The sequence below is a fragment of the Cryptomeria japonica genome, chromosome 2, assembly GCF_030272615.1.
Source record: "Cryptomeria japonica chromosome 2, Sugi_1.0, whole genome shotgun sequence".
NCBI lineage: Eukaryota > Viridiplantae > Streptophyta > Pinopsida > Cupressales > Cupressaceae > Cryptomeria > Cryptomeria japonica.
In genome coordinates, this window is record NC_081406.1 from 1,256,688 (window position 1) to 1,385,500 (window position 128,813).

The following is a 128,813-nucleotide window of genomic DNA, read 5'->3' on the forward strand; positions in this document are numbered from 1 at the left end:
TAGGCACACTAGCACATGAATCAGAAGAGAAGGGCATCCTTAGTTGGCTATACAAGGATGAAGAAGAAGTCATAGTTGCTACAATGGAAGTAGCTATACCAACACAACTGTATCAGAAAGGCTACCTGATCATGCAACAAATGGGATACAATGGCAAAGGACCTATCGACAAGCATCAAGAAGGTGTCACAGAACCATTGGATCCTCCTTCACAGTTTTCTAAAGAAAAAATAGGATTGGGATATGAACACACTCTATCCCCAAAGAAGAAACCAAATAAATATCAAAAACCTCAGTGGAAAACAAAGAAGAAATACAAGGAGGACTCATGGCAGGAGGCACTACACGAATCAGCAGAAACAATATGAAAGGAACATGAATACCAAGAAAAAGAGAAACAACACGAGGAGTTGGTCATTCAAAGAGAAGAAGCATCATATACAGAAGTACATCACATTCAAGAACCTATTCCAAACAAAGCCGAATCACCCCCTGAGGAAATCACTACTCCCCAAGGAGAGATAGTATATGAGCAGATGCAAAGAGTACAAGAAGGATCTGATACAGAATCAAAGAAAACTATCAGACTAGTATCAATTATCAAGGACCTATTTTCACCCTACAACATGCCTGTCCATAGTACTGAAAGAATCTGGGGCAACACTTCTGAGACTGATTCAAATGACTATGAATGGGGCAGCTGTTCAAATGTTACGGAAGATATTCTTGAAAATACTAGTCATATACCCCTTTCTTAAGAAGGACAAGGCACAAAGTCTAGACTACTTGAATTTGGTCCACAAAATATCTATGACGCCAAAGAAAACAACCATCGACATTACGAGCAAGTCTACACAGAATATTATACCATCGAGGACCTCGACAATATCATTAACTCATTCAATATCTCAACCAACCTTAACGATACCTCCATCATGACACTTACCGCAGCTGAACTCGACCCACCTGATGACTCTTTCCCACTTGTCTTTCCTAATCTCATAGATTGGGATGAACATGAAAACCACGACATACCTATTTTCCCAGATGATGACTCAATTATCCATTACCTATGTATTGTCAACCCGAAAATAGACTCTACCAGCAAACAAAGTAACGACATCTGCAATTAGGGGAGTGCCAAGTCTCTCAATCGCAAAGATGAAGGAAAAAAAGGATCTACTGTTGAAAACCAGTCAATGGCAGCACTAGATCACAAAAAAGTAAAAATAAAGGACGCATCTGCAGGTGAAAACCTTTTTAAGGCACCTAAAGATGGGAGACTTGACACTCTTCCTGAATACTATTAGGAGCAATCGCCCATATTGATTGAGCCCATTCAATCCATCAACATTGGTACAACAGAAGCAACCAAAAACATTCACCTATCAAAATCTCTGACAGATGCAGATAAGCCAGAGTTTATCAAATTCTTCAAAGAGAACCAAATCAATTTTGCTTGGTCCTATGTAGATATGCCCGAGATTGATCCACACTTAATCATGCATCACTTATCTATTGCTCCAGAAGCTAAGCCAATCAAGCAAAAGTTGAGAAATATGAATCCACATGTGGCATTAATGGTAAAAGTTGAACTAAAGAAACTATTAGACATCGGATTTATTCGACCTATCGACTATGTTGAATGGATTTCAAACATTGGACTAGTTTCAAAACTAGACGACAACATCAAGATATGTACATATTTCAGCGATGTTAACAAAGCCTGTCCAACGGATGACTTTCCTCTGCCCAACATCAACATAATTGTAGACCTCACAATAGGCCATGCAATGCTATCATCAATGGATGGTTTTTCTGGCTATAATCAAATCAAGATAGCTCCAGAGGATCAAGATAAAACAACGTTTACCTGTCCTTGGGGAACATATTGTTGGAATGTCATACCTTTTGGCTTAAAGAATGCTGGAGCAACTTATCAATGAGCAATGATGACAATCTTTCATGATATGATGCATACCTTCATGGAAGACTATGTGGACGATTTACTGGCTAAGTCATTTACCCGGGTAGAACATTTGGGCATACTAGCAATTTTTTTTGAAAGATTGGAGAAATTCCAAGTCGGGCTCAACCCTAAGAAGTGTGTCTTTGGGGTAACATCAGGCAAATTGTTAGGCTACATCGTGTCAGCAAAAGGCATTGAAGTAGATCTAGCAAAGGTATAGGCCATCATGGAAATGCCACCTCCCAAGAACATTATCCAGCTCAAATCTCTACAAGGACGACTCCAATCAATTAGGTGATTCATCACCCAACTAGCAGATAAAAGTCTACCATTCAATCATTTGCTACACAAGAATGTACCATTTAGATGGGAAGAAAAATGTGCAGAATCATTCTATCAAATCAAGCAATAGCTAATGAACCCACTAGTTCTGGTACCACCAATAGCAGGAAAGCCACTTATTCTCTACATATCAACAACAGACATATCATTGGGGGCACTATTAGCACAAGAAGATCAAGAAGGAAAGGAATGAGCTATATATTACATCAGCAGAACATTAAATGGATATGAGCTCAATTACACATTCATTGAGAAAGCTTGCTTAGTTGTAGTCTTTGCCTCTCAAAAGTTTTGACATTAAATGCTATCTCACACAATCAAGCTAATAGCCTAAATTGGTCCTCTCAAGTATTTACTCAACAAAGCAGCTCTCACAGGCCGATTAGCTAAATGGGTCATGATTCTCAGTGAATTTGATATCCACTACACAGAGCTTCAAGATATCAAAGGACAGGTAATTGCAGATCAATTAGCTAACGCACCACTACCAGATAAACAACCAATGGAGATCGAATTTCCAGATAGGGATGTTCTTACTATTACCACCAAGCAATGGACCCTATACTTTGATGGTTCCTACACTCAACATGGCTTAGGTGTCGACATCTTGTTCATCACTCCTGAAGGACATACCATACCAAGATCATATAGACTCATGTTTCCATGCACAAATAACATTGCTGAGTATGAGGCATTGGTTACAGGAATCAAAATGGTCGTGGAATGGAGAATCGCGAAATTGAAAGTCTATGGAGATTCCCAGCTAGTCATAAATTAGATCAACAATGACTATCAGACAAAAGATGACAAGCTTCTTCCATACAAAATAATGGTGGATGATTTCAAACAGTATTTTGTACACATCACCTTTGACCAAATACCAAGGTTGGACAACTGGTGCAGGAGCACCTAGTTGAGTAAAACTCCCATTTTTGAGTTTTTAACGCTTTCATGTTTGTAATGTCTTGTGTTAGGTTGATTATTTTGTTTTAGGTTGTTATGAGTCATGTGTAGTGGTTTTGATCTCATTTTGGGCTTAAGAGATCAAATCTTGCATTTCAGGCTTTGAGTTGACAACTTTTGGCAAAAAAAGTGCAAAATTGCTAAAAGGGTCTTCTAATGCTTTCAAAAGAATTTAAACATGTTTGATAGGTGTTTTTAGGCATGTATAAGTTTATTAGACAAGTTGACAAGGTCAGATTGTCAAAAATGGCTTTTTGAGCAAAAAATATTGTCATTTGGCTTAAAAAGTTGTCAAAATTGTCAATTTTTGTGTTTTTCTTAAAAACCGTGGTTATGGAAGCCTCCTGTCCATACTGAGCTTGATAAACACCTTTTTGGACTATAAAAACCACTCTCTTTTCTTTGAAGAAGGTTGGTGATTGTTTAAACAAGATTTTCTTCGATAAAATCATCAGATAATGCCTTTATGACTGGTTTTTGTATCTTTTAGTGCAATGATTCGTACTGTAGCTTCTTAATCTGTATTGTGCCTTTGGGAAAGTGTGCATAGTACTTTTCTAATTCTTTTAGGTTGATTGTGGCATTGGTTTCTTCTGAAAGTTTGATTTTACAAAATTATTTCCAACTGGGTGCTTGCTGCCCTGTCAAGGGTTTGAAGCTCCAAAATGACTCCACTTGACTAATCCATGCTTGGGATCCCACAATATGGATTCAGTCAAGTTGGAACTCATGTATATATTGTACATATTTTTTGTTTTAAGCCAAAATGGTGGTTGGAAGAAGGATTTGAGTGAATACTAGGCAAGTATTGATTACTCGGTTAGTACTGTGTTTAAAACTCAAGATTTGCACCCAAAGTCTAATTTGGAATGAACAAATACATGAGATAGAGGTCTGGACATATGGCCAATGGTGTGTAAGATCACATTTTCTCATTGGTTGAGCTTGATCCAATCAAACTTTATCATTTTTGTAAGCAAACAGTAAGTTCACTATTTTTATGACTTGTATTTGACAAAATGCTCATGGAATGCTTTAAGAGCATAATCCAAGCCTTGAATCATGAAGGAAATGTAATAGGAGGTTTTTTATTGTTTGAAGACCTCATTGAGGTTCTGTACAAGTTGACTGGTAAAGGGTAGCAAGTTGATAGTCACAGTGATGTTTGTCTCCATTTTCAGATTGCTTGCCAAGTGTTTGGCATTATGATTGTAAGGCAGAGGTAGGGGAAGCATGCTAGAGACATGACAGAGGTCCCATGAAGGTCTAGGCACTTGTAGTGGTGCATAAGAATGCAAATCCTGTGGTTTCACTTCAAAACCCTCCAAAACCCTACAATTATGCCACAAATGGTGGACAGTCCTCATAACGCAATGACAAAGGCCTAAACCATGAAAATGTGTTAGAAAATACCTTTAAAACATCATCCAAGTCAAGGTTGTGGAAGGGTTTACCCATCACTGAGCAAAATAAGCAAAATAGTGCCAATTAGGCCTACACAGGCTAGTAGCCTTTTTGGTTGTATAACACACAAAATGATTGTTTTTGTCAAAATGCATGAACCCGATGGCAAAGAGAAGTTTGGGGCTTATGAAACTTTGTGAGAACATTATCAAACAGTCAAAAAAGTGTTATTTGGAACCTTGGATAGTGTGCAGCCTCATTTGGGGGTTTTTGACTTTAGTTGGCAAAATTTGAGTAAGCTAAGGGCTATGAACCTTAAACTAAGTTTGATTGCCAAAACCTTGAACAAAACTTTGTTGTCCCCACATGTCCATGTTGGAGTCTCCTAGATGCACTTTGAAACAGAGGGTTGAATGTCAAAGATCAGAGATTGAGGGTGTGTAGATGGGTGGAGTGAGTAATTTGAGTAGATTTGAGCATGGGTATGAGCCAACACCTTAAGGGGAGTTTATTAGGAAGGTGACACTGGAAGTGCTTGACACTATAACCATAAAGACTGATTTTGTAAACACATATAGCAGACTCAAACAAGTTTTTGGGTAGCAAATTGGCCTTTTGAGCACTCTCCTAGCAATCTCCCTATCAACAACATAGCAGTTGATACAATGGCTACTATCGCTTCACTATTACAAATTCCAACACAACAGAATCGTTATGAGTTTTTGGTAGAGCAACTATTTTCCCCAGCTTATGACAATTTTGCATCCTATGTTATCTATGCCTTAACCGGTTCAAACTCTCCATTATATGGAACAATATATGAATATCTCAAAACAGATGCCCTACCAATTGACTTATCTCGAAATAAAAAACACAAATTTATCCGGCAAGCTGCCCGTTACACTCTAACTGTTGATACTCTTTACCGTCAAGGTCTAGATGGTACTCTTCTTCGTTGCCTTGATCGTAATGAATTTGTCTCTTCTTTACAAGAGATTCACGAAGGTATCTGTGGCACACATTCAAGTGGTCCTACTCTTGCTAAAAAACTTCTAAGAATGGGATATTACTGGCTGACAATGGAAAAAGACTCCTATCATTTTGCAAAAAAAGGTCCTAAATGCCAAATCCATGGCAATCTTATACATGCACCAGCACAGGAGTTGCAACCATTTACAACATCTTGGCCTTTCTGTCAGTGGGGACTGGACTTAGTAGGCAAAATACACCCTTCATCTTCAAATGGACACAAGTTCATTATCACTGCAATAGAATATTTTATAAAATGGATCGAAGTGGTCCCCATGACCACAGTAACTGGAAACCAAATTGCCTCTTTTATTCTTAATTATCTGATCTGCAGATACAACATTCCCAGTTCCATCATCACTGATAATGGACGTCCTTTCAAAAACCAGGATGTGCGAGAACTCTGTGAATGATTCAAAATCCAACATCAATTCTCTACACCTTACTACCCACAAGGGAATGGTCAAGTGGAGGCATCAAATAAAACAATATTGAAAATCCTCAAGAAGACAGTAAATTATGCAGGGAAGGATTGGCATGTGCAACTCAATTTGGCACTTTGGGCATACAAAACTAGCATCCGAACACCTACAGGAGCTACACCATATTCATTGGTGTATGGATCAGAAGCAATTTTACCTCTTGAGGTAGAAATTCCCTCACTCAGAGTATCTTTGAAAGACCTCATTCTGGATGAGGAGTATCGAGTAAACAAACTACAAGAGCTAGAACTTCTAGATGAAAAGCGACAACATGCCTATAATCACCTCAAAGCATCCTAGCAATGCATGTGCCAAAGCTACAACCACAAGGTCATCCCTCGGATTTTTAAAGTCGGTGATCTCATACTCAAGGAAAATCCCAAAAATCAACAAGATCGAGAAAAGAAGGGGAAGTTTGAACCTAACTGGTTGGGTCCCTATGTCATCATCTCAGCCTATGGATTAGGTGCCTATCAACTAACAACTTCAGAAGGCAATGTGCTTGATGAACCAACCAACAACATCCATCTGAAGAAATGCATACTTGAGTAGTCTAATGCACAGAAAAAGTGAAAAATACAAAAAAAAAAAAAAAATCTGAAAAATACAAAAAAAAAATAAAAAATCCAAAAAATACAAAAAAAACAAAGAGGTGCAATAAAAACAAATGGTGAAAACCTGGCAATAGGTGCTACTTGTGAGAGAACAAATCCTCTATCTATCTTTTCTCCTAACTTTTGTATCCAAAATTAAACACCATTGGCCATTGCCCAACACTTTATCAAAACAACATTGTCCAGGACATACTTAGCGTAGTCACTGTCCTTGCTTATTTGAATATCAGTTCATCATATCCCACCATGGCTTGGTAATCATTGTACATATCCCCATCGATAGGTAAATCTAGCTAGGGGCAACATTCATCTAAATTCCATCATGTCAGCAAAACAAGAATCACAGCATGACAAGAAAATCTTGTCAAGCAAACCTGCAACTGTCAAAGAGAACAAAAACATTGATCCACTTAAACAACTTCGCAACACGTGATGGATGATTTTTTGAAGTATAAATTGTTTACATCTTGCATGAAGTTCCAACTATTTTTTCACTTGAACTCTTTTTGAATTATTGGATCCCCTAAATTTTCTCAACGATGCATCGAGCTAGAGAAAGTGATTGGGGACTCTGATTTTTTTAGTTTTCTGTCTGTGGGGCGATCACTTGTACTGTGAAAATACTTGTGTCAAGACATGATTCAAAGCATATCACTGAAGACATTATTCCACTTTGTGCATACAAATGGTTTACTCTTGTTTGTTTTTACGCAAGCAACACTCAGGTCATCTTGATTCAATTATACCTCGACAATTGTGTCATCTTGCAATATCAAAATTCATGTAAATTTTTCTCAGGTCATTATGGTTCAATTATACCATTATGCTTGTATAAATTTTCAACATATCAAAACAACTCAATGATGATAAACACAAAGAAAGCAACAACATGTGAATATACATGAATGACAAACAAAAGAATGAGGATGATCAATTAGCTGCATATCATTTTACAATTAGTTGCATATCATTATCATAAATCTCATTTTTAAGATACATCTCACAGCATATCATTATCATACATCTCATTTTCAGGATACATCTCACATCATATCATTATCATACATCTCATTTTCAAGATACATCTCACAACATATCATTATCATACATCTCATTTTCAAGATACATCTTAGAAATCATCATTGCATCATGCATCATGCATCATCCAATCATATCCATCAATATCAAATCACAAGCATTTATCTAAGCATTGCATCATCATTATAGAACCATCACATAATGCATAAACCATCATCCATAAAACACATCACATGTGGATAAAAGAAATCGGTGTCGTATATATATATATATATATATATATATATATATATATCAAAAATGGTCAAGTATACAAAAGATGTCATGTCTGTCCAAAATACAACACAATGATCAAAATACAATGGAGACAAGTCTCTTAGGTATGAATATCTCCTGAGGTTGATGGTCTCGCAATAGATGTCTCGACACCTGGATCTCCAGATGGATCATGATGAGGTGACCTAGTCACACCTCTTCTCTTCGTCCACGAATGAGTCTGCCTCGATCGACTGGATCTCACTGCAAAATAACTAGGAGCTCTATGATCTCTAGGAACTACCTCCTCGTATAGGTGTCTATAGTACTCAGCCTCCTTGGTTGCATACTGCATCTCTCTCAATGTGTCTCTCACGGAACCACCGGATGCCACTCTCTCCAGGCTATCCGCTCGAGCCTCTGCTCGACCTAAGCACTCTAACATTGTATCCCGCTCTGTGGTAATCTGCATAATCTGACGCTGCTGGGCCAATACCTATACCTGTAACTGCTGCACTGACAACTGTAAGGACCTAATCTGTACGTCCTCTCGGTGGGTGGGTATCCGAATCTGGAGGGGTACCTGTGTCGTGGTACGCCTTGTCCCTGTCCCTGTCCTCGACGTCGATGGTGGTAACACATCTGATCTCCCCCTCTGGGTAGGCCGCCTAAACTCATCCATCCCACCCACAGCTGCTATAACCTCACCCACTGCACTAACTCCAATCGCCAAACCTCCTCTCCCTCTCTCATCAACTGATCACCTCACTACTCTATCTCCTCGCATCCCTCTATCTCCACCATCTCCTCCTCTATCTCCTCGCATCCCTCTATCTCCTCTCCCTGCTCTATCTCCACATCTCCCTCAACCACCTCCCCTCCCATCTCCCCCATCATCTCCTCCACCATCCCCATATCCCTCCTCCAGCTCCTCTCCCTCATCTCTTTGTCTCCCTAGCCTCTCAGGATGCTCCTACCACCCCGTAGGCATAGTCCCATATTTGTCCAGCCAAATGCATGTACTCCTCCACCGCCGCAATGCTATCAATAGTTGGACCCCACTTCGGCACATCCTGCCTCTAACGAGCATATAAGCATGCTCTCTATGGTATACCCTGCTAGCAACCATACTGCTGTTGAACTCGGTTGTGCAATAACCTCTCAAACACAAAAGGCGTCCACCCTATCAGGAATTGTGACATGTATACATAGGGCATCTCTAGCCCATCCTCATCCCACACATCACACTCCATATACAGTCTCCAAATAACCGTATCAATGTCATCTAGCACCCTCCTCCAATGCTCTAGCTTGCCCAGCTTATGCTGGACAACTATCCCTGTATATCCATATGCATAGGTGCGACCAACTAGCCTATCTCTATCTGCATGTGGCCTCGCTATGAGAATGTGCTCCCAAGCCCACACCTGTAATAATGTGACCCCGGCTGATAAACTGTTGTAACCTAAGTACACCACCTGATGCAAATCTCTGTACAAATGGGTCAACATGCAGGACCCCCATGCAAACTGACGACCCTGTGTCACCATATCCTCCAGAACCAATCCCCATCCCACTACCAGTCCCTTCGACCTACGATCGGGACACAAGAAGCCACCTACAAAACCTGCTAGTATTGATGGTAGTGGGGCATAATCAAAATCTATGAACTTGTGCCAAGGGATCTCATACCCACAAATCAGATCGTCATGAAAAATCTGGCAAAGCGCCTCTATCCCACCCTCCTCGGTCTGCTCATAAGGCAATAGTGCCCCTACCACAGGAATCCGTAGAATCCGATAACAGTCCTTTGGAGTGACTGTAATCTCACCCATAGCCAAGTGAAAAGTGTTGGTATCACTGTGCCACCTCTCTGCCAATGCTATCAGTAAACCCTGGTTAATGATATACCGAGGCATGTCCAACAAAGAGGAAAACCCGCATCTGTCAATAATATCTATATCCGCCTATGTCAATCGCGGAATCAGAGACCATGGCCTCAGAAAATGCTCTCGCGACTGAAGAACCCCAAGCCGCTCTTGTAGCAAACAAAACATGTCCAAATATCAGTTCCCACATCAAATTCGATTTATCCAATTACAAATTCCATATAAACCTGAAACAACGAAAATCAAATCAAGTTTCATATTAGAAAATCCAACCCATATCAAAATCACAAATTCCATATCAATATGAAACAACAAAAATCAAATCAAGTTTCATATCAGAAATCGAACCCATATCCAATCACAAATTTCATATCAACTTGAAACAACGAAAATCAAATGAAGTTTCATATTAGAAATCGAACCCATATCCCAATCACAAAATTTCATATCAACTTGAAACAATGAAAATCAAATCAAGTTTCATATCAGAAATTGAACTCATATCCAATCAAAAATTTCATATCAACTTGAAACAAGGAAAATCAAATCAAGTTTCATATTAGAAAATCCAACCCATCTCAAAATCAAAATTGATATCAACTTGAAACAAATCCAAATCAAATCAAGTTTTATCTATCAAATCCATATCAAGAAATCAACTCAAATCCATATGGAGAAATCAAAATCCATATCACAAGACTCATATCAGGAATCATATCAGAACTCATATCGGACATCATATTCACGACGAAAAAATCAAAGATCTCAAAACAACAGACAATCAAGATCATCATTCAATCACTCATCTTGGAAATTCAACAAAGACAAATTCAAAATTTATCAAAAAATCACACATCGGCATAACAGACACAAAGATTGGCTACCACATCCATCTAGGAATACTTGGAAGACACCTACTCACCCCAACCTATCTCCCTTCCTCTAATTTTACCTCGCACCATCATATTTTCCTCCTAAATCACTGCATTTTATACCCACGTGCTAAGACATCTTCCCTATGCGCTAGCTAAACTCAGCTATGCACTACAGACTTTACCCTACGCGCTAGACTTACCCTATGCACTACCCTGTTCCACCCATGTGCCACCATCTTTCCCCTACGCGCTAGGTCTACTCTATGCGCTACCCTTTTCCCACTATGCGCTATCCTATTAGCCATATGTGTTATCCTACCCCTATGCGCTAGCCTAAACCTGCGACGCGCTACCCAACACCCCCCCGACGCTACCCTAATTCAATAACCCTATGCGCTAAAGGTTTTATCACATGCGCTACGAAATTGACCCTATGCGCTAACACGTGAAAATCCGACACAAAAAATGAAAAACGTGCTCAAAATCGACCAAACAAAAAGCAAAATGGGCAAAATTTAGATGACTTATAGGTGGACCATACGTGGCGGGCCTCCGGTATCGACGAACCCGCTCGAATCGGTGCGAAGCATAGGGAACCGACATTTTGTCACTCTCTAAATGTCACTATCTCCAAAATTCAAACAAGCACAAATGATACAAATAAAATCACTTTTAACCTTTTTATAGGGTAAAAGGAAATTAGGGTTAGTAGGAGGGGCATGTATTTTTCTTGTGCTCTCGCTTATAACCCTAGCAAACATCATTATTGGGAGATGAATCAATTAGCACGCATTCAACACAAACAAAATTCTAAAATGTGCTTCAATCTACAACAATTATCAACAACAACCAACTTTCAAATTTTTGATTCATCTCCCGAGGGGGCATTATCAATACCATTTATCAAATCTAGGGCACGACATCGACAATCTTGACACATGACATCACACCAATCAATTTTTGGCGATGCATCAATTTTCTTTGAATCAAAATGTGCACACACATCACTTCAAAGAGGGGCAAAATGTAGACGTATAAAAATGACCACGTTCCTAAATGTATTTAGTGTTCATTTTATTCTCATTGCTCTATTTTAGTTAAATCTAATTTAATTAAATCATCCATATTCCTCTATTTGATTAAATAAATTATTCAATTTTTTTATTTAAATTCACCTAAGCCTTTCATGTCATTCAATTGAATAAATCATTTTATTTAATTAAATCCCTTCTCTCTCCTTTTAATTAAATTATTCACTTCAAATAAATAAATCTAATTTATTTAAATCCTCCACTTGCATCTATTTTGTTGAAATAAAGCAATTTATTTTAATTAAAATTATCCTCCATCCACTTGCATTCTCCTACATCTCCCACTTGCCTCCTAACCCTCTTTCTAGATTCTTCTAGAACCTATCTAATCCTAATCAATTAGCCTAAACCCTTCAATTATCCTATTTCCCTAAATTTGAGGACGCCACTTCTCAAATTTGGAGTAAAGTCTTCCAAAGGCATTAAAGCCTTTATGCCTTCAACAAGCTAACTTGTTGAGTTCCCTCAAATTTGGAAGGACTCTTACAAATTTGTCTCCAAAGTCTTCCAAACCATTAATGGTTAACTAACCCTTTTGGCATGGTTAGAGACTTTTTGCCTAACTCAACCTTCATCTAACCCAAGGGTCTCATCAAGCATTCATGGCTTCACCCTTGGTTATCTCCTTAACCCTTGCACAAAAGTTTATCCTTTGGGTAAAAGCTTTATCCAAAAGGTAATCTTAACCTAACCTTAACCCTTACCCCCTAGGGTAACCATGAGGTCTTCTCAAGTATTTAATGCTTCTTACATATCCTCTCAAGCAGTCTCTTGTTGACAATTGTTACCATTTCATTGGTGATAATTGTAAACATGGATTGATAACTTTCAATCCTGACCGTTGATAGTATCATCCAATCTTGACCCTTCATTGCCCTATTTTCCCTATAAATAGAGCCCATTCCTTCTTCAAAAGAATCAAGTCTTTAGCATAAAATTTATAGACATTTTACTAAGCATCTAAATCATTTTCATATAGCATTTAACCTCTCTTTGATAGAAATAATCAAATCATCTTTATTTGTATAATCATGGTAGACTAGTATGACATGCTAGGATAGTCTTGTTACTAATCCTTTCATCTTATCATCATACACATGCTAGTTAGTTCATATTTTAATATCATGCACATTAGGATTGCATTCATGTTAGATTGATCAAAAGCATCCCTCATTCTCATGATTGTCATCCCTAAGTCACTTTGCTCAGTGATCTGAGAGCAAAGGCATCGGCTTAAGGGGTCTTGTGAGATAGAGAACAATGGAACATCCCTTGGGAAGTTGAGCTATTCCATATATCTCCATTACTTGCACCAAGAGTCCCATTGGTGTGTGAAATAGTCATGATTTTGTAATATTCGTTTCATTGCACCACTTTTCCTACATACACCAACTTCTCCACTTTTTCCTCCATACCCTTTTTCCACTGCTCCTGGTTGCTTTCATTTTTCTTTCCCTGCTCTTCCTATTGCTTATCATTTTTTTCCAGATTCTTGATTCTTTCATATACCCACCTATCAAAACCCATTCGAGCCTCAGACTGGTTTTTGAGTTTATCCAGAATAATCCCATCTCCAGCTTTATCATGTTCCCTGCTCGTTTCCTCCTTATCCTTCTCCTGCTTAGTTTCTATTTCCCTTTCCTCCTTATTAATCTGATTGTCTTGCTCCTCCATTGGTTGGCTGTTAACATTACCAATACTCACACTGAGGGTAGGGCTATTCTGATCAGAAACATCCTCAGCTCCTCCTTCCTCTTCCCCCACTTCCTCTTCTTTCCAGCTCTCCTCTCCGTCAGACTCATCGGTCTCTATCTCGCTTCCATATTTTCCCATGTCCTCAGAATCAACCTTCGTATCCTTTTGTTTAGCCATGACCTCTTGAATTTTCTCCATAGTGGCTTGTTTACCCTTTTTGCTCGGTATCAACTCATCCTTGTTGGGCCCACCTTCCTTAATCTTCCTCTTTCCTTTCCTCGGCGACACCAACAACCTCTTGTTTTCCTGGATAGCCAGAATCTTGCAATGCTCATAAATGAGCAAAATAAAGCCGTAATGAAGCACAGGCGAAGTAGGTTAAACAATTCTATTTTTATCTTCCACTCCTGACCATAAGAATTTTTTTTGAATTCTTTCAATGGCCTCAGCAAACTTCCTGGGGATTTTGAATAGACTAAGGGCATAGATAGGCAAATTTTGAAGGGTAGCTTTAAGCAATGTCATCTTACCCGCTTAGCTAAGGAGGGCTCCTTTCCATCCAGCCAGTTTGGAATTGAATCTATCAACCAGCTTCATCCAAAAATTCTTCGAAGGCTTTAAGCGCAGAGGGAGACCCAAATAAGTAGATGGGAACTCATCAATTTTACATCCAAGGATTCTTTCAATCCTTCTTGTCTATCCACAGGGGTATTGATGAAGAACAAAGAACTCTTATCCCAATTTATTTTTTTACCAGAAGCAGCTTCATAGGAATCCATAACACTCTTCATGTTTCTCGCTTCCCTTATGGTAGCTTCTCCCATAGTGATAAAATCATCAACAAACTGTTCATGAGTACAGGTTAAGTTGGACGAAGAAGGTTTAAGGCCTTTGAGTTTCCCTTCTTCCACACTTCTCATAATAAATCTACCCAAACTTTCAGCCAAAATAGTAAACAAGATAGGAGAGATGGGATCCCACCTGTCTTTAGAATTCTGTGTTGTTGAATGGTGGAATTCGGAGGTTGAGGGAACTGCCTTATTCAGAGTGGTCAAAAAGCTTAATATCATCAAAGCCAAAATTAAAATCTGGAACAAAGAGACTTTTGGAGATATCTTTAAAATATCTCATCTCCCTCCAACCATAGATTATCATGATTGAGATTTTTTGCTATAATCAAAGTATTCAGAGCCGTCGAGGCTTCAACATAATGACTAGTTTGGTTACCCAAAGGGCCAGTAACAGCCACAAGGCAACTTCCAGCAAAATTCTTGACAATGCCCCCATAACCAGCTTTCCAAGGATTTCCCTTAGAAGCCCCATCAAAGTTGGCCTTAATCCATCCTTGTGAAGGAAAGCACCAGAAAAGATCATCCCTACCCTTATCCTTACTGTTTCTGTTATTGGAGAGGTTCCAACTTTCATTAAGTCTTCTTTAGCAGCTAAACCATTATCAATTCCATATAAACATTCAAAGATCCCTCTATAGATTTTATCCACCACCACTTCAGGGTTCACACTTTTATCCCTAAAAATATTGTTGTTGCGCTCCTTCCAGATGTTCCATATGATAATAGGGAGAGTTAGTTTCCACAGCTCAACATTCTTAGAATTGGAACTAGGGCAATACCATTGCTGCCAAAACTCTTCCAGAGAGTTCAAGAAAACCTAGCTCAACTTCCACCTACTAAAAATAATATTCCAAATTTCCTAACTAAAATTACACTGGTAAAGGATATGACAAGCAGACTCCTTGTCCCTGTAGAAAAGAGAACACCTGTTAGGAAAAACAAATCCACGCTTATGGAGATTATCAAGAGTTAGCACCTTATTTTGGATAAAAATCCAAAATAAGATATTAGTTTTGGGCATCAACTTCTTTATCCACACTTTAGACCACAAAAGGGATCTCTTCTGAAACTTTGTTATGGATAGACACCGCTGAAGACACATAATATTTCCCATCATAATTTTCCCTCCAAATCAAACAATCCTCAGAATTGTCCATAAAGATTTTGGAAGAAGCAAGATCTCTAAAAATTTTAATCCTAGACAAAGCTGGCTAAACTCAATCCACTTCCCATTTCTCTAGTAGTCTCTAACAAAGACTCCAAACCTACTTTTGAACCAGTCTTTCCATTTGTTAAGAATGGGGATTTCCTCAAGCGGTTTATCCATTAGCCATCTGTCCTCCCAGAATCTAATAATTCTCCAATTCCCCAATTTCCACTTTCTACCAGCTGCAGCCCAAGCTTTAGTTGTTTGAACTGCATTCCAAATTGCAGAGCCTTCCACAAAAAAAATATTTTTTCATAAATTCTTCCTCAGATGGTTGCATGCAAAGGTATTTATTATTCCGAATTGAATTCCATTCCCTTTCCTCCCCTTTCATCCTCCAAATTTGTTTAGCTAACAAGGCATTATTCATAGTTATAATGTTCCTTAATCCCAAACCCCAAAAGCCTTAGGAGTAGAAATATTATTCCATGCAAGATTTTTTTTTTAATTCTTTCAATGGCCTCAACAAACTTCCTGGGGATTTTGAACAGACTAAGGGCATAGATAGGCAAATTTTGAAGGGTAGATTTAAGCAACGTCACCTTACCCGCTTGGCTAAGGAGGGCTCCTTTCCATCCAACCAGTTTGGAATTGAATCTATCAACCAACTTCATCCAGAAATTCTCTTAAGGCTTTAAGCATAGAGGGAGACCCAAATAAGTAGATGGGAACCCAAAAATTTTACATCCAAGGATTCTTTCATTCCTTCTTTGTCTATCCACAGGGGTATTGATGAAGAACAAAGAACTCTTATCCCAATTTATTTTTTGACCAGAAGTAGCTTCATAGGAATCCATAACACTCTTCATGTTTCTCGCTTCCCTTATGGTAGCTTCTCCCATAGTGATAAAATCATCAACAAATTGTTCATGAGTACAGGTTAAGTTGGGCGAAGAAGGTTTAAGGCCTTTGAGTTTCCCTTCTTCCACACTTCTCATAATAAATCTACCCAAACTTTCAGCCAGAATAGTAAACAAGATAGGAGAGATGGGATCCCAAACTTCTCTCCTATCTCATCTCTCATTATATATATATATACACATGTACATTTTAAATTAAATTAAAACATTAATGAGAGAGAGAGGGAGATCATTTTCATGAGAGAGAGAGAGGGAGATAACATTAATTTCAGAGAGAGAGAGATAACATAATTAATTTGAGAGAGAGAAAGAGATGGTAAGAGAGAGAGAGAAAGAGATCATTAAAGATATATACATACAACTTTACTAAATTAAAACACACACACACACAGATATATACAGATATATATATATATATATATATATATATATATATATATATATATATATATATATATATATATATATATATATATATATATATATATATATATATATATATATGTCATTTAAATCTTGAATACATCAAAAATTCAAGAACATGATATATAATTTTTATAAGTTAATAACAAAAAAAAATAGACCTATATTTTATTGTTATGTATAAATATTTTTGTGTATATCAAAATTAATTTTTTTGTTCACTAAAACATGGGCATTGATCTACAAAATGGAATGTAACTTATCGAAATTTTTTGACATTGTTTGTTATTGAACTCCATATCTCAAAAAAATAGAGGTCATTGTATTTTTGTAATGGGCATATGATTATAAAATTATTAAATCTATAATATGTGATCCTAAGGGGAATGTCATATGTACACTAGGATGTTATAAGGGGTCATATGTGGTCCTAAGGGGTTACACATGTGTTAGAACACATGCGTGACCCCTTAGGACCACATATTCAACCCCTTAGGACATTGTACATGTGATCTTAAGGGATCGTATGTCATAGACATTAGGATTTTATAAGGGGAAACACATGTACAGTGTTAGAACATACATGCATGACCCCTTATGACTGGACATATGACCCCTTCTAGGACACTATGTGATCCTAAGGGGTACATGTTGTATACAATAGGATGTTATAAGGGGTCATATGTGGTCCTAACGGGTCACACATGTGTTAACGCATGTGTGACCCCTTAGGACCACATATGACCCCTTAGGACACTATGTGATGGACTAAGGGGTATGTCGTTCACACTAGGATTTTATAAGGGGTCATTTGCGGTTCTTAGGGGTAACACATGCGTGACCCTTAGGACGGTTCTTAGGGGTAACACATGCGTGACCCTTAGGACCACATATGACCCCTTAGGACACTATGTGATCCTAAGGGGAATGTCGTATGTACACTAGGATGTTATAATGGGTCATATGTGGTCCTAAGGGGTCACACATGTGTTACCGCATGCGTGACCCCTTAGGACACTATGTGATGGATTAAGGGGTATGTCATTCACACTAGGATTTTATAAGGAGTCATATGCGGTTCTAAGGGGTCACACATATGTTAGAACCACATGCGTGACCCCTTAGGACAACATATGATCCCTTAGGAAACTATGTGATCCTAAGGGGAATGTCGTATGTACACTAGGATGTTATAAGGGGTCATATGTGGTCCTAAGGGGTCACACATGTGTTAACGCATGTGTGACCCCTTAGGACCACATATGAACCCTTAGGACACTATGTGATAGACTAAGGGGTATGTCATTCACACGGATTTTATAAGGGGTCCTATGTGGTCCTAAGGGGTCATGCATGTGTTAGAACACATGTGTGACCCCTTAGGACCACATATGACCCCTTAGGACACTATGTGATCCTAAGGGGAATGTCGTATGTACACTAGGATGTTATAAGAGGTCATATGTGGTCCTAAGGGGTCATGCATGTGTTAATGCATGCGTGACCCCTTAGGACCACATATGACCCCTTAGGACACTATGTGATGGACTAAGGGGTAAGTCATTCACACTAGGATTTTATAAGGGGTAAACTATGGTTCTAAGGGGTCACACATGTGTTAGAACACATGCGTGACCCCTTAGGACCACATATGACCCCTTAGGACATTATGTGATCCTAAGGGGAATGTCGTATGTACACTAGGATGTTATACGGGATCATATGTGGTCCTAGCGAGTCATCAATGCCAAAGGGGGAGATTGTTGGCATTTTTGTACTAAGTTGTCATTGATGTCAACCGACATGATGGAGATTCAAATAAGGGTGATCATAAAGAATGAAGGTCTACCAATAAAGTACAAACCGGTCTGAAGGGTGGTTGCTTGTTTATGATGAATAGGCAGAATGTTAAAGTTGTCTCACACCACTGGAGGTGAAGATGTACTACTGGTATAGGGTGCTCTACCGGTTAACAGAAGGAGAAAACTCTACTGGCAAAGAGATGTATCAGTATGTGTTTGTCGGACTGACTGTGTGTTGGTGGGCCATGTCTTGATTGTTTTGGTGTTATGTGGAGTAGAGGTGGCAAGTGTGTTGTGGTTGCTGAAGCCTCATCGACAGGGTCGATGAAACTGATAATTGCCATTAATGAAGAAGCCACAAATCATGGGATTGTATCTGACTGATTGTGGCTTGAGGAAGAAGGAATGATAGAGGAAGATCAGAGAGTAGATGACGCTCGAATCTATGCAAAGGAAATCCGATTTAGGAAGTCCTTGAAAAGAAAACTTCTGAAGCGCTTTATGACTGAATTCGTGACAGAAGATCTGATTCAAGATTGCTATTTCCAGAAAATGTGCATTGGACAATGGAAACCGTGTGCAGGTGCATCCTTCAAGGACAAGTGATCGATCCAAGATAGGTAGGATTGGATCTCATGAAGATTGTGTCGAAAAGAGAAAACCCTAACCGCTCAAGTTTTTGAATTGCGTTCTGGCGGGAAATCGCCATATAAGAAATGAGAGCTCAAAACAGAAGTTTTTGCGGATGCTGAAAAAGAGAGGTGTAGAGAGAGTAAGCAAAGAAAAGGATTGTGAGCCTTAGAAATATTTCCAAGAAAGTTGCAGTGTGCGTGAGCAAGCATACCGGTGAGAGGATTCTACCGACAGGTCTATAGTCTTGCAGTTGAGCCTAACTGGTAAGGTGTGGCATAGCAGGCAACATCTTAGTGTGATCCAGTGTGTTGAGAGATTGTGTGTGAGACGGAGAGAAAGATAACAGAGGTCGATAAATAGAGACAACAATCTCACAACCGACAGTGTAAGTTTTAGTGGAGGAGAAGAGACTGTCAACTGACAGAGAGTTATTTGATTAAAGAGTTGTAGAATTTATTTGCAACAAGAAGCCTTAATTGTATTGTAATAGTATTTCAATATAAATCGCCAAGTTGAAGCTTGGTGCAGGGGTTGGTGCTCCTTGGGTTGGTGCCCAAAATCTTTGTAAGTCAGTGTTTTACCTGTGAGGCTGGATTGGAGCAGTAGTCTCCAGCAGCTTTTCTCACCGAGGTTTTTCCCATATTGGTTTTTCCTCGCAAATCTGGTGTTGTGAGTTACTTGTGTGTGAATGATTTCTTTGGCTTTCTCTCTTGTATTACCAATATGACTATTTAGTGGTTAAATGAATAACTGATATTCCGAAGTTAGATCAGAGAAAAAAAAAACCTAAAACCCACTTATTCACCCCCCTCTCAGTGGTATTCTATGTTCAACACTTCCATGGCCAACAATTCCAACACCTATAACCCCTTGCAATCAAATTTTTATTATAATTAAGTTCAATAAAAGTTTAATTTTTAGTTTTTAAAGATTCAACTTTCATTTATAGTTTTTTAATTTACTTTATTTTTACAATGTATAACTCTATCTCTTTACTTTGTCTTCATATATTTCTAATTCATCTACATATAAAATAAATTGAAGCGCATATCCTTTCATCCACTTAGTAAAGCGCAATAGATTGCACTAAAAAAAGCTAAGAATTTAGTATATGTGCATTCCAACTTGCATCTCTTTTTGCACAAACATGACTACAAGGGAACATGCAAGTTATGTGATACAAAACCATACCAACTTGGATACTTTCACTTCCCAACATATTGCACTTGATAAATTTGAGAGCTCACACTTTTAGTGCAAGTGCTAGTGACACTACTTGTGGCTCATCTAATGTTAATAATGATAATGATGATATTGATAACATATAAAATTCATTTGATGATTAAAAATGATTGTTAAAATTGATATTATTATTATTTAATATTGAACTTTAGGTTTCAATAATGAATATTTTAAAACATTTATTATTTATGATTTAAATGATATTCAAGCTTATGTTGATCTGTGTGTGTGTGTGTGTGTGTGTGTGTGTGTTCTAAAAACACTTTTCAACACTCACAAGTAGTTAACCATATAATGCAAAAGAATGTGAAGATCAATAACACAACACGCAATACCAAGATATACATGGAAAACCCAAGATGGGAAAAAACCACGGCGAGAAAATGTTGCTTGGAGCTACTGTCCAAATCCAGCCTCACAAGTGTGTCAATTTATTACAATTAATTTGAAGACACCAACCTTCAAGGGACACCAATCCCCCAGACTTTATGGACACCAATCCAAAGGAGCACCAACCCCTTAAAAACAAGTTACTCAGAATATGGGACACCAATCCCTTTACAACATACAAGACAACAATCTTGATGTAACGAAGTTAATACCAAGAAAATGATTCAAAAATGAACCTTTGTAGTTTTTCTTTGTCTCTTCAGAAATTTGGTTCACACCCTTTTAGTTCTACAACTCTCCTTCTCTGCTACTCAAAGTGATAGAACAATATCTACTCTCACTTTGTTCTGCTTCTCTACAATTCCCAAGTCTCTCTTCTCAACACATCATCACACTCTGTATCAATTTTTCATCCTATTTGTATACTTTGTATTCACCTCCATTAAGTCCGCCAAGACCCAATTTGACCATATCTCATCAAAGATCATACAACAATTCGTTTGCTTCGTAATCATGCAGCATGATTTGTACAACTTTCTATGCTTTCAATAGGGATTGTTCATTAACTCGGTTTGCATTATGTGCTTATCATCATAGCATAGAGGATCCATCTCATTTTGTAACACATCACAGTCTGTCCAATTGTGTTCAATAAGTTGTCATTATGTTGAAGTCGACTTGTGGAAGTTCTCAGAATGTTCTGTTATCACGCCAAAACAAGTTCCTTCAAATCTTTAAATATGGGTCATTGATTTGTTTGATTTGACCAAAAAGATTTGGTCGTTTTAACAGCCATGGTGGTTCCATGTGCCACATCACTTTACAACTTCCACAATCTCCCTGGGTCTTCAACTGTATATCACATCAGAGAGACTCAAAATCTCTTGTCAACACACTCCATATTTCTCTTAGCTTTCTAACTGAGCTCTCAAACAATATCAAGGAGACAACGAAAGATCTCTCTTCGATGAGGTCATGCCTCATCGACATGCATCTAGCCTTTGTCAACTCTTTGACCTTCGCAACTGATCGAAGAGACATCATAGGATCGGTATGACTCGAAAAGAGTCTCCTCGAAATAGCACAGTCTTGTCGATATCAATTTCATAGGTCACACAAAACTTGTCACTTACCGTATTGGTTTGACAACATCATATCGAAAAGAGGAGTTTATATCTCTCTTTGATAGGCACACATCTCCTGTCGATGGCACTTGCCAAAACCATGTGGGGTCCACACATCTCCCGCATGCTCTCACTTCCTCATTCTCGAATCTAACACTTTAATAGACTCACTTCAACGCCCACTCCACACTCTTGATCGAAGAGACACAAATCAACTCATATCGAAAGCATAGTGTCTCCTCAACAAGCTTCTTTCAACTCTTCACATCAAAGAGACATGAGCATGTTACCTCGACGCCACTTCCACATTTGCATCGAAGAGATTGAGATCAACTCACAATGAAAGCATAGTGTCTCCTTGATGAGCTTCCACAACACTTCATGTCAATGTGACATTGCCATATCAATAAGACATAGATTCTCACCGAAAAGTTATGTCTCCTTGATACAACTTTCACCAAGCATGCTCCAAGTTGAGCAACAAAACCACATGAGCTACTTCTCACTCAAACCACACTCACCAATCTATATAAGAACTCAATTGTCATGAACCCTATTTTTTCATAATTATTTAATTAGGAAAATAATTTTTATTTTTCGCAAATGAAATTGAAATGAAATGAAATTGGAATTGTTAATGAAAAAAGATAGGAGATCGAATGCACTGAAATGATTTATATACAATTGAATGATCAGTAATAATTTTTATTGTAAAATTGGGATCGTCATTGCTAATGAGCAACTGAGTGCAAGTGAATGCAGGAAAAGGTGGACACAGATGAAGTGGAGAACATGGTTCAGGTAGAGTTGTCTTAGCTCTTGGATTTTGTTCGAATAGATGGTATCTCTCACACAGCACATTAGGATTTATAATTTGCATCTTGAAAAGATGGATGATTTAAATAACCTTATTTGAGTGTTAGTTTAAATTGGAATGACGAATTTGGAATGAGTAGAAGATTGATTTAAATATTTACACATGAGCATTTGTTGCAAGATTTGAGTGGTGATTGAATTAAATCCAAGTTGCATGAGTGATGGTGAAATATTATGTCTTATTTTAAAGTAAGATTGTTTTGCTAATGTGTTAGATATGAATATTGATCGTAGATTTATACGTTCTTTATGTGCAGATATGTATAAATGTATGAAATATCGTACTTATGAGTTTACTTTCATAAATTGGATAAAAGTATAATATATATGTATATGAGAAATTGATTCAATCATATATATATATATATATATATATATATATATATATATATATATATATATATATATATATATATATATATATATATATATATATATCCAATTATCGTGAAAGCTAATTACTTCATGAATTTTGTTTTTACCTATACATTATCATTTGAGATTATATATATATATATATATATATCTGTGTGTGTGTGTGTGTGTGTCTGAGTTCTAATAATAATTCGATCATGGACTTATAAATACGTATGTAGTTATCGAATATGTAAATAGATTTGCAGAATTAAATTATTTTATGAAAATCCATATTATATATATATATATCTATGTGTGTGTGTGTCTGTGTCTGAGTTCTAATAATAATTCGATCATGGACTTATAAATACGTATGTAGTTATCGAATATGTAAATAGATTTGCAGAATTAAATTATTTTATGAAAATCCATATTATATATATATATATATAGGAACGGTTTATTAAAGAATTTGTTAACGAGTTTAATGTTTAATATATATATATAAATGAAAAGTCATTATTTATCTATATATAATTAAAAATATAATAAAAATAAAATAAAATAAATAATAATAAATGATTTAATAATGATATAGTGGAAACTGACTTAAATTAAAAGCTAACGACCGAGAAGGGTGGTTTAATAATGCTAAGTGAATGTGAGGGAGGTCGATAGTAATATCGACCACTCCCTTTATTTAAAGGGAGGGGTCGGTATTACCACCGACCACTCCTCCTCTTCCTTAAACAAATCACGATGTGTAATGTTGACCATAACCCCACGTAGCAGCTACTAAGACTTGGAAAATTACTATACATGTAGCTAAACGCCTTGCAAAAGGATCAGTATTAATGACGACTCAAAGAAAACAACGAGTTAAGAGAAGGAAGTCGTAGGGTGGTATCGGCTATGCATGCAAACAAACATGTAAAGTTTAAGATGATCACGGACCTTGCAACCACTATGTGTTTGAAGAGATGTCAAACTCATTGAATTTGAATGAGAAGAGTTTGTTGTTGCAATGGTCGGGTGTATTTAATACAAGTCATAGTCGACAAAGGAGGAAATTCGACTTGGCATCATGAGAACTTAGAAAACCGTTTGCAAGGGAGTTGTTATTAGATGTGTTTACAAACAAGTCATATCAGATCGATGATGATCATCTCAGATATAGTGTTGAATTTAAGAGGAAAGAGTCGAATACCGAAACAAGGAAGAGTGGCAGACACGCCAAAGGAACAACGACCTTCTTGAGAACTTTGTGAGATAGAAAGAAGATAATAATACATCGAGTAGAATCAGTCAGAGGTAGGCTCTGTTCTAACAAAATTTGTTGTATAAATCAAAGGGGAAAATGTTCTATTTTGATTAAACTTAGACATAATTAGAGTCATAGTTTTTAGATTTCTGATTATGAGAATTCTGTCGAATGACATCAAAATACGTTCTTTAGAAAATTATATTCTATACATAAATGTCTTAAGGAAAGATATTCGAAAGGATTGTTGATAAACATAAGTGAAATTCATAGAAATTAGACCACCAAATCCTCTAGAAACAGAGTAAGAGGATAGAGTGATTGTGCGTACAAAAACTTGTAAATTTGAATAAAAAAGAAGATGAAATACTAGGATAACGAATTATTAAAAATTCAAGCTTATTTTGAATTTGTGTAGAAAAGACTTACACTTTCAAATTAGATCCTTGCATGAAAAGTAAAGACGGTTATTAGATGTCTCATTTGAAAAGCCATATAGATATGCGCTTTATGAATTTTCATCATGTTAGATTGTTGTTATGAAAAATTAGTAAAATCAGTGAATTGAGTTCTTAAATCATGGAAAGTCACATATTAGTATTAAACTAAATATGTTATTCGAGAAAAGAGGTAGACAAACCAAAACACATGGAAAGATGTGGAGGTTAGATGATATAAACATGGAAATTGTAAACCATAAGAAAGGGAATGCAAGTTAATGATTGCGCTTTTAAAATGTTTTGAGAATTGAATAAAAGAATGTGTACTCATTTTATTCAATTTATATGTAAATATACATACATGTGTTACACCTTCTTAATATTTAATTCTTGTCTTTAAATTGCTTGAAAGATAGAAGCGAAAGATTGTCTTCTTTATCACTGTATTTTTATCTTGCAAGAAATAGAAAGCTAGAATTGAAAAGCGAAAGATTGTCTTCTGTGTATATTTATTCTAGAATTATATGAACAAAGCTAGATAGGCTTGTGTTTGTGGAAAGTTACCTTCTAGAAAGGGTGCCGAATGTGGATTATAGAGAGAGAGTTTTCTTTTTCCAAACTATATTATTTGTTATGTATGGCATTATACTCGGCCGAGTAATCAATTGAATAACCATTGAAATAGATGGAATTCTTTTATCTTGCTTGTTTTTTAATAGATTTAGAAATATGAAAATGCATGTATCATCTAGGCACGCACCAGATTCCATCTTGTCTTTCGAATTCTTTGGCTAAGCAATTCGTGCAGGGTCGGGTATTCTTCATTGACTAAGAATTCCAAGGAAGTGTAAGCTTCAAAGTTGGGCAGAAAAAGCACCTGAATCTTGTTCTCGTCTTCATGCTAAAGATTGCATTGAAGATAGCTTGGGTTGCAAATCAAAGGACGCATCTCACCCTTTACTTTGTTTTATTTTATTGAACTTACGACAACTTGAAATGCCTAGGTATTGTATGATTGAGATACTACTTATATCGATTTATTGAATGAAGAATCTTTATCTTTTGTAGAAAATTTTGTGTTTATTACAATATAAATGGAATGATCAAATGAAGCTATGGAAGGAAAAGTGGAATGTAATAGACTTATTAAAGGAATTATGAGTTTATTTAAGAATAAAGAGTTTTTTGGCTATTATTGAAGTTAGCACGATTTACGACTTTACATTTTGGTATCAGAGCACAGTTTATAACTCTAGGGCCTATGAGTCTGCTTCATGAATGAAGTCCTATGCTAAACAAACTTGCTATCTAACGCATGACACTTGCAAATTAAGAAGGAGCACAAAGCCTTTTCAAGGTGAATTGATGACAACAACCTAGAAGAAGGAGGATGGTTGATTAAGGAAGAAATATTTCCCTCCTACAATGAAATGAATTCAGGATATTCAAGATGAGAATGATAAGGTCGAGGAAAGCAGTTGTCTACTTCTAGGATGAAAGAAGAAAGGAATCAACTTCTAAACCAAGAGACAAGAAATAGCTAACCAAGTTGTGTAGGGTAACGGAAATCTCACCTACCATTTCCTTGGGAGACAAGAATAGTTGGACTACACTATTAAGGAGATAGACGAAGAATATCTATATGAGTATCTCCCTATTGAGTCAACTATGCTTAGCTCAGATGAGTCAAAAGGATATACCCCATTGACTCCATGAGAAGAAATATAAATTTGGGTGATATCATTTAAGAACAATTGATAAATAAAGTTGCTTTTTACGAAATCAACATGGTGTCCGGATAGATGGAGAAAAAGTATCTCCTAGAATGACATACTTAATGGACACATTCGTTGGATGATAGTTTATTAAGTAAGAGTTGGGTGCTTATATAGTAAAGTTGTAAGCTGAGATTTTATTGATATAAAAATGATAGTTGTTATTAGAACCTAGATGCTTGAGATGCTTGATTTATTAGACTGATAATTATTCTAACTTATCTCTTGAAAAATATATTATTCTATGAGGTAGGTACTATATGGATATGAATTATGGATGATATGATGAAATCTTCATAGGACTCTGTATTCTAGTTTTGTGTCATTATCTTCAAACATGAAATTGTTGGTACTATGTTTTATACTCTCTCTCGCACACTCTGAAAAAGATACCCAAGTTGTTGTAACACTCCTTCATATGTGACTACTCCTAGTCACTCAGTACATTTGATATGTATTCAGTTTGATGCTTTATTTGGTTTATTGATGAAGTTATTTGATCAATGATTTTTGGATTAGTTTTGACGTCTTGACTTGATTATATTTTCTTTTTCTTTTTCTAAATAGATGAGTCACCAATTTTCTATTTTGTGGCCCTTGGTCACACTTGACTTAATGTTTCATTATGCGCATTTTATAATTTACTGTTGAAATTGATCACTTGTTCTCTTAATCTTTAGGGTGGTTGATCTAATGTTTAAAATTTTCATTGTCTTTCGGTTGCATATTGCATTCCTTCTTTATCATGTTCATAGTGAACCCTTGATAGTATGTCCAAGAGAGTAAAAGTGGAGAGTGTACCAAACATAGGTGTTGTATTAGTTAGGGCAATAATACTATGTGTATGTGTAATTTTTAGTTTGAGTAAATTCAATGTGTGGAATAAGAGGATAGACCTTGCAAAGGTAAATATATTTATATATACATATTTAGCAGATCGACAAATTCGAATTAGTTCATCAATTATATGAGATCTTACTTCCTTGGTTTTACCCTCGAGATCATGTGACTATGTAAGATGACTTTTGTTAAAAGTGGGTTTTGGAGTCTTGAACATCCAAGAATATATGGTCTTTGGCATAAAGACACATTTGAAATAATTAAGTAAAAGGTTGCGCTAGTAGTTGTATAACATATGTTATGATGTTAAGAATTTTCTTTCATCGTGGTTGCCTTGTTATATGTCGATTAAAAGTATTCATAGTAATTTGGAAATCTTATGGATTGATAAAAGTTTGAGGTATGAAGCAAATTGAGTTGGTTGGCATTGTTGGAAATAAAAAGGACGTCAAGTGATGGGTTCTCATAGATCAAGGAAATTTTATCTACCATGGTTACTATAAAGAAAAACATGAGATAGCAATAGATGCAGAATCACTTGGAAACAAAACATTATTGAGGTTTTGAAAGTAGATATTTTGGATCATAGATTTGATAGGTTTGAGATAAGAACTTGAGGGTAATTAAGAACGTCAATGAAGGATGTACTCACTTAGAGGCGGAAACTTGAGGAAGTTAATATTGCACTCTATTTAGAACATTTGGAAATATCTAGTTAATCTAGATATTGTTGATAAAGATGTGACGAAACCAAGAACTTTGGAAAAGGTAGTTGAGTATGTGCCACAATGTTTAACAAGTGAAAGTTGAGCATGATCGTATAATAGGACTTTTGTATCAAACCTAAGTATAGGTGGCTGAAAATCATTATGAAATTTATTCAAGAATTGCTTTTGAGTAAGAACAAGCAGGACATCATAGTTGGTTATTGTCAACAGATTGACAGAGTTTGCATATTTTGTACTTGGATATATTTAAAGATGAATCATTGAATCTTGTGAAGACATTTATTCATTCAACTTATCTATTGCATGGAATTTCAAAAATAGAAATATCAAATAGGAATGTTTGGATGACATTTTGGAATTGGACAATATTGAATATATCTTTGGGAACTAGATTAAATCGGCATGATATCTTTAGATAGATGACCGAATAGAAGAGATTTAATCAGGTTGTGGAGAATTCTTTTTGATGTATCGCATGGATTAGAAATGCGAATGGATGAAGTATTTGCCTTTGGATTGAGTTGGCATACAACAAAATCTTTTCATACATTTTTTAAGAAAGATACCCATTATGATGCTTTATGACATAAATGAAAAACATTTGTCAGTTGGGATAGAATAAAGATAGGATCATCATTAGTTCTATTATGCTTAAAAAAACAAATTAGCAAATGAAATTGATCAAGAATATATTGAAAGAGATAGTCGACAAGACAAGAAAAGCTATGATAATAGTAACAATACTTTCTAATATTTGTTACTCAAGAAGAAATTCTTTTGAGGGAGAAGCCTCATAAGAGCTTTATTTTATCGAAGAAATCATCAAAGTTGGTACCAAGATATGTGGGACCCTTCGATGTGTTGGAAGTTATGAATCTAGTTGCTTATGGGTACAGGATCCAGGAATGGTGCTAGTGGAGCATGTCCAAATTCTTGATCGGTGTAGTGTTAAGCTACATAGCAGAGATTTCACTCAGTATTGGATCCAGTGGGACCAATATTCTGATGATAGTGCTACTTGGGAGGATGTTGTGACGATTGACTGTCATATTCCTCCATTGTTTTCTTAGAGTAGTATTTGCTTGATGCGTGAAATACTTGAATACTCTGATTGTGATTTACATGTAAATTTGGATAGTATAGATGGTACTATTTCTGTTATATTTGATTTGAGACCACAATGTATGGTTAATGTATATGATGTTGAGAAAGTATGTCCTTATTGATAGAATAATAAGACATCGAGACGATGTCTCTTTTAAGAGGGGAAGGATGTCACGAACCCTATTTTTTCATAATTATTTAATTAGGAAAATAATGTTTATTTTTCCCAAATGAAATTGAAATGAAATGAAATTGGAATTGTTAATGAAAGAAGATAGGAGATTGAATGCACTGAAATGATTTATATACAATTGAATGATCAGTAATAATTTTTATTGTAAAATTGGGATCGTCATTGCTAATGAGCAACTGAGTGCAAGTGAATGCAGGAAAAGGTGAACGCAGATGAAGGCGAGAACATGGTTCAGGTAGAGTTGTCTTAGCTCTTGGATTTCGTTAGAATAGATGGAATCTCTCACACACCACATTAGGATTTATAATTTGCATCTTGAAAAGATGGATTATTTAAATAACCTTATTTGAGTGTTAGTTTAAATTGGAATGACGAATTTGGAATGAGTAGAAGATTGATTTAAATATTTATACATGAGCATTTGTTGCAATATTTGAGTGGTGATTGAATTAAATCCAAGTTGCATGAGTGGTGGTGAAATATTATGTCTTATTTTAAAATAAGATTGTTTTGCTAATGTGTTAGATATAAATATTGATCATAGGTTTATACGTTCTTTATGTGCATATATATATAAATGTATGAAATATCGTACTTATGAGTTTACTTTTGTAAATTGGATAATCGAATTTTATATATATATATGAGAAATTGATTCAATCATATATATATATATATCGTGAAATTTAATTACTTCATGAATTTTGTTTTTACCTATACATAATCATTTGAGATTATATATATATATATATATATATATATATATATATATATATATATCCAATTATCGTGAAATTTAATTACTTCATGAATTTTGTTTTTACCTATACATAATCATTTGAGATTATATATATATCTGTGTGTGTCTAAGTTCTAATAATAATTCGATCATGGACTTATAAATACATATGTAATTATCGAATATGTAAATAGATTTGCGGAGTTAAATTATTTTATGAAAATCCATATTATATATATAATCATAGGAACGGTTTATTAAAGAATTTGTTAACGAGTTTAATGTTTAATATATTGTTGGTAAACGGATTTGTTGCTTTAAGAAACTTTCTTGAAAAACTCTGTTTTGCCCTATAATTGGCAACAAAGCGTTCACAACAGTTGAAGAATCACAAAAAACAAAAGAATGGTAATTCTTCTCTGCGTTTGAGAGGGGTAGCTCCCTCGTATAATGGGGGTATTTGGATTTTTCGAAAATTTAAAGAACGAACAATAAAGAAAGATTGAACGCAATACAAGGTATGAATCTAGTTTAAAATAAATTCCATATAATCAAGTTTGAGATACCACAACTTGAAATAATCTTCTTCACATTCAATGTTAAAGGGAAAGCATTAGGTAATCATCAATTAAACATAAGAACATTGATAATAACCCATGAGAATAAGTTGAACACACATCCAAATTGATCTCTATTGCTTAATTGCTTGAATAACACTATCCAAGTCTCTTATACAAAGCTTGTGAAAAAGTCGAATCCCCTACATTGAATAATAATGAGGTATATATAGGTGAAGTGGTAACCACCTGAGGTAACTACCCTAACCACCTTTATAACTACTTTATAACTTCCTCAACTACTTGAAATAACTACTTAGAATAACTACCCAAAATGAGAACTTAGGATAACTACCTCATATGAAAAGAGCCAAGATTATCCTTTATTACAATACAAAAATAGAGAGGAGAGAAAGGGAACTCGATCATGAGAGTTATTTACAAAGAAAGACAAAAACATGATGCGAGTAACACAACAAAAATGAAGACTATACAAAATGCAACTCTGCACTTATTCTAAGCTAACTCCTTGCATTGTCGATGAGGCTGTTGCTTCTGTAGGCACATTAGGTTGTCCAGGTCCTTTGTCTCTGAAGATTCTGAAAAGTCGAATGGCCAAAGTGACGGATTTTCCTTTGGGAATTAGGATGTTAGCTATCCTCATTTTCCATGTCTTCAAGTTTCTATGAATGCCACTTAGTTCTGTCACCATGCTGAGTGTCTGAGGCATAGAAGTTCTCAAGGAATAGTAAATATCAATCAACCTTTCAATGGTATTTTCACTTAAATTTGTCCTGTTAAAAAGTTGTTGATCTACCATGTTCTGGAAGCTATTCTATAACACCTGCAAATCTTCCATCAATGTCACATCTGGGAGAAGAGTAGTGAGTTGTCCTTGGAGTTTGGTATACACTTGATCACATGAAAGCATGAGCTTTTCTAACTCTGATGAAACTTGATCTATGATCACTAGTTTCCAGTTAATGCTTTCTATCCATATCTCTGGATAATTTTTTTCATTACTAGGCAAGATTTTCTCGGTTGCAAGGGTGTCCATTCCAATTTCTATCATTTATTTAAAATCATTCACAATTTCTTTCCAAGCTGCCTCCTCTTTCTTGACATTCTTCAAGTCTTTCTCAATAGTATTTTTCTTTATTAAGGCCTCATCATGGATAGATTTTGCTTGGACTAGGAATTCACATGCGAGAGTTTTGACCTTTTCTACCCATCCTTCAGTTACCTTTCCATAGGCTTGGTACTTTTGAAGATTATCCATAACATTCTTTTCAATTACTCCTTCTGGTGTAAATATAATTGGCTGGCGATCTACACTTACTGGCATAGTGGAGGTATCAACTACGGATCTCAAGTAAGAAGACAAAGTGTGCACTTGTTGTTTCAATTGATCCTTGGATTGCTTATCCTTTTCACTTCTCTCCACCATTCTAGCTGCCATCACATTAAAGTTCTGAATATCAAACTCATGAGAAGAAGGTCCCATATCAATCTTTGTCACAACAAAGTCCACAGAGGTGGCCTCATTTGTATCCTTCTCAGATATGGGTTGAGCAATCTCTAAGCACATATTCCTTGAATTTGGATCAGTCTTTATTCTTGAGGATACTTTGAGTTTCTTCGGTTTTTCAGCTCTTTCAAAAAGATCAGATATGCTACTAAATTCAGGTACCACTAGCTTTTCTACCTTCCTCTTCTTCAATAGACTTTGTTCTAACCATGGGAATGAAGAATTTTCTGTGGACTCTTGGATGTTTTCCTGTCTTGCTACCAGTGTTGTAGTCACCTCTCTGATTTCTTCAAATTGATCGCTTGGATTGCTTGGAAATGATGAATCCATGACTAAAGTATTTTGTTGTGCTTCTTGTCGTAGGGATTCAATAGGAACTGAGGGAGATATGGAATGCATTCCATCATCAAATCTTGTGTCATCCAAAATTTCCACTGGAACTTGATCCTTTACTTCACTTGCAATAGAATTTTCTTCTATGTCTTTTGCTCTGGATTTCTTCCTCTTTTGTCGGGGTTCATCACCACATGTGTTTTGAAGATTGTTCCTCCTTGGAGGGTCTTCATCTCCATCACTTCCTTGAGTATTCTGGTAAGAAGGAGTATCCCTAGCTGGAGTATGGGAAGAATGCAGCGACGTAGAGCTCTCAAGCCGACTTCCTTTCCTTCTTGGAGTTTCCTTTGTTGGTATGGTAGCAGTCATTTGAGTAATCTTCTTCTTAATCCAGGCTTCAGAATTCTTGATTACAAAACTTGTTCTTTCTTTGACATCTCTCATTTCCGGATCTGCCCAATTCAAACTGGGAAGTGGCTAGGACTGGACTTGCTCAAAATAGATAGGATCAATCAAATCAGATCCATCATCTTCAATGCCTTCTATGGTCCAATCCATCTTGAAATCTTTCATTTGCTTCAAAGTTAACCTGGTCCAATCTCTTTTTCTAACCTCGAACTCGTCTTCACAATCCTCCCAAAAGTCTTCGAGATTAGGAAAATGAAAATAGCCAGGGCCTAACTTTAAGTTGTTCTTGACATAATCCTTACTATCAAAAGGAAACCTCATCTGGTATGGATACAAGTTGACCTTAGACAAAGCCTTTTCTGCCTCATCTGCTCTTGAACTTGACTCACATCTATAGTGCCCGAGACAAATGGGAAAGGCTACCCCTTTATTCTTTTTGTCTCTACATTTCCTTTGAACTGAAACCAATTGCCGACAAAGCTCAACTAAAATGAGCTTATCATCAACATATCTGGGTAGCTTGTGTGGATAACCTTCAAATCCTCCTACTCGAAGATAGGTAAATCTCGGAAACTGGATGAAGAAACTTCCATATTTCTTTATCAATTTAGCGGCTTCCTTTGATATTCTGGTGGCAATGTCTCCTTGTAATAACCTTACTGCCCACATTGTGAAAGCATCATTCACCCGCCTGAAATACACAAAGCTTTCCTCAAGTTGCAATTGCTTGTAATAATGGTAAACTTGAGTTTCTTGATTCAGGACACCATTAGTACTCAACCCTGGCCATGACCTCAAATTAGCAATAGCATATATCAAGTACGAGATCATATGGAAACGTTGACTTGTTTTGAAGTGCACTAACTGGTCATGTATGCAGTTGCTGATGAGATGGCCCCAGTCAATGAATTGCTTACCGGCAGAGATGACTGTTATGAAGAGATACATCCACATTTCAAACTCAGTGGAGTCAGGACTTCCTGTCACTCTATGGAGTAACAAAATCAAGTAACAAATCTCTTTGATGAAAAGAGAACGATGGAGTGTTTTTGGAAGCTGAGACTGTCCTCCCCGTGGCGCAACCATCCATTCTTTAGCCAGATTGTTGAGGCATTTGCTTCTATTGTCGTTGAAGTATTTATAAGCTTTTTGCTTATCGATGTGAGTGAACTTTTCCTTATATGGCAAACGAAGAATAATAGCTATTGAAATTCCGTCTAGTTTGGCCATTAAGGATCCATCTGCAGCTCTTATCTCTCTTGCATCGGGATTATATCTTTTTGAGCATTCTAGTACCAAATCTACACATTGAATTGATATGGGAAAACATGCTGCTTCAATCAAGCCACTTCCCGCCACTCTACAAGACAATTTTGATCTGTCACCTTCCATGAAGAACCTTTTGATCTCCTGCAAATTTATGTGCCCAATCTTGGTATCATGAACCTCTGGAATCATGGTGGTGATCATTGGAGCGTACTCATACTCCTGAGCCTTGTACTTCATGATGGTATTTTCGCAGACCCTTTGTATTGAAGTCCTCTATGTCAATGTTACTGAAACTTTGAGACTTTGAAGATTTGCGACTGACTTGATTAAGTGACTATATCTCACCCATAAGTAAGATCTACCCACTGTCTTTATCATGCATGATCCATTTGTTCCTCCTTGAATGGCTGCTCATAGAATTTGATATTACTTTATTGGCCTTTAAGTGATCATCATAATGATTCTTAGCTGGCATCTGATATTAATCTGCTCATGATTATCTTGACAATCAATGACACAATGTTACCTTCTTGAAACTGAGGTCTGTGATTGACCTCTCTGTCACTTCTTTGTTTTGATCTGTGTATTTTGTTAAGACTGTCTTAATGATCTTTGTGTTGTCTATTTGATGTTTTCTTCTTTGAATGGAAAAATGACTTTTCCTTTGGTGTTTTGGGGCTGATTATGACAAAGACTCGGATCATTATCTTCTCACTGTTTATTGAATTGTGCATTAGATCTATTGGGGTTGTTGTGATAGCTGTGACCATGCTTGATAGATTCTGTGCTCATTGATGATTTCTATCAACCATTCATGTTGTCAATGTCTTCAGTATTGTGAATCAATTATCCAATAGCTTGGACTGCACTACTTGAGATGTAATGTATGCACTGTCTCAGATCTTTAGATTTGTTAGCACTATTCTTTATGACTAAGGTTTACCTTTATTCATCATTCAAAACTTCATACCTTTGTTCACTGACCTAAGGCTGATATCTCCTATAGATATGCTACTCATTGTTTTGACAGGTCTATGGTTAGCTTCTATTTGAAATCTTTGGCACTGTATTTACTTTGTTTCTCATTGTATTGGACTAAACCATTGTGTCTTATTTTTTTTTCTGTCTAAGCCTCTTAACGCATTGTCATAAAGCTTTCATATCTACATGCAGGAGTGAGGATGCTAAGGAAGGTGGCGTAGTGCTATTCTCAGCTATCCATGAGATAGTATCCTTTCTGGGAAACTTTGGAACATCTGATGACTCTATTCATTGATGTGTAGTTCTTGCATATCATCGATAACCTGCAGAAAACACCTCGAAATGCAATATTTCATCTTTAAAATTTGCAAGTGCGAGTAGCGTTAAGGGGCACGATAGCATGCAGGTCGACCAGAGCATTTGTAACTGTGATATCTGATATAAATCTTCCTCCCATCGATGGTTTGGTGGATGTTTACAACCTACTCCATGTTTGCAGAGCCTGGCGCTATGTTTGCAATTCCATTCACTTGGAAATGAATACCTCTACACCCGCCAAGTGCATCTGCGTGAAAGGAGCCATCCGGGTATCTGCAGAAATAAGGCGTTTAAACATTTCTTATTCAACATCTGCGAGTGGTCTTCAACTTGCGAGTGGAGTTTAGAGAGCACGATAGCATGCATATCTATCGGCATGCAAAACAAATGTGGAGGTAGTTATAAAACCGGTTTTCACCTTCCTTTCTGGCCACGTGGTAGGTTCCTTCTGCCAAATGGACGTTCAAACGAGCTTGGTGGAGCGATTTCCTAGTTGGAGAAGGATCGGCATGTTAGTCAACTTAGCCAAGCTGCCGATAGCAATCCAAAACATAACTTAAAACAGTTAGTTGGCTATCGATATTTATATTGGCTTGTTTACCCTTTTGGTCAACTTGCCGATATCTTTCATGCATAAGTGAGTTCGATGCAAAATGCTTGGTAACTTGTTAAAGTTGGCCAACTCACCGATGAAGAAGATATCAATGTTTAAACCTTGCGTGAAGAAATATATCGGTCACTTATGTTATTCCTTAACTTAGCGGTAACAATCACCTCACTTTTTGAACTTGGTGGATATGGGCGCTTCGATTATTCTACTAACCTGCCGCTAATACTTGGTCAACTATCAGCTTAGACCGTTGATGATCATGTTCTACGTTAAACTCTTTGAAAATGCCAATAACAATCCTAGACAATACAATATTATCATTCATTTATTGGCGATTCGAGGGATCATTTAACTTGAGGTTTAGAAGTAACATGTTACTTTGAATCATATCCTTTACTTTGAAAATGTTCATAGGATTACAAATACAAATACAAAGAGTTTCTCGATTTTCTCAAAAATACGATTTGCGACCCTTCACCATTATAATGTGAAGTACAATTATAACTTGGGCGAACTTTGGCAATTCACATATAGTCCTTTTTTTTTTTTTTACGAATACATCCAAATATTTGACGAACCATTCACACTAAAACGACCCGTTATTACATGGAAACGAAGAAGAATTATAGTTGTCAAATTTACAATTAGGATCAACATATATATATAAATGAAAAGTCATTATTTATTTATATATAAATATAAATAAAATAAAAAATATAATAAAAATAAAATAAAATAAATAATAATAATAAATGATTTAATAATGATATAGTGGAAAGCGACTTCAATTAAAAGCTAACGGCCGAGAAGAGTGGTTTAATAGTGCTAAGTGAATGTGAGGGAGGCCGATAGTAATATTGACCACTCCCCTTATTTAAAGGGAGGGGTCGGTATTACCACCAACCACTCCTCTTTCATAAACAAATCACGATGTGTAAAGTTGTCCATAATAACCCCACGTAGCAGCTACTAAGACTTGGAAAATTACTATACATGTAGCTAAACGCCTTGCAAAAGAATCGGTATTAATGGCGACTCAAAGAAAACAACGAGTTAAGAGAAGGAAGTTGTTGGGTTGGTATCGACTATGCATGCAAACAAACACGTAAAGTTTAAGATGATTACGAACCTTGCAACCACGATGTGTTTGAAGAGATGTCAAACTCATTGAATTTGAATGAGGAGTTCGTTGTTGCAACAGTTGGGTGTATTTAATACAAGTCATAGTCGACAAAGGACGAAAGTCGACTTGGCATCATGAGAACTTAGAAAACCGTTTGCAAGGGAGTCGTTATTAATATCTATAAACGACATGTGCAGTGTGGTGTCATATAAGAAATTAATGGATAACTTTGCATGGTGAACACATAAGTGTTCAAAACTATTTAGGATTGTTATGTTGCAATTAAACCATGAGTGGTGTCATTTAGAATTAGTCCACCACTAGGAGAGATAGGCCGTATATAGGAAAGAAGGTAGATTGGATCACTATATATAGACCATCGAATGGGAAGAGAAAGGAGGGACATAGATGTAACAAAGGATTAGAGAATAGAATGTAGAAGAGAAAAGTAGTGGAGATTTAGATGTGTTTACGACCAAGTCGTAAAAGATCGATGATGATTATCTCAGATTTAATGTCGAATTTCAGAGGAAAGAGTTGAATACCGAAACAAGGAAGAGTGGCAGACACGTCAGAGGAACGACGACCTTCTTGAGAACTTGGTGAGATAGAAAGAAGATAATAATACACCGAGTAGAATCAGTCAGAGGTAGGCTTTATTCTAACAAAATTTGTTGTAGAAATCTAAAGAGAAAATGTTCTATTTTGATTAGACTTAGACATAATTAGAGTCATAGTTTTTAGATTTTTGATTATGAGAATTATGTCGAATGACATCAAAATACGTTCTTTAGAAAATTATATTCTATACATAAATGTCTTAAGGAAAGATATTCGAAAAGATTGTTGATAAACATAAGTGAAATTCATAGAAATTAGACAACCAAATCCTCTAGAAACAGAGTAAGAGGATAGAGTGATTGTGCGTACAATACTTGTAAATTTGAATAAAAAAGAAGATGAAATACTAGGATAACAAATTATTAAAAATTGAAGCTTATTTTGAATGTGTAGAAAAGACTTATACTTTCAAATTAGATCCTTGTATGAAAAGTAAACATGGTTATTAGGTGTCTCATTTGAAAAGCCATATAGATATGCGCTTTATGAATTTTCATCATGTTTGATTGTTGTTATGGAAAATTAGTAAAATCAGTGAGTTGATTTCTTAAATCATGGAAAGTCACATATTAATATTAAACTAAATATGTTATTCGAGAAAAGAGGTAGACGAACCAAAACACGTGGAAAGATATAGAGTTTAGACGATATAAACATGGAAATTCTAAAGCATAATAAAGGGAATGCAAGTTAATGATTACGCTTTTAAAATGTTTTGATAATTGAATAAAAGAATGTGTACTCATTTTATTCAATTTATATTTAAAGATACATACATGTGTTACACCTTCTTAATATTTAATTCTTATCTTTAAATTGCTTGAAAGATAGAAGCGAAAGATTGTTTCTTTTCATATGTACATTTGTTTATCCATGAAAGATTGCTTCCTGTCAGATAGGATTGGTTGTAACAAAAGATTGATTATTTCTATTTCTATTCAACGAAAGATTGTCTTCTTTATCACTATATTTTTATCCTGCAAGAAATAGAAAGCTAGAATTGAGAAGTGAAAGATTGTCTTCTGTGTATATTTATTCTAGAATTATATGAACAAAGCTTGATAGGCTTGTGTTTGTGGAAAGTTACCTTCCAGGACGGGTGTCGAATGTGGCTGTCGAATGTGGATTATAGAGAGAGAGTTTTCTTTTTCCAAACTATATTATTTGCTATGCATGGCATTATACTCGGCCGAGTAATCAATTGAATAACCATTGAAATAGATGGAATTCTTTTATTTATCCACTTTACCACATCCTTGATTGATCTTGCTTGTTTCTTAATGGATTTAGAAAAATGAAAATGCATGTATCATCTAGGCATGCATCAGATTCCATCTTGTCTTTCAAATTCTTTTGCTAAGCAATTCGTGCAGGGTCGGGTATTCTTCATTGACTAAGAATTTCAGGGAAGTGTAAGCTTCAAGGTTGGGCGGAAAAAGTGTCTGAATCTTGTTCTCGTCTTCATGCTAAAGATTGCATTGAATTTAGCTTGGGTTGTAGATCAAAGGACGCATCTCACCCTTTACTTTGTATTATTTTATTGAACTTACGGCAACTTGAAATGCCTAAGTATTGTATGATTGAGATACTACTTATATCGATTTATTGAATGAAGAATCTTTATCTTTTATAGAAAATTTTGTGTTTATTACGATATAAATGGAATGATCAAATGAAGCTATGGAAGGAAAAGTGGAATGTAATAGACTTATTAAAGGAATTACATGTTTATTTAAGAATAAATAGTTTTTCGGCTATTATTGAAGTTAGCACGATTTACGACTTTACATCAATACCGCCACTACACAGCCAATGTGGGATAAATGGTCAAAACCATTACGCGCATGGGTCTTCTCCTTCTGCGTATGAACTATCTGTACTACTCAAAGGTGCACATCTACTTTTGTGTCTGTCAACCTCATAGTGTCTCAAAGGTTTCTCTGTTTTGCTTTGTCATATCGACCTATCTCAGTACTGATCACTTCCTTCAATACATATCCTTTTGACATCAATGACAAGATTATTAGACCAAAATCAACAATGTAATATATATATATATATATATATATAGACACACACACACACACAAGTTAAGTTATAGTGATCAGATTAGATAAATTATAATTCACACAATTGCACAGTTATTATCCTGGGAAAACCTTCCACTTGAAGGTAGAAAAACCCAACAACAAAGTATCTCAATTACTTTCAATAATATGGCATTTGTCTTTACAATGAATTGCTTTACACTTTGAAGCAATATGACTAAAAGGGATTCACCATAGACTACAATAAGCAATACAATCTGTTGTAGAATTATGAACTGTAATAACTATCACACAGATAACTATCGATCTACAATGGAGGATATATGATATGTTGTAAGTCGGTCTGCTGGAGGAATGAATCGAACTACTATAGATGTCAAATCGATCTGCTATAGAATATATCGAACCTGTTGTGATCTGATGTGATTGTCTTCTTCACCTTATCAACTTGGACATGAGAAATGATCCGAACTTTATATCGAACTGGGTGTGCATCCAAGCAATGCGATTGTCCAATAGTCAGCCTCTTTGCAAATCATCACGTCTCTTGGTTCATATCGGACATGATATAAAGAACACATCTTTTGAAGGTGGTGGATAATTTAAGAAAACCGTTTCATTAAATACGAAACTCGAAAATATATATAAAACTCGGATATTTAATTTGTAAGGCCAAAGGCCCTTCACACATTTGATAGCAAATTCGGTTATTGAGGATTCGACCAAAGCTATTAATCAACACTCCCTCTTAGCTAGGGAGGAATCCTTTTCGACATCTGAGTTACATAGTCATGGCCACTCTCAGAGAGTGAGTGTACACAAATGCTAAGTCATGAAGTCTCTCACATGACATTCACCATACCTACTCGTATAGGGTGAATCCACCATACCTACTCGCAGAGGATGGAACAAGGGTTGGAACCTCAAATTTCTCTCACAGAGAAGAATGCACTGCAAGGGCTGATACCTCAAACTTCTCTCAGAGAGAAGAATGCACAACAAGGGTTGATACCTCAAACTTCTCTCACAGAGAAGAATGCATAACAAGGGTTGATACCTCAAACTTCTCTCGCAGAGAAGAATGCATAACAATACATATCAAGTAATTACTGATGCTGAGATTCCTCTCAGCAAGAGCTTCATTTTCCACAATTCCAAGCTTGTCTCGAAAATTCACAAATTTCACTTTCACAAGAGGCTTGGTGAAAATGTCAGTCATTTGTTCCTCAGTGCAAATGTATCTCAACTGAACAACATTCCTTTGTACCATATCTCTGATATAGTGGTATTGAATCTCTACATGCTTCGTTCTGTCATGAAATACTGGATTGACTAAAAGCTTTACACGGCTTTGGTTATCACAATGTATGATGGTAGGCTCCAATGATTGACCAAACAATCTTGCAAGGAGCTTACGAAGCCACACTGCTTCGCGAGTTGCTACACATGTTGCAATGTATTCTACCTCTGTAGTACTCAAAGCTACTGAAGACTGCTTCCTGCTACACCAAGAAATCATAACAAATCCTAAGCTGAAGCAACAACTAGAAGTGCTCTTTCAATCAGTAACACTCCTCGCCCAATCAAAATCAGAGTATCCTTGAAGAATCGGGTCCATACTGGAAGAGTATTTCAAGCCATATCCAACTGTGTCAGGCAAGTATCTCAAGATATGTTTGACTGCAATTAGATGTATATGTCTAGGTTCACTCATGAACTGGCTGAGTGCACTTACTGCATAATAAATATTTAGTCTAGTGTTAACTAGATACATCAGGGACCCAATCAATTGCCTGTACATAGTAGAGTGCACAAGATCTGAACTAGTTGCAGCTTCCCTTAGTTTCTTCAAGTTAGTTTCCATTGGTGTGGACATAGGTTTGCAATCTGTCATTCCAAAACTCTTCAAGATATCAATGGTGTATTTTCCTTGACTTAGGATAATCCAATTGGGCCTCTGCCACACCTCCAATCCTAGAAAGAAGTGCATAAGTCCTAAGTCCTTCGTCTCAAATTCGGAAGTCAACTCCTTACATCTATCAATGAGATGATCTTCTCCAGTAACAAATAGGTCATCAACATAAAGTACCAAGATCAACATATCACCATTGAATACCTTGAAGTAAAGGTTTGGATCGGCATCATTCTTGTAGAAACTCAAACCCACTAAGTATCTGTCAATTCTTTCATACCAAGCCCGAGGAGCCTGTTTAAGACCATATAGGGCTTTCTTCAATTTACACACATGAGTCTCTTTCCCATGAATCACGAACCCCTCAGGTTGCTCGATGTAGACTTCCTTCTTCAATCACACCATTGAGAAAAGCAGTCTTCACATCCATCTGATGCAACTCACATCCCTTAGCTGCTGCAATAGCAATGATGGCTCTAATGGAAATATAGCGAGCAATAGGAGCAAATATTTCTTCATAGTCTATTCCCCCTTGTTGAGAGAAGCCATGAGCCACAAATCTAACCTTGTACTTTTCAATGATGCCATCAGCTGCATGTTTTATCTTGTACAACCACTTGGAAGATACAATAGACTTTCCTTTTAGTCTAGGCACAATATCCCACACATTGTTCTTGAGAATGGATTGATACTCCTCATCCATTGCATCTTTCCAAACTTGTTGTTTTGCAGCTTCCTCTACACTAGAAGGTTCAGACTCGATGAGATTACACATTAATGCAACATAACCAAAAAATCTTTGTGGTCTTTTGCTTTCTCTAAATGTTCCTCTAGGAGCAGCAAACTGTTTTGCTTCCTGCATAGTGTTTTGTGCCCAAAGAGGTCTCTTTCGAGACACAACAATATCTCTAGGCCCATCGAGGGGATCCAAAGGTTCAATTGGGTCATTACAAATATTAGGTTTTGTAGTCTCCCTCTGAATCTTAGGAGCATGATCAACATCCATGTCTTGAGGAGTCTCATCATCTATCTCCATGCATGAGCCCTTTGATTTATTGAATGTAGCGTCTTTCTCAAATGTGACGTCCCTGCTAACTTCTCTTTGCTTCTGACCAGGAATGTAAGTGCAATAGGCTTTCAAGGTTTCATTGTAGCCCACAAATATTCCTCTCTTGCCAGAAGGCTCCAACTTGGTTCTCTTGTCCTTGGGAATATGAACATACACGGGACAACCAAATATTCTTTGGTGGCTGATATCAAGTTTGATACCTGAGAAGGCTTCTTCAGGAGTCATATTTTGTAATATCCGATGAGGACATCTATTTTGAACATACATTGTTGTTCTAGAGGCTTTTGCCCATAAAAAAATCTGAAGGTCATGATCATGAATCATAGCTTTTGTAGCTTCAACTATAGATCTGTTCTTCCTTTCAGCAACCCCATTTTGTTGAGGGTTGTAAGGAACACAAAACTCCCTCTTGATTCCTGCCTCAATACAAAAATCACGAAAGCTACTCGAGGTGTATTCACCTCCATTATCAGACCTTAAAGTTTTAATTTTCTTTCCAGATATATTTTCTACAAGAGCTTTAAACTCTTTAAACCTACCTAGGGCTTCATCCGACTCTTTAGACGTTGAGAAATAAATCCAAGTCTTCCTAGAGTAGTCATCTATAAAAGTTACATAATACAAACATCCACTTAGGGATGGAATTGACATTGGACCACATAAATCTAAATGTACAAGATCTAGTATTTCTTTAGACCTACTTTGACTACTATGAAAAGGATTTTTAACATTTTTACCCATAGCACAACCTCTACAAGTACCATAATTTACATGAATAAGTTTAGGAATACCTTTTACCATCTTTTCCAAGGATGGAAGTGCCCTGAAGTGAAGATGTTGAAGTCTTATGTGCCAGAGTTCGTTGGAACTGGAGGAATTGTGAATAAGAGCTTGAACCGGGAGAGTGGAGAGTTTGATAAACTCTCATGATGATTTTCGATCGCACGAGCAATTTTGATGCTGGAGTTCTTAAGCCAAGCAAGAACTCTTCCTTCAGAAAATGCAATTTGATCGCCCTTATCCTCCAAGGCTGAAATAGACACAAGGTTCCTTTTGATCCCTGGTACGAACAATACGTCACTTAGGTGTAGAGAAACTCTAGATTCAAGTTTTAGAGATGTAGCACCAACTCCTCTTACAACATAGCAAGCATCATCCCCAATAATGACTTGGAGATGTGACTCTTTCTCCACTAGATCAGAAAGGTGCTCCCAATGACCGGTGATATGTCGAGAGGCTCCACTATCAATTAACCATGTATCACTGCTCATAGGAACATTGCTTGATAATGCTGATATGAAAAGAAAACCATTGGAGTTCTCTTCGACCTCCTTCTGAGATGAGACTTCATTGATGTTTGCTCCTTGATGATTAAGTCTTGTCAAACAATCCTTTGCAAAATGACCAAACTTGTCACATCTAAAACACTAGATGCGAGAGAGATCTTTCTTCCTCTTCCTAGAGTCAGGTGCAGAATCTGATTTGAAATCTCTATTCTTTTTGGCGTTGCCCTTCTTCTAATACTTTCGTTTCTTGGTAGATTGAGTGGCAAGAACATGTGTATCTTCATTTTGAGAAATCTTTGACAATTCCTCTAGCAGTCAATCTTGATTCTTCTTGAATACAATCTGCACGGAGTCGATCAAACTTAAGTAATTTGGACCTTCCACTTATGCTTTGGATAAATGGCTCCCATGAATGAGGCAGACCATTCAAGGCTAGCATAACAAGGTCTTTATCTATCACTTGATCCCCAATTGCGCATAGTTGATCTCTCAATTCTGAAATTTTCATGAAGTGGGTGATGACTGAATATCCTTTTGCTATCTTCACTTGGTGGAGTTGTTGTCTCAAGGCAAGAGCCCTACTTACGTTGTTAATCTCATATAAACCTTCCAAGGTCTTGAACATATCTCTTGCAGTTGTCATCTTGGAGATGAGAGGTAGCAAGTGATCCCTCACGGAGTCGATTAATATCTTCTTTGCTTTGATGGCATTTTTCTTGAATTGCAGTTTCTCCTGATGATCTTCAAGTTTGGATAAATCATTTTCCTCTATGAAATGAAGAAGATCATTCTCTTCAAGTACAATGAGCACTCTAAACTTCCATGAGGTGAAGTTAGATGCGCCTTCAAGTCTATCTTCGACTTTAAGACCGTTCACCATTTTGAGACTTAGAGATACTGCACGGTAGGGAGAGAGAGGAGAGAATACTTAGAAGTTGTTTAGAGTCTAATCACGATCTTCTTTCATCGTGGCTCTGATACTGTGTTAAGTTATGGACTAGCTAGGACTCAAACCTAGGACCTTCCATACGCTGCTGGAGTGTTCTACCACTAAGCTACTGGCCCCTCTTGGACCAGTCCATCGTCGGTCTGAGTGTGGCTTATTTCCAACACCAACACATTTTATAGTCCACGATTGAGGCATACATACCTTACCCCCTTGTGGGATTTGAACTTATTACCTCTCTTTCAAGAGCACAAGTTTTCCACACATATATATTTGCACATATGCGAACCCAAACCCCAATAAAAATTGTTGGATTCAAGAATCCAAACCAAGATCCATACCAAAATTTACAACAATCTAAAAAGTTTCAGAGTTAAAAATTGTATTCAAGGTCATGATGCATTCTGTAGATTTGATTGTTCATTTTGCAATTTTAAATCTATCTGATAAAATTTGTATTAGAATAATAAATTGTCGACACTCTAGTAGCTGCTCTAATAAATTATTGATTTATAAAAATATTAATTAGTTAAGAACATTTTTTCTAAAGGTTACCAAAAACATGGAAAAACTTTCAAAAATCCTTCTCTTTAACAATGTCTCATAAGAGCATTTTCTTAAAGTTGAATAAAGCATTATGTAGTGTTAACAATTCCTATTATTTTCAGATTTAATATTGAAATTTTTAATAATTTTAGTTGATTGGATGACTCAAATTTCTCTAATGTATATATATATATATAGTGTTAACTGACCCTTATGATATTCATTTCAGTTTTAGCAGACAATAGTGTATTAATGTTGAAATTAAACAAACGTCTTTTATTCTCAATACCTGTTGCTCAAACTATCTTGAACCTTAAAACTCAAGTATATGCATTATGTTAACCGACACCTACGATGTTCATTTCAGTTAAACAGAAAATAGTATATTAATGTTGAAATTAAAAAAGATATTTTATTCCTAATACTTGTTGCTCAAACTATCTTGAACCTCAAAAGTCTTAATTACTTTTTTTAAAACTTCTTGTTAATTTTGTAATTTCTAAATCTAGTCTCCCTCTTTGGGATTTGTATAATGTTATTGAGGCCTACGAGAACTTTTTCAACTACCATCATGCTAGAAAAGTCCAATCTTCTTTAGGTGAAGATTAGGTGAGGACAATAAGAATAATTTTTATTACCAGGAGATTTTATTATGCTATGTTAATTGTTTAAATGTGACCCTTAATAAATTCTTGTTGGTTTTAACTTTTAACTACAAAATTCTTATGGAATATATGGAAGAGGAAGAAAGATGAAGTATTCCAGCTTTAACGAACTGCCTTACAAAGTCTTATCGTAGATTTGCCAATCATAATATCGTATTACAGGTTACAATAGTGTTGGAGATAAAAAAAATAAATAAATCAGCTTTTGGTTAATGGTTGTGCTATTGTTTATTAAAAGGGTGAAAATAAAGACTACTGTTTAAAAATTCGGCTTTTGGTTAAAGTTTATTGTTTATGCTTTTGTTTATCATTGATTGGGAAGTTAGAGCCTTTTCAACATGTGCCTTCAGTCCCAAAGTTTTCTTCCTCCTCTAATGTTTATTGGAGCATGCTCTAGATTCTACAAATATTCTAGCATTGCCTATAGTTTCTATTGCTGTATTCATCTTGCCTTCTAAGGGGATTGGAGCAGCTCCTTCTGTACCTTTTTCAGTCTACTTATCATCTCAAAGTTGATGCCCTATCTTCAAGACTATTGGATTGAAATCCAGAAAAAATTTATGCATGTACAAGAAGCAGAAAAAATAACGAACGAATCTGACTGGAAAATGGTTTCCAATCACAGATCAGATTCCTTGAAAGAAAAACAATAGTATTAGATATTACTAAGATGATAAGATCCTATAGCAAAGGGTCAGCCACATATTTGCCTAGGTCTTCACTAGGTTTCGTAATTTTTTGCCTGCTTTATTACGAGAGGTTTTTAACCTTTGTAAATAGTTCTCTCTAAAACCATAGATCCCAATAGAACCCGCAACTAATTCATCAGAAAATATTCTATTCAAAAAATTCCCTTAAATTGTAAGAGTTCTAATACTTGCTAAATAAAGGAAGGATAAAACAATTATCAACTTATTACAGGTAAAAGACAAACTCATTTTCAAGTTATTCAGTAGTGTTGACATGAATCTTTTGAATGTCATCATTTTCCCTCTTTTATATTGTGAGAAAAGACATTTGAGTGTCATCATCTTAGTTTGATCAATAAATTTCATTTAACTTGTCATTGAACCAAAGATTTAAACACCTTAGAATTTCTTTTAGCTTTCTAAGTTATTCAGACACAAGTGTGAGAACGAACCAAGGGAGGTAAAAGAAATTTTATTTTTAACTCGTTTGTTTTCAAAATTATCACATTATTACATAGAAATGATGTCTTGAATAATGATTGGGTATGAAAGTTTCAAGTCCAAAAAAATTGTTGAGAGACGATTCTAAGAGTTTCAAGAGACCAGTCTCTTATATGTTGTACACACATTTTGGTTTCTTATGGCAAACTAGATTTTGACGAATAGTCCTGACATGGCAAGTACTATTCAAAAACAAAATTGTTCAAGCTTTTAAGATTTCAGTAACATTTGACTAAAACATGGAACAAATCAATCAAAAAAATGATCAAAATGATATGTTTTTTAATGTTCACACATTGATAGTAGAATGTGGCTATACCAAAACCACAATTCAAGTGTAAAAGAATTGTAAACTCTAATAGACATTACCAACACGCCTAATAATCAACCCAAAGGCACTAAACTGAAAGAATCCTTAATAATATTTAAATTTCACTTGCAAAGACAACAAATGAATAATTACAAAATAAACTTAAAAATAGATATCACAGTGGAATAAAATTCTTAGATGTGCCTCAAAGAAGGTGTTTTTAGTACTGACGAGGAGGATACTAACACATTAAACCAAGGACTAGAGCTCAAATTTGTGTTTGGGAAAAAGCTTTAGTACCTTAAGTGCCTTATGAACCTTCCTTGTCTAAAAATTATTATCAAAGTGAGATAAAGGCACCTGACAATTTTAAAATGAGTAGATAGTTAAATATTACAGTGGAACAAAATGTTCAACTAGTGGGATGTGTCTTGTTGTTCAAAACCTATAATTTTCAATTAGATTGTAGTGCAAAATAAACTATCAAAACAATGTCTGGGCCAAGAGCTTGTTCTCTTGATACCATTGATCTGGGTCAAGGATCCACACTCATTGTTCTCTTGATAAATTGAACATGTTTTGATAGATTGAAAAGGTAGTAGAAATCTACCAGCCTCAGTAATATGTGGAACCATATATCTACCATAAGGCTGACTCTGTTCACAAAAATTGTAAATAAGCATGAAGGCTATAAAAGGAAGAAACAAGCAACAATCATGAACAATGTTAGCATTTAAGCCCTTCACATTCTCAAGGATGTATCTGCAATATCAGATAGTAATTTGTCCTTTTCAAATTTGATAAGCATGCTTGCTAGGTCATTGCAAATTAAAAAACTGAGGCTTCTCAAGAGAGTGAATAATTTATAGAGTGTCTCGATACCAATAATTGTTCTTCACATTCCTTCCAATCATTGACAGCTCATGGCATAAAAAAGGTAATGAACACTGGGAGAATGCTCAAAAGCTTGCATTTCTATCAACTGCCAATAGGAAATAAGGCACTACTTATTCTGATTAGACAATTGGATATTCTTCACAAGGACAAATAAGATAGTAATAGAATAAATGTTGCATTTTAGACTTTAAAATCTTATAGAAGCATTTATAATGTTCAGAGATTTGTCAGGAAATAAGGCTGAAAGTTCAGGTAGGAATGTCACTGGTTTAGAGAACATTCAATAGCTTAGCAGGCTTAAACGGCTGCTGCTGTCGCTTGCTTAGCATCCTTTTCTTCTCTAGAATCTTTTTCACTACCGCTTCCTCCAGTGCCTCTCAATTTTTTCTTTATTATCTTTTCTTCTGAGGGCATCATATTTTTCTTATACTCGTCAAACTCAACATTATATAATGTTGAATAGATATTCACCATCAAAACAGGTGGTTTTTTCTTTTCTCCAATTGGTGCAACCAGACCAACTTTACCATCATCAATAACAGCATCAACAATGCCATAATCAAGTGCCTCCCATGCATTCATATAATAATCTGCAATTGTATCCTTTTGAATCTACATGCAACATAATCTCAATTAAGATGCATTTGAATGAAATCAATGTCGACCACACACAGAAAGCATTACACATTAATTAATTTTAATCTATTTGGAGAACCTAAGGATAGACACAATACAAACAGTAATAAAGACTCGAGCATGTGTGGCTTCCTATGAAGGAAAGGTTTTTGAAACTTAATTTTAATGATGCAGTGAAAGGAAATGTGGGCCCTGCATGTGCTGGGGTGGTATTACAACCCAACATAGGACTGTTTGTCAAAGGCAGTTGTTATTTTCTGGTGTCTAAATCCGACAATGAAGTCAAAGCCCTTGTGCTTTTGGATGGTCCAAAATTAAAAATTTCAGTGATCTGTCAATTCGTGGAGGTAGGGGGAGAATCTCAAATTATCATTAACGAATGTATCAGAGATAGCTTAAAAGATTAGCATCTGAAAGAAATCAACCTGAAGTTAACCTTTATGGGGAAGCTTTCAAGTATTGCTTTAGAGAGACCTAAAGAATAGTGGATGGGTTGGCAAATACAGGAATCGTTCAATGTCCTGCAAAGGTTGGTAGTGCAGATATTGATCAAGAAAGGCTTCTTGGTTAACTACTACCTCAACCTAATTTTAGATGCCTGCATTAAGGTTTGAGGTTTCACATGCTTGAGCATTATCATTTTGTGGCTGGCATTCTATATCATACTCAAGGCTTGGTGTGGATTCCAATTGTCTACACATGGGTGAATACTGATTCTTCTGTGACAAATGCAAAAAGTTCAATTTATCTTGGCTGTTGTGTAATGTACTCAGCAGTAAATGATAGATTGTAAGGTCTGCCGTGTATTTTATTATGCCAAGAGGTAATCAAGGAAGAGATGCTGCTAATAAGGGTGTTGTTTTAGACCAGTGCCTGAAACAAACCTTCAACATGGATGATTTTACAGCAATGGCTTTTGTGAAAGAGCTGTTGGGTGTGGACAGGCTGAAGAATACAGGGGTACTACACTCCAGATCTTCATTGCTACGGACTTTACATCCAAATTTTCTGTCAGGATGGTGGATCTTTGTGAGTGAATTCTCCACTCTCTTTCTCTTTTCCCAAAGGTGCATACTCTTGTCAATAGTTCTGATGATGTGCTACTGCTGCCAGGAGCGAGGAATATGATTTCTCAAGCTGGAAACCAAGAAATCCCTATGAATCATTCTGCTAGGCATTTTGAGGGTATTTAAAAATTTCTGTCTTGATTTAACTCTCTTCGTGGATAACTGCAGGTTTATTCTCAGAAATGAAATCTTGAGGTTTCAACTTTGTTTAGACTTCCCTCAATTTCCAAGGATGGTGTACTTAAGGCAGTTCAAAAGATTTCTATAGAACCAATTGTAATGATAGAGGAGAAAGCCAATGGACCTGCAGAGGTCCCTGTTCCTTTGTAGTTTGCAAATCTCCCTTTTGGCTAGTTTGTTGTATGGCCTTTTTCTTTATTCAAGCAGAAAATGTTATGCCATCTCTTATATATAGTTTATATCAGTTCATTGCCCTTCTGTATTCTCTTTTCCATGTGGGCACCTCTAGAACCCACAGTTACATTATCTAAAAAAACCTTCATGTACAAAGTCTGCCATATATTTCTAAAAGCGTACCTGCTCTTCTGATTTGCCAGTGATACGGGAATAAATTTTGTTGAATTTGACCCGGTGGTAATTCAGTTCCCTTTCCCGAATTAATCTGTTAAGCAACTGCAAACAGAGACATCAATCTGAATGACATTAGCTTTTTTATCATATTCTCACTATCAATGCCTAGCTGTTCACATCTTGTAGTTTTAATTACATTTCTTTGGATGTGGGCCCAACAGCCTGCATTTGCAAAAGAATTAAATAGCACGAATGCAATTCCCTCGTTTTTTAAATGATAAAATACAAGTGCATATTGTTGTCAATTTTTCATTACTATCATTGTAAATAGTAGCTAATAAAGCACAAAATCAGGTTGACAATGTAATATCCCCCAAATAGGGACACTAGGAAAAGATAACAAATTGTACAAACTAGGGTACAACATTCTGAAAGTTTATTTGCATGTAAAAATCCTCAATTACAGTCCCATATATTATGTCAGAATTAGATCTGAATTTACCAACTAAAGAAATAGTTTTCAGAATATTTTCTGAGTTTAGAAACATACATCAACCACCTTAATATCTGCCCAGAAATTTTCAGTACTGAAATACAACAACTTCCCTTACATTTTCTGAGATAAAATAGAAATAGATATGCAGATTTGAATACCCAACTTGCCCAGAAGTCTGCTGTCCACAAACAGAAATAAATTATAGGGTTTATACATACCAAACATGCAAAGTTGTCATTGAAATGATGACCAAGTTATTGTTGGAATTTTTGTCATTTTTCATTTTTGTCATTGATGTCAAAGGTTTGTGTGAGCTTGTCAAGTTGCTGATTATGTATTATGGTCAAATTGAGTTGTTTGCCTTCTTGGTTGAGCTGTCTAATTGCTTGGTTGAGCTCTTTACTTGCCTGCTTCAACTACCTGTTTGGTTGGTTGTGCTACTTGTCTACCTGGTTGAGCAGTTTGAGCTGCTTGGTAACCTACTTGAGGTGCTTGTATGCTTGCTGGAGCTGCCTGGGTGTCTGTTTGAGCAGGGTGTGTGTCTGCATCAGCAATGTGAGTGCCTATTTGTTATTTTGTCAGCTGCCATATCAGATCATGTGCCATGTCATCATTTGAAGATTTAGAGGGGGTCGACTTCTTTCAATTTTATATGAATCAGTTTATTTACTATTTTTTTCATGACCATATTTGAGGCTCCACGTTTTTTTTCAAAGATTGCCTTAATTAAATTGCGTTGGCTTCAGATATTTTTTGTAACGGCTCTTGTGTTGAGGGCAGCTGTGGTGACGTCTTTTCTTGGCTAAGATTCTTTTATTAAAGTTTGGTATCGTGGGCTGTATTATTTTGGCAAGTGCTGCGTATCTTTTTCCGAAGTTTTCTGTCAGTATTTAAATTAGTCAGCATGCATTGGGCTGTGCCAAGCAGGACAAGGATGTGCTGAGGTCGCCGGTCGTGTTTTGACACGAACTGAAAAAAGCGTTTGTTTTTTATACCGTCAGCATTCTTCTGTTTTGGCCATGTTTGACTACTCTGTCTTTGTGGCAACGTGGGTATTAATGGTGAAGGAACTGCATAAGTATAATGTTTTTCCTTTTGGCTCTGCTTAAAAAAAAACGCAGTTCATATGTATGATATAGATTTTTATAAGCTTGTGCGGTGTTTTTAGAAAATACAGCAGGATCAAATTTAGATACAAAAAGGAATTTTTATCGGGGCTGTTATATATTTTTAATGGTGAAGATACAGGGTTTGAACAGAAAGATTCATGACCTTTATTGGGCCTGAAAATTTTGTTGGTGTGTATCTCTTCAGATTATTGTGTTGGAATGAAAGGGTGCTTTTGAGTGTCAAGACTGTGGCGTTGATTATTTAGAGCATGTGAAGTGTACTGGAGTTGTGTGGAGAAAACGACTGGGCAGCATCCATACGTTTTGATGTTGGAAGACAGATAATTTTTTTATGTTTCAGAGATGCTGTTAAAAGTTTTTGTGTGTTGCTATTTCATCCTTAGACTGATATATTTTCTTTTGAGATTCTAAGATATTGCTTCTGAATATCTTTATATCAGAGAACATTATACAGCGAGATTTTATTGAATCTTGTTTTTGTTTGATTTGGTACACATCTGGAGTTGGTGCTTCAGCAGAACGGAGGGCTGGTGCTCTCAGTTAACTGATTATTTTTATGTAATCTGGGTTGGTGCCCATTTAAGTTAATGAAAGTTTTTGATGCCGTGGTTTTTTACCCGAAAGGGTATTCCACGAGAAATCTTTGTGTTCGTGTCTTGCTGATTTTCCTGTGTTTAATTTGGTTTTATTCTGCATTTGTCATGGAAAATATCTGAAATACTGATTCGCAACATACTGATCTGAAATACTGATTTTCCGAGTGACGCTGGGAGGGGGATTTTTGGCAGTGGGCCAACGTCCCTCACAGGGATTCGTGACATGGTTTAACAGCCTCCTGTGGATTCTATAAGTCTAGTGGTTGTATTGGACATTGACAGGTCGATCTTTTGGTGCAACGGCAACCCTAGCTTGTAACACCCCCTTCCTATGGTCAAAGTCAATTTGGAAGATGTGGAGCACACACTCAATGCAAGGTTAATAACAATATTTGATTCATCAACTACTCCCAAGTCATAGTACCAAAAAATAACTATTTAAAAATTGAGTTCTCTAGACACATAGAGCTCAACATAAACACATGATTGTGCTACAATGTCAGGACATGAAAGAGCCCAATAAGTGTTCCATTAGATACTAGATGTTCCACTTAGTCTTTGTGAATCAAGTCTTCTGGGACGCTTACAAATTTAGATGGCCTCAAATTATCAGCAACTCCATTCATCACCAGTTGTCGAAGGTCAATGAGAAGAATTCATTCTACATGACTTTGTATGTGGTGTACTCCTATGATCAGTAAATAGGATGTTGGGTCTAAGGATGATGCAATTGATTAGGAAGAATTCCCCTGTATACTGATGTCACCCAAGGTTCTATCAAGAAAACTTTGTAAGAAATTTTTTTGGTAATCAACGACAGTTTCATCTTTCAAGTTGTCTTTGACTTGTATAGAATTCTAGACTTACACCTATCTCAAGAGGGGATGGAATCCATCAAATGGTGGGCAAGTTGGTATAAAGTTACTATGGCATCCACAGAAATCAAAGCCTTTGGTTTCAAAGAAAGACCATATCTACTATCTCAGCACGTACATGATCTATTACTATTCATAAAGTTGCTCATCTGACCCTGGAAGTTCACAAATCTTCAAGGAATCATGTAAAAGACCATCGTTGATTGGATCCAATTCAGGTTAGCTATTTTACATGTAGAGATAGGCGATGGCAATGGATTTGAGAATGGAACTCCATTTTGGTTTTCCTACAAAGACCCACCTTAACTCCAAAGGGAAAATCAATGAAATAGCATTTCAATTCCTCCAACGCTATTTCAAGCATGCTCACCACAAGGAGGATCTATGAGAAAATTGTAAAAATGAAGAGCATATGTGCAATGTGGAAGGAATGGAGAAATTATCCTCACTAATTAACACAAGATCAATATCCTCTCACAGCAACATTGTCGTGACTAGCTCCATCAATTGCAAAGATAATGAAAGTAGCACAAGAATCTCTTATCCCAAGGATGCTAAAAGATCTAAGATCTTGCAAACTTGGTTGTCTCTAAAAGAAGATCTCATTCTATCTCACTCTAAGTTACCTACTGCATCTTATCAAGAGCTGATTGGAGTTCATGTTATTGAAGTGGCAAGTGGAGGTGGCAGTGAAGGTAGTTATGTATAAAGGTGGACAAGGAGCATTCTCTTAGATGAGTTGTGATGTAATAAAGAACTACTCACCAAGGGTGGTAAGGGAACATCATCAAGACTCCTCCCAGTCCTCCTTTACAATTGAACAAGACACAAAATGAAAACAAATAGAAGGAAGATGCTCCTGTTAAACACCAATCTTGAAAACCAATTGCACCTATTCCTAGATCTATCAGTACTCCCACAATGGTTCTAGAAGGATCTATTGATCAAGATTTCTTATAGACTACACTGCAAAAGATAAAGTAGTTTCCTAAATTCAATCCAACTTTTTGATGTAGAGTGTACAAGATAGGAGACACCTAAAGCCAACCCCATAACACAACATATTTAATGTTCCAAAAGTCAAATGGTGGTCAACACGATTTTGCCAAGAGGTGAGATTGTTTTGGATAAAAGCATGGTTGAAGACTTTGAAATATATCTCAAGCATGGCAGGCCAAGTTGTGGGGTTTGGAAAATTGTTAGAAGAGGTGGCACATTTGAAAGCTGTGAAAAAGGCACTTGTTGAGTACATCAATAAAGTTTGTGTATTGAAAGTGAGTATTTAAGCCCTTGTCAATATGGAGATGCCTCCCACATCCAATGAGCAGCAAGTAAAACTCACCCATGCAAATGAATGGACAGCCTATAGAGCAACATTTAAGGGGTGTATATAGAATAACCTCCAATTAGTACAATAATCACTTCTATCTCTATGGGATGCAACATAAACTTAGCAAGAATATGCATAAAGATCGATCTCAAATTCTCAATGCATTGGAAAATTCTCCATAATTTGGGCTCTTGGTGTCAAGCAAGGGATTCTCTGCAAGAAATTGTGAAATGTCCCCTTTAATATGGCCTGGAAATATAATTAAATAATTGAAATTATGTTTTAATTATTTAATAAGGTTATTGATTCCTAAGTCACAAGTGACGTCTTTATGTCAATGCAAAAATATGCGAGGGCAATTTATTATTAAAAGAAAGGGAAATGTGAAGAAAGGGGGAAGCTGAAAGAGTGAATCTGAAGAGTTTCTCAAAAGATTATAAAAGAGCAAGTGAAGGCCCATTTGAGGCATGTTGAGTTATTTTTTCTCATTGTTGAAACCTTCATGGTTTAGGAGTTTGGATTTGATCCAACTCAACCTCTTGAGAACGCAAACCCTCTTATGAAGATCAGTTTAGGCAGTGAAACTATCCACCCTAGCTGGTGCTGGCAGAATCATATTAAAATAATAATTTGTTATTATATGTTTAATGGTCAATACTTTAATATTAGCGTAATCTTAGTTAGATTAGCTAGTTTCCTTTTCAATCATCTGTATTTGATTGTTTCTTTTAGAAACATCGTATCTGTAATTGCTATATGTACATTTGATTCTTTTGTGAACAATAAAGAAATTACCATTTAATCTACATGGTATCAGAATGGGAGAAGGAAAATAAGAATCTTTTTGAAAAAAAAGTATTATCCTAAAAAAATTTCGAAAATATTTTGAGTGAGAAATTTTTTGAAAAAGCTTTTCAAGTGTGATTTTTTTCCGTGGGTCTGTGCAGCAAGACTTTGTTCGAAGTTTTTTTTCATGTTATTTTTCAACGGATCTGCTTCTTTTTGCCTATGCACTGTTGGGAAATCTCTCTCCGCAAGGGCTTTATTCTATTCTTCCGCAACCTTCTCTACCTACATGAAGGGTTCTCATTGTTTGCTCATGAAGCGATCGTGGTTTTTCATCAACCCACGACTAGTTTATTTCTTCTGCGACCCATCAGAAAAACTGTTCTTCCTACGTATTCCTTGTGTCGTGTCGTTGTGCTTTCTCTGTGTCATTGGCAACGGGTCTGGCCTATTAGAATAATATCTTAGTTGTTTATCGTTAATGGTCAATATTGTATTCTATTGTAAATATTAGATGTTTCTAATTTTGCTTCTATTATCGATTGTTTCATAATGGAAACATTGATCTTGTAACTTTATAAATGATTGTTTGATCATTCATTTAATTCATTCAGTAATTTACCAATTACCCGCAATCTTCGGAGGAGGGGAAGAGTACACCGTTGTCGGAAAGGGCAAAGTGCAAATTCAGTTTGGAGGGAGGAAATTGATTTTCCTCAACGTGTACTATGTTCCAGGAATAAAACTCAACCTTCTCTCAGTCAATCAGATACTTAGACATTCACCTCGGCTTGACGTGGCCTTCAGTTTGTATCAGTGTGGTATCATTGATCGGGAGACTCAGTCTATTGTTGTCGTGGGTATGCATCAACTTGATGGTGTCTATGCTTGTAGTGTTGATTTGAAAATCATAAAGCTATCCCTCAGAGATTGCACTAGCCTTGTGGTGATATTCATAGCATGTCAAAGCAACACTTAATTGAATTCCACCAAAGATTGTCCTTTGCTCTTACATTCCTAGAGTTAGAGTAGCCTTCCTAAACCCTATCCTTTTTCCTTTTTTTTTTAAATCAAGCGAAATCCTATATTCCAGCATCAATCGAGCATTCAGTCATTCAACGTAAGTCCACCTTGTGATTCTAGCAATATCACATCATATACAACTGAGTCTATCCAAGAGCACATCAAGACCTGACATCTGAAAACCTTGGAGTCATCCCACTTGATCACGCAACTTAGCATTTAGGAGTCTTTGTTCAAGAGAGGATAGAATATTTAGTATTTTATTATGTGTTTCAGAGTGCGTAAAAACACCATCAACATGCGGGCAAGTCAAAACGGAGAATTCTTTCACCAAGCTGCACAAAAATAGTAAGTGTCCATTCCCAATCACTCAGTAGCTAATCCCTCTACATGTATTGGTGTAATTTTTCAAGAAATTCTCAAAGCAGAAGCAGGAAAACAGGGCATTACTCTGTCAATTTTTTCTCAAAATTAGTAGACAGTGTTTTAAAGCTAAAGCTAGTGAAAATGAAATATGAGTACTTGGGTTACTAGCACTTATCTAGACTAGAGAGTACACTACCTGAGATAGGGATGCCAGACTAGGGCACATAGACTTAGGAGATTTTTGGGAACAAGTTACACAGAGGTTGGCCGAAAGTGGCTTGCTTGAAGTTGTCACCATCCCAGTTGTAGTGCAATGCACAAACTTAGTGCTAGAATGCATAAATCACTATGACCCAAACACCAAGGAGATAAGAATGAATGATGATAAGGTGTCGATCTCTCTGGATATGACCACAATTAATGGGTTTTTCAAATTGCTTGAGAGAGAAGTATATGCAAACTTTGATTTTATAACATCACAAGGGCATTTCAATAAGAGAAAAGCACATTATAGGAATATAATCGCCAATGAAGGGTTTGTCATATCTAAGAAAGGCAAATCTCAGTTGCCTTAAACTCTACATAAGTCTCATTTCATAGGAAAGATTGCTGACATTATAATCTTGTTGCATGAGTTGAGGGGCAACATGAATGCTCGTGACATTGAAGAATGGATGTTTTTCTTTGTGCAAGTCATTTGTGCAGGGCAGCAATACTTGGATTGGGCCAACTTGATCAGTGATAGGATTCATTCTATGATTTCTAATTTTGCCCTTATCAAATTTTTCTATATGTCCTCTTATCTTTTCTATGCATTGGCCTATAGCAGACCTTGGCCTAGACTAAGCCATGTTGAGGAGCATGATGATAATATTCAAATTTACAATTACTAACCTGATTTGCAGTTGGAGAAGAGTTACTCAAAATTCAAAAGAGTGAATGATATGTTTACCATTAGTTTGGTCAGTGAGCTGCAAGAGGATTTGAGCCAAAGGAATCTTCCTGAGGCCATTTAGCTGATAAATCACTACAGGAGTCATTTCATACAATTCCAAAGATTCACCTACCTCAAAGTAGAAGGTTTTGAAGGGTTTCCTTATAAATTGCCAAAATATACTAAAGAAAAATCATTTTAATTGAGATTTGCTGACAAGTCTCAAAGGTGAACAAAAAGTGTGCTGAAAGGAAGAAAGCAAGGATCTCATTCCCTATAGAGCTTGGGCATTATATATATAAGTCACACTCAGATGCTCTTAATATTCAATGGGACTTGATAAAATACACCATTTCCAATTATGATCATTACAAGTTTCCTTTGACAGCAAGGATATTGTGAAGAGTAACTTGCATATGGGCCCTACATTTCATCATGTACCACACATGGAATAATACCGGGCAAATTGCCTAGATGATTATGAAGTAAGAAAAAGGAGCTGGATGAGGATGAGTATGAGACAAATTGTAATATTCAAGTTAGGTTGGGACATTAAGGGTGTAGAGGATGATGAATCAGACTTGGTGGATCCTATCTACACTTCCCATATATAAATGCAACCAATAATCCCAATAGATTGGAGCCTACAAGAACACAAAGACCTTCAGGCAAAAACTGTTGTGGTCCTGAAAAGAACACAAATCTGGTTAGCCAAGAAGAAGGCAAACACCTCCAAAGTATATACCAAAAGTGGACTGAAAACAGGAAGGCAAGCTAATCCAAGCTCAGTGAAAACTTCTCCTTCCACAGTGCCAACCACTACTTGACAGATTGCGGGGATGGTCCACCAAAAGATATAGGAATTGATGAGCAGGCAGAGAAAGATACAGATAAACAGAAGGAGAAGGAAGGTGAAAAGAAGAAAGGGAAGTAAAAGCAAGTGAACAAGAGCAAGAAATTGGGGCAATGGAAATAGAATCCTCTATTCCTTCACAAGAGTTTGAGAAAACCCCTCAGAGAGATAAGACCCCCCTCTCTTTTCCTTTTAATTTGCAGAATGTAACAAAAACTCCCCCTCTAAAGATGACTCTCCAATTCACTCTCAATTCTTTGTCAACTGTTTTGGGCTCCACCTCTTCCCTGCCTTGTCTTGAAAATACATTGTCTAAGAAAAGAAAAACACTATCTGTAAATTCGCTTGCTGATAACATTGTGGAACAACTACTACAAGTGTCTCCAAAACTAAGAAACTGAAAACTACTTCCAGGTTGATGGAAGATAAAAATTCTGAGAGCTTGTTTGTAGAAATATGTAATGTCCCCTTCCTAAGCCAGTTCAGCATGGTGGAGTCATTAGCCTATTCAATCGAATCTCGTGGACTAGTTAGGAATCTTGGAGGTAGTATCCAGTGTCATTTCGTCTTTCGACAGTTGGATGAACCTAACACTCTTTTCTTGAGCCTTTTCAGGTTAATTCTCCCAAACTATTTTTAGTAAGTCAATTATGGGCATCGACAATCAATTGGCATGCTTTCTATTTTTAGTATTGTCAGTGGGTTCAGTGTTGATGGCCATCTCAACTTTTCATATGGTCTTGGGACTTTAATTTAAATAACGATGAGTTATAAGTTAATAAAGTTAAATTAAAGATTTAACTTTATCGTTATTTTAATATATTTAATGAAGGGACTATAGAGGCCAATTATTAAATTAAAGGTGATTTAATTTAATGGATGGGCCTTTATTATTTAATGCTCCATTGGGAGATTAAAAAGGGAAGTGACTTTTATTAAAAAAAAGCGAAAGAGTGTTCTCCTAGAAAATTGCAAAAAAAGCCAAAAAGGATTTTTTTCCAAAAAAGCAGCCAAAAAGCCAAAAAAATATAAAAGGAGGATTGGGGCTCTCATTTGAGGATATGTTGAGTATTGATTTTGATATTGCTTCTTCTCTTTGATTTGTGAGGACCAAAACCCTTGCAGTACATTCTTCACGTTGTTGAGAGATACAATCTGGTGATTTCATTCAGATGTCACATTTGGGCATATTGGATTCTATATTTTCAGATTCACAAAGCTTATTGAATATCAGATTTAAAAAGAACAATTTTGGAGAAGATTGGACGTATATTTTCTATTTTGTTGGCTGTATCTTCTCCCATGTTGGCCATACACTCTTTTCATGGGCATTTAGGGTTTTGAATAGGCTACACTTACCGTTTTGGGGCATTTTGGACCTACACTTCCTTGCATAACTTCAGCATAGCCTTTGGAGTAGATTGTGAGGGTTGGCATTCATTTTGGAATGATCTTTTGGTGATTTTTGTGAGCAGCTCAAGCAAAACCACTGCTGCATTTTTTGGGTATGTTGGATTTAGATATGTAGAGTATTTTTATGAGCTAGGTTGTTATTTTTGAGAAAAAATGTATTTCCAAATCAGAAATTAAATCTGGAATTTTCAGTTGTATCATGTCTGAATATTAGTCATTTTTTGAACTGGAAAAGTGTTGCATTATTATCTCTTTAACTGCACTATTATTCTCATTGATTATATTGCAATAACAAGTTAAAAACACATTCAAACACAAAAAAAAACAAAGCACAAGCAGGGCTGCATATTACAAAATAACACACCCATCAGTACAAAAAGAGCCTAGTCAAGCTACTACTGCTGATTTCAATATAGCTAGGGTGGACTTGGAACCTCCAAGTATAGATGGAGATGTCCATAATTTCCAAGTGACTGCAACTAGGCTGGTGAGAAAGACAAAGAAGGACAAACAGGATGAAGAAGAACTAAAAAAAGCAATAGACTTGCTCACAAGTTGTTTGAAATCACTTGTAGTTTCTTGTACACGACCAGTCAGTTCATCTGAAGCCTCTTTTGAGAGCTTCTTTGGCAGGACTACTCAAGAGTGGATCAAAGATGTAAAAGCCAAAGGAGCCCCATTTATTGAAAAGATGAGAAAAGCATATGGCAATATGATTTAGTGCAGAATGGTGTCAACACTGAAATTGTCAATGTGAAGCAGGATGAGGTTACATGGCTGCAGACAAAGCTAGAGCTCAAGGAAATTATTGACATGGGTATGGACAAAGCTGGAGCAGAAAACATTGTTACTAATGCCAACAATACTCAATGCAAAATATGGAAGGAAAGTATCAAATGGAAAGATACTTTTCTCAAACAAAACATCAAAGAACAAAACAAGTTACTCAGATTGTAATCAAATGCTGGCAGAAATAATTCAGGAATTTAAAAATGTTGGGTGCCTAATCAAAAAGAAAGATAATGTAGCATACGCCATTGTGGATGAGTCAAAGGTCAATTTTCAAAACAGAATTGATGCACTCTCCAATCCAAAAGCTTTTGATAAGGAGAATTTGAAAAAACTGGCAAGGATAGACTGAGTGTTGTCCTGGTACGAAGGCCATCCAGCAAATGTTTCTGCTAGAGTTGATGTTGTTAGTGCAAATGTTCTCATTCCCTAGCACGAAGGGATCCCGGCAGTAATACAGGCTCTGAAAGATTATAAGACTCGGTTGGCAGCGCAGCAGCAGAACCAAACAAATGGAGTCAATGTGGACCAATAGCAGCAGCCACCTCAGCCCTGGTTATCTTAAGTTATTTTATAAAGTTTGATGCATTGTGAAGACATAATGTATTTAAAACTTTATTTAAATGATTCTTTTTAGAGAATCGGTTTAAAGACTCTTGGGCAGTTACAAATTAAGAAATTATAAATATGTAATGAAAGGACTATGGAGGAGTCCATAATTTTGATCCCCATTGCATTGTATTGCAAGAGTGAGATACAATCATATACTGGAATAAAATTTTGCTGTGCTTTGAAGAAATTCTGTCTGTGTGCACAGAAATTGAATGCTTGCTTTTATGATTATTTTAAGTTTGTGAGCTTAAGCGACTTTTGAATATTATTTCTTTTGTGAATGTTGATGTTCATATAAGTGACGTTCATCATTCTTGGAGTTTCAGTAAACTTCTTAAAATCTGAGGTTTCCCATTCACTCATTGGTATTCCAGTCTTTGTATTGAATGTCAATGGTGATTATTTTCAAAAGGCTTATAACATGAGAGTTAAAGTAAATATCTCGAAATTATTCCAATTGCTTCAAATCTTTTCACACTTGTAACATGGCTATGTACAAGCGTTAGTTGCCTTTACTACTTTATGGTTAAAACTTAAAAGTATACCCCCATTTCTTAAATATTTTTTTAAAAAATCAAAATATTTGATCATACAAAGAGAGCTCTACCTTTTTAAAATTCAGAGGGAATCTAATAAAAAAGGTTTACCCAACTATTCGTTAACAATTTGTCTTCAATTTTGGGGAAAAATAGAGCCAGTTTGTTTATTATTTCAAAAAAGACAGCTCTGTTAACTAACACTTTTCCTAAAATTAAGCAAGAGCCTCTTTCCTTCGAGAGGAAATAGAGACTCAATCTTCTCCCAAGACAATTGAAACATAAGGATGTTCACTTCCCCTCAACCTGAAGCAATAATTGATAAATCATTCCTCAAGGAGGCATGTGATCTCTCTACCAGCACTATTAGCTTGCAAGGTTGAGTGGAGAAAATCAAGATGAGGAGAGCACAAATTGATTATTTCCTTCTCCAACAGAGTTTGCATGTAAGGGAGTTTGATCCTTCAGATTTCACCACCATCAGTAGGATCGTAGACAATGGAAATCTCTTGCAAATCAATCATCCCCTTCTAGAAGGATAGAGGCCATCATTTAACTAAATGATGAGGGATAGCTGTATTCAACATGTTCTCCTATTGGCTTAATCTGATTTTAGTGATTTGATCTACTTTCAAATTGACTTTGTTCACTTTTTTGTTTCTAAGCCCCACCTTATATTTAAAAGTGACTTAAATTACTTCAGTTTTTTTTAGGGTGGCTCAACTATTGATTGGAAAACTAGTTACAACTAAGTTATAACTTGTAACTAACCAAAGTTGTTATAAGAGAGTATTGCTTATCATTCAGACACGTCCTTTTCAGAAATCAACAAGGAGTGAGAGCTCGGAGAGTAATTGCTACATTTTGTAATGATGCTTTTGTTATAATAGAGAAGACCTCTTGCAAGGTTTTTATGTAGCATATTTGATATTTTTTAGCATAAAACTATAAGGAGGAACTTTGCCTTTTACTTCACCAAGCAGTGTAGTTTCTTTGTAATTGCAAGTGATATCAATGATTTATTTTCGGCAAATATTTATATGTATGTAAGTATGTCTGTATATTTCATTATCTGTAAGATTCTCACTGTTCAATAAAGGGAAACCTCCACTAACGAGGAGGGACTTAGTCCCATGAGCTGCCCTTAACTAATTTGCATCAATAAATTTTAGGGATAACAATGACTATGTTACACAACTATTCAACTTCTCTAGGATTGAACAACTAGTGGGGAATGAATGATCCTAGATTGTGATGCCAAAGAACCTACCAGTATATTTGGACGATCAGGACAGCTTATAATCTTTATGGCATTAAATCATTTGTTATTCATCTCTTGTAGAAGCAAATATGTAAAGCAACATTTTTAGACATGTTGAGGCATTTCAAGAAAGATTTGACACTGCTTGCTAGAGCTAAGCTGCTGTGTTTACTTAAAAGATATTATGCCTCTTGAGACAAAGGCTAAGAAATTTTCGTTAAATCTATATATTAAGAGAAAAAAAAAAAATTAAATCTAAAGAGAAAAAAAAAAGTTAAAACTAAAGGTGTTCTGCTAAAACAAAAACCAGGCACCTGATTTTTACCAATAGATAGTGCTAAAAGATTAACAGAATGCCCGTCTGGAGTGAAGATACAAGGCGCACAATTCAAGAGTTCAACCAAAAGTGCTACAAAGACTGCAAAAATAAGCAGGCAACATTATTATTACTACAATAATTATAAAGCTAGAAAACCCAATTTTCTGTTCATTGGAACAGTTATAGTGACAGGGTTGGTTGTGTAAGGTCTAAAGAACACACTGGGATAATCAAATGGAGCTTGTAAGTTGATGTTCCCACACTCGGAGTGCAGATATACATGTTTAGATAAAGTGGTGGTGGCACTAGCACTCAGGCCTTAAGCAGCTTCTTTGCCAGGTCTGAGATTCAATTCCCCAGGAGTTTGCACATGCATGATAGGCACATGTTCCTCGTCTTGGTCTTTTCCGTAGGATCTATTTTGTTGAACTGTTATGATTTTCATGTTTTCAAATATAATATCAGATGTATTCCTCCAGAGAAAATAAAAACAACCAGGGAAAGAAAACAAGCAGATTCGCACTGGAAGGTCAAGAACATGATAGCTTAAAAACATACATTGCCCAAAATGGGCTGGAAACTTAACAAAACCCAGACTATTAGCCACCTTATCTTGTGACTTCAGAAATAGAAAATGATTACACAGAAATGATACTCCGAATGATTCCAGCTAAAGCTTCATCAGCAAGACATTACAAAATTTTAAATGTATTTATTTTATAGATACCTATTGTGCTGGTACTGTTAGTTACTCAAAATTCATGCAATTGGATATTGTAAAAGAAATGCATGCAAATATTCTGGACCGTGTTATTTCCAAGAATGCCAAAATCTAGTACAAGCAATAACTCACCGAATTGTCATTTGACAGACCACCATATGGTTGATGAACCATCACTTTACAATTGGGCATGCAAAATCTCTTTCCCTTGGTTCCAGAAGCAAGTAGGAATGCTCCCATTGATGCAGCAAGGCCAAAGCATGTAGTTGATACATCTGCCTTGCATAATTTCATAGCATCATATATTCCCATTCCTGGAAAACAAATCATAGACGAATCAGAAGATAGCAAAAAAGGTTTAGGTAAAAACTTAATTCAGAGATGAAAATTGCAAGATTTAGTTTCTCCTGTCCACCTTTAATACGAAAACATTTATTACAAGGAAGAAACAACACACTTAAAGCTACAGGTAATTAAAACATTCTAATGTCAGTGATTTAAATGAGGCAGGAACACCAATGAAGACTCAAAAGGGTCACCCTTATTTTAAAAACTAGATTTTATATGGAAGTGCAGAATGATCCAGTGGTATGGTCCAACACAAAACTTAAGTGATACAGTACAGATTTTATATGGAAGTGAAGAACGATCCAGTGGTATGCCACACATAGAAAATAGAAAAACACCAAAAATATTAAGTGAAATAGTATTGTCTATGAACATGAACTCTGTGCCTCATGAGAACTAGACTGTTCACATTGCCACCATATTGTTTTTTAAAGAAAATGGTCGAACCCAACATTTGTTACTCTAATGTATTAATTTTCAAGTGACTGTACTACCAAAGGAGAATAACATTGTTCTATGCAAATTGGATTGATCAAATTCCATTTATTGCTGTTATAATCAATTTCTCATCATCTATATGACCGTGGTCTGTCATTATACTCAAGTTCAACAACATCAATGTACTTCAGATAATGATGACTTGAGAGGAGCATGAAACAGTTGCAGGCACAAGTACAGAATGGAAGGAAGATGAAAAGAGTCTGATAATGGTCTGGACTCTCATAAATGCATTCAATCCTTACAAATTAGAAAAACAGTAGATAGGACATGCACACAGGCTAAAAATATGATAAATCTACCCAATGAATTTGCAGCCTGGTGATTCCATCAATTTCAGACAGGGCTGAATGGACAGGTTCAATGAGCACTTAATCTACCCAAATAGAGTAGAGAACAACTGCACGGAACTGAAGACAAGGTGCTTGCCATTATGACCATTGAGATAAATAACACTTGGATTGTGCCACATTTGTTTTGCGATTCAAATTGTGAGTAAATAAGCTTATCGAGCACTTACACGAATAATCTAGAGTTGACAAATGCTTGTACAGCTGTTACCATTTTATGTGCATCTGTTTTGCAATTCAAATTGTGAGTAAATAAACTCATTGATCACTTGCACAAATAATCTAGAGTTGACAAATGCTTGTATAACTGTTACCATTTTAATTTGTCTCTTCCAAGATAACTGAAACCAGAACAGAATGTGAAATAAAACATTTGTTCAAATTGTATATGAAAGCTCCCTGAAATCTAAACTATCCTAGACACTAAGCTATAAACAAAATATACAATTATACACACTATGTAATGTTTCTTCAAAAGGTTTTGCATGAATGAAATAACTAATTATTTGCATGCCTTTTTACCTCAGGTATGAGCACAAGATTGGTAAAAACTCTTGTCTAACGAGCAAATTTTTATAGATATTATGAATGAAAGCAACCAAAGCACAAATGACAACACCTTCCTCCTGGCTAAAGAGAGACCGGCAGTTCACTAGTAACAAGATTTGAAAGTAATAACCGCTTCAACATAAGACAACACATGATTCCTAAAACTAAGCAGCTAAGTCAGATGCAAAGTTACCACTTAAACAACATCAATACAGAGATTGATGCTATCATTCAGCCTCAACTTAGCTAGTGAAATCACAAACACAAATACAGGAATAACAATTTGGCACCGTAAACCTAGCATTGATTTCATAAGGCTTGCATTTGTTTTTGAGTTCAACAAAGGGAAATTACAAAACAAGTTCATCCTAATAAATTCAAAAACAAATCGTGATTAAATTTGAATAATATATTTTATTTTAATATAAATATAAAATTTATAATAAGTCTTGCCACATTTGTAACAACTCTGGGAGCGATGTTGCTGCGTGCTGCTATGAAGCCTAGGGTTCTCCCGGGTGTCGATGCCTGCGCTGGAAATCTTCCTTGTAAGGGTGCTTCCAGCTGGGTTTCTGCAGTTAACGAAGGTTCTGGTCGTTTTGGGCTTGGTGCTGCTCCCAAACGACCATGACGAGGTGCCCAGGGGAGCTGCCGTGCATGGCAGGGTTTTGATGCAGTCAGAAATGACGCTGTTGGGCGACATGGACAGGGGAATCAATCCTGTTTTGGGTCCTTCGCAGAGAGAGGGGGGCCTTCAGATGCAAGGAGTGGTGGTTTTTTGGATGGTAGGGTTTTCCATTCGATGTCTTTTGGTGATTCTTTACTTCATGGGCAGGATATCCCAGGTTCCTCTGCTGCAAATTTGGCATCGACGGTAAAGCCGGTCATTTTTAATCTTTCAAAGGAGGTAGAGAAGGAAGTAGATCATAATGAAAGGGTTTTTGCCGACTTAGGGCTTATTGGGCGTTTTAGAGGACTTTGGCCGAGTCTTGGTGATCTTCACAAGTGGATTTATGTCCATTGGGAACCCATTGTGGATGACTGTGTGCAGATTTACCCTCATGCTCGAGGGTTTTTTGTTGTTGTTTTCCAAATGTGGAGGATCGGAATAAAGTCCTTGGTTGCAGTCAATGGTGCTGGGAGGACAGTCATCCTTTGATGCTAAAACCTTGGCATCTGGCTTTCAATCCTTTGTCGGAAACTTTTGATCGATCCCCCCTTTGGATTTGACTTCCTAATCTCCCAATGCGATTCTGGTTTGACTCCTGTTTTGAAGCGGTGGGAAACTCTTTAGGTAAGTTTTTTATGACTGATGAAGGATATTTAAATTTAATGCACACAACTTTTGCTCGGTTATTGGTTGAAATGGATGTTTCTAAGGATCTCCCTTCAGATATTTTTATCACCACTTTGAAAGGTAGTTGGACTCAGCCTGTGGATTATGAAGGGATTCATTTTAGGTGCAGGAGTTGTTTTAAGATGGGACATAATGCTGATTCCTGCGACAGACGTAGGGTGGAACGATAAGCATCTTGGTGGAAAGGGGTCACCCCAAAATTTTATATGGTGGAAAAGGAGGTGGAGAATCCAATGTCCCCTCAGGATCAGGAGGGTTTAACCAAAGACACAAATGAGATGGTATTAGAGGCTGTTCTTAGTTTAAAACCAGCAAACACTGTGCATGGTTTGGCTGGAGGCTCAGATGTTGGGGTGAAGGGAGGAGCTCATTTGGGCTGCAATTCTACCCAAGCTGGTAGAGAGGTTGCTGAGAAATTGAGAATTGGATCTGGCCCTTCAGATGATGGTGTCTCTGAGATGCATAATGGACTTCAAACTGAGCAGCATTGTCGAGTTAACAAGGGTGTGGATGGTGTGGGGGATCAAAATCTGAAATTATTGGAGAATGCAAGAGCAGATGGATGGATAGAGGTGAAACGGAAAAAGGATAAGAGGGGAAAGGTGGGGGAGTGTTTGCATTGTCTCTTCTTCATTAGAGGGGGAAATTTTTCTAGGGAGGTGGCTCCCTAATTGTAGCCCCACCTGGTTCGGGCCAGTTTAAATCCCGTTTTATTAATAAAACTATTATTACCGACCGAAAAAAATATATATAAAATTAATAACTAAAAATTATATATATATATATATATTAAAATATTAATATTTAAATAAATATAAAACTATTTTAAAATAATAAAAACATTTAAATTAAATAAACTTAAAAATATTAAAAGTTAAACAAATTTCAAAGTATTAGTATTGGTGATGCACTATCTCCAATAGGTAACCTGTAAAACCATAAAAATACTTAAAATGTGATATTTATTCAACCGTTGTGGATCTAAAAATTAATAAATGGGTGGATGATTTTATGATGTTTCTTGTAGAAAATTTAGGTCAAGGATCTAACAAAAACAGTGAGGTCAACAATTTTCAAATGATCTACAAACACCAACATTGTCATTGCTACAGACCACCAATCTTGAAAACCTATGATCATGTAAAAACAAACATGTTGATAAACTTTTATTTTGGTTTTTTTAAAGTTCACTGGATTTTGAAATTTCTGATTGAAATGCGACAACCCTATAACATAGATTAAGAATCAAAGATATTATATTTTCAGAGTCCATTGTAGTAAATTTGACAGGTTTTAGATAGAAACTGGTACTAGTTTTTGTATCAATGTTTCAGATCACACTCAGCGGTCCATCATCAAGATGAGCGAACAAAAATCAAAACTTTACAAAAATACGAAATGTTGATACAAAAACTACAAAACAATTTGAATCTAGCAGCTTTCAAAAAAAAAAAAAAATGTTTTGTCCTCAAACCACTTATTTATAAGGTTACATGTAATGTCCCCTTTTCTAGGTGACATGAGATGAGCAGGGGTTGACCTACCATTCGAGTTCCCGTAGGTCAATGACATGGTTAGGGGACTCATTCTAAGGGTCATGGAGCTTTGCAGGGGCTCTGTGAGCCGTTTTGGACCTTCAGACAACAGTTCCTACATTTTAGGGAGGTCTCCTATTTTTTAGGGAGAACTGGCAGTTGACTGAATGACCGCCTGGGGGTCCAAGGAGTTGAGCAAGATCCTTTTGAGTAGTTATAAGTGTTTGGAGAGAGGTTCCTACTTTTTAGGGCGATTCCCTACTTTTTAGGAGGTTGTGGCAGTTTCATATTTGAGGTTCCACGGGACCATACCATGGTTTCAGTTTCAAGAAGATTGGGTGTGTTTCCTAGTTTCTAGGAGAATCCCTAGATTTTATGGATGGGACTGCTAGTTGGCCCATCTTGTCCGGCATCAGTCACAAGCAAGTGACAAAGTCAGATTCATGTTTGGTTGGTTATTTTGGGCTATTATTGGATCTATGGAAATATTTTAATATATTTAAATATTTCTTAAGTTAGCGATTAAATAAATTAAAATAAGGCTATGTATATAGCCATTTCGGAGTAATAAGGGGTTTTTGGCTTCATCTGGTTTGATATGCCTATGTGTTATAGCTCGTTGGAAAGGTCTTGAACTTTGCTACATGATTCTCACCTCCCGGAGTCTTTTTGGATGCTTAAGCTATTTATTCGCAATAAAGTGATATTTTTCTATAGTTTGACGCCATAATTGGGAAAGTGTCACTTTAATTATAAAGCGCAAGCTTTATTATTCTTTAGGGTTCGACTCGCAAAGGGAAAGGAGTTATAAGGAGATGAAAACCTAATTGATAGCATCTTTGATCATTTTGAAACTTGCGAATTTGGGAATTGCTCTGGAAGAGTGATTTTGGTCTGTCACGCAAACCCCAGGTCTGAGCTTGCTGGGACGTAGCCCTCAGCAGGAGTTGACAGTGGATTTATCCAGGATTGCACAGAGATTGTCAGAGGTAGAAGACACATCTTCTTGACCTAAAGATTCAGCGTGCATATTGGGGGTTTCAACAGGGCGGTTGGTCTATTTCAGCTGGCACGTGATTTGCAACAGCTTCCACGCCTCCTTTGCAACCACGCCTTGTTTGTATGTTGGCTTGAAGGGTTGTATTCAGCTTATTTGGTCTTCCTTGTTCATTACCAATAATATTCCTCCATCTGACTTCAATCCAGATTGAGAACAGCTCCAAATAAATGTATGGATTCTTGCTGAATACAAAACTAGGTTATTTGCCTGGTATGATTTGCAATATTTTCAGATTGCTTAAGTGTTCTTACATATGAACATTGTTTACTGTTTTATTTCACAGTTGTTGCTATATATCAATTACTTTACTTATAACATCAAAACCCAAAAAGAAACAATCCCTTTCTGCAACTTCTGTCTATTCTATAAGATCACCGGAAAATTACAAAAATATAGTATGTTTAATTAAGAATTTACAACAGCGACAACAAAAGGATCCATTTGGGATCTTTCATTACAAGATGTGACGTCCCCAATTAGGCACATAGGCTCTTTTCTTTGCTAGTGTGCTTTCTAAATAATAAAATATTAAATAAATTAATTAAAAAAATATTAATAAATGAAATTATTAATATTTTAAAATAAAATTTATTGGGCTGACTTTTGGAGAAAATAAAATCATGAGGCTGACCTGGGTTTTTATGTGGTTACTTCTTGTGGCTGACCTAGTTGGGACTCATTTTTATATGGGTGTTGTTGGTAAAGAAGGGCAACGTGGAATTTGGGTATATTCTTTGCATTACATGAATGCAAATCGCTCTCTCAAAAGAAAACATAAGAGGCACCTCGTAGTAGGACGAAACCCCTGCTACATTAATATCTGTTAGTCATCTAAGACATCAATCTCAGGGACCCAAAAGGTGTTGAAATAGTAGCTAGCTCGGATACCTATCTATTGTATTTTAATGTTGTCAATGACAATTAAAATACACATGTATTATCTATTATGTAAATCGAATTTTGGGCTGGACCCAATCATGTAGCGTGGAGAAAATTAATTGTAACTTGTAACGTGGTGACACTAAATTGTTGCTTTGGGCTGGACCCAGACTTGTAACGTTAAAGGCAATAAATAAAATAAATCAATGCAAGCCGACTTGAGGGTGCAAAAAATCAATGTAAGCTGACTTGAGGGTTGGCACTAAGATGGATATAAATATGACAGCAAATGAAGCCATTAGTCAATCATCATATCACAAAATGCTATCTGCTCTTCTAGCAGTGATCCTTCCTCATGCGAACTTGTATAAGGCAATTGTGCAAACTCTTCAAGGTTGATTGTGTGTGGCGAAGTTGTCAAAGATCTTCATGTGAATTCAATAAGGTCCCTTGTGCAAATCTAATCTAGACATCTGCTGCTCCTCCTAACCATTTGTTGTTAATGAAGGCCTACATTCTTCACTGATATCTTGAACAGCAATCTGAGATAAGTCATTACATTGTAAATTGCCTACATTTGAGATAATACATATTGCATTTGAGGCTGGGTTTTTTACCTCCAAGAGGGAGGTTTTCCCAGGGTATTGGTGTCTTTTGTCTTGTGCTTTATTGCTCTTACTGGTTATTCACAGTCTAAATATAATCTATTGCTTAAATTAACATCTGATTGTCTAAAATTAACATGGTATCAAAGCTTTAGGTTCATTCAAAATAATCAGATTATTAGTTTTCCTTCACTTTCAGTTTGCTGTTTTAGTTTTGCAAGATGGTTACATGTGCTTGCATCTCAACATGTTAGAAGAAAGGGAGGCCATTGGAAGAAGAACAACTTCAAAAGAGATAGAGACTTCAAACCTCCTGCTTTCGATTCAAGGAAGAAGCCAAGGGATCTTTCACGTGTCCGTTGCTTCAGATGCAACAAGTTTGGACATTATGCCAAAGAATGTCAGAATCTGCCCATGCAAGGAGAGGCCAACCTGAATGAAGTTGCAAACTCAAAGGATAATGAAGACTATCTCTTCATTTCTACCTTGTCCAGCAATGTGCCAACAGATAGTAACACTTGGTTGATAGATAGTGGTGCATCTAGACACATCACGGGATATCGAGAGCATCTCTCAGACTTGATGGAGAAAGAATCCAACCTTCATGTGGTAATTGGTGATGATGCTCAGTATTCGGTAAGAGGTTTTGGTAGCACTTCTTTAAATTTAGAATTTGGCATGTCCTTGCATCTTAGTGATATTTTATTTGTCCCTGGAATTAAGAGGAATTTAATTTCTATTTCTGCCCTAGAAGATAAAGGTTATCAAATAGCATTTTCTGAGGGTAAAGTACTTGCATGGCCTAAGAAATCTAGTATTAAATCTGCTCGTGTTATTAGAAATAGATATGATAGTTTGTATAAGCTTTCAGCTAACCCCACTCGAGCACTCATTCATGAAGCCCCTGAATTTTGCGAACTATGGCATAGAAGGCTCGGTCATCTTCACTATCATGCACTTCCTTCACTTGAAAAGATGGTTAAAGGTGTGCCTAAACTTAATCAATCTCACGATGATGCTTGCAAAGGTTGTACATTAGGTAAGAACACTAAACGTCCATTTCATAAAAGTGAAAGTAAAGCTAAGGAAAAATTAGCACTTGTTCGTTCTGATCTATGTGGACCCATGTTTGTTCCTTCACCTAGCGGTTTCTATACTATGTTACATTTATAGATGATTTCTCTAGAAAGACTTGGATTTACTTTCTAAAATCTAAAGAATCTGATGAAGTGTTAAGTAGGTTCAAAGAATTTAAGGCTCTAGCTGAAAATATGTTTGGTAAAAGGATTAAAGTGTTAAGATCTGGCAATGGACGTGAATACACCTCAAGTGGCTTCAATGACTTTTGTGTAGAAACAGGAATTAAGAGGGAGTTTTGTGTTCCCTACAATCTTCAGCAAAATGTTGTAGTTGAACGAAAGAATAGAGCCATTGTTGAAGCTGCCAAAGCTATGATTCACGATCAGGACCTGCAGACCTCCTTATGGGCTGAAGCATCCAAGACTGCAGTGTACATTCAGAATAGATGCCCTCATCGTGTCCTAAAGAACATAACTCCCGAGGAAGCTTTCACTAGAGTCAAACCAAATATCAGCCACCTAAGGATCTTTGGAAGTCCTGTCTATGTTCATGTGCCAAAGGAAAAGAGGACTATGTTTGAGCCTTTCGAGAAGAAGGGTATCCTTGTTGGATACAGTGAATCTTCTAGGCATTTCGCATCTACATTCCTGGTCAAAGGTATATTGAGGTAAGTAGGGATATCACCTTTGAAGAAAATATTGCTTTCAAGAAATCTAAAGGTTCTCTTATTGATAATGATAAAGAAGTTAATGATAATCAAGATATGGATATTGATACTAACCCAGAGATTCAAAGGGAGCCTATTGAGCCTCCCGAACCTATTGAGCATGATGATCCTCCTGAGCCTTTGGTTCCAACCGATGGACCTAAAGATATTGCAATTAGCAAGAAAAAACCACTTTAGGTTAGAAGCACAATTCAAGATGGAGAAAAGTTTGCAGCTCCTAGTGGCACTTTCAGAGAAAGTAAGAGACCTTAGAAGCTCTCCAACTATATTGCAATGATGTGCAACATCATTGAGGCTGAACCATCCAGCATAGAAGAAGCTATGAACCAACAAGCATGGAAGTTAGCTATGGACGAAGAGTATCAATCCATCATCAAGAATGATGTCTGGGATGTTGTGCCTAGACCTAAAGATAAGTCTGTTGTTTCTTCCAAATGGTTGTTTAAAATTAAACATGTTGTTGATGGTAGTATAGAGAAATATAAAGCTAGATTTGTAGCTCGTGGTTTTCTTCAAAAGGAAGGCATAGATTATGAAGAAACATTTGCTCCTGTTGCTAGATATACTTCCATTAGAACTATTATAGCTATTGTTGCAGCCAAAGGTTGGAAATTACATCAGATGGATGTAACGACTGCCCTCCTTAATGCTGTTATTGAAGAAGAAGTCTATATTGAACAACCTGAAGGTTATGAGATTCATAATAGAGAAACTCATGTGTGCAGATTGAAGAAAGTTGTCTACGGCCTCAAGCAAGCTCCTAGAGCTTGGTATCACAGAATTGATAAGTACTTAGTTTAGGATTCTATAAGAATGATGTTGATCCGAACATTTACTTTAAAGTATTTAATGGGGAAATGCTAATTCTGGTTCTCTATGTGGATGATTTATTTCTAACTGGTGAAGATAGTCTCATCATTAGGTGTAAGAAAGAATTAGCTACTGAATTTAAAATGAAGGATCTAGGTCTAATGCATTACTTTCTAGGGTTAGAAGTGTGGCAAAGACCTAATGAAATTATTCTAAGTCGAGGTAAATATACTATTGATGTATTGAAAAGATTTGGTATGATGGATTGTAAACCTATGTCTACTCCTATGGAAACTAACTTGAAGAAGTTGAGTATTTTTGCAGCTAACTCTGATTTTGCAGATCCTTCAGAGTATAGGCAGTTGATTGGATCCTTGATGTATCTAGTCAACACTAGACCAGATATTTGCTATGCAGTGAGTGCACTTAGCCAATTCATGAACCAGCCAAAGCATGTTCACTTGGTGGCAGCCAAGCACATCCTGAGATACTTGCGTGGAACAATTGGCTATGGGCTGAAGTATCCAATCAACACAGTGATCAATTTGGAAGGCTACTCTGATTCTGATTGGGCTGGAAGTGTTACTGACAGGAAAAGCACTTCAGGAATCTGTTTCAGCTTGGGTTCCACTATGATCTCGTGGGCCAACAGGAAACAGTCCTCAGTTGCATTAAGTACTGTAGAAGTTGAATACATTGCTTCAAGTGTGGCAACTAGAGAAGCAGTTTGGCTTCACAAGCTTTTTGCTGGGTTGTTTGGACAACCTTGGGAATCCACTGTTATTTATTATGATAATCAGAGTTGTATTAAAATGTCTAATAATCTCGTGTTTTATGACAGGTCATGTTGTGACCTTTTCCACACATCGCCCCATTGCAAATGGGGACCCTCTCTTTTCCTGCTTTCTAGGATTTTGTTAGTGTCCTGTGACCTTTTGCTGTAGTTTCACCAAGCCTTGTCTAGTTCAGAGCATTTCAGGCCTGACGATTGAAAGTTAGTTTTTGCAAGTTATGTGATTCCGAAGTGTGAGCGCCACCAGAGTGCTTAGAGAGGCCAAAGGACGAAGATCGCAATTGATTTGGACGAATTTGGACAACTTTCTATTTTTAGAAAGTTTGCTTTTTGCTTTTTTCCTATTTTTTAGGAAGTTTCGTTTTTGGCATTTTTAGCCCGATCCCCGGTATGGCTGTTTTTAGAAAGTTTTTCCTTTTTTTTAGGGATGTCTGCTTTTTTCTTTTTCGGGATGCAAACCTAGGGTTTACACTTACACCACTGACTTGCTTCGACCGGAATTCGAAAATTCCAAGTTTTGACCTAAAAAAGCTGAATCCCTAGATTTTAGGCTTTTTGCTTTTTTGGGATGCAAACCTAGGATTTACACTTGCACTACTGACCAACTTCAACCGGAATTCGAAAATTCCAAGTTTTGACCTAAAAAAGCTGAATCCCTAGATTTTAGGCTTTTTGCTTTTTCCGAGATGCAAACCTAGGGTTTACACTTGCACCATCGACCAGCTTCGACCGGAATTCGAATATTCCAATTTTTGACCTAAAAAGCTAAAATCCCTAGATTTTAGGCTTTTTGCTTTTTCAGATGATCCACATAAGCACGGATTTCAAATTTCAAGTTAATCCGATTAAATTAGATTCAATTGTGAAATTTTGAAATTTCTTTGAAAATTCTTCTAAGTCTGGCTAACAAGAGTTTTAAAGTGTTTCTGCAAGTTCAAACCCCATCACGAAGGATGAAGAGATCATGTGGATGCTGAGGTTAAAGTCCGCCATGCTAATGGAGGTCATGTGGGCACCTTGTCTAAAGTCCGCCATGAGTTTGGAGGTCACCTAGGAGGCTACTCCAAAGTCTGCCCCACCTAAAGAGGTCATGGAAGAGCATGGGTTAAAGTTCGCCCACCTTAGGAGACCATGAGGGAGCAACCTCCAAAGTCCGCCCCACCTAAGGAGATCATGTGGGTGCAAGGGTCAAAGTCTGCCAAGCCAAAGTCCGCCAAAGAAGGAGTTTACTCCAAAGTCCGCCAAAGAAGGAGCTTACTCCAAAGTCCGCCCAGCCTTGGAAAAGTCATGAAGGAGGTGAGCTTGAAGTCCGCCCAAGGGAGATGGAGGCTATGTGGGGGCTAAGCTTAAAGTCCGCCCAAGTCTATAGAGGTCACATGGGTGCTAAGGTCAGAGTCCACAAGGAAACCTTGCTAGAAGTCCGCCCAAGATGCTAAGTCAAGGAAGAAGAAGACCATGAAGAGGCCAACCTAAAGTCCGCCCAAGGTTGAGAGGCCATGAAGGAGCACTCAACAAAGTCCGCCCCACCTTGATGGAGACCATGAAGGCGCTAGGCCTAAAGTCCGCCCACCTTAGGAGACCATGGAGGTGCAAGACTTAAAGTCCGCCCAAGGCATAAAAGGGGCCATGAAGGAGGTAACTCCAAAGTCCGCCCAGCCATGAAGGAAGCCATGAAGGAGTCAACATCAAAGTCCGCCGTACCTGGAGAGGTTGTGGCTAAATTCGCCAAAATTTGAAAAGGAAGGAAATAAAATTCGAAAAATCAACCTACACATGGAAGGTCAAACAAAGTCAACATGATCCACAGAAATTTCAAAATTAAATCCAAAGTGAAGAAATATCTAAATAAAAAAAAAAATCCTCAAAATAAATCCAAAATGGAATGTTTTTTTTGAAAATATTGAGGGAATATTAAAAATTTATTAAGATATTAATTCAAAATGGAAAGTTTTTTGGAAAGGGAATATTGGAGGATTAATGAATATCTTCAAACTTAAATTAAAATGGAAAGTTTTTTTTAGAATTAGAAGTATGAGTTGGGTGATTTTAGGGGTTTTTCTTAAAACTTGTCTACAAATATGTAAGAACCCAACTTGGCTCTCCTCTGCTGACTGTTTCTTTTGAATGCAATAGATTTGAATTTGTTTTGGTTTTTGAATGTTTATAGATTTTTTTGTGTTTTTTTTTGGTAATAATGAGCAATGAAACAATACTGGAATAAACTCCTATGCTTAAAATAATACTGGAACAATAATATTACTGCTGGAATTAATTTACGAAACTATCAAGGGAATGTTTGTTCTGTTTTATGGCCAATATGCCTGGAAAACAAATTCATTACAATGTAAGATAAAAACCTGATTTTTGCTGTCCCAGTAGTTGAAAAAAATCTGCCAACTGCAAATTTTAATTTTTTGAAAAAATTACTGTTCACGCAGTACTGTAGCAATCCGTATGGCGGCACTATTCATGCGGTACTGTTCACGCGTCACTGTAGCAGTCCGTACGGCGGTACTGTAGCGTTTACTGTAGCGCGGGTACTGTAGCAGCAATTGTATTTTGAAATGATTGCTTCAATTCTGATTTTTAATGGCTGCCAAATGAAACTGTAGGTCTGCAATTAATATATATTCGAAAATCTGCATACCCTAGATGTCTTCCCTTCTTTTTAAAGCCCAAATAGAACTCCAGAATGAAGCTCTCCTGAAATGCCAAATTTAGTGGATATTTCACAACCTCAAATGGTTGCAACACTGAAGAATTGTCGCTCTCCAATGGCTGACTGAATCAGAAACCCTTGGCTTCTTCTCCCAAGTTCATAACAAACAAATATCAATCTCTGGATGGATGATATAAAATGAGCTCTTAAGTCCCTTCTTATTCTTTCTTATGAGAGCTCGAACACTTTCTTGGCCAATGTGGGATTAAAGACATATTCACACATTATAATATTAAAGTGACTTTATTATTATAAAGTTACTTTATAACTTTATAATAACATTAAAATATTTAAATAAATCACTTAAGTCACTTTTAATTAAATTAATTAAATATAAAGTCACCTTTTTTAATTTTATTTTATTTAATGACTTAATAAGAAATTAATTTAATCAATTTCTCCTTATTTCTCCACTTAGCCTTCGGAGAATGTAAAGGCTAAGAACTCCAATGAGATGCTAAAAAGGTGGGGACATTACAGTCCGCCCTTCCTGAAATTGCTTGTCCTCAAGCAACTTCAACTCCGGATGCTGCAAAATCTCCTCATTCTCCCAAGTAGCATCCTCTACTGGCAAATCCTTCCACTTCACCAAATATTCCCGGATGTTACGTCTCCTCAAGTTCCTTTCTCTGAAATCAATGATAGCCTCCGGTATCAAAACAAGTTTTCCCTCATCATCCATGGGTGGTAGTACTGTAGAAGGCACAATATGATGTCCTAGCGCCTTCTTGAGGCGTGACACATGAAAAACGTTGTGCACCTTGCTCTCTGCCGGTAAATCTAACTCATAAGCCACCTCTCCCACTTTCCTGATAATCCTAAATGGACCATAGTATCGTGGCTTAAGTTTCTCGGCACCACTCTTCTTGAGCGTGGATTGACGGTAAGGCTGCAACATAAGATACACCATATCTCCAACCTCAAAAGTCCGCTCAGTCCTCTTCTGATCTGCATACTGCTTCTGCTGATTTTGTGCCTTAGTTATATTATCCTTGAGAGTCTTAACAATGTCTTGACTCTCCTGTAACAAATCACCTGCACTGGGCACTCTACTGTCACTCAAAAGCAGATCCATAAAATTGGGTGCCTCATACCCATACAGGGCCATAAAGGGTGACATCTAAATAGACATGTGATAAGTGGTATTGTAGCAATACTCACAGAGATAAATCCACTTTACCCATGCCTTCTGTTGCCCTGCTATATAATTTCTGAGATATCCCTCCACCCATTTGTTCACTATCTCCGTCTGACCATCTGTCTGAGGGTGGTAGCTAGTACTCGGAGTGAGCTCTGTCGCACACAACCTGAATAGCTCCTGCCAAAAGTGACTCATAAACCTGCTGTCCCTGTCACTCACAATGCTCCGAGGTAAGCCATGTAATCTGAATATCTCCTTGAAGAACAACTCTGCCACCTGTGTAGCAGTGTATGTAGCAGTGATCGGAAAGAAGTGTGCAAACTTCGTAAGGCGATCCACAACCACATATATGCAGTCCCTGCCTTGGGCCCTAGGCAGTCCTGTGATGAAGTCCATAGACAAACACTCCCACTTCCTATCAGTAATCGGAAGTGGCTAAAGTAAACCGGCTGGATAGGAGTGTTCTTGCTTATTCTGCTGGCAGGTGGGACACTCCCTAACATACTGAAGTACCTCTGCTTTGAGCCCTTTCCATGTGAAGCGCTCTCTAATCTGTCGGTATGTCTTGTAGAAACCAGGATGTCCTGCCATAGGTGAATCATGAAAAGATTTCAGAACCATCCTCCTCACTACTGATCCTGGAACCAAAAATATTCGCCCTTTGTAAATGATGAGCTCATTCACAAGGGTGTATCTGCTGTCCTGAATAGTCCCATCTATGAATCTAGCTGCCCAAGTATCCTTTGCATACTCTGCAAGGATCAAGTGTCTCCAATCCTCCAATATGTCTGTCAATAAGCTCAAATGGGGCCGACGTGATAAGGCATCAGCAACTACATTCTGTGTCCCCTTAAAATATGTAATGTCAAAGTCATAGGACTGTAACTTGCTCACCCACTTCTGCTGCCTATCATTGAGATCTCGCTGCCCCAAAAAGTATTTTAGGCTATTATGGTCGGTTTTGATACAAAATTTGCTACCTACCAAATATTGCCTGAATTTAGCCAAAGCATGCATAATGGCTAACATCTCCTTATCATAAATGCTGAAGCTCCGCTCTGGCCCTCTCAATTTCCTGCTCTCATAAGCAATAGGGTGCTTCTCCTGCATAAGCACCACTCCAATGCCCTCCCCGGAAGCATCACAGTGTAGCTCAAAAGGTTTGCTGAAATCTGGTAATGCTAACACTGGACAAGAAGTCATCAACTCCTTAAATTTCTCAAAACACTCCTGTGCCTCAGGAGTCCACAAGAAAGCTCCCTTTCTCATCAAATCTGTCAAGGGTGCTGCATGCCTAGAATATCCATCCACAAACCTCCTGTAGAACCACATAATCCCAAAAAGCCCCTCAACTGTGTAAGGTTCACCGGTGAAGGCCACTCCACAATGGCACAAATCTTTTCAGGATCCATGCGTACGCCCTCTGCACTGATGATGTGACCCAAGTACAACAACTCTGTCATGCCCAAATCACACTTTGACTCCTTTGCATACAAGGACTCTCTGCCCAATATATCCAACACCGTGTCAAGGTGAACCAAGTGCTCCTCCCAAGATCTACTGTATACCAAGATATCATCGAAGAAGACAAGTACAAATTTCCTCAACTGAGGATGGAAAACCCGATTCATTGTTGCCTAAAAAGTAGCAGGTGCATTAGTTAGCCCAAATGGCATAACTACAAACTCAAAATGGCCACAATGACATCTAAAGGCTGTCTTCTCAATGTCCTGCTCTCTAACTCTGATCTGGTGATAACCTGATCTCAGATCTATCTTTGAAAAGAAGCAAGCTCCATGAAGCTCATCTATCAACTCATCGATCCTAGGAATGGGGTACCTGTTTTTAATTGTCTTCCTATTAAGCACCCTGTAATCAATGCACATCCTCAATGTCCCATCCTTCTTCACTAAGACCACTGAAGAAGCGAAAGGAGACTTACTTGGTCTAATGTGGCCCATAGCAAGTAACTCCTTTACGGTTTTCTCAATTTCATCCTTCAACCTCTTCGGATGCCTGTAAGGTGTAATCATGATGGGTTTAGCCCCCTCCTCTAACTCAATGATGTGCTCAATACCCCTGTCTGGTGGTCTACCTGGTGGAATGTCACTGAACACCTTAGAGTGTTTAACTCTAAGCTCCTGAATATCAGGAGGATATTCAATCTTCTGCTGTCCCTCCTGTGATGGCATCAACATGCACTCTGCTGCCCACTCTACCTGATCATGTCGAATCAGTCTACCCATCCTCCGGAAAGAAACCATCCTGAGATCACTGTCCCTGATTGCCTTAAGAATATGTGTCTTCCCATTCACTTTAAACCTCATCTCCATCTCCTTGAGGTTAAGAGTGAACTCCCCAATATCATGCAACCAACTCATCCCAAGGACTATATCTGTATCTCCCATAGGCACAACATAGAAATCTGCCTTAAAGTCATAATTATTAACTTTCAATGGGAGTCCAGTGATCTTACGATCACATTTGAGGACATAGCCATCAGCTACCCTCACTCTAATTCCCCCAAACTCCTCTGTTTGTATGCCACGCTTCTCCACCATCCTAGCATCAATGAAATTATGAGTGGCACCTGTATCAACCAAAGTTATGACTCGTTGTCCAGCAAGCACTCCTCTCATTCGGAATGACCCTTCTTGCCTAATACTTGTGAGACGAGCTTCCCTAAGTTGCCCATCTCCTTCCCCATCATTGGACTCCATTTTAGACAAGTTTTCAGCCTTGTCTTCCTCTTTTTCACCATCTATTTCCTCTATATCAGACTGCTGGTCTGAGTTATCTGATTCTAATTCCTCATAGTATGCCCACATAACTCTGTTAGCTTTGCCCTTTGGTCTAAGAGGACAATCATGGTTTGCATCATAGGGTCCTTTACAGTAGAAACATAATTTTTTCTTCCTCAAATCATTTAATGTTTCCCTGTCAAAAGGTGCTGGAGTTTTATCTTTAGAATCATTTTTAAAATCAGTCCTCTCTGGTTTTTTATAAAATGGTTTGTTATCCTTACTAGAAGATGCTCCTTTGGACTGAAATTTGTTTGTTGGGACTGCATGTTCCATACTTCTTGCCTTTTTCATAGCTTCCTGTAAAGAAATAGGATCAAATGCCTTTATCCAACCTCTCAGTGGTTCGGATAGGCCCTCAATGAAAAGAACTATCAATCTATGCTCTGAAATGTTTGGCACCATGACTACCAACCGCTGAAATTCACCAATGAAATACTCCAAGTTGCCTGTTTGTTTTAGCTGTGCTAAGTCCCGGAAGTAAACCTCTGGATCTTTCTTGTCAAATCTTTCAACCAACCTATCCACGAAGTCCTGGTACTCTGTCACCTGATTATGTTGAAGTGTTACCAAACCATGGTACCACCAATCATGTGCTACTCCCTCCAAATGCAAAGTGGCGTATTTGATAGCTTCAATCTCTGTCATTGGCCTCAGTGCCAAAAATGTGTCAAGCTTATGAATCCAAGCTTGAGCTGTCATCTTACCACTCCCATCAAATGTAGGCATAGTAAGCTTGCCTGTAACTCTATGCAGCTCACTATTTTGACCTCTAGGCCTCCTATCCTGTCTAAGTGACCTGTAATGCTCTCTCCTCTGATTTACAAACCTCTCGAATGTCATCCTCTCTCGTACTTGTGGAGTTAATAAATCCCATTCGTCATTCGCAGCCATGAGGATATCTGCGAACATCTCCTCTCCTGGTTCTCCTGTAGGTGCTACCTCAGGCTCATCTCTAATGAAGGTAGGACGTGTAGGCCTGTCTGCTGTCCTGGAATGAGTCCTATGAGTTCTAGGTGACCCCACTGCACTCCTGTTATCCCCTTGCTCCTGATTCTGTCTGTCTTGTGGGTTCATGCGCTCAATCATGGTGGTGAGTGCCTGCAAGGCCTGAGCCATCTGCTGCTGTCCTATAGCCATTACTCTGAAAAATTCCCTTGTTTCTTGCTCCTCATTCCTATCGCCTCTGGGTGGGCTACCCCCTTGCCTGTCACCCATGGTGCCCGACTGCCTGTCAAATTCTTGTTCCCTGTCAAACAAAGCTCGCCTGCGAGTGTAATATCTGTGAGAGCCAACCTCAGGCGGCTGCATGTGATTGCTAAACCCTCAGGATGGCAGGATTTAGCTCTGATACCAATGTAAGAACCCAACTTGGCTCTCCTCTGCTGACTGTTTCTTTTGAATGCAATAGATTTGAATTTGTTTTGGTTTTTGAATGTTTATAGATTTTTTTGTGTTTTTTTTTGGTAATAATGAGCAATGAAACAATATTGGAATAAACTCCTATGCTTAAAATAATACTAGAACAATAATATTACTGCTGGAATTAATTTACGAAACTATCAAGGGAATGTTTGTTCTGTTTTATGGCCAATATGCCTGGAAAACAAATTCATTACAATGTAAGATAAAAACCTGATTTTTGCTGTCCCAGTAGTTGAAAAAAATCTGCCAACTGCAAATTTTAATTTTTTTGAAAAAATTACTGTTCACGCAGTACTGTAGCAATCCGTACGGCGGCACTATTCATGCGGTACTGTTCACGCGGCACTATAGCAGTCCGTACGGTGGTACTGTAGCGTTTACTGTAGCGCGGGTACTGTAGCAGCAATTGTATTTTGAAATGATTGCTTCAATTCTGATTTTTAATGGCTGCCAAATGAAACTGTAGGTCTGCAATTAATATATATTCGAAAATCTGCATACCCTAGATGTCTTCCCTTCTTTTTAAAGCCCAAATAGAACTCCAGAATGAAGCTCTCCTGAAATGCCAAATTTAGTGGATATTTCACAACCTCAAATGGTTGCAACACTGAAGAATTGTCGCTCTCCAATGGCTGACTGAATCAGAAACCCTTGGCTTCTTCTCCCAAGTTCATAACAAACAAATATCAATTCTCTGGATGGATGATATAAAATGAGCTCTTAAGTCCCTTCTTATTCTTTCTTATGAGAGCTCGAACACTTTCTTGGCCAATGTGGGATTAAAGACATATTCACACATTATAATATTAAAGTGACTTTATTATTATAAAGTTACTTTATAACTTTATAATAACATTAAAATATTTAAATAAATCACTTAAGTCACTTTTAATTAAATTAATTAAATATAAAGTCACCTTTTTTAATTTTATTTTATTTAATGACTTAATAAGAAATTAATTTAATCAATTTCTCCTTATTTCTCCACTTAGCCTTCGGAGAATGTAAAGGCTAAGAACTCCAATGAGATGCTAAAAAGGTGGGGACATTACAAAATACTTCATTATCAAATTCATTATTACACCAAGAAGTTCAAAATTACTTATGAGAGCTTAGTAAAATACTTTCAGTTTGGAGTTCATCTGGAGCAAATTCTAGATATTGCTGGAAGTCGGATAAATATTTTGGCAGAAGGCTTATAGATTTCTGGAGAAAGGCATTTTTTCTGAATTTTCTCAATATTTTGGAGAAAAGTCTAGCCAAGTCAGAGGTAAAATTAAAATTGTGAATTTTCTGGATATTTTTCTAGAATTTAATAAATGATTTTGGAGAAAGAAAATTCAACTTTTTTTTGGCTAAGTATGAAATTTTTTTCGAAAGTTTTAACACTTGATGAAGACTTCAACCAGCTTCAACGCTGAGGGTCTGGAGGTGAAAATTCAACTTTTTTGGCTAAGTATAAAAAAAATTTGAAAGTTTTAACACTTGATGGGGACTTCAACCAGCTTCAAGGCTGAGGGTCTGGAGGTGAAAATTCAACCTTTTTGGCTAAGTATAAAATTTTTCGAAAGTTTCAAACACTTGATAGTGACTTCAACCAGCTTCAAGGCTGAGGGTCTAGAGGAGAAAATTCAATTTTTTTGGCTAAGTATGAAAATTTTCGAAAGTTTTAACACTTGATGGTGACTTCAACCAGCTTCAAGGCTGAGGGTCTGGAGGTGAAAATTCAACTTTGGTGGCTAAGTAACGAGAGTGAAAAAAAAAAAAAGGAAAATTTTCCAACACTTAGCCATTTCGCGGCCCCGTTATTTTTTTCAAAATTCTGGAGAAATTTTTTTCTAACTTAAAGTTTTTATCATTCATCTGCGGGTCTTGAGCGCCATGAAGTTCCAGGTAGATAAAGATGCTCCTCTTGAGTCAAGGATGACTTCCAAGTGGAATAACATCAGCGACACCAACCTCGGACACATCAATCTGAGGGAGTTTAAGAAGCGAATGTTTGGTCTGGACAACCTTGTGCCTACCACCATTGCGCGGAAGATGATGAAGAGTGGTATCGTGCACGTTGCCGGTTTCCTCCCCACCATGCAGTGCAATGAACTAGTAGTTGAGTGTGCCAAACACTACAACCCCATCAGTAAGGATATTGTTGCACCTGATGGAAGAGTGTTGGCAAATGTCAGCGATGATCAGTAAGGATATTGTTGCACCTAATGGAAGAGTGTTGGCAAATGTCAGCGATGAGGCCATCAGAGAGGCCTTTAGGATCCCTGAGTACCACAACACAGTATATATGACCAAGGATGAAGCTGACAGTCTATACCATGATCGCCTAGAAGAATATGATGCCATAGTTAACCATTCCTGGTTAGACAAGCCGAGGAAGGGCGCCTCTAAACTCCAGAGAAAGAGCCTAGTACGAGCATACTTCAAGGAGGACATTGGGGACATGATCGTCTTGCTCAATAGAATAATAGGAAATCCTCAAGGAGCTCCATTCGAACCCTGGATGTATTATTTCATTAATGAAATAATCAATGGAGTAAAAATAATAGACTGGGCCCGTATGATCAGCGACAGTTTAGACAACCAGCTAAGGAATCTAGAGGCAAACAGGACTTTCTTCATGAGTTCTTGTTCTATTCTTTAGCCAGGACCTACAGGTACAGAGGTCTCACTTGTAGAGAAGTTGGGAACAAGGAGAACCAATTCCCGATATATGATTGCTATCCCCAACTCCATATGGAGGAAAAGTTCCATTTCAAAAGGGTGAATGATGCCTTCCTAATGCACATGTCCATCATCACAAGCTGCAGCTACCGCTAAGAAAGAGCTAGCCTGGTATCCCTTTTACCAATACAAGGCAAGAAAAGATTTTGATCCATTCCAGAGGATAAAGAAGATCGAAGGGACAATGTTTGAGCACAAACTAGATCTGGAAGACTACTGGGCTAATGCAGACGATAGTTTCGAGATCCGGAAGAGGTTCTGGTCAAGAATTCCTCTAAGTATGGTGAGAGCAACGGAAGTGTTCAAAGTTGCCGATCAGGTGGAAGAAAGCCTAGAACTTCAGCAGCCGGGTTTTGAGAAGATGAAGAATGAACCTTTGGTCTTGATAGATTGGACAGAGGGAGAAAAATCAGACCTAGCAGACCTCATGAGGTCAGTAGTTGAATACTCAAGGTGGTGGGCATCTAAAAAGACAAAACAATTGAAGGCCAAAGGTATGGTTCTAACTTATGAATTAATGGGAGTGGATGATACTCTGACCGTCCACCCTTGTACCTCCGTCGGTGATGCTCGGAATCCGGAAAGTGTTGGATCTCGAAAGAGAAAGGAGTTGGGTGGAAGCTCCACAAAGTGCACAGGGAAAAGGGTTGTAGTTGAAAGAAGAGAATCCAGCGAAAGTCACTCCATCCTAAGTGCTGCTTCCATTGCGCCTGATCAGGGTACAATTGGGGAACAAGAGATGAACATCTATGTGAGTGATGATGAAGTAAGAGTGCTTTCTCAGCCAGCTGAGAAGGTGGTGGAGAAGGTCTTCCGAACTCCAGACAAAGGGCAGGATGACCCTATAATTTTCTTGGATGGCATACCAACGAACCCAGGAGAAGCAGACGATGAGTTTGATCGGAATACTCTAGAACAATCAACCATTCTTGATTGGCTCAGAGCAAGAATAAAGGCCAAGGTTCCCAAGGAGGTCCATTCAACCGAGGAGGCTACCGCAGCATTCCTGGAGAAGGTGAATGAGCCCGCCGCAGCTAAACCGCCCAAACCAGCCAGGAAGTTCTCCTTGATTCAGAGAGACAGTGCCGGATTCAGGACAGTCCAGATAGCAGTGCCCAAAGAAGGGAAGACTAGGGACAATGTCACCGCAAATGACTACAAGATCACCACCATAGAGATGGGTAAGCCTACCCAGGACCAGGAGATCCAATATTTTGACGACTCCTGTAATGTTCTAAAGACAAGGCTGGCTCATGAGAAAGAAAAGAGAAAGAAAGTGGAGGAAGAGAACCAACAGTGGAGGAAGTATGTTCTCCATCTTACCAGCCCGCTCAACCATGAAGTCCCAGCTGCTCCACCACAGCCTCTACAATAAGGATCAATGAAGGACTATGATGAGATGAAGGGATCGTACACTCAAGAAAAGGAGTGGATTTCAGACGCTGTGATACGTGCTAACACCCTTGTAGAAAACTTAGTATCAGCGCATGAGGCAACTTCTTTGTTAACTGATCGTATCCAGGATCTATCATCCAATTGGGAAGAAGTGGATGAAATTCCGAATGAAATACTAACTCACCTAAAGGTTATCCGAGGCATGTCAAAGAAGAGCTTAGTGGATGCAGGCATCATACAAACAGGAGACAGGTACGACTTTGGCACATGGTACTATGCTCTGGTCACTCGGATCGAAGTCCTGAAGAAATCCGAGACCAAGTGTTTTGAGACAGAGGCAAGGGTTAGAGAGATCCTGGGCAAGGTATTTCGAGTGGCGTCAAAGATCTGGCAGAAGGAAAGCCTAAGGGAGAAGCATTTACAAGCAGAGAACCTGAGAGCCAGGGTTCAGACAAGCTTCTTCCGAGATTCAGGGATGATTGACAAAGGCGATCTTTCTAAGATTGCAAACTTCCTCTCCATCGATGACAACTTCCTCACCTAGGCAGTAGAGTGGGAAGGCATCCTTGCTACGTGCGCCGACGATGTGGATCTCGTCGACTTCCAAATTGGCGGTTTGCCAAGTGTCACCATAGAGGAGGTCAAGCTCTTGGTGTCCAGATACGTTGAATCTCTGAAAGAAGAAAGTGACCGCTCACCTCAGTAAAATTAGCAACTGCGCCACTTGTCACTCTTTCATTTGCTTGAACTGATAGTATTTCGGGAAACCCTAATTAGGGTTTAGGACTTTCAATCTTGGCCCTTGATCACTGTTTGATATCGGCCATTCAGTTATTTTTGAGAAACTATATAAGGTTGCCTCCCCTCATTTGAAAAGGGTGAGGTTTTTGATGTATTGTTGTTTAAGGTCATTTCCAGATAATATATTGCATGTGCACTGCTTTGTAATCTCTATTATTTGAATGATTTGCATGGTTTCAATTGCCTCAACACTTAGTTAAAATTAATCTAGATTTGCTTTCATTGTTGTTAATTTGAATGAAGGATTTGATAAGTATCAATTGATGGTGTATTTCCGCTCATACTTTTGGTAAATGGATGATTTCCATTCTACCGTGCAAAGTTAGTCTGAGCCCATCCCCTGTGCATCCCAACATCTCGATCATAAGCACAACCCATTGAAGATTGCACCGGCCTTGTGTAGTTGTCCCTAGTGTGGCGAAGCAAGGTTTGGTTTCTCGAGAGCACCCAATTGATACCGTCTCCAGAATTCGTAGGATTAGATTAGCCTTCCTGAACCCTATCTCTTTTTCCCTTTCTTTTGAAAGTCTAAATCCCGGAAAATCCCCCCAAAAAAAAAGAAGAGCCTAAATTGCTAAATCCATCTAAGTCCAACAGTTCAAGAATACTTGTCAAACGTAAGTCCCCCTTGAAAATTTCAGCATACACTACCTAAGAAGCTATTCCACTAAAGTCGCTTGTTCGCACATATAGACCTTGGAATCAGTAGTGATTTTTCAGGAGAGGATAGAATACCTTCGGGTATCCTATCCTAATGTTTGGTAGATGATAAAACAGACACCAACAAGTCAAAACATGTGGAAACTCATTATCACTATATTCGTGATATGGCACAAATAGGTGCCATCCAACTGAAATACATCAGCACTGATGAACAGGTTTGAGTACTTCAGAGAGAAGCTCAAAATGGTGGAGAACACAGCATTGATTGAGAGGGAGTCTCAATCTTAGTGATGCAATTCAGTCTGCATCTTCCCTAGCTAAGAGGGAGTGTTGAAATAGTAGCTAGCTCGGATACCTATCTATTGCATTTTAATGTTGTCAATGACAATTAAAATACACATGGATTATCTATTATGTAAATCGAATTTTGGGCTAGACCCAATCATGTAGCGTGGAGAAAATTAATTGTAACTTGTAACGTGGTGACACTAAATTGTTGCTTTGGGCTAGACCCAAACTTGTAACGTTAAAGGCAATAAATAAAATAAATCAATGCAAGCCGACTTGAGGGTGCAAAAAATCAATGTAAGCTGACTTGAGGGTTGGCGCTAAGATGGATATAAATATGACAGCAAATGAAGCCATTAGTCAATCATCATATCACAAAATGCTATCTGCTCTTCTAGCAGCAATCCTTCCTCATGCGAACTTGTATAAGGCGATTGTGCAAACTCTTCAAGGTTAATTGTGTGTGGCGAAGTTGTCAAAGATCTTCATGTGAATTCAATAAGGTCTCTTGTGCGAATCTGATCTAGACATCTGCTGCTGCTCCTAACCATCTGCTGTTAATGAAGGGCTGCATTCTTCACTGATATCTTGAACAGCAATCTGAGATAAGTCATTACATTGTAAATTGCCTACATTTGAGATAATATATATTGCATTTGAGGCTGGGTTTTTTACCTCCAAGAGGGAGGTTTTCCCAAGGTATTGGTGTCTTTTGTCTTGTGCTTTATTGCTGTTACTGGTTATTCACTGTCTAAATATAATCTAATTGCTTAAATTAACATCTGATTGTCTAAAATTAACAAAAGGAACCGATACTAATCTGGAAGCAATGCCAGTCAACAAAGAAGTTTGCCAGTGTGGAAGAATTCCTAGGCCGCAACTGGAAGAGAATTGTTGGATGGTGGCAATCCAAAGGCGCCTATATTGCCATATAGGGACTGTGCCGGTTAGAAGGGCAGTTTGCAGACCTGAGCCGTATCTGGTGTGAGCAGTCAACTGGGAAGATATCACAAATTGGAAAGAAGGCATTTCCATAGCTTCACAAGTATATTTAGTTTGGGGATTTGAATATGGATTAGTTCTACTAATATGATTAGCTAAATGTAGCTGTCAATATGTTAGCCTGCTATTTAAATACTTGTCTGCAAGCATTAACATGAATGAGTATTAAACTGGTGTGTATGTACAGTATTGTATTTGCAATCATAGTCATTCTTGACCAGAATTACATATTAAATACTGTACTCAGACATCTAATCCATAGGTTGCTGTAGCAAATCATTGGAATACCAGTCCTTAATTCATGCAACTATGTTACTGAATCTTGAATATGACGGTTTCCAGTCTGAGATTAAATATTCTATCCCTATAGCTCTGATAACTTTCTGCAATAAAGTTTTATATATTTGTGCATCTAATCTTGAAAAGTAAGTGAGAATATTTCAGCAGTATCAGAGCCACCTTTCTATCAACCTGTGGATTGATGAGTGACAGAGATCAGAGATATAAGCAAGGAGAAAAGAAGGAGGCAATGGGTGACAGAGATGAGGCAAACCCCCAAGAGTTCATTAGAGAGATAAGAGACATTCATACCAGCGTAAGGGTCAGTGTAAGGGGCTGCTGTCTCGGGGAGATCAGTAGGCTTCTGGGGTTGTAAGTCCCTTCCGATTCTCAGCAGGTGGAAGTTGTGGTGATTGAGAACCAGTTAATGCCAAGCTACAATTGTGTGAGAACTGGACAAAAAACTTATATAGGCGGAAACAGAGTACCCCACCGTTCACGAGAGAACGTTTCTACAGTGTGCTTTACTTTCCCAGGTGAAGGTTCATGGTGGAGAAATCCAAGGAGGACCAAAACAGCATTCCAGCGAGCAAAGGTGTTCAAAGCGATTGTAGAGCAGAGGTGTGAAGTAGAGAAGCAGTGAGACTTGAAGTCCCCCTTCAGGGAGGGGGCCTGGGTCGTGTACTGGGTAAGTCGTTGCGGGCTCACGAGAGAGTCAGTGGTGCGCCAGGTTGAGTTCTGAAGGAGACAGGGTCTTTGTGGATTTGGAGTCTACGTGAGAAGCTACAACCAGGGGCGAGGTGCAGTGGGATATGTACCAATGTTTCAAGAGTATGCGCAAATCCAGGGGCGGCAACTTGTAATCAGGTGCTTGGGAAGTACTCGGGGTAGTGACCAACGACATAGTTGGAATTGTTTGTAGATCGGACCAGGGCCGTTTCTTCATATCAATAAAGCTATCTTATTGCCCCAATGTTGTGTTCATTGTGTGAAGTTTTCCGCTATGCAAGTTTGTACATGTTGTGCAAGTGTGTGTGCAGGTTCTGGAGCTTGGGAGTGCTTACAGGCATAGTCCGAGTTCTTGGAAGTGCTTGGATCTCACAGACAAGTACCTAAAAGATCGTCGGTGCCGCACAGGTAAATCTAGCCCCGTGATAGTCAGTATGAGGGAGATGGTTCAACTTTTAAGAGGAACGAAACAACAACTAAGTATTGATAGGCCCGTTCAAAATATTGTTGAACACAACAATTCTAGTGGAGGAAAAACTTCAGCTGATGGTGAAAATGTTTCAGCTAATGAGGGGAGAGCTTCAAGTAATACAATCACCTTCAGGGTTGTAATGTCCCCGCTCTAGTCAGTCTCAGCCTATTATTTTGGACTCTCGTAGGCTAACATTTTGGATAGAGAGTCTCAGTGGCAGATCCACTTCTTCAATTGAGTCTTGGTTTCAGTTCCGGGGCCTTTGCAGTCAGTGTATAGGCTTTAGTTGAGGGACTTATAGTAAGTCAATCTGGCAGTTGTGATATTTTTAGTTAGGGCACCTGGACACATGGGGGTTATTCAATGTTGACCCCAGCTTCTAACAGCACATCAAAAGACTGAATATTGAGGGAGATATTAATATTTTAATGGTTAAGTTATTAAATTAACTTATATAGATATTATAAAGTCATAAAGTGACTTAAATATTATAAAGTGACTTTTAAAATCACTTAAATGAATTTGGATGCCCAAAGGGTTAATTAATCTAAAGGAATTGAATTAAATACATTTAAATGTATTTAATATGAAGTTGGGCGTACTTTTCTTGGAATTCGTGCTTTTTGGGGATATAAGGGAAAAAGAGCAATGAAAACTTGATTATTGATTATTTGACATTGCTTCTATTTTGCTCTGTGGAATTCCTTGACAAGGGTTTCGGAGGTTTGGCCATTGGAGAACGAAAATTCTTCGTGGATTTGTGATTGTGAGGCTATGGAAGATCAACTGAATTATTGCAATTGTGAAGACTTCAATCAGGAGTCTTATTGTGCTTCAACAGAGATTCTTTATTTCAGATATTGCAGATTTTTCAATAAGGAAAGGGCAAATCAGGTTAGATGCCCCCTTTTAGCAGCATATTTCATTTCAATAAGCAATCGTACAGTTTCCAGTTGCTGGCCGTACAATTCAGGCTTGGCACGTGGGGTCCAGAAAAGCGACGTTTTGATTGGGAGGCTGAAACACCTTTCTAATTTGCAATCTAGTTGCACCATTCCCAACGCCCAGCATAATCAGGTGGATTCATCTCATTTTTGGCTTGGAAAATTTTTATTCTGGACTTGTAATTCAATTTTGGTCAATTTCCCAGTTTTGGCTGGCAAACTCCAGAATTCTTTATTTAAAATAAGTTGAGGACCTACGGGTGTGTTTTATGTATTAGTTTCATTTGCAGCAATTACTTAATGCATAATATAGATTCAATTGTTCCATATTTGGTATCTATTCAGTTATATGAGCAATTCTTGCTGGTGCACTTGTTATTTTTATTTAAAAATTGTTCAAAAACCCGTGAAAATCGAAAAACAAATCAGCAATAGTATTTCAGGAGAGTTAGAACCAGCAGGGTTCTTACAAGGGCTAAATTTCTAGACAAATAAGCAGCTGAAGGTATTGGGGAAGAACAACTTAATCCAAGAGAAGACACCACAAGATTTCATGATGCATACTATGCCCTACGCCCTGTCATCTATGCAGATCTAACTTTCAAGGACAATTATGAGATGAAGAAAGCAATTGGGCATGTGAGAAGTTTGAAGAAAGAAAAGAAATTCAGCACCCTTTGGGAAAAATCGCTACTATGACTTTTGATGGTGCCGGTAATTTCTCAGTGAGGGCTTGGTTGCAGAAATTAGATACATATTTCTCATTGAACCCAATGCTTGAAGAAGAGGCCATCAAATTTACCACCTTGCATCTTGAAGGAGTAGCTCATGAATCATGGTACCATGGCATGGTAAACCAAAGGCATGATTCTATCACCACCTTGGAAGACTTCAGCCAAAGATTGATTGAGAGATTCAATGGGAAGGATTCGGACACTCATTTTTGAGAGTTAGCACAATTGAAATAAGAGGGAAAGGTGGAAGACTGTGTAGGAGAATTTCAGAGGCTGGCGGTAATAATTTCTGATGTGTTATAGAAAAGGTTTATAGTCTTTTTTATAGAAGGCCTAGCTGAACCCCTTGAAGGGTTAGTAAGGGCATTTGTTCCAAGCTTTCATTGCAAAAAGCCATCAAAAGGGCCATGAGTTTTGAAGATTCGGTGACCAAGGACAGATTGAACTCCAAGCAAACATCACCTATGCAATTGAAGAAATCTTTTCAAATGAACATGCCACACCCTAAGTCTAGTCCAATGGAGGTGTCTAACATTGAATTGTGAAGGAGGAAGCTATGCTTCACATGCAAAGAATCACAGCAGCCTGGTCATAGGTGTTTGGGAAAAGAACAAATGCATTATATAGAAGTAGTGTCCGATGAGGATGCAGAAGATACAACTTGGGAAGGAGCGGCAGCCGGACATTCAAATCAGAAGTTGCTTGACCTAGGACAGGTGGACAGTGATGTCCCCAATTAGGAAGGTCAGCTCTTTTCTTTCCTAGCATCTGTTTTCTAAAAAGTAAAATATTAATAAATGAAATTATTAAATATTTTGAAATAAAGTTTATTAGGCTAGCTTTTGGGGAAAATCTTTAATAAATAAAATACTGAGGCTGACCTGGGTTTTTATGGCGATTATTTCTTGTCGCCAACCTGTCTGGGACTGATATTTATATGGGTGTTGTTGATGAAGAAGGGCATCGTGGAGTTTGGGAATATTATTTGCATTACAGGAATGCAAATCGCTCTCTCAGACGCAGACCTGAGAGGCACCTGGTAGTAAGAAAAAACCCCGACTGCATTTATAATTGTTAGTCATCTGAGAGGCAATCTCAGGGACCTGCAAGAAACCGATACCAATCTGGAAGCAACGTCAGTCAACAAAGAAGTTCACGGGTGTGGAAGAACTGCCAGGCTGCAGCTGGAAGAGAATTGTTGGACGGCACCACTCCAAAAGCACCTATATTGCCATATAGGGACTGCACCAGTTATAAGGGCACTTTGCGGACCTGAGCCGTATCTCGTGTGAGCAGTCAGCTAGGAAGATATCACAAATTCGAAAGAAGGCATTTCCATGGCTTCACAAGTATGCTTAGTTTGGGGATTTGAATATCAATTAGTTGTACTAATATGATTAGTGAAATGTATTCAGCTGTCAATATATTAGCCTGCTATTTTTTAAGTACTTGTCTGCAAGCATTAACATGAATGAGTATTAAACTAGTGTATATATACAACATTGTATTTGCAGTCATAGTCATTCTTGACCAGAATTACATGTAATGTCTCCATTTTAGCCTGACATCAGATGATGAGTCGTTAGCCTGTTTTTCCATGGTCCCGAGGGCTAACCAGGACTTTACAGGGATAGGTGAAGGATTTGGACTAGGCGATTTCAGTTTCAAGCCAATCGGAAGTGTTTTGACAAGGTTTCCAGATACTTACTATTTCTAGTAAGTCAGTTGTGGCTCAGTGTCTCGTAATATTTGAAGCAATTTTGGATGACAGTATTTTGGTGCATTCAATTCTTCATCAGGATTGTTAATTTAATGAGCCATTAATTAATTGGGCAAAAAATTAAAAGTTCCTAAAGTTAAATTTAAATATTTAACTTTAGTGTTTGTTTAATGCTAGGACTAATGTTGGGAGAGGAAATATTAAAAGTCCCCTTTAAATGGGAGACATAAGGAGATAATGTTATTTTATTATAACGTTCTTTAATCCCACATTTATGGTGCATTGGGATTTGTGCCCAAAAAGAGTTATAAATGAGAGCTTTTAATGCTGAAGAGGACAACGTGGAATTTGTGATTTCTTGGAGTTTGGGATTGCTGGAAATATTTCTGGCATAATACCCGTGGCATTTGGGGACATAATCCCTCATTTGCAACATCTTCCACACCTGTGAAAGACCAGGCCTGGGAGATTAACGATTTAGCATGAATCGTTTGAAATAGGCAACATTATTATCAGCTGTTATTATAGCCAGCAAAGAGTAGTCGCAGGGTTCAACATGGGACTGGCTTCCTTTACTACAGCGCTGTGAAGATAAGCGCAGACTGTAGGTGTAAAGCCATGGTATTGAGCAGCAGTGAAGGGAGTGACACCTTCTAAGGAAGCGCTACCAATACTTAAAAGTGGTATAGTGGTAATATTTAGCCGCCACTTCCAACAGGGACATACAGTTCTTTTAAGTCGCAGCGCACCCTTTAGCGATCAGGGGAAACTGGTAATCGCCGTGGTATGTGAGACACAGTTGGGAAACTGCAGGACTATGTTTTTGAGTATTCATATTACACTTTGCGCTGCAGCATAACATGGCAGATTACACGAACTAGGAGAGAGGGCTTCAGCACGACCCCTTCAGTATTAACTACGGTTTATGATGAACTTCCAGCATGGCTTATATGCCACGGAGCACATAGTGTCTGACAGCTCCGGCCGTCCATCCCACGTAGACTTCTCAGGTCCAGTAGTTGCAGCTAGACGTTATAGGCTGGAGCAGTGGGTTCATGGTAAGAAAGATGCCTATCATTTGCATAACAAGCCAAAGACACTGAGATTGGGGGCGTGAATGATTGGAGAGTCGCTGGTTACAGGATGCAGTGAATATCAGTCAGTGGCTGTGTTGATTACACTACAACGTTGCTATAACAGGTTCTAATTTGTCATTTGTAATTGGATTGCTAAAATAATTTTTGGAGCTATGTTGTTTAAAAACAAAATCAGAATGGTAGCCATAGGACGGTCTGTAATATTTGGCGTTGAATTAATATAGTCATAGTTACCACAGCATTAGAACTTGTTCTGTGTGTAATTGTTGACATTTATATGCTTAAGTTCTGGTAAGAAAAGAATGTTTGCAAACCATTATGCCCAAAGATGCACCAGGTATCACACAATCAGCAGACCAATACAATAAGAAAAAAAAGTACACAGGAGGTTGCAAGACAACTGTTTGACAAAATACCTCAAAGACTGTTTGGGAAGAGATTGTGGCAAATAGGGGCAGCCTATTAGGTTACATCATAGATGGCACACTCACCGAAAACTCGGCGAGTGACAAAAACTCGCCGAGTTTTTGGACCTGGCGAGTAGTAATGACTTCTACTTGCCAGAAAAACTTGCCAAGTTTTTGGCAAAAACTCGCCGAGTTTTTGGCGAGTTTTAAAGAAAAACTCGTCTACGTTAGCATAACAGCCGAAAACGGCAAAAATACATGCATTTTTTGTTTTTCGATATGGTTTTGGGCTGAGAAGGGGGAAACTCACTTGGAAGGGCCACGCCGAGAGCCCACTATGCCCTCAAGTAATCGCCGAGTTTTTTGGTTTGTCCATCAGGATTCATATATGGAATATAACATTTAAGTATAAGTGTCACTTATACTTTAAGTTATATTCCATATATATTGTCAGAATGTTTGAGAGTGGTTTCGAACCTCCAGGAGTTATAATGCAAAATCTAGTTTTTGGAGGATTCTTCAATTTTCCAGACTTAGTCAAATTTCAGGATCCTTCGGCGATGCCCCTTGACCCCAACTTGGGGGCACTGCCCCCAAACCCCCGTCAAAAAATATAGGAGGAAACTGCGCTGATGGAAGTAGGGAAAACTTAACCTCCGAGTCTGATTAGGCTCCATATAACAACATAATTAGCATTGAAGAAATCCTGGTATTATACATTTTAGAGTTGATAGTTTGAAACTATGAGTATGAATGATGAAATTTCAAATATGATGAAAGTTTGAAACTAGTTTTAGCTAGAGTTGGGAAGAGGAAGTTGTATTTACTTTTGGTTTTACAAAAACTATTTACTATTTTGCTTCCAGCCATCAGCATTTCTCATGAGGATGCGATTTTGTAGACACTTTTCATTTAAATATATCTAGAATTAGCTTGTCTCTTTTGTGTTATCATTTATTGACTCGTTGGATGCATCTTCTCATTAAATTTTGCCAAAAAATGCATTTTTTATTAAAATTAAGCGTGTTTTTACGTTGCCGAGTTTTTCGCCGAGTTTTTCCCGAGTTTTCGCCGAGTTTTTTTCTCATTGGCTTGGCGAGTCGAGCCGAGCCGAGTCGCGAGTAGTTCAACCATATTAAATACTGTACTCAGACATATGATCCTTAAGGTTTCTGTAGAAAATCATTGGAATACCAGTCCTTAATTAATGCAACTATATTACTAAATCCTGAATATGATGGCTTCCAGTCTGTGATTAGAATTCTGTCCCTATAGCTCTGATAACATTCAGGGATAAATTTTTATATATCTGTGCATCTAATCTTGAAAAGTAAGTGAGAATATTTCACAAGATGCCCAAATTTTGGGACTTACAATACTATTGCATTTTATCCCAAATAACAATGTTTTAAAGCAACCCACTTAAACCTCTTGGAAAAGTTAGGAAAGAAGACTGAAATAGGTCCTCAACTCTCTGTCCAGAAATAGAACCTCTAGAAACAGCCACTAAAAAGAGTAGCAATTTGACGCATGAATGACCTCTAACATTCTGGTGAGACTCCTTGTTTTGAAACATGGTGGATTCTCTAAAGAATCCCAAAACCTTAACCATCATTGATCCATATTAGCAACCAAAACACCATTGTCCTCAGGTTTTGCTGAGATTGAAAATGGAGGTTGAATATTTGAATAAAGATATGATAACCTTTGGCACAAAAATCAGTGAAACCAACCAGACAAAAACAATTATCCTCAAGATCTGTGCTGCATAAGATTGAAAAGTGGCCCATAGCTACCATGAAAAAATCAAATTTCACCCTCAAATCCACATCACTAAATATTGAAAGCATGCTGCCACCTTCACTGGTCTAGACCACTGATATATGCATGATGATGGAGATTCCTATTAAGTGTATAAACTACCCTCGCTTATTATTTGATGAGCTGCTCATATGGCAATCTGAAACATCATTCATGCTGCTAGCGAAAGCTGGGAAACCTGCCAAAATAGACCTAGCACATTTCTTTGACTACAACAGCCACTACAGACTCTTTTTCACCCGATAGGTGCCTTTTCTGGTCACGTTTGCCACTAAAATTCTTGATTCTCCATTCAGGCACATCAATTGCTAACGTTTCCTCTTGAAACATTCCCAAGATGCAATCAGACACTTCTTTCTGATGTGTCAACCACTTAAATGGCTTTATCTCTAATGAAGTGCACCTATAGGATGCTTGTTGACACTTGAAGAATGTTGTTACCAGATCTAGGTGCTCCATCATGATGTTCTATCATTTCAAACTCTATTTTTCTCTGTATTCAAACACACCTTCTTCTGCTCTGGAATGTAGCTCTGCAGATTGGAGGAAGTGTTACCAAATTTCAGGATATAAATACATCAAAAAGACAGGTTGGCCCTTGGAGTGTCTTGCTTATTATCAACATCTAAGACACCACTTCAGTGCACCTCTGCCACACAAATGTGATTTGACTGCCGAGGCTTGCATTTGACATGTTTTCTCTACTTCTTAAAGCATCTAGCCAGGCTTGCTTCCTAATTTGATGTCCTCTATGGTTTCCTGTTCTTGTACACAATATTTCAATATTCTATTAAATAACAAGATACAGATTACAAAGAGGTTCATCTATACCATGGTTTTTTTCCAGAAGCTCATACAATTGTAAAATAAGTCAGCAAAACAACATAACATGATAACAATAAAATTGTTTTGGGCCCCATCTGTATGCTGAGACAATTATTAGATGTAATATCTAGGAAGACCCAGGGAAGAAGACATCCCTGGCAGAACACCAACTCCTGCCAACTCCGAAGAATTGATCCCATTAGATCTCAGCTACTTAATTTCAGACCATACAGTGTAGACTTCTTCGAAGTTGCTTCAGGTGATTCCAAACCATGATTTCACATTCTCAAGAGTTTTTAACCTTACTGACAGCCTCTCAAACCTTTCCCTGAAAAGGATTTTGCTCTGCTGCTAGCACTCAGCTCAGCTACCTTGGTCTTCAAGAAAGCTGCTTCTCACACATGTCAAACCCTAGTAGGACCTAGCCAACTAAGTCTATTGAGCCAACTATTCCTTAAACCGACACCTTGTTCTTCTAATTCACTCTTCAAGGTTTCGTGAGCAAGATGAATTTTGTTGCTCCTAAGCTCTAAGGATTAGTGTTGCTCACATATGGCATTCTACAACATTTAAGTATTGATGCTGCAAGTGATGCTCTATTGAGAGCAGAGCCTCCAAAAGACAGCCAACTGAAGCAATCAGAGTTGGATAAGTTCTTAACCACCATTCGGCCATTTCTAAAGTGTTCCTTCTCAGCCATCCATAGTTAAATTAAACCCTCACAAACTCTAAGTAGCAATCATCTACAAATTTCTTACTATGAATAACCTCTTCCAAGACCTCTGAAGAATAAAGATATTCACATTCTGAATAGTGTTGGCAACATCAAGCATGGCTTGAGCCATATGCCCAAACTATGTCAAAACTTAAAATTGATATCATATAATGTGCCACATGGGTTGGCCAGGTCTGAATGACGAAGCTGCAAAGATATAGTCCATCATTCTGAAAGATCTAGTCAGCCTAGAGTGTGAAGGTATGGCAGAAGAAGTAAACTCCTCTTTGCCCAAGTCTGGTGTAGCTCAAGCTCCAAGATTGATAAACACTCCACTTGTTGGAATATCTCAGTCACATACTGCGGTCAATAAGTGTGGCAGGCTCACAGGAGGAATATTACTCAGGAGCATTCAATGTTACATCCCTCTTTCACATCAACAGTTACATTTTTGTTTTGTTGCATAATAGAGATGTGAAGATTAAATGTGAAGCTTAATGTGAACTTCAGTTTGATGAATTTTATGGAGCGAATGAAGCTTATGCTTTGTTATGTGGATACTTTAAATAGTATTAAGATTTTGTCTAACTACCTCCAGGTGTCTAAGTAGATGTAGGAAACCCTATCACCCTTCGAGAAGGGAGGGAAAGCATCATCAGGGTGAGAGGCGCAAACATGTGATGAGGTCAAAATCGCCATCAATGCCATGTTAGAACTATTGAGATAAGTAACCTAGTTAGGGTTTGATGTTGGTTGCCCTAGAGTCATTTTGGAGTTGAGTCGATGTTTATGTTGTTAGGACGTCAAGACCTTGTATAGTCCAATTGGTCATGTCAGGGTCGTCTCCTTTATATTTATAATTCTTAATGTTAAATTTATATTTCTGACATGAACTTATAATTTAAATTGATATAAGTTATTGGATTCAAGCTTGAAGGTTTATTAGTGCTCATCCAATTTAATTAAATCGTTATATTAAATACATATATAAATATGTATATATATGAATGGTTACCTATATACATACATTCATACATACATACATATGTATGTATGTATGCATACATGTGCTTATGTAAATAATCAAAGGCACAAGTGTGTGTGTATATATATAGATATACAATTCATATGCATACACATTCATATACGTATTAGTACCAATTGATAATTTAATAAATTCAAATTTAAACCTTTGAGACGATTTGTATACGTCTCATGTGTTTGCCCTCTCGGGTAAGCGGTTCTCGGGTAAACGGTTAAATGCAAAACGTAAATGCACAGAACATAATGGAAATATATTAAATAATTCCACAGTCCATGTACAATAAGTGCTTATAACATTACATCTGACACGACTAACATGATCCCACTTCGAAGAAAAGGTACACAATATATAATACCCAAAGGGGTATGACACAACCGTCGCGACTCCAACTACCTACCCGTCGGCCAACTAACTGACCGCCGTAACTCATTATTACCGACGACAACATAAACATAATATAACAACATAACATAATGATTATTCCCGGCAACATCATGAAGTCGACTCTCTATGAATAATATTTCTAGCAACCTATGTATATACATGTGTGTGTGTGTGTGTGTGTGTGTGTGTGTATGTATGTATGTATATATGTAAATACATACACATACATACATACATACATATATATACATATACATATATACATGCATACATACATACATACATACATACATATATATATATATATATATATATATACATATACATACATATATGCATATACATATACACACACATACATATACATACACATACATACATACATATATATACATATACATACATACATGAGGATCTTTGATGGTTGAAACCACGACCCTTCTTGAACAGAAGTAAATTTGAAACTCAAATGTGGAACAAGCATTTGCCATACTAAATTCTTGATCTACCAATTTGAATGAAAATTTGAAATCCAAACATATATTTGGAAAAACTGATTCTTGGAATTCATTCATGACCAAACAAGCCTTAAAAAAAGTGAATAAGTAATAATAATAATTATTAGTACCAGCCATGAACGAATCAGTAGTAATAATAATTATTAATTTATTATTATTCATTCTTGGGGCGCATTTTCCAGTTTTCGTTATATTATTATTAGTACCAGCTGTACCATTTCTACATTTCTGTGTTTATGTTGGCCATACCATGCCTTGTTAATTGTTTTTTTAAAAGGAATTGTTGCTTTTTGGAAACTGTCATATTAAATTCTATTGACTGTCATACTAAATGGGAGGAATATCAACGTCTTATTATTAATATTTTATTGTTTCTTTGGAAGTGTCGTTCAAATTGCGAAGGAGGGTGTAATGAGTTAAGAAGAATTAATTTCATTGGCCATCCTACAAGCCAAAAAAAGGGGCCACACTTTATCCCTGCTGTGCACATTTAAGTAATGCTCCCATGGTCTGTCATACATAGCATCGAAAATGTTATTATTTCTTTTTGCCACCATACATCTTGGAAGAATTTAATTGCTATATTTCTGGGTGTCATAATTTTTCATTGGGGGTTATACTTCAATAAATAATAGATGCAGCATGTTATTAGCCTTTGATAGCTGCTGATTAAGTGTTTGTATTAATTATTCCAGCTTGTTGTACACTGTTGAACTCAACTGCACAAGTTAGCCATTACAACGAACGTTTTGGTATAATCTTTAAAAACTGTTATATTGCAGCAACTTGATATATATCCATCTTTACTTCAATTATCGTGTGCTTCTAGCATTAATAATTTATAGTTAGATTATGTAAACTAGTATAGATATCCTAAATACATCTATCTAAAGAAATGTCGAGAGATATCGGTTGGAACTATTTTAATTACCTTAAAATTATTTTATTTTATTTTAAATTATATTTAGTAAATACTGTTGGTGAAATACAAAAACTACATGATTTTTTTTTTCTGATACAAATTTTTACTCAATAATTGAAATCTAGTTCTTTATATTTAAATTTTAAAATTATTATCATTTTTCAAAAAAATTATTGAAAATAAAAATTTATAAAATATTTATTTTTAAAGAATATTGTAATTATGAAATGGTGGACTATTTTTAAATATCTTTATTTTTATTTTATATTTACATATCTATCTAAAACTTTTTGATGATGGTATATTTTTTTTTATATGGTGCTTATTTTAAAAATATTAAGTTTATAATTAATATTAATATTTTGACATGCAAATGGTTGTCAAATTTAAGTAAAAGATAAAGGTTAACATTAACACACTCATGCCATTTCACTCCACCCCTTGCTGCCATTGTAGAATGCCTCTCGGCATTAACTAGCAGTTTTCTGCCAGATTGATTTTAATATTGTTGATGGAAATTGGAAGGTCAAGTCACCAGTTCTTTTATTGATAGTGCATTGATTTTGATGCGGAATCTGGAAGGATTTGTCGCATGACCCACATTCATAATTTGTATTTACAAGCAGCATAAGCCATGTGGCTTGCCATCAGTAATGCATTATTGATTTATTGCGATCAGAAAGGATAGGAATTGTGCATCAACATTGAAAATTTATCAAGTTGTCAAGTTATCCAATCTGAGACATTACAAGAGAAAAGTTGAGCCCTATGCATGTTAAATTTGGTAAACTTGACATAGCAACATTAAGGAAAGCTGTCCACTATTATTAATGAATGAATAAATTATAACTCTTAACAACCACAAGGCTAAAAATGGCCTATGGAACAGCTAGTCTTGCCATTTTTGTCTTCTTCATTTCAAACCTTTTACTATTCAAGGAGATGATAAGCATCCCCAACTTCTAAACAATCTCCTCACTGAATAAACTGTGCCAAGAAATAGCTATAGTGATATTGGCATGCTTATCCCTGGCATCCTTAAAGTCATCGCGCAACATAATAAAGTGTTTTTCTAATTGTACTGCCCCTGTATTGCAAAAAATACACACCCTTTATTCCCATGCTTATTTAGGTCTTTTCTTGTTTCACATTAGAGTTGATGAGAGTCAGTTCTTAATCGAGCAATAAGAATCTTGGCTCTTCACGAAATGCTAGCCATTATGTATACGTTTTGTTGATGATTAAACGTGAGGTTGAACTCTTCAAGATAATATTTCTTCTTTCTTCCTCGCACTTTACCCCATATACACTTGCGGAACTTAGCCAAAACAAAAGCTTTTATCTCTTTGCTATTTGTGAATCAGGCATTCAAGTATATATTCCATTTGCTCATCCATTTGTTGTTTTGCTTCATCCATGCCTTCTTTCTTTTGCGCGTGGTGTCATTGAAAACAACCTTGGGTCATTTACTTACTTCCATTTGTTCAATTCTTTTTAATATTTCTTATGAGATGCACCATAGCAATTGCTTCAATAGGAGCTGCCCTCATTTCACTCAGCATAATCTCATAAGGAACCCAACCTTTTATTTTAAACTTGTTTTCATCAAGCACTTTTGAACTTTCTCAATTTGTCTCCACTTTAAGTCTGAGGTACTGCTAGCTCATAATTCACAACCATAGAGCACCACAAAAAGCCCAAAAAGAATTTGAATAGTTTTTTGATCCCGTAACTCTGTCTTTCTACATCTATTTCTGAAGAGTGTATAAATCTTTCCAACATCCCAATGTTCTCTTCCTTCTGCAGCCCTCCCAACTAAGCTTGTTGTTGATGTCAATCCTAAGGCATTCGTACTTAGTCACCACTTCAAGAGTGTTGCCTTCAAAGTAGAACTTATGTTGGTTCTACTTTCTCCTGTTGGAGAAAATCATGATTCTGGTCTTGTTGGTATTGACTTGCATCCCCACAGCTCTACAAAAATGTTCAACAACATACAAGTGTTCTTGCGACCCATGAGCTGACTTTAGCAATCAAAATAACATCATTTGCATATAAAAGAAGCTTCATCACAGACTCTCCCAAACAAACACCATCTCCCCCTTGCCAATTTAGTCATTCTTCAAGTTTGTCAATATATAAACTGAAGAACAGGTGAACAACCAAACAAAGTAGAAGTTGGCTCATTATTTGCACAAGACTCGATAATCCATTTTGGGATGATTAAAAGGGCAACACTTTATAAATTAATTAAGAAAAGTATTCCAAGAGAGAGCCTTAAGTATAGTGCCACTATCAAAATACCAAGACATATTTCTGCAAACGTTGTGAGTTAAGCAAATGATTCTAATAGAGAAGAGAGGAAGATGAAGATAGATCTGGGTCCAAAGTAGAAGAAAAAAAATTGCTAAATAAAAAAGATAACTATAAAGTTCAATTCAGAAAAGTGGGAATATGTTGTTTAAATGTCAAAATTATTATCATAGATAAGATGAGTGCACTGTAAAGTATTGTGAAATTTGTCATGTAAGACCTCGTGATATTAGTGAATATCTATTTAATCTCAATATTAGCAAAACTGAAAAAAAAATGTATATGGTACAACAAACACCATCAAGTAGAGTAAATCAAGCAGAATCAAAGATTGTAGAATCAGCTAATTCATTACTCATTCAATTAATCAAAATCAAGTTTTAACTTGCAAACACTCTATAACACTTTGAATATGACAAATCTCAGTTAAGAATTAAGTATAAAAGTTATATATGATAGCTCAGTCAAGAATGACGTATAAAAGTTATAAATGATGAATCTCAGTCAAGAATGAGGTATAAAAGTTATAAATAATAAATTTCAGTCAAGAATGAGGTATAAAGTTATACAAGAGTTCACAGAGCTTGTAGATAGTTCTAACTTCTATTTATCTGGACACCTTAGGGTCAAATTTGACTGAAACAGATTCTTGAGAAAGCAAAGAAAACCAAGATTCAGTTATAAAAACTGCCAGATCTAGCAAGGGTATAGTTACAAAACTGCCAGCTACAACAGGTAGTAGTTGTGCATATGTCATAGCGGTTTAAGAACAGACATGAGGATTAGATACATGACATGGTAGTTATGGAACCATGACAACAATCGCATACATGTCATATGATGAGCACACACTTATACTGAGAGGGGAGGTGAATCAGTATAAGGTAATCTTTTACTTTTTCAAATTAATAGCCACAATAATATCAATCACACAACATCAACAATTAAGAACACAAGAACACAAGATTTACATGGAAAATCTTTAGGGAGAAAACCACGGCAAAAGATTGCTTATATAAAATTCTCTTACAAACTTTATAGGCACCAAACTACTGGAGATACCAATCCCCACTATTGAGCACCAACCGAACAAGAAATTCCAATCTCTTCTATTGAGAGCCACCAATCTCTAAAACAACAAAGTCTTAGTCCTCTTGAAAATAAATCTCCTTCAAAAATCTGCCCTAAATCTGCTCAAAAGTCTCCTTTGAATTTGCTCATAAACCTCCTTTAGATCTGCCCATTAACGTGCTATCATCTAGCTCTTAGATCTGCTATAACTCTGCTCATAAATCTGCTATAACTCTGCTCATATATCCGCTTATAAATCTGCGTTAATCTTTCTCTTAGATCTGCTATAATCTTCTTCAGATCAGGTCCATATAACTGCTGATCAAGTATATATCTCTGCTCTAATCTGAAGGATATTTCATTAAATGCATATTTATCACATCTCAAACTTATCTCATATATATATCTTCCAATACTTAAATGTTATATTTCATGTATATATTTAAGTCTGACTTACAATTTAAAATGGGGAGTCGGCAAGTTATTGGATGAGTGACCCACCTAGCAAATTGGCTCATGAGTACTTGTGAGCTTTGCGAGTTTTTGGCAAGTTTTGCAACCTTGGTTACAACCATTATGTATATGGGATGAGCTTAAGAAGCCAAATAAGAAGAAACGTTGTCCTATTTGTTAAGAAGAGGATAGATCTGTTAATTGGATATATTTTAGGCAAAAAAGGTGACAAAATATTAAGGAATATATAAGAGAGTTTTGCCAAAAAATGTTCTCCGAATAAACAAGGATATCCAAGACTGTGACAACTTAAAGAAGTATATTAGAGGGTTTGCATGGTTATCTAAAGAATCCCATGTTGTTGGCCAATCCTAAAGACATAGATGAGGCAAGTCCTCAAGCTTACTATCATGTTATTAGGTGTATTGACCAATCACCAGCTAAGTTTATCAAACAAAATATACCTTATTCATCACAAATAAATTAATGATAATAATTTGGTGCATACATAGCAACAATGACTGGTAATGATTATGAATTGAATGAGTATTTTATTTTAACCTACAATGGCATGTAATACAATCTAGAATATATTGTACTTGATAATAAGGGTTTCAATTTCAAATTGCTTGTACTGCTCAAAATTGCTTAAAGAAAGTAAGTTTTACAAAAATATGAAGCTAAAATAAGCTGGGTGCTTTAGATCATAGACATTGCCAAAAATCTTTAGTATACCATAATTTCTCCCAATAAATCTTTTAACGCAGCCTCTGCCAATAAATTGCCAAAAAAATTGTGAGAAATTGAATTTACCAGGTCAATACATTTCTGCTAATTTTTCTACCTATTTACCACTGATAAAATGTGATTTTTTGGCAAGTAATCACTCAGAAGAATCGAGGGTCGGGATTTTTTCTGATTTTCCCCTAACCTTAGCCCAATATTTTCCCAATTTTTTCCTGATTTTATCCCAATAAATTGAAAATATCTTTATCTTTTGGTTTGCTGAGAAATTCCTGAGAAAGATGTTTGCTTGTGTGGTCTAGCTACCTTATGACAAGCATACTTAAAAGGCAAATATTGATAAGAGTTGAAGAACATAACTAACAACCATGAAAATCAAAATCAATGATTTATAATATATATCTATATGACCATCACCTTTTGATTTTCACTTCACCAATCTTGAAATTTAACAATCCAATAGGAATTTCAACCAAGGGAAAAAACACAGTCCCGTTTACCTGCAGTCACTGAACCTCCTGGAGAATTGATAAACAATTTTATATCTTTTGTTGAGTCTTCTGCATCCAAAAGCAAAAGTTGGTTGATAACAAAATCCGCACTGTTATCATCTACCTGCCCACCGTATCAACAATAGAAAAGCAGGCAGGATGAGGCTGGAGTCTCAAAATACCATAAAACAACAGTTTACCAGGTCTGTATTGTGTAAATTGCAAAACATAGATACCTAGCTATAAGGCTCATAATTTGTGTAAAATTAGAGCATATATTATCAGGAATGTGCTCAACATTATTTGAAACTATTTTGTGAGGGTGTATGTAAATTCATAACATTCAACTAGAAAATGCCACAAACTAGGCAGAATTGAAAATAAGCAGTTAGTAAATCAGTTGAGAGATTCAAGATTAAATGTGAACAATGAAGTAAAACATAAAACAAGGATTCAAGCAATGAAATCAAATCCTATTAAGCACCTAATTGCACCTCCAATTAGGCAAAGTTATCGCATAAAAAGGTAAGAGAAAACAAGACTTCTCTTACCCACAACTCCTTGTTGCACACACTAAATGTGTGTGGTTGTGCTCCAATAAATTTGTGCCTAAAAAGAGGATATGTAGTTGCTCTTTAAACCAACACCATGACTTTCCATTCATGAGGTTTATTATAAATGGCTTCCAATAAGGTCTATTTATAGATTGGATGGGTGACTGATGAAAGTTTGAGAATGATTAAGAAGCTTGGGAGAACGAGAAGCCTCCAAGTGCCACCCTGTGATTGGCGCACTTGAATAGGGCCAAGATTGAAGGGGTTTGGATGGTCAAGCTTGTTTTGGGAAAGGATGAGGCATGAAGATCAAAAAGTTACTTTTAAGATATCCAAAAAGCCATTTTTAAAGGCATGTCAAGGGTGACAATTTTCTTGGAGAAACAGTCAGATAAGATTTGATGAGACAATTTTTGGAGAACTGGGAAGTGCTGTCAATTGGATTTGCACCTTTTTTGAACCTAGGGTTCAACAATCCATGGACACAATGGGAATGATCTCAAGGTGTGGGGCCTTGCTGTTGAGATCAAACCTCCGAAGAAGGCCAGTTCCTTTCTAAGCCTAGATGCAATGTGCTCATTCAACTAAACACAAATTAAACTAAAACCTAATCCTATTCTAATGACTTGCAAGGGAAAAGGGTGAGGGAGAATGCAGAAAAGGAAAGGCAGTGATACACCAAAACTTAGTTGAGTCTCCTCCTTGCTCCCGACAACACAAGGAACCTATAAAAGCTGCCTAAACTCAGACATATCTGATATCCCTATCTTTACCAGTTCTACAGACAGATGTGGAGGTAATGGATTTGACAAATATTAAGAGTGAGGGAAATCCACAGCCAATTTCTGCAAGTTGTTTATATACAGCATATCATTGGAATTAAACCTGCCAACCTCACTTTGTTCAGTGTTTGGTTCAGATGAGAAGTTTTAATGATGATGTCAACAAAAGAATAGGGTGACATCAGCATGATGCAAGCATGATGTCATCATGGTCCAGGGTTGTTCAAGATGGCATGATGGCAGCATGACATCAATAGAGTGAGATGATGTAAGCATAACAACAACAAAGTGGAATTGCAGGAGCATGCGGCTGGACTAGATATGTGAAGAAGTCCAATTGAACTAAATAAGAGGGCAAGTTTTGTAAGGTTTGGTTCTATTGGCTAGGGAAACTCCACAAATGGTGTCAACATGAAGTCAACAAGCTGGTTTGTGGAATTTTCTAAGTGAACTTGACCTATAAACATGTTTAAGGATCTGATTTAGATGGATCTCCAACTTCCGCAGCACTTAAAACTAGCTTTATAAATAGCTGAACGTGGAAAAATAAGTGAACCTGTAACGTCCTAAAATTGCGACACTTGCAATTTCAACTGCATTTCGGTCTTCACGATGGCGACGCAACACTGAACCTGAATGGAGACCCCGAAACCTGATTATGACACCAAAAACTGCATTTTCTTGCACCCTGGCCTGAACCTCCTTTGCACCCTGCTATCCCGGGAGGTGGGACCAGAGCGCCCAGCGCCCTGGTCCCCCAGGACTAGGGCGCCCAGCGCCCTGGTCCCTGGCCCTATTTTGGGCCCGGTCTCCTATGGGGCTTCGGGTCCTTTTGTTTGCAATTTGGAAAATAAACTTTCCTAGTCGGCCTAAGGTCGGGAAAATCAGTCTATTAACCCCTAATTGACAAGTATATAAACTACATTTTCCTCTTTCATTCGATATGATGAAAAAAGGCGTGGAAACTATACTCAAGCATTCAAGCATTCAAGCATTCCTTCAAGTAATTGATCATTTCAAGTCTCCATTCAAGGCTAAGTGTTGCATTCAAGACAAGGATTCAACCATTGAAGAGGAGATCACTTACAACACATTACATGCTACAACATACAACATACAACAAACAACAACATCTATACCTTCGCATATAAGGATACAAACATCCTTACAACAAGGTATTAGTACTTGTTTTACATTACATTTACAGCAATTTCTCATTTCTTGGTTAATTCCAAAACCGGGGTTTGACCTAAAGGCAAACCCCTAATCCCTAACCCCCCAATCGTTTTCGCTTTTCTGTGTGTAGGTTGCAGGTACGCGGCTGAAATTGAAGATCTGGAATCCTTGTGCAAAGACGAACAGATCCCCCTTCGTTTCGCGGATTTTTCGGAGGACCGTGTGCACTCCGGGCGCCATCGTCCCGTCAACTTTTGCTCAAATTTGCAGGACAGCGCCGTATCGACATTTTACTGCTAATTCCAGGTCCGCAGCTTCATCCTATATCCCTATCTCAGTTTATAAGCGAATCTTTGTCACTTTCTATGCATTCCTAGCTTAATTCTTCTATCAACATTCTTTACAAAAGAGGGTAGTCTTGCTTTCCTAACCCTTGAAACACATTTAGCATCCAATCTTGCATTGTGTGGGATTGGATCTTGTGGGTTTCAACCCCTCTTTTGAATGTAAAGTCTCTCCCCTAAGTGAAAACCATCAACCCTAGCGACCTCCCTTCTCTCTCCTTGGAGTTGGAAGAGGGGAGAGCAACTAGGGTTCGATTGCGATTTTCCGCTTTACAGAACCGAACACTTTGCTTTATAATAGATGAAGTTCAAATGGAGGTCAAATTCCTGCAATAGACCTACGAACAAAAAAAGGCAAGTTGAAGTGGATTTGTGGAACATTTGTTGTTAATGCTTAGGAAATTGACAATACTAACAAGCATAATAACCAAGATGCCTTAACATTCAATTCCTACTGTAAACAATACAAAAAAACAAACTTAGAATGGAGTAATTTCAGTACCAAACAAACCTGTAGCAGCAGATCTGTGACGGGGACAGTCAGCAACCAATCTGAAAATCAACTTTAGATTAACCTTTGCATGATCCAAGGATGGCTATCAAGTCTTGAGGCCTTTCCAAACAACATCGAATGCTCCTCAAGTGCTCAGATCTGTAAATCACCCTTCCACAAGCTCTTTTCAACCTCCCAAATGACTAAAATATGCTCAGAAAGCCCTGCAACAGCAAGCTGGGAGCTAATGGCACAGGGACGACTAAGAAAATAAATTCCAAACTCCCTTGTTTGACACCCAAACTGCAAAATAACTACTGTTCACCTTTCTAACACCTCAGAAAGACACAATTTGCAGCCCTTTTAAGAGACCTGAAGACTGAAAAGTTCCCATGTACCCCTAAATGCACTTTATGTCCTGCAATATGGGCAATTCGCTCTATAAAATCAAGCCGAGCTGAAAAACCTTTGAAAGGCACATGAAAAGGGGGTGCCTAGGGTTGAAGACCTCTCAGCAAAAATACCCATATCAATTACTTTCCTCCATTTGACATGGCAACCCAAAAGGTAAGGATCGACCCAGCAACAAAAAATGTACGGCTTAGTCAAGGAAACCCACACCAACTTAGCAACGAAAAATGTACGGCTTAGTCAAGGAAACCCGCACCAACTTAAAAACCACCCAAAAAACTCTTCCAAATCTTTGCATACACTCTAAAACTGAAAACCCAAAAAACTTGCTTGAAAATACCTAAAAAAATCTTCATAACTGTGCAAACCTGGAACCAAAACTTCTTTGAAATCACTGTGTACCTTGTGTAACACCAGACCAGCTAGGCTGGTCTCTCACCACCGAAACCAGTAAGATTGTAGAGGGTTTTCGCCCTCAACAATTCCAAAAAGAACTCCAAAGCTCATTCCTAGAGCATTTTTGTACATGTGCAAACTCTCAATGAAGAAATGAGAGCCTCTGTAATCGAGAGATGCGGTCCCACCCCTTTGAGATGCATCTCCAGTTCTTTTCACGCACCCAAAGACCTTGTTTGGGACGGAGACCTCACTTTCACGTCTCCCGTTGTCACCCCATCTCCCGCCAGGTTTTTGGCCGTCTCCCAAACATCTCCTCCGGAAAAACACAAGTAAAAACTAAAAAGGTTAAAAGCAAAACAAAAACATTGTCTACCAGTGCAATTGCAATTACCTGGAGATGTAATGGCTTGATCGGTTTCCTTACCTTGCTTGCTCTAAACATATAACTCAATGAACTATCGTTTTCCATCCTTCAATACAACTGAAATATCCTTTAAGGATTTAATTACTTCAAAAAAGCCCTCTCTTTATCCTCAATTGACATTTGCTTACTCTGATCTTTCTGATAAAACCTTGTTTCCCTGTCACTTTCTGACATTCGGTAAAAATTTGGCTGGATGTTTTCATTCTGTTTTATTATGAGATTTTGGATTTGGTTATATTTTGTTACATGTTCTCGGTTTTGGCTGGATGTTTTGGTTTTGGTTTTGTTTCGTTACATGTTCTTGTTTTCAAAGTTTTATGTCATGATACTTTTTGGAAATTATTAAACTGTATTAAAAAAAATTTAAAAAATAGTGGTACGGGTACCAGTACTAGTCTCTGGAGTCTTCAAGTACCCACGTTCCCTGTTGACCTTAATTGAGCCCAGACTCCAATTTATAGAGTTTGGAGGGAAATTAGGGCATTCAAATTTTTAAATATTTTATTTCCCTCAAAAAGGCCCCCATAACACCTTTTAAAACAACTTTGGTCCCCACAACCTAGGTGTCCAGCTTGGGGACATTTACTTATGAAAGATTTAACACTTAATTTAATATTAAAATGTTACTTTAATACTTAAATGTAAATATTAAAATGAATCCCATCACCTTACTGAAAAATTGCCAAGGCACCAGAAAAGAAGCTAATTCGCAGTAAAGCTGAAGCGGATGTCAAGCACCAAAAATAGCACTTCACTGAAAATAGCATATACAAAAAATAGCGCTGCAATTGAAACCCAATGAAAATGAAACCCCAAGCTTTCCAAAGATACATGAGTCCCCTAACCATCACCTAATAGCCTATAGGAACCCAGGAATAGGCTAATGGAAAGCAAAGCTGGTTAGGTGTGAGAAAAGGACATTACAATATATGCCTGATAAATTTGCATGAAGACCCACTTTTTTTATTAAAGTCAGTTGTATTAATGTTTTTAAAACATTTATTTTAGTAAGTAGAAGATGTGAGCTCATTAAAAAGTCTTTATAACATTTTAAATATCTTGTAAAAGCTGAAAAAGAAGAAATTATGAGTTGGTTATAAGTCAGTTGTGGGTTGAAGAGCTACAAAGGCAATGTTCTCAAATGTAAAGGGGTTTCATTTTCTTTTGGTTCTTTTTTTGTTTTCGATCAGAACTGAGAGAGAACAAAGGACTTTCTAGATTCAAGCTTTGTACATGAGGGTTTCTGAAGTTGTGTAACTTTCAAATAGAGGAAGCATTTGATTCTTATGTTTTGGGTGAACTATTGGTCACCTGCTGGAACATTTACAAGCTATGCAACATGCGCAAATAAATGCAATCATAATCTTGGTATCTTGGTTTGAATGCATTGATATAACCCATCTCATAGTGTGTGAGTTTGCATGTCATTTTTCAATGTTGTTACAGCAGTACACTTATTATTATTTCCTTTCATTATATAAATCTTAGAATGTATATATTTGGTTTTGTGATGAATCTTCTTTATGTTTATTCAGGTTTATGAAATCCCAGTAGGTATTCATGTGTCTACAAGAAGGATTTTTGCAAGTCATTTCCATTCAATTTTTCAATTTTTACCTTTGGTATTTCTGGTTAAACTACCACAAAAAACTCCAAATTTTATCATGCAAGGCAGCTGCCCCTCTCAAACGTACAGAAAGATCAATATTCCATAGTGATCTCTCGAACTGTTGGTGCAATTGTCACTACTCTTTAGGAAAATAAGGTCATTCTTGGTGATATAATTGGAGTGACAAATCTGTTTACCAATAGGTCTTAAATACATTTTCACCCAACCCAACCTCAATGCTTGACAAAGGCAATGGTTAGAGTTTCTAAGCAAATATGACTTTATTATTGATTATATTGATTATCGATTCTATTAGATTTCCACAATCCATGATCATGATAAACAGCTTCTGGATTTGATTGTGTGCAAGTTTTTGATCATCAACGTTTCGGATCACACTCTGTGATCCATCAGGATGAAATGAACACTATATCAGAGTTAAAATAGTAAAATAGCTCTAAAGGAAAATGCCTCTGGTTCTCAAATTTGAGAGATATAGGGTTGAGCCAGATGGCTTATTAAGATTTCAAGAAAGAATGTACATCACAGATCAAAGTGGACCAAGGACTAAAGTCCTAAAGGAGGCACATAATGCTCCTTATTCATGGCACCCAAGAGTGACCAAGCTTATGGCTAAATTAAAACCACTATACTTTTGGCTTGGACCAAAAAAGGAAGTATCTGAATTTGTGGCTAAATGTTTGGAATACCGACAAGTCAGAGCTGAGCATGTGCACCCGAAAAGTCTTTTGTACCCTCATCACAAACCAAGATATAAATGGCAAGTCGTAAGCCTGGATTTTATCCAAGGGTTACCAATGTCAAAGGTTAAACATGATGTTCTTCCAGTGATAACAGACAAACTCACCAAAGTAGCACATTTTATACCTCGAAATATACAGGAAAGGGGATAAATGATGAATTATTTAAATAAAAAAATTGAATTTATTCAATTAATACTAGGAAAGTGATTGGTCAGGATAATTAAACATTTCATACCACAGACTATACAGAAAGAGGAATAAATGATAAATTAATGTAAAAATTTTTTAAAAAAATTGAATAAATTCAATTAATGCTAGGAGAGTGATTGGGAAGGTTAACTAAATAATTGATCTTCTATAATTCATGTTGGAATGGGATAAAATTGGATGTGTTAAGGATGCGGACTATTTTATGTGTCTATAGTTATCAACAGCCTACTCACTGTATCAATAACAAAAAAGTAGGCAGAATGAAATTTGAGTCTCAAAATACCATAAAACAATAGCTTACCAGGTCTCTATTGTCTAAGACTTCAAAACATGCATTCCTAGCTATAAGGCTCATAATTTGTGTAAAATTAAATCATATATTATCAGTAATGTACTGAATGTTATTTGAAACTATTTTATGAGGGTGGTTGTAAATTCATAACATTCACTTGGGAAATGCCCATGATGTGTGCCCAAGTATGGAGGAAGAACTAGGATGAATGCATTTTCAACAGCAAAGCAAGGTATGGTGCAAACTGGTCATACTTTGACCTTGTAATGTCCCCTACCTGATCTATTTCAATATAATAAAATTGATTAATATTCTTCAATTAGTTATTATCAAGTGCTTATATATTTTCCTCATTAGATGATTAATTCCATTATTCATAGTTCTTAATATAGATATCAGACCTTGCTCCTACTTCAGTTTTAAGGGAGAAGGGTTAACGTATGTTACAAAAGCTCTTAGAGACCAACTACAATAGGTTCCCTCAAAGTTTACAGATCCAAGCCCTTACCTATCTTGGGTCTATACCCTCAAGGCTTATGGATCGCTGATCCCCACCCTATCTTGTGACTTAACCTATTTCTTGGATTTAGACTGCCCCTCTTTGGAACAGCTCATTCCCATCTTCTTAAATACAGACAGTAATAACATGATTTAGACTATAAGTATAAATATTTCTTATGGATTATGAATATATATATGAAATTACGTATGACTGTCATACATATTGCAGTCCATATTAATATTACTATCAATTCCGCATAAGAACATTATTGGGCTTCATATATTAAGCATACTTATTAAACACATCCCATGCATACCACCAAGAACAAAGATGTTACTGCTTGTAACTTAATAACAGTTCTGATCTGATCTGATCCATGGTGATGTTACTGGATGCTTTGATTCCTTTTTCTTTATATCTCTCAATGTGAGGGAGAGGTCATACCTCTTCATCATGTATGCCCTTTGGCAAGAGACACACCCTTTCACCATTAACACCCTTTGAAAGTGTGCAACTCTTCATTATTTCTGCCCTTTGAAAGGGACACAACCTTTCACAATCAGACCTGCACTTCTTATTTAAATCAGATCTGCACTTCTGATTTCCAAGTTATCCCCTTCCCGAATGAGGTTCTCTTCTCCCTTTTATATCTTATTGTTGAGGGAGTCACAACTTTTCCTTCCATGTCTTTTAACCATTCATTAACTTAATTAAATTTTAATTAATTATATTTAATTATATTCTTTATATTATAATTTAATTTTTAATATTTTAATTTTATTATTATTATTATTATTTATTATTAAATTCTATTTCAAAGTGGGGACATTACAGTCCGCCCCACCCAAGATTGCTTGTCCTCAAGTAATGATCATGGAGTGTTCAAAATGACTTCCAATATGAAATGGCTTTGAAAACACACATGGAATAAACATGCAGGAAACATATCAGGCATGAACCAAACATGGAGAATACATATAAAAACACAAAGCATACACATGGATATATGCATACACGCAAATACTTGTATAGTTAGATTCCTTCTTATTGACTAAAATGATTCATCGATTCCTCTTTACCCTACAGGATGGCAGGATCAAAGCTCTAATACCATTTGTAATGTCCCCTACCTAATCTATTTCAATATAATAAAATTGATTGATATTCTTCAATTAGTTATTATCAAGTGCTTATATATTTTCCTCATTAGATGATTAATTTCATTATTCATAGTTCTTAATATAGATATCAGACCTTGCTCCTACTTCAGTTTTAAGGGAGAAGGGTTTACATATGTTACCAAAGCGCTTAGAGACCAACTGCAATAGGTTCCCTTAAAATTTTGCAGATCCAAGCCCTTACCTATCTTGGGTCTATACCCTCAAGGCTTATGGGTCGATGATCCCCACCCTATCTTGGGACTTAACCTATTTCTTGGATTTAGACTGCCCCTCTTTGGAACATCTCATTCCCATCTTCTTAAATACAAACAGTAATAACATGATTTAGACTATAAGTATAAATATTTCTTATGTTTTATGAATATATATATGAAATTGCGTATGACTGTCATACATATTGCAGTCCATATTAATATTACTATCAATTCCGCATAAGAACATTATTGGGCTTCATATATTAAGCATACTTATTAAACACATCCCATGCATACCACCAAGAACAAGGATGTTACTGCTTGTAACTTAATAACAGTTCTGATCTGATCTGATCCATGGTGATGTTACTGGATGCTTTGATTCCTTTTTCTTTATATCTCTCAATGTGAGGGAGAGGTCATACCTCTTCATCATGTATGCCCTTTGGCAAGAGACACACCCTTTCACCATTAACACCCTTTGAAAGTGTGCAACTCTTCATTATTTCTGCCCTTTGAAAGGGACACAACCTTTCACAATCAGACCTGAACTTCTTATTTAAATCAGATCTGCACTTCTGATTTCCAAGTTATCCCCTTCCCAAATGAGATTCTCTTCTCCCTTTTATATCTTATTGTTGAGTGAGTCACAACTTTTCCTTCCATGTCTTTTAACCGTTCATTAACTTAATTAAATTTTAATTAATTATATTTAATTATATTCTTTATATTATAATTTAATTTTTAATATTTTAATTTTATTATTATTATTATTTATTATTAAATTCTATTTCAAAGTGGGGACATTACAGACCTTAAATCAATCATTTAACAGATGTAACCAGATTTTTCAGTGTCTAAAAAGTGTGTTGCGGATGATGTGAACCACGACATCCCTTATACTTTTGTTGTTGGCAAGTCAAAACTTAATCACTTATTGCTTCTGGATTTGATTGTGTATGCAAATTTATATCATCAACATTTCGAATCATACTCCGTGATTCATCATCAGGATGAACAAGAATTCTAAGGAGATGATGAATTCTTGTTCATCCTGATGATGAATCACAGAGTGTGATTCGAAACGTTTATGATAAAAATTTGCATACACAATCAAATCCAGAAGCAATAAGTGAATAATAGCATGGATTGTGGAAATCTCATAGCATTAAAGTCAAAACTTGTTCAACCTAGTATGCACTTATTGACTTTGTTGGAGGAATTTCTCTGTTTTATCTAATTCATTTGTTTGTATACTAAATTTTAGAACTATAGGGGTAGAAAAAGCAATTCCAAGAAAGCGTCAAATATTGGAACTAAAATATGTCTGGAATGGGCTATGCCCAGTAAAACTGTGAATAGTCATGAGGAATGTACACTTAACTATGATCCTAAGTCTGAGGAGGAACAATGTTATACGTTCACAATAACTGGACCAAGGTATGACTAACCACTAGAGTTTGTCCATCAATTTGAAGATGGAATGTTGTTGATTTATCTAGCATTTCCCACAAAGCTTACCAGAATTGATAATTTCAGAATACATATATCCTAGGTTTTTTGAGACTCTGATATATATGTAGGTGAAATATGATAAGAACCAGCATTTGCAATTATAGCCATACTGGCAAAACTCAACAGAACCAATTGAAAATTTACTTAAATTCATTAAAACTTGGCATCTTGGCAAAAACTCAGAAAAAACCAGCAAAATTGAAAACTTATTTAAATTTATCAATTTGGTAAGACCTGACAAAACTTGGTAAAAACTCAGCACGGGCAAATAAATGTGCTAGTTACTCAGCTATGGTATTTCATCCAAGTACACTCTGCAAGTTTATGATCTATACATATACATTCTTGGAGTCTACACTACACTTACCAGTCAAGGGATTACATGTGCGTTGAGCCCAAACCTTGGAACCTAGCACCAAATGGCAAATAGACAACAGATTTACACATAGGCCCACAAGAGTAAGTCTGAAAAGAAAACAATGACTTGATTGAAATAGGCAGCTTGTATATCGAGACCTGATTGCTAGGCAGTTCAGCACATAAGAGTACACTTAAAATGGGTTCATAGAAATTGAAATCCAATTAATGATAACTCAGTCCAATCTAATAGGAAAACAGCACATCAAGCCTATGCTGTTTGGAATTCGTCATGTGCGCATGCAGAAAAAGTAACTTCATATGAAACAGACTTGAGGCCAATCATAAACTCAAGCCAAACCCCAATTGGGAAAAAAAAAACTCTCACAAAGGTACAATAGGTGAGAGTCTGAGACTATTGGATTTTTATTTTTTGCAGACCATGGCAGATGGGCATTAAACCCATGTTGTTAAGGAATTTGGTGTGTGTGTTTTACGAGTCAAACTTGAGGCCAATCATGAACTCAAGGCAAAGCCAAATCAGGAATGACAAACCCTCTAACCATGGTACAAGAGGTGAGACTATTGGGTTGCTCTATGTTTGCAAGTCTGGGCAGATGGTATATGGAACCTACATTACAAAGGCATTTGGTGTTATGCACACGGTAAAAATGAGCTTACAGGAACCAAATTCCAGGCCAATAATGAACACAAGGCGACCTCACTCATGGGAATTAGAAAGATGGCACAACAAGCCTACATTTTTAGTAAGTTGTTGCACATTTGTGCCTGCAGTAGAAAGGACTTACTCTGAATTAAACCAGAAGCCAAAAATGAACTTGAGCCAATATCCAATTGGGTATTACAGACCCTCTTTCGCTTGACATTGATGTGCAATTACTGTTTGAACGTCTGAGCGAATGGTACATCAAGCCCATGTTGTTAAGGAGCTTGGTCTGTCTGAAAATTTGGAATAATTTCAACTGAACCACTGATGAACTCAAGCTACCCTACCCAGTAGGACAAACCCCCATTCTTGCACGGGTGGGGCGAGTCCTTCTGCGAATAAGTCTAATCTTTGAGCTACAGGATGCCTGGCCTTAGCAAGCCGTGTATATCCCTTCGTCGACAATTTCTTAACATCCGGAATTTGAACTAGGACGTTATAGTGTGTTTTAACATTTGACCTAATAGCCTCAACAGCTCCAAATCAACATCTAAATGTGCTAGTATAAATTAAACAACACCAAATACCTTATTTAATTGTTTCTAAAGACAAAAACTACTAGACCATGCACAGTTCATTGTTTAATGCAAGAAATTGCTATCAGTTTTGTATAAAAACAAACCTGCGTGCCCAAGAAGACAATTCTTTGCTTGAGAAACATATTGGTGGTATCCAAGTCCTCCAGTTTGGGAATCCATGATGGCCCAGTTGATATGCTTCCCGATTCCATTGATTCAGATAACGCTCGTCTTGAAAGACTTAGAGGGGGAACAATTGATTTGCCACTCCGAAATCCCTGCCTCGAATCAGAATGAAAAACTGGAGAATAAGAAGTACCAACTGAACAAAGAGGTGGGATTGAATGCTTGTTTACATTGATGGTGGACGCATGAAGAGGCGAGTGGCTTGGATTCAAAGATATTTTTAATGACTGCCCCCAGCACACTCCGCTGCAGACCGCCATGTTTAGTGAACAAAGAGCAGAATGGAGTGAACTATGATATCAGGGGGGTCTATCATTCATTGTTATCGCCAGTATTCATTTCAAGGTGTAAAATTAATAGACGTGTAGAAAAGTTCATCTAGATATATATTACCCAGCATTTCGCAGGTGAATCGTTCGTGTTTTAATAAAGCTATGTATTTGAGGATACTTACCCATTATATTTTTTTTTAACAATAGCGTGCCTCAATTTCAAGTTAGGGTATAAATTTATTGCTGTTTGCAAACATTGAATTTTTGGTTTCAATTAATCTAACCAATATATACAAAGAATTAATGTATTTACTATAAATTCTATAGTTTAAATTTAATTTTTATTTTATTTGATTATAAAAATATCATTTTATTCTATTCTCATTAGTTTATGTAGGTGAAAAAATCATTTTTTTCTATAAGAAAATAGAAATAATTATGTTGAAGTACATTATCTATTACTATCATAATCACATTAGTACATAAACTTTTGTTTCCCATCAAATCAGTTGCATCCATTGTCAGAATATTGCTTTAAACTTAATCACTTAATTTTTGCCCTCGTTAAAAATACTTTTTTCCAATTTGGAAGTACTACTCCACCTAATAAAATCCCTCCTTACATTCACGTGTATGCCAAATATTTAATTTAGGGGAGAGGAGCCAGAACATGCGCACCCTAACTTCAAGGGTCCACGTGGCCACGTGGACCTAGAGACCAACTTTGACCTCCTGCCATGTTGACCGTCGAGTTGGCTACCCCAGAGCGTGATCTTGGCTGTCAACTCGGCTTAATGCCACATGTATTGTAGCAATTTGTGGGAGTGGTCGATATTATGCCAATTTGGTGCATTGACTGAAACATGGCTGGGCCCACCTTGTTAACCATTTACAATATCTGTCAATTTCAAAAGGGGTTGTCACGTGGCATTCTTCTACATGGCCACCCAATCCACCAACCTCTCTATCCAATGTTCCCGCCGCCACTTTCAAATTTTCCTTGCAACTATATTTACTCTGCGTCACCTCACCCTTCCTGCACCTAGCTCTTCACACTTTTCATGCACGACAACATTCAATGTGCCCTTCGCATTTCACTGCTTATCAAAGTTGGTGTGTTTGTCGTGCTCTTTGCAATCGTCGCTTTGTTTCGCACCACATCATGTTCGCGATGGCATTGAAGGAATTCGGGATGGAGCTAGAATGTGTGCACCCTTTGCCAGATACAAGGACTAGTTTTCTCCTCGCTTTACCTAGTTTCTCATTTTGGGGGGGGGTTTCATTTTTTCAATGTTTCCTCGGTACTTTCGTTTTATGTGGATTTTGCAGGTTTCGATGGCGATGAGGACAAGATGCCATCGGTACGGGACTCATAGTTGTCGTTCGTCTTCGACCCACGTGAGGTTTTCCCCTCACTAAGACCTATCAATTCCATTCACTTTGTTTTTGGCATTTTCCTTTCCTCTTTTATGATTTTTTGACATTGTGTTATGTCGTCCATTACTTCGTTTGCGTTTCAACAAGTCTTTGTGTTTCTGAACACTAAATGATGTGTTCATGAACACAAATACATGCAAAAATGGAATCATAATCCTCTGTTCAAGCTCTACTAGTTTTTTAATGGTGACTTCTAAAAAAAAAAAGGTTTTCATTTCGTGCATCACTATTAAAAATGGTGGCCTATATTCGATTTCGACTAGCACATTGCTAAAAATGTTTATAAATTTGGATTTCGAGCATCATTGTTAATGGGTTTTAAATTTCACTGTTCATGTTTGAGGGTTTCAATGGTTTCGATGTTTTAATGGATTCAATGCTTTTAGTGCTCAAATGGTTTCAAACCCTTTCAGTCATTTGTAGAGTTCAATGGTCTTTCGTTTCAGATTCACTCTGTGTATGGTTTTATTTTATTTCAATGGTCTTCGGTTTCAGATTCACATTGCTTTATTGGTTTCAGGGCATTCAATTTCACTTCCATTGTTTGAGGGTTTAAAGGATTTCGGTTTCCAGCACCACTATTAATAGGTTTTAAATTTCACAGTTAATGTTTCAGGGTTTCACTTCAATGGTTTCAATCCCTTTCAATGATTTGCAAAGTTGAATGGTCGAGGGTTTCATATTAACTCTGTGTATGGTAATTTTTTAACTTTTTATGCATATGGGTTTCATATTTTGGTTTATTGGTTACCATCTCGACCATCAGATTGCTTTGATGGTTTAAGGGTATTCAATTTCACATCCATTGTTTGAGGGTTTAAAGGATTTCAATTTCGAGCATCACTGTTAATGGGTTTTAAATTTCACAATTAATGTCTTAGGGTTTCAATGGTGTCAATGTTTTAATGGTTTCAAACCCTTACAACACTCTGAATATGCAATGCTTGAATGGTTTGAGGGTTTAAAGGATTCACTCTAAATATGCACTATTTGAGGGTTTAAAGGATTCAATGGTTTACTTTCTTCGTTTCCATTTAGAGCATCACATTTCCTTTCCGGTTTAAGGGTTTTCTATTTCTACTCCATTGTTTGAGGGTTGAAAGGGTGCAATGGTTTCAAACCCTTTCAATGTTACTTGTTTAGATTCATTTAATGTGCTTGTTTTGTTTTTTTTGCTAATTAGTTGCCATGTTACTTTATGTATTGTTAACTCAATGAATGCCCAAATTTCCTTTACTATGTTAAAAAATGGAATAATAAATACTTGGTTTCATTGGTGAACATGTTCATTTCTTAGTTTTATATATGCTTTACATGTTTCTTTTCTACTTGTGCACTTCCATAGTTGTCATGTTTATTTATAAATAGTTGTCATGTTCCTTTATAAATAGTTCCCATGTTTCTTAATACTCGTGAACATCCATACTTAAATACTTTCCATGTTTCTTTGTAAATAGTTGTCATGTTTCTTTTATAAATATTAAATTGTTAAATCGAATACATTAATTGTGAAATACAAACCCTTAAACATTAACAGTGACATTCAAACCCTTCAACCCAAGTTTGACATATCATGCATTTATGTATGCACATGTATATGTAGATATGTATGTACATGTATATGTAGATATGTATGTACATGTATATGCATATATGTATGTACATGTATGTTTGTACACGACTTACAACTGAAAATGCAACCCTTCAACCCAAGTTTGACATATCATGCATTTATGTATGGACATGTATATGCATATATGTATGGACTTGTTTATGGATATATGTATGGACATGTATATGCATATGTGTATGTACATATATATGCATGTGTATGTACATGTATATTTCTACATGACTTACAACTGATAATGCAGCCCTTCAACCCAAGTTTGACATATCATGCATATATTTATGGACATGTATATGCATATATGTATGGACATGTATATGCATAAATGTATGTACATGTATATGTAGATATGTATGTACATGTTTGTTTCTACATGACTTACAGTTGAAAATGAAGCCCTTCAACCCAAGTTTGACATATCCTGCATTTATGTATGGACATATATATGCATATATGTATGGACTTGTTTATGCGTGTGTGTACAAATGTGTATGTACATGTAAATATGTACATGTTTGTATGTACACGTATGTTTCTACGTGACTTACAACTTAAAATGAAAACCTTCAATATATGGACATGTATATATATGTATGTATCTGCATGTATATACATATATGTATGTGCATGTATACACATTTGTGTGTACATGTGTATACATATATGTATGTACATGTATTTCCATATATGTATGTACATGTATTTCACTCTATGTATGTACATTTAGAGATGTACATGCTTGTGTATAGATGTATGTATCTATATCTCTACATGTACATATTTGCATGTGCATAGAGGGGACGAGCCAAAATTTGCGCACCCTAACTTTGAGGTAAAACGTGGCAGGCTACGTCGACCCACTTACCAACTTTGAGTGTTGACCAACTAGTCCGCTGAGTTGGCTACACCAAATCAACAATTTATGTATGTGTACATATATTAGGAGGGCAGAACTTGCACAAATCATAACACATTTAGAGGTGGGGGCCAAAACTTGAAAGTTCCACAAACTAATCTCTCACAAAGTCCTTGTGTGCTATCCAATCCATTCACATGTAATGTAATGATTGGGCAAAGTTGTCAACAATTGGAACAAGATCCCATAGAGCTTGCACAAATTGAACAAGTACCTAGCAGATTGAACAATTAAGTACAATCTATACAATCAACCATGTGGTGCATGCAGAAAACCTCCTTTGTCTTGTTATTGTAATTCTCATAGTCCTAAACAATGAGGGTATGTCATTGTTTGAAACCTTTGTATTCTTTAATTATGTTGCATCGAAACATTCAAATTGAATGGTCTATGCATCACAATTCAAAAGTATTAAGGTCTTCAAATGATTGTGTGTTCTCATTGGAGTGGATCATGGACATCAATCCTTGTAAGTTGAAAACCATGTGTTTGAGGCAGTCGTATTGAATGTTGTTGTGGTCGAAACACACGAGGAGATAGTTGCATGGAAGGTGAGGTGATGCGTAGTTAATGCCACTGCAAGGATACTTTGAAAGTGGTGGGGGGAACTTTGGACAGAGAGGTTGGTGGATTGGGTGGGCAATTACAAGAATGCAATGTGGCAACCCAATTCAAAACTGACGGATATATAAAATGGTTAATGGTGTGGGCCCAACCATGATCTAGTCAATGCACTGAAGGGGCATAATTTCGACCACTCCCACGAATGGGTATAGCACACATGGCATTGTGCCGAGTTAGCGCACAAGATTTTGATTTGGCATACGCAACTCAATTGTAACAAAATGATTACTGCAAAGCAATGAAAACTTGATTCCTTTAAATTGATGAAAACTACAACATGTAGTTGTTCACAACTTTGCTCAATCATCCCATTACATGTGAATTGCAGCAACATACAAAACATACGAAATGCACATAATTGGAAACAAAATAAAAAAACCTACATTGGTTCACAAATTGCTCAATCATCCCATTACTTGTAAATCAAAAAGTCATATTAAAAGATGCCATAATCTATTTCGAATCAATGTCTTCATTACATATATTTGCAATTCTTATGTGTAACTATAAATCAGAAAGCCAAAAAATAGTATGACATATGTCTATTTAGAAGTCACTTGAAATAGTGTGGCAAATTAGTTCTTGGCCCTGCAGTTGATGCCCTCGATGTTGCAATGGGTACCATGTTCTCGTCACCTTCAGTTGCTTCACTAGAACTCGGTTCACTTGGCATTGGGTTGCAATATCCGGGGCTGGCACCATATGGTGGCACCCCTACAATATAGTTTGAAGGACTAGAAAAGGTAGGGGATGGGGAAGTAGGTGAACAATTTAACCTTGTTGGAAAGTTTGACAAGATTGGGCTCAACAAATCATGCATTATGGGATGTCGATCAGGAAAAGGCATGGATAGACTGGATTTATTATTTAACATCCTCTTTCTTGCCAAAATAGCCCTCTTCTCCATAATTGCCCTTTCCTCAAGCTCATGTCCCATCCTTGCCTTCTCTCTCCATTGTCTTTATTCCTTTTCCTTCTTCTCTAGTTCTTTCAGCCACTCATTTTCCATATGCAGAAACGCCTTCTCCTTTCTCTCTCGTTCCTTCTTTTCCTTTGCCAATAAACTTGTTGCCTCATTTGCTTTGATCTTCTCTTTCTTTCTTTCTTTTGACTCCAAGGCATCTATCTTCCTCATCTCCTGCACCATGAAAGCTTCCACGAACTCATCAGAAGTTAACAATTGCCCTTCCTGGCTCAAGCGAATGCCATTACCAGCCCCCCTGCCATGTTTCTTGTTCACAATGTGAATTGTTAGCTTTAAGAATTGTGTAAGTGACTTCTCTTGCTGGGAGACATGCGTCTCACTTACTTGTGACAACGGGCTTTCGCACACTATCAACTGCAGTTGCACCGATGTTGTCGGTTGGTTGTTCACTATCCACTTGTCCATTTGAATTTGATTGATGGATAAGAGCAATACTTTATGCGACCACTTCTGGTGACACATGAACACCCGAAACATTGAGCATACTCTGCACTGCAGATGCATCTTCACCATCGTTGATCTTGAATGTGTTGTTGGGTTGCATGTCGTCCATGAGGGCATCTGGATTGAGGGGCCATATACTGGTCCTTCTGAATCCTGCTACAATGTTGGAAAGAGTCAATGCCTTGGCCAAAGACTTGTTGCCTATTTCTGCTAGTTTTGCCCTCTTGATTTCTACATTCAAGAACCTTGCTATCCACATAGCTCTTTCTGATTTAAAGTGTGTCTTGAATGGAGAGAACACACTCAGATCGAGTGGCTGCAGCTTGTGAGAGGTGTGAGCCAGCAATGTGAGCAAGTTTATGCCTATCATCCTTGTCTCTTGGATGGTTGGCAGTGCAACATGGTTGTCATGGCCATCAAATATCAGCAAATGCATGTTGGTGGGTGATACACCCCCTGGAATAAAGTGCTTGAAGTGGTGTAGCCAATTAAGGAATAATTCCTTGGTCATCCAAGCATGTTGTTGTGCTATCATGCAAGCACCTGGCTCGCATTTCAAGATATAATTTTGTAACTGCCTCTTCTCTTTGATCAAATAGAAGCCTGGTATGCTTTGCCTGAAAGTGTTAACGCAACAAAGTATTGTAATCCATTCATGACTCTTGAGGAGTATATAAGACACATTCCAGCTTCCTTTCCTCACAAGCACCCTCATTACCCCATTTCTGCCAACCATCACACCAGTTTCATCACAATTCGAAATATGAGCAAGACCATATGGATTAGCAACATAGGATTTTGACAAAGTACCATAGAAAAAGACACAATTGTTGGTCTCAGACTCAGTGCCCTGTATTTATCGAGGCCTTCGGCTGTTCGCAAGTTGAGTTCCAGATGTCAGGCCTTGAAACCAGACCACCACGACTTCCCAGGCATGCCATCCTTGAAAGGGGTTGGTCTAGTCTCACATATATGAGAGATAGATGCCTTCAAGTTAATGATCTCGAGACCATGACCAACTGCAACCATCTTTTGGCACCACTGAACTATCTCTTTTTCTTCTTTGGTGGTGAGGATTATTGGTGGACCCTTCTTCGATGTGGTTGTGAGACCACCTAAACATTTCGATAGTGTTGCAGTTGGGATGCCCCATTTCTTTGATGCACCCTGTATTGACATGTCATTGTCCTCAACGTCGTGGAGAGAACCTTCCATGTTTGTTGTCGACCATATCTTTTATTGCACAGT

General features: G+C 37.0%; 1 protein-coding gene across 1 annotated transcript; it reads right to left on the bottom strand.

Annotated features, from left to right (window-relative positions):
* Positions 1-48,981: 48,981 nt before the first annotated feature.
* Positions 48,982-121,648, bottom strand: LOC131073821 (ATP-dependent Clp protease proteolytic subunit 3, chloroplastic). Its single transcript, XM_058010341.2, has 5 exons — positions 121,176-121,648; positions 108,629-108,743; positions 65,515-65,696; positions 51,349-51,444; positions 48,982-49,720 (listed from the first exon to the last, which is right to left on the bottom strand). The coding sequence occupies exons 1-5, from the start codon at positions 121,515-121,517 to the stop codon at positions 49,406-49,408; spliced, it is 1,050 nt and encodes a 349-aa protein (XP_057866324.2). The 5' UTR covers positions 121,518-121,648; the 3' UTR covers positions 48,982-49,405.
* Positions 121,649-128,813: the final 7,165 nt, after the last annotated feature.

Coding starts and splice junctions, on each gene's coding strand:
- LOC131073821 (XM_058010341.2), bottom strand. CDS start 121,517: ATGGCGGTCTGCAGCGGAGTGTGCTGGGGGCAGTCATTAAAAATATCT. Junction 108,744..121,175: donor TTGTCTTCTTGGGCACGCAG/GTTTGTTTTTAT, acceptor TACGGTGGGCAG/GTAGATGATAACAGTGCGGA. Junction 65,697..108,628: donor AGGAGGTTCAGTGACTGCAG/GTAAACGGGACT, acceptor TTTGTTTTCCAG/GAATGGGAATATATGATGCT.